The 144179-nt window shown below is 40.7% G+C and overlaps 1 protein-coding gene across 6 annotated transcripts; it reads left to right on the top strand.

The window, feature by feature from the left end:
* Positions 1-37720: 37720 nt before the first annotated feature.
* On the top strand, positions 37721-140802 carry APBB2 (amyloid beta precursor protein binding family B member 2). Of its 6 annotated transcripts, XM_086611600.1 has the most exons (15): positions 37721-37739; positions 41833-42633; positions 75538-75743; positions 80898-80960; positions 81386-81471; positions 81585-81645; positions 95676-95822; positions 100217-100344; positions 109297-109302; positions 134574-134688; positions 137253-137340; positions 138417-138500; positions 138930-139045; positions 139836-140015; positions 140635-140802. In XM_086611600.1, the coding sequence occupies exons 1-15, from the start codon at positions 37721-37723 to the stop codon at positions 140800-140802; spliced, it is 2268 nt and encodes a 755-aa protein (XP_086467726.1). The 6 variants fall into 6 exon arrangements, with proteins under 6 accessions (XP_086467726.1, XP_086467727.1, XP_009990489.1 ...); XM_086611601.1 differs by lacking the exon at positions 109297-109302; XM_009992187.2 differs by lacking the exon at positions 109297-109302 and having other exon boundaries at positions 75535-75743.
* The last annotated feature ends 3377 nt before the right edge of the window (positions 140803-144179 follow it).

The raw sequence follows: 144179 nt of genomic DNA, 5'->3' as shown, positions 1-144179 counted from the left end.
TGTGTCAGCTTCTGCATCCTCCTTCTGGACTTCAGAGAAGGAGGAGGACCTGTTTGTGCTGAAATTAGATAAGGCTCCCGTCTGAAATTTATATGAGCCCATGTGTGGATTTCTGTGAGCTTCAGATATGACCTCAGTGAGATTTCTTTTTTGGTTTTGGTCAACCTATTCTTAAACCACGATGAAAACACAGAGAGGGCAGGATAAGAGTAAAGCACACTGGTGAGGTTACGTGTGTCATCTGAGTCATAAGTGCTGGCAGTGCTCCTGGCCTGTTGCATGCGCCAGATGTGACATCTTTCAATGAAGTTTGAAGGTGTGGTGAAAGATTATGGGCATGGTTTCACATCACTTTGGAGTGCTCCAAAATTTATGTTTTAAAAGCTGTTACTGACAACAGCTGTTTAAGGGTGTCTGTCCATCATCTTCAAGATACTACAACATGCCTTTTCCTCCTTGCTGGCACCTTTGTGGCCCCCTGTCCAAGCTGATGAATTTGAGGACCCAACAGAAAACTGACCCCTCGAAGAAGATGCATCTTTGTGACAGTGTCACTGTGATGAGGCAGCTGAGCCAGTCTAAAGGCCAGCTGCTGCCGAAAGGGACAGTTGGCTTAAATCAGTGTAGATGTAAAACCGTGCCGTTACATGAAGCATTTCACTCTGCCAGCTGTGGAACAGCGACTTTGACTTTTACTTTCTGCAGCTGAACATAGGTGAAATGATTCCTTAAGCTGAGGTGAGCACTGCCTGTTCGTACTCAGAGTTTAACCTTTTGAGTCCTGGACTTTGTATTCCATTTAAGTTTTGCCCGCATTAAGTTAAAGACAGTTCCAGCTCTTGTTTATGCATATTTTGAGTTTTTACTGTGCTTGATAGCAATATGAAATTTCACCGTTGCTTTTGACTATGGGAATAAGTTGCTTTTAAATGAAGACTTTGAGTTGGCTGGCCTTACAGGCATCTAAAATGTATGCCTGTGTCCTTCCACATGCATACTTATACATATATACACACACACACACACATATATACACTTATATCTCTAACAGGAGGTCTTGGAGCCACTGATTCTCCTCCAGTAGCTCTGAGCACAGCCAGCTTCCTGGGTGGGTAAACTGAAAACAATGCGAATTCTTCCTTTTGGCTTCTGTGGACTTCAGCTGAGGCTGTAGGTGCTCACTTCTCATAGTGCTTTCTAGCAGCTTCCGGCACCGCTTAGGTTTTGAAGGGTCTCATGGAGAGATTTAGTGTCTTGACTTTCAGGTGATCTTACTCTGTCAGTCTGTGTTCAGCCTTGGTGTGACTGGTTGGTGATTTTGTTTCTAGAGCTGTAACTCTAACAGGTTCTGAGACCTCTTGGAGGTGGAATGTGTGAGGAAAATACTTGTAAGCTCCAAAAGAGTTTTGGATTTTATTTTTCAGTTGTGATGCAGACGTCAATCTAGATTCTGAAATTAGTGGCTAAATTCCCATTGACTTACTGGAGGCTTCCTCAAGACTTCTTCATCAGTACTTCAGCCCAATTTGTTCTATCTATTATGTGCTTCACTTCTTGTTGTAAGCACCTTCTTTTAATTTTTAAATTCATAGTATTTTGTGTCTTTTGTCACAGTTTAACTGGAGAGGATCAATACACAGACAGCTCCAGAACTTTCCCATTCAAGCCAGCGTTGCTTTCATGCTTCTAGTCGCTATCAGTACTCATTTCAGAAGCTATCAAGCCTCTGTAGTGAAGAGGTTCCCTTTTTATTGCTGTATGATTAACTTAACTGTTTTGAGTAAATTTGACTGCCCGTGGCTACTTGCTGACCTTAGATTCCTGCAGTACCTTCAAGCAAAATGCTAAACATAGCTGGCATTCTTGGTATAGCGTGAGTGGGTGTGTTGGGAATTCAGGGGTGCTAGGACAAAGGACTGCAGTGCGTATCCAGGGCAATCTTTATTTGGAGGAAAAAAGGAAGATTCTTATCCTGTATTAAATTCAGTTTGAGAGCATAGCATTGAGAGATGAGATCCCCCTTGCTGTGGTTGTGTATGATATCCCTTGGTTCCTTACTGCTATGGATGGTTCTGCGTGAGTCGGAATAAATTCAATGTACTGGGAGGAAGAAAATTCAATGTAATCCTCTGGAATTGAAGCCTTAGTTAAAACAATGGGATGACAGGAGGTTTTAATTCATAGCCAGAATCGAGAGGGATGTAAGTGAGCTAGGGTGAGAGAACGTTATTAGGGTGAATTTTGTTGCTTCCTTTTGGAGCATCTGGTAATAGCTGCTGTCAGGTCTGTTCTGAGATGGTATTTCCTGTGTTTCAATGCAAGTGGTTGTAGCAATGCACGGAGTATTTTACTGAAGACTTGGCAGTATTGCAGCAACACACTAATTTCTGTAGTTTGACTTTTTGATATAGACATGAAGTGTAAATATAATCATTTGGCATGTAATTAAGTATGTTTGACATCTTGTAGGAAAATTTCCTTCCAATTCAAGAGGAAATTCATTTAGAGACTTTTTGATTTAATATAGAAATAGCTGCATCTTGTGTGTATGTGTAGGACCTTATTTAAAAAAAAAAAAGTCACAACACTTGCTAATAAAAATCTAGGTCTTAAAGTCTTATGTATTGAGAACTTAGAACCTAAATGAGCATATTTTGGGCATAGTAATATAGTTATTAATTAATCTGCAGCCTTATTGTTGTTATTTTATTAAATAAAACACTTTTAAAGTGATTGTATTTTGAAAGAGCTTCCTAATCATGCAACTTCATTTATGTTTCTTACAATTTTTTTATTTTTTTTTTTATTTTATGATTAATTGCCACATTGGACTAGTGAGTGTGTATTGTATTTCTTGGCTGTGTAATCATACATGAGCAGAAGTCATTATGGGAAATGCCTTTTTTTTTTTAAACAAAGTAGAAATTCTGAGCATAGTTTCATAGTGTGTAGTTCTTTGGACCTGATGTTTTGTCTGCAGTTGTCATAGAGTAGTTTAAATTATTTAAGAATACGCTTGTGTGTTGCAGGATGGAATGTGGATAAATTTAGGGGAATACAAGGCAAAGATGTAGTCAATGCTGTTCTGAAGTCAGAGGTCATACCAAGAACAATGGGAAGTCCTTGGTCCAGGCAGGAAGCAAATGTATGATACAGGAGTAACATCTCTGCCATAACAAGATTTCTTGCCATCTGACAGCCATCCTTGGAGTTTGCTCTTGAGGTAATGGTTCCCATGACCTTTCCGTAGCTGATGATTTTGTCTTCTGTCTTCCTAATTTCTCTTCCGTGGAAAGCATATTTTTTTCCTGTTGTTGCTGGAATAATTAATAATCATTTTCTCAGGAGAAACTATAGGATCTCTTCTACCAGTGGCCTCAAGTTGTTTGTGTGTTTGATTTTTTTTTTTTTCTAAAAAAAAAAATGGATAGGGTACGAGGTTTTAGCTTCATAGCAGACTTTATGACACAGCAGGAAGATGTATGCTTATGTGTTTTTTAAGATGATCAGAAAATTAATCTCATTCTTTTCATCAGGTTATTCCACCATTAATAGATCTCCCTATCAGAGCTAGGAAATTGAGAAAATACTTCATAGCATTAGGACTGCAGTCTTAAGTAAAAAAAAAAAAATCTAAATACCTTTCTTTTGGTGAGAATTGAGACCACAGCTGCTTTGGTTTTTTTATCTGCTTTACTTCCTTTAGAGATCAACCCTAGATGGTGAGTCAGTTAGCCAGCAAAGATGATTAATAGAGGAATAAGCTAAATAAGCATTTTCTTCTATTAACCACCAGCTATTCCGAGCAAGGAATATTCCAAGTACTTGCTGACCCTGTTTTGTTAAAACAAACAACAAAAAACCCAACAGAGTTGTTATATTTGAGGGTGACAGAGATGGGATGGATCTGATAGTTACTTCTAACAGTGGTTCTGCCTTAATTCTGCTAAGCACATATGTAATAATCTATTCCAAACCTTTCCTAGACTTGCATAAGATCTTTTAGTGTGAGGGGAAAAAATGGGCTGTAATATTCTTTAACTTTATACTCCTCTCCCCCCACCCCCCAAACCAGAATGACAGAGGCTTTGTAAGGTAGAGGAGATGATCCCTTTTGGCAGCTAAGCAGCTGTTGTGCAAAAAATTCTAAATATGTTGTATGGTGTGCAGAATCAGTATGGTTTCTATTAGTACATGTTGCCTAAGATAAAGGTTCTTTATTGTCTTTTAGCTGGCTTTGAAGTCAAAATTATGAGGGCTTATAACAGCGTCATTAAAATTGATTATGACTAAAACTGGAGAGACTTGAGCCTTTTATTCTGCCTTTATTTTAGTCCACTCATTTTAAGAGTGCAGTCTAAGAGTCTGCCTGAATGTTCATGAATGCAATTTGTTCTCCTGCTGGACAAATTTTCTGGTATAGATTTTCTTGTATATATGAAAATAATGTAAGAGAAATAGTATGAAACAACACAGATGCAAGACAAAGACACCCTTCTAATGGCATAATAAATCTGCAGTGCGAGTGGATGCCCAGGCTAATGGGAAGGCTGTGTGAAGGCCAACAGTGCTGGCAGAGTGGTTGGCGAAGCAGGATGTTGAAAGGCAGAGGAGAGTGCCAGAGAAGCCAGGCTGGCGTTGCCGAGTGCCTTGTCCCATGATGCTGTAAGTTCTGTGCCTTGCCCTGGCGTGGTGGTATCAAGGTGCTCTAAGATGGAGCACGCTGTTGTGTGGAGCATAAGCTGGAGAGCACTGGAGAACATCAAGAGGGGCTGGGGAGAATTATACAGTGATAATAGTACTCAGAATAGGAATGAATAACTGAAGTCAGTTACTGGGAGAGTTTGTACTTGGAGCATAGATGATATTGCCTTTTTAAAAAGGAGCTGACTTGCAAATTCAGATTTCACTTCAGTTTTGCAGTGCACTTTTAATAACTTGCCTTTGTTCAGGCAGGGTTACAAGCTACGGCTGAGTGTGGGCTCCATTTTAATTTATCCTGATTTAGCTAACACTTTGTGAAATTATTGTCTTAATGGTGGGAAAGTACATCTCTTGCGAAATGTGAACAAAGGACTACCTTGTTGGGAAGACTGTCTCTGGTTTGTGGAGCTCTTGAGTTGTAGTATTTTAGTATCATCTTGTGAGAGGGTATATTGCGTTTCTGTTTGTGTCCCTTTTTCTTCTGCATCCTGTTTTGCTGGATTTGACCTGTTAACATATGTGCAGATCAGGAGGTGGAGAGAGAATAACTAGAGAGCAGGCTTGTGCCCTGGAGGGGGAAGGATGACTTAAACTGTAATGCTGCCTCTGTGTCCCATGGGTATGATATGTGGTAAAGCAACTGGATCTCCTGCATTATTCATTGCTACTGGCTTCTGCTGTGACTTGGGAGTTTATCACATGAATAGTTGTGCTGTGGGTTGCTGCAGAAAAGGTGTGTGTGACCTGAATACTCATCACCCACAGATCTTTCTCCAAGTGACAGATAAAACCTGGTCTCAAGTCTGGTGTGTCTCCTAAGAAGTTGAATTGTTTGGAGATGTTTTCCTCTCAGACAGCTTGTGGATGAGCATCTTTAGTTGCTTCTAACCCTCATGGTTGGTCTCTGTCACACGTATCAGCATGAATTCCCAGGCTTTCAATTCCTTCCTTAAAATTTGATGCCTGTGTGAAAGTAAGTTTTATTCTTAACAAGTATTTGGAAAATTGTTCAGCTAGCTAAGTTGCACCCCATTGTGCCAAGAATAAGATTTTTTTTGAGACACTTTCCAGGCTGCTTTGTTTTCAAATATTGATTCAAGTTTCTTTCCACTTTTAAATATTTTTTTAAAAAAAATTATTTTAAACTCAGTTGCTCGAGCGTTTTCAGAGCATGCTTGTTTTGCTGCTGAAGTCCTAACAGCAAATCATGCGTCGGGCTTTTGTGAGCTCTAAAGCTTGGGCCAGGAGGGATGAGCAAACAGAAAATATGGCTTGATTGCCATCCACTGGGGGAAAAACATTCCGCAGTGGTACTCGGACTGTGCTTGAAGAGTTGCTATTGAGCAGTGCATACCCCTATGTCGATCGTGCTGTGCTTTTGGCATAATAACCCAGAAACTGTCAGCCTCAGCCCTGGTGTTTGCTCAGACAGTTTTTGTAATAGCAGCTACTTGTCTGGTACTTGGTGTGAGTCATGACAGCAGTGATGCTGAAAGCTGGAGAGAAGGGGCACAAGGCTTAGTTGTGCTGCTGGGGGGGATGCTCAGCGCCCTGCAAACTGCCTGCTCCGGAGTGTGGGAGCTGTGTTCAGGATGTCTCTCTATGCTCTCTTCCTCTTCCATTGGCTTTTGCCCATTGGATGTATGTGTGCTGCGACCTTGCACCAGAACAGCATCTGTCTTTCTGGCACAGCTCCTTGCCCTGCCTGACTGGTTCACCCTTAGGAAGCTGAATTACTCACCAGTGGAAATACCAACTTCCTTAGGCTATAAGGGGTAGGGTATTTCCCTAAAAGTTTTTACTAATAGCATGTTGTGATTTATGGATAACTGTAGAAGCAGGAATTAAAGTGGGTTTTTTGCAGTATGTGATCTAACAGGACCAGGTGAGCTGGAGCCAGTGCTGTGCAGTGGGAAATGTCAGCGTCTCCAAGACTGAAGAGGAATTTTGCTTCAGTGTCAGCCCAGTGCTTTGTGGTGTTGTGCTTTTGTGTCTGTGCAGCACAGCTCAGCAAGCACTAAGACTTGAGAAAAGCAGTTAAGTCATGCAGCCAGAGGAGCAAAGTGACACCCTGGTGTTTGGGAGCCGTCACTGGCAATGTGCAGGTCCGTGTAAATGATTTGAGAGTGATGGTGGGGAGGATTTGCTAAAATGAAAATACAGATTTCATCCAGACTGGCATGAAAGGAAAGTTTCTTAGCTCTTCTACTCCTGCCCCGCTTCCCCCCGCCCCACCATTCTTTGCAAGACTTTATAAGGAAAACAAAAAACACCTTCCAATATCCACTTTGCACATCTTTATTAAAAAGAATCACTAAAATGAGGGTGTCAGACTTGGGTATCATTCGTAAATATCAAGACTTTCCCTCCTCACAGTCTCCTCGGCAGTGGCCTCATGGTCATCGCAACATTGTGGGGACGTAGAAGATGTTCCTTCTTGGCCCAGGAGGACCCGACTCATCTTCTGCCCTTTCCAGGAAGGTGTCCAGAATATGTTTTTTAACCTGGAAGGGGCAGAGTGGGATCTCTCTTGCAAATAATGAATAAACAATCTCTTCAGTTTTGTTGGACTTCTCAGAGTTCATAAATAAAACAGTGCCATGTGCATTTCAGTGTTTTAGCTGCTAATTGTGAAAGAAATGCTTCTTCCTGACCTTCAAAAAATTGTGCTTCAAAATTTGGAAGGGTAAAACACCATCTAAGTGATGCCATTTTCCTTTTGGCCCTCTAGGCAGTAAGTGAATTAATGTGTAAGATGCATCCTTCTGTGGATTTGGCAAAAACTGCTGTCAAAGTAAGATGCAGATAAAGAGGGGTAGATGCTAAAAATGCCAGGAAATTCTTGAGGTGACTCCAGCAGCCTTCTCCTACACCCCATCTTTAATGAGTCTTTTACCCATCATTATATTATGAGAGTCCTCCATGTCTGTCAGATTGAAATGCTGCTGTTAATGCATTTGGCAGGTTTCTTTTTCTTTTGTAAGAAAAAGTTTCTTTTTTCTTTTGCAGCTTCCAATACTTAAAGGGGGCCTACAGGAAAGCTAGAGAGGGACTTTTTACAAGGGCATGTAGTGATAGGACAAGGGGCAATGGATTTAAACTGAAAGAGGGCAGATTTAGATTGGATATAAGAAATAAATTTTTCACTCTGAGGATGGTGAGGCATTGAACAGGTTTGCCCCAGGAAGTTGTGGATGCCCCATCCCTGGAAGTGTTCAAGGCCAGGCTGGATGAGGCTTTGGGCAACCTGGTGTAGTGGAGGGTGTCCCTGCCCATGGCAGGGGGTTGGAACTAGATGATGTTTGAGGTCCTTTCCAACCCTAACCATTCTATGATTCTATGAAAAAAATGATTTGTTCATTTGTGGTGTGTGTTGTTGTTTTTTTTCTTTTAAACTATTTCCAAATTAAGGGCCTTAGAAACCTCAGAGCAAAACTCAGCTCTTCCTGTCTCCTCCTTTGGAAACAAAACCCAGCAGCCTATGTTCTCAGGGCAGTTGCATGAGGCTCACTGGGAGACTGATGGACTGGAGTTAGAAACTGATAATGTCCTTTCTAGAAGGAAAGAGAAAAATTTGTCCCTAAACAGATGACCATGCTGTACTTCTTATTATTAATGTTACGCTGGACTACTTCTTTCTTCTATATTTAAATTGGAGAAAGAGGTGGAAAATTTTAATGGAGGGATAGGTGAGATCCTGTGATTTCCTGTTTAAAAGACAATTTAAGGCAGAGTCCTCAGTCTGTTAATGTAAATTCAGCATGCCTGCATGTCTGTGTGTGCCCAGGGAGAGCTCCATTATGAAACTGTCACCAGTTTGCTACTGATATGGAGATGAGTGAGCTGATATGATGAGTACTGTACGTATGTAATATCCTCAACCTCATGCGTAAGTTCATAACTGGGCTTCCATTCTGAAAAGCACAGGAATTGAGAAATCTACAGTTATTTTTCCCGGATCAACTGGATCCCTGCTGACTTGCATGCTACTAATTTACACCCTTTCTCTATGCTCAACACAGGCAGGTTTGCAGGCTGTTAGCAATGTATAGCAGTTACTATAAAGGATACAGGAGGAGTGCTCCAGAGTGATGTAATCCTTAAATTTTTATTCCCTGATGCAAATAAGTGGGTTATTTTCCTACAAAACAAGCTTTCGAGGTGAAGAAGTGGAAGACTATCGGTGGTCTCCTTGGAGAGATGTGCCACCCCCAAGCCTAGGCTAGCTGCTCTCTGCTGGGGCCCTCCAAGAAGCAGCTGCCTAGCTGGGAAGGGTTAAGAGTTAGTAAATATTTGGTGTCAGTTTTTAGATTAAGTGGATTTGAATCAGAGTAGCTCTGTTTCAGTCAACAGAACATCTGAGAACCTCGCTGGTGCAGGTTTTTTTTTTCTGATTTAAAGGCAAGAACACACCATTTTTATAACGTGTGCCTATGGAAAAAGAGTTACTGAAGTATCAAACCTACATTGGTACTGAATTACTCCAGTTTAACTTTGATGATCAGAAACCTGCCGCTTTTATGCTTAACCTAAACTTTAAAGTTCATTGCTAAAAGCAAGGAGGTTGGAAAGGAGACCCATCAAACCCACTACCTTCTTAGCTCTTGGTGAGAAGCCCCCAGGCACAAGCGCAGACTGCAGTTGAGCAGAAGAAAGCAAGCTGCAGTGATTCCTAGCTCGGTAAATTCCTGCTAAACCTCAAGAAAGTAGCTTTGGTCCGAGTTTAGACATTACAAATCTGTGAGGAGTCTCTATCAGGTAGATGTCTCTCTGTTTTGAGAGATCTACAAAAGTAAGTTTCTTCCTTGCTGGCTGCTGTTTTCTATTGGGTTTTATTATTTCTAACTGAAATTCTGTGTTGTGCCCAAGATCATGTTGCATGCTGGTACCTGTGAGATCACTTGTTTTTGAGGCTAGCTAAGGGCTGGATCACAGGTCTGTGTCCCTGAAATCCAAGTACCCTGGAATATCCCTATTCCTTGCAGGGGGTTGGACTAGATGACCTCTGAAGTCCCTTCCAGCCCTAACCATTCTATGATTCTATGATTCTCTATCTAATCCATTGAAGTATTTGTAGCTGTCACCCCATCTTTGCAAAAGAAGGAAATAGGGACTATTTAATTTTTTAAACTTGCACCTAGTATTACCTCAACCAGCCGGTTGTTTGTTTCGTTAATTGTAACAGTATGTTCCTACTTTGTCATCTGTGGGCGTTAAACATTTGCTAATTCATTTTCTAAGAAGGGTATCAGTGCTTGCGTGCTATCTGCCTTCCAATTTACTGTTTTTAATAAGTCCTAAATGAATTTTTCTAGCTTGCATAGGTCTGGGAGACTGAGCTTGCTGCACTGTTGGCTGGCTGAGCTTTTCATTGAAATATTAAGATTTATAACAGGGGAAAAAAACACCCTCCTTTCTTCATCCTCGAGTTGTTTTCAAGTCTGCCAATTTTCAAGCAGGCAGTGTGGTAAAAACCCAAGTGGAGAGGTGGATGTGTTCATTGAGATGCTGAGAAGAGGAAGGACTCTCGGGGTGGGGGAGAGATTCTCAACTGGGAAATATAGAATGTTGGGCGTGTGGTAGCACAATTTCAGGAATTATGTCATTAGTATTAATATCCCTTTGGATCTGAGGTCAGATGTCTCTTATTGAAATTTTGTTTTGCAATTTCCTATGTGCTGTTTTGTTGGAGGGCTTGGTCATTCCTACCTTTGAGAGCTGTATTTTGCATTTCAGGCTTTCCTCTGATCTCAGAAGGGGCAGCTGACCTTGTCTTAGTTCAGATTGAAAAATTGTCTTGCTCCAGATGTAAAATGCTTTTTGAGCTGTTGCGTATTTCTTATTGAATTAACCACTCTTTCTCTTGCAGTTACGCTAGACTTGGCCTAGAGCAAATTGAGTTTCATATATAGGACAAATAGGGTTATTATAAAAATGACCATGCCAGCAGAGTTGGATGCATCTGTTTGTTTATCTCAGGAAGAAACCCCTTAAAATTGTTCGGAAAAAAGCTAGCATGTAGGCCCAGTCTGTGGAGAAGCTTGGGGTCTCAGCACTTAGAATCATAGAATGGTTAGGGTTGGAAGGGACCTCAAAGATCATCTAGTTTCAACCCCTCTGCCATGGGCAGGGAAACCCTTCACTGCCCATGGCAGAAGTTTGTTAAAGCAAAAGCCATGCTAAATCAAGCCAAATGATATTCTATTTTAAAGAGAGAAACCTGAGAATTTCAGGCAGAGGGAAATCACTAGGTTTTTGGCTTTACTGATATGAAAGTGTTAACACGTTTTTTCTTCTCTCCCTCTCTCTTTTTTCCCTTTCCATTTTCTTGAATACTGAAATCTTATCATCTGATACCAAAGTCCACAACTGTACTCGATAAATTGGGTTAGAGTATGAGTTTAATGAGCGTTGTTCGGTTTTCTTCCTGCCCCTTGAAGGTCTTTTAAAGTGCAATTTCATTATTAAAATAAAATTAGTACATTTTCTTGATTTCTTCAAAAAGCTTCAGATTTTCAAATTATTTTTCATCTAGTTTATAAAAAGGTCTATTTTCAAGTTTCCAAATGACAAATGTGTTGTTTTAAAGAGAATATTTTTAGCTCTCTTAAATGATCTGTTCTGTCTCAGTACTTTCTAGGATTTATAGTTCTTGGATGTCTTTTAGGAGGATGATAGAAAAAAACAATCTCTCTTAAAATAGAATATACTTTGCTTGATTTAGTGTGGCTTTTGCTTAACAAATAAAAATATTTTTTAAGCTTACATCAGATAAGATTTGTATCTTCAGTCTTGCATATTTATTTTCTCCAGGTGGGAGACCAAATATAAAGTGGAATAATACCTTGAATCCTCCTAGAACATAGTTTGACTGACAGATCTACTGCCACTAATGGAGTATCTTTTGATGGGAGATAACCTCATTCCTGCACTATGTGGCAATGATGCCAATATATTTATCAGTACCAAAAGCCATAGTGTTAATGTAATCATTTACTGGGGGCAGAATGGTGGAGACTGACTGTGATGGAGCATACAGACTTTGCAAAAATAAATTATATATACTTGATGTCTACTGAACACAAGCATAATTGAAAATACGATTTTTCACTTTATTTTCTAAATTAAGTTAGGAATGTGCTGTTTAATGAGGACTTTTTGCTGCTTTTTTCTAACTTGGGGCTCATCTTTATCATCTAAATTCATTTTTGTTCGGGATATCAGTGTTTGTGCATGGGGAAAAACTGCAGGTCTGTAATGTGGTGCCGAGAGAGAGGAATTTAAAGTTGTGCTTTGCAGCATGTCTCTGATGTGCCTGAGCTGTCATAGTCCAACAGCAGCTTGTGACCACCTGCCTGATGTTGGGAAGATCCCTGCACTGTAATATACAGATCACCTGTTGTTACTTCGCTTGCGAATGTGTTGTTGAATGCAGGTGTTTTTTTTAGGATTTAAACTGAAGGTGGCTGTTTGGGTTACGTGTCCTTGTACTGCTCGTCTGATTCCCAGGCTCCCACTGGCTCCTGCTACCACAGAGGGCGGTCATTGGGTTTCTTCTGGTAACCTGCACCTTTTGCGAGCTCAGTAGTTTTCATTAATCCCTCCTTGACTTTTCATAAACAAGAACTCTAATATGTGACTTGGTTTTTGTTTTGCAGCTTTCCTGATCTCTGCAGTGACCTGAGAGAGTACTGGTGTCAAGGACTCCAGGACTTGGTGCTTTGTACGGGCTTGCCACCAACGAGCTGGGGAGAGTAAGTAACCTGCTCCATGTCCAGGGTCCTCTGGGGTAGGGGGCTCTTTCACACTTCTTGTCCCATGTCTCAAACCCTGAAGTCTTCAGATTTCTCCCAGCAGACAGGACTGGAGGGTACCTGTATTTCTGTGCAGTATTTACATTGTTTAGCATGATGTTTGCTAACACAAGATGCTCCCAGCTTTCTCTAGTACTCCAGGCAAGTGCAGTTCCTGGTTTACCATTCTTGCAGATTAGCTGTATTTGAGCACCAAAAGATCACAACTTTCTCATACCCCCTCATGTGAGAAAAGGCTGTACGCAACAGAGGTGTTTCAAGCTAGTGCTCGTTCCTCTGTGTTGTCAGTACGCACCTGTTACGCAAATAACTGTGTTGGATTTCAATGTACTGTGCAGCAGAAGTGCAGTCTTCTGTGATGTGTTCAAATGGTTTTCATAGAATCGTAGAATTCTGTGCAGGTCTGGATTGGGAAGGAGGCCCATAGCAGCAGCTGCTTTGTGGCACCAGCTGAGGCATCCATGTGGAGAGATTATCTGGTGGCATACTCCCCACCAGCCTCTGGCATTGGCGGCTTTCCCTTCCTTCTCATGCGACCCTGACAGGCTGAGGACATACTTGCCAGTATCTGGCAAGCTACAGGGCTTCTCATCTTCAGAAATAAGAGATGTGAGAGGTCTGGCATTGTCTGCCTGCAAAGAAAGTGCCGTTAGCTGGAAGACTCGGGCTAAGCATGCCTGTAGGTTTGCCTGTGCCGTACAAGCAGTTGTACTGGCAGAGCGCCGTGGAGAAACGGCACCGTTTGCCAGAGGGAGGAAGTTTTTCTATCAGGATTGCAATCCATCTTCTTGAAATGCAACAACACTCTTCCGGCCTTTTGTGGATGTGATCCTTACAAGGGTGTTATTTTGTATAGTCCTAACTGCTGGAGGTGGGCTGGCAGAGCTTTCAGGTGTATGCCAGCCATGTAGCCACTGAGCAAATCTTATGCATGTCTCAGGTTCTTGCTTTCCTTGTGGGTGCACAGCTGCAAACTCTTATCCTCTAAGTTTCCTCTTTAGCTGGTTTGGTTTAAAATGTAGAGGAGATAAATGCTAGTACCTAGCTGAGACATTGATTTAGAAAGTCATACTTCATTGCTACTTGTTACTTTTCCCAAAGAATTCTTTATTTCTGAAGGACTTCTCATCCTGAAGAATTTCAGAAGTTTTATGGCGTTTCCCCCCACTCCTCTCCTTCCAGTGAGGTAAGATGTTTCTTATTAAAGCAGTCTTTGCACAAAGAGAATGATGGGACTGCAGCCAGGGCTGATATTATGTTGGTACACAGTTCTGTGAGACATGAATGTTTTTAGCCAGTGCAGTAAATGGCTCTTAAGGGCTTATGTAAGAGTTCAGGGTTAGTCTTGGTCTTCATGCTTTTTGTGTATGTTAATAAAGCAGGCTTAGTCGTCTGTAATACACAGGAGGCCAGGCTAATGAGGCAACTTTTCTTGCCAAGTTTTTTTTTTTAGTCTCTATACCTACTTGACAAAGCCTCAATTCTTACATGGGAACCAAGCAGTATTCTTCTAAAACATAGAGTTGCCAGGCATATTATTAATTTGTATCATATGCTAAGTCATTCTCATGTCTCTTTTTTCTTTCTTCTTTTTTTTCTTTTCTTTTCTCTTCTTCCCTCTGTCTTCTCCCTTTCACTAAAACAGTCTTAAAGTCTTCTTGCTGTCCTAAGTAATTTTATGTATCAAAAGGGAGTCTTATAATTTCCCATAAATAAGATTCCAGTCTTTACCTGGGGAAGAAGATACTGGGTGAGGACCTTCACCTTAAACAGGAGCAGTCACCCTAACTCATCTTGCTCCTCTTTGCAGCCATGTCCAGTTCCTCAAGGGGCTGTTCATCAGAGCATCTTTAGGTGAACTGCTTGCTGCATGATGCTGGCTGGCCTCTGTTTTATTGTCAGGAAGCACTTCTGCCAGGGCATGGTGCAGCCATTGGCCTGCATTAGCTAGATGTCTTGCAGGCAGCTTTGTAAGAACACCTGTGCTAATCTTTAATCAGCATTATGTGCTTCTTCTGGCAGACTGCTTTGATGCCAAACTGAGGGGAAGTAGTGCTTCGGTCATTGTTTAAGGCAGTTGAACTCTTTACCCTAGCTGCTTGGCGAGGGTACAGCTTTCCAAATCCTAGCTTTTCAATTGAAAAGAAAGGTTACTCTTTGTCATAACTGTGAGTTTTGGAGGTAACGGTGGTTGGTGTGGGTTCAACTACCTGAGCAGCTATTGGTGCTTTTCAGAGTCTTTTAGCAAGCCTTGCAGAAAAGGCATGGTTGTCATGCTCACAGTGGAGCTGATGCTCATCACATCAATCTCTGAGATCACAGATGCTGTAGTGTAGACGAATTCTTTTCTGGACTTCACTAGATTAACACTTAAATGTTTAACATGTCTACTGAATACATTTTGAAGGTGGAAGTCCATCCTAGGAACAAACTGCGTGGATGCAGCAATAGCTCAGGTTGTCCTTCAGGCCACATCAGCATCTTCATCCGTGCCCCAGGGAGATCTCTGCTGCTATAACAAGTTCAGTTTCACAGCTGTTGCAGTATTTCTGCTGAGACAGTAATTCTGTAGCTTGTGTGCCTCTCTGTTGAACCAGAATCAACAATTTATTCGTAGGCTAATAGAAAATCCAGGTTGCTTTCACCTCAGGATGTACTATATTGGTGACTCCTCTTTAGTTAGAGTTGTTATTAAGAGTCATTTAAAACTGTTGGCCACAAGGAACGAGGTTGGTTGAACCTGAACTCAGGTCCCAGTGTGGCCCAAAAGACAAAGCAATTCTGTGATACTTTCATTAGGGAGCCTGGAGGCGATGAGTCTACTGAGTCCCCTTCTAATTGATCCTCACTTCATCCTGTGAATCATATGAGATCATCTATAGAACTTGTTGCTTGGCAAATATGGTTGTGTTACCTCCACTGTCAGCCTCCCCAGCAGTTGTGCTGCAAACCCTCTTTTGTGGCTCAGCAGAGGCTGTCAGAAAGTTCCTGCTATGTTATTGTCACTTAGGACTGAAGAGAATAGCTGCTTATTTGTGGAAGATGTTATTCACAAAATCAGTTTAATTCTCTGGGGCCTGATTTGGTTAATAATAGTAATAGGTTGTGAAGGAAACCCCGGGGGAACTTCTCAAATTGCAGCAGGTGAAGGGAATAGCCTGTGCTTCTGCTCCCAGTGTTGTCATCATTCATCATCACCTTTTGCCACTGGTAACAGCAGCAGAAGATGTAGTACTGGGTAGTGTAAGACACGGTTCAGCCTTTTTTACTACCTTAGTATATCATACTTTCGAAAAGAAATAAATTTCTTGCTATATTGATAGCAATTGTCCTTGCAAACCGAGGACACAGCTCTTGCCTTGGGGGAGGGTGTTGTGGAGAGGAAAGACCTGAAAAGATATAATTGAATCTTAGATGGTTGTTTGTCTTGAGCTGGTAGTTTATTGTCCCCAGACTCATCTTATTTGTTAAAAAAATGGAAAAGGGTACCATGAGGTAGAAATGATCAGTATTTCAGAAAATGTTAAATAAAATCGCTTTTTTAATGGAGTACTGCAATATTTAAGATGACTATTCATGGCTCAGTTAGGATTAGGAAGCATCAACAACAACATGAAACTCTTCTGATTATTCTGACATGTTTAATTATTTAAAAAATTGTTTTTTTCCTAAAAATAAGTTTTTCCATCAAGAAAGGCAGACCTCTTGTGTGATATCTGCAGATAGTGAACCGTATCTTGACTTGTGACTCCGTTAATAAATATTTCTTTTTGAATGCTGAGAATCCTTTCCACTGCATTGTTGCAGAAAAGCATAGCATGTGGCATGTCAGCTTAGGGACAATTCACACTGTATTACAGCAGTTGTCAACACAATATGGGTTGTGAATGGAGAGGGAAGGAGGAATATGCTTACATTATTCTAAATGCGTGTAGTCATTAGCTTAGAGGAAAGAATCAGAGAGCCTGTCTCACAACTACTCTTCTGTTGTTTATGCAGTTGATTTTGATAACTGACACTGGTACAAAACTGGATTCAGATGCAGGGTGGACCATGTCCGTATGTCAGTCAACATACAGAAAGGCTGACCAAAGTTTAATCTTAGTATGCTAGACATGAGTTTCAAATACTCTCTTAGTTCAATAAAACTACAAATCCCATATTATGTGCTTCACCTGTCTTCTATAGCCCTTATTTTTGAGGGAATGTGAGGCTAAACAAGTATTTTGACAAAAACTCCAATATAATTTTCAGTGTAATTATGACTTTGTTAAACTTTTTCAGAAGTATTTCAGTACGACACTGATACATTAATCATGAAGTTTTGTTACAGAGCTACAGAGGTAATTTGTGTAGCTTCCTTCTAGAAAGACATTTAAAAAACCCTAACTTTTTACTTCTTTATTTCATTAACTGATCTTAAAGTAATATTTTTTCCCTATGATGCTGCCGAAATTCCTCTTTCCAACATTTCTTTACTAAAATGCTGAGGGGTTTTGCATGGCTGATGAAGAACTGGTCAGTCAATAGAGGGTGTTGTATGAGAGTTCTCTGTATCGAATGGCTCCGCCGTAAAACCTGCCAAAACTGGAAACAAAGGAGAGGTTTATTTTGTGTACTCTATTTGGATACTACAGCATTGTTGTCCACAGGAGTTCCTCATGACTTTCAGTTTATTTTTCCTTCATATCCCTGTGGGTTAAAAAACAAAACAAAACAAAAAACCCAGAGGGCTGATTTTTTTCTTGTAAAAAATGTAAATGAGTTGCTTCCTACAAATAAAACTGTACTCCTTCCTTCAGCAGCAAAAGAAATAGGCTGCTTATGTTGCTAGAGCTGTAGCTGTTGTCCAGTTTATGGCAAATTTAGACATTCAGACACGCACTTGGTAACTGCACTTAGAAAAAGGGGCCTTTTAAGGAAAGAAAAAAGTAGTAGAAATTGAAATCTTGAGTCATACCTCAGAAATAGTTCATCTGCTTTCAGTCATTCCTGGTTTTCACTGCTTCAAAGAAGTAAGAAGGCCAAGAAATTGTGCAGACGGCAGAGTGAAAAAAATCTGTTCACGAAGTTTCTTCCAAGTCCTATTAGATGAAAGCCATCTTGCCCTTTGAAACTTGATACCCCAAATCTTAGGATTTTTTTGGTGGTTGTTTTTTTTTTTGAGTGGGCTTTTTAAAATGATTTGATTTTTTAAACTTTGTACTCTGGATATTCTTGTTATTCACTAACTATGCAGTTTTATAACTCTGCTGGATATTTGTCCAGAGGTGATTTTTTTTAGATTCTCATTAACCTCTCAGTGAATTTCACAGAAAAATTGTTGATGCTCTTTTTTTAATTAAAAAAAAATCCAACACATCAGAGAAAAATATCTCCCATTCAGAGGCTTACCCCATCATATTACACAATTTATAACTCATAACTTTTAAGATGATTTTGTTAGATGATTTTATACCCTTTTGGAAGCTGGTTCTTGGACTTCCTTCCTCTGATGTTAGGTATGTTCTGATTCCCAGCCTGAATTTAGCCATGACCACTTACCATGCACTCTTTTCTTGTGCCAACATTACACTTTAAAGTTTTTTTTTGCTTCTCTCAGCCTTGGTTTTGCTGTAAGCCAAGCCCTTAGTATCCTTGTACAAGACAGAAATCTGGTACCTTGATTATCTTCCAGTTTCCTGTGTTCTCCATTAATCCATGGTGTGTGAGGGACCAGATGCTACTGGGAAGGCTCAAATGAGGTCTGGGCATTACCTTGCACAATGGTGTCCATGTTTTCCTAGTTCTGCGGGAAAGGCTGTAACCAGAGAACGTATTTGGCTTCCCCCATGCATGCATCATACTGGAAGCTCAGAGCAGGTCAGTACCCTGCTGATGTAGCTGGGTCTCTCTCTTCCATCACTTCCAAACATTTGCATCACAGCTCAACACTGACAGCAAAATTTCTTAGTGATTCTCTGAATGAATGACCTTGTGCTCTCTGTTACTTCACTTCATTACATTTCTATTATGCTCCTTCTCTGCATCCAATTTTCTTTTTGGTGATACCATCTTTCTCCTTGCAGCAGAGCATCCAAATTTTGTGTCACCAGCAGATTTCACTAACACTTTTTCTGACAAGATCATTAATAATAATATTAACTGCAATTTCCTTTTATCGTCTGATGTTTTCCACTCTTTCAATTAATTTGTATTTTCCCTTCTCCTCTTATTGTGTTCAAGGAAGTTCCCAGTTTACTTCCACTGAACCATGTATGTGGACCAAGTCCTCTGAGGTAAACGTTTTGTCCTTCCCTCAGTGCCTCATACCTCCTGTACAATAGCTTTGATAATTGTCCTTTCTCTAAGTCTTCCTGGTTTTATGGTCTCTGAAAAATATTTGAAGATGCTTGGGCTTGTCTAGGCTGCTGAAACTTGTATACTGCGTCTGAGATAAAAATCAAGCATGGAGGAAACCTGTGTTAGTGTCTTACAGCCTTCCATTGCCACAAGTAAAATAACATTTTGTTAAAGTAATAGTTTGCTTCAGTTTAGTTCCTCTGCTGTGAATTGTAAATTGTATTTTAGCTGGTTGTCCAGTGGTCAGGAAGCAGTTACATGCACACACAAATACATATACAGCTTGCTTTAGATATAGAACACAATATATGTATGTATATAATAAATGTGTGTGTGTTCGTATATATATATGAATGATAGGGTAAACTTTTTTAGAAGAGTCTCTACCTTAAAGTTTCAAAATACAACCTGCACTACATTTGCTACTGCATTTGCTACCACCAGGTCCCCAAGCAGCAGCAACAGCTCATGCTGTGACTGTTGCATTGCAGCCTGGGGATATAATGCACTTGAGCTAAATAAAAATAGGAAACTCTGATGACAGGAGGAATGAGTAATAAGATACAAACAGAATTGTTGTGATTTTGTTTTGGTATTTTACTTTCAAGACAGAAAGAGTCGAGGCTGCTTGGGACAGTGATAAGGAAGATCACAGAAGGTATCTACTGGTGGTGGAACAACTGTTCCAGAAGGAACTGTTCAAAGAAATAGTGCATTTTTTTTGTATTGCTTTACAGTTCTCTTCTTTTCTTGCACCCTGGCAACCAACTGAGCTCAGCTTCACTTATGCTCATCTTGTCTGTTGAGGGCTTTCTAGTAACTATGGGATTTAGAAAAAGCCTTGGCTTGAAATCCTGATCTTCTGGCAGTAGGTGGGTTGTGCTGTGCTCACTGCTGCCATGGAAGGGTAAAACATGGGAGTGCAGATGACACCATTTAGATGCAAATGGACAAGATGGGTAAACTGGGAATTTTTGTCTTGAGTAATAAAATGAAGCCATTCTCTTTATTATGTTAGTGTTTTATGGAGGATACCAGCAAGATGAAGAAGGTGAGGATTTTGGTTTTGTTTTTCTGTCTGAACAGTTGATGAGCGTTTTTTGGTTTAGCAGATGCATTAGTTTGGAGAGAGAAGCTGTAGCTCATCCCATTAGTTAATTGAGAGCTGGCAAACATAGAAATTATGACATTTTTCTGGCATTTCTGGTTCTATTTAGTCTCAGCTTCCAAGGTTTGCATCCACTCTTGGAAGGACAGCAGCAACATTGTGTTTGTTCCTACAAGACACAGGGTGGGGAAAAGTGGAGACTAGCGACGAAATGCTGTAACAGAAAACCTAGCTGTGCTTGAAAAGCTTCCCGCAAGAAAACAAAAGCACAGTGGCATCTCTAACTTCAGAAGAAATAAGCACCTTCTCATTCAGAATTACTGCTGTTGCCTGACAGTCAGCTTTGAAAAATGCTTTTCACTGATCTCAGTGTAAATGAGATTCAAAATGCGTCACTGCAACCCTAAATATCACCCTGTTGTTTTAGGCTTTACGGGAAGATCTGAGTTACCTGGCGATGATTGCTTTGATCGTGTAACACCTTTACACTCCAGCACAGCTCCGTGGCTTGCCAGGCTTCCTTCTGGCACGCAGCTCAACCTTGCTGGAACCCCAGAGGCTCAGAGCACAGCAGTAGTGGTCGTCTTGTCAGCCCTAGCTTTGAACTTTCTTTTTTTCTTTTTTTTTTTTTTTCTCACATGTGCAACTTTACTTCTAACTTAACAAATCGACCTCAAAGAGCAAGTAAAATTGAGATTGTTAGCTGATATAGAGAGATAGATAGATATATATAGCTGATATTGATAGCTGTCTCTGTCTTTAGCATATAAGAATATTGTGCTTCCTCATGATGCATGTTATCTGCTTTCCTGTCCTAGACTTCAGTTCTGGGGCAGTGCTCATTTTCAACCTATTCAGCAGAAAAATCATCTTACTGTAGACTCTTCTCAACCAAGTTTCCTGAAGGTCACCTTGAATAGCATTAAAAGAGCTCTCTCCTCTTCTTGTTGAGGTCTTTGCTGAAATAATCACGGTCCCAGTTGTCCCTGCTTTGAAAAAAACACCTTAGGGAAGATTCATTGAGACAACAGTGCTGTGAGCTTCTCCTTTTTATTGTCACTCTGATGAGCGGAGAACACTGGACTTCTAAAGAAAAGGTCATAATGTCTTTCATTAATAGCTATTGTAAATTAAACTAGACTAGTGAACTTGAAGAAATTCATACTTCCATTCTACTGTTTATATCAGTTCTGAAGGCTTTGGTAGAAACACAAGCAAAGAAGCTCAAACATAGCTTTGCTATAGCTGGAAGTTGCTCCTGAAATGTTGTTTAAGGTCCAAAGGTAAGGGTCAACAAGAGGCTATTGAGAATGACTGCCTTGCATTTGCTGCTTTAGGTTGCCCAGAGAAGTTGTGAATGCCCCATCCCTGGAGGTATTCAAGGCCAGGTTGGATGAGGCTTTGAGCAACCTGGTCTAGTGGAAGGTGTCTCTGCCCGTGGCAGGGGGGTTGGAACTAGATGATCTTTGAGGTCCCTTCCAACCCAAACCATTCTATGATTCTGTATCAGTTCAGATAGCTGCACTGGAGTGAATGAAGTTATCTTGATTTATGACCAACTGTCAATATTATAGACGGGGTTTTAAGTTGTGTTAAAATATCTATGGGACTGTATAGTTGCACATAAAATGTCCTGATGCTTTCTTTTACTGTTTAGTTGAATAAAATGTGCATTAAGATAATGTAATGTAGAATAAATAAATGTAAAAAGCAGGTGTGTTTTACTTGAGAAAGTATGTATCATCTGTGCAGGATATTAAGGTCAGGAGACCATGAATGACTTGAATTCACTTTGTTCTATATGATCTGGCTGCGGAAGTACTGAAACGTGAAATTTCAGAAAACCACATTTTTTATGAATTAGAGAATCTATGGCAAAGCCTCAAATATGAATTAGGGACACTGTAGGAATTTTGTCCAAGTGACTAACACAGATATTCCCCAGAAGAGAGTGGGAAATAATAACACCCGTCCCCACATAGTGTATGGGAACCTCAACTAGGTGGGCATGTGACACAGTACCTGGAAAAGACGACCAAGAATAAGAAAAACCCTCATGAAGGACTTTTCAAAAATGGAGAAGAGGGAAAGCATCCAAATAGCAACTTGTTAGGGGGCAAGTTAGAAGCACAAAGGCAGCCAAAAAGTATACAGTACAGAGAATTGCCAGCAAGAAATGATTGCAAGAAACAAGAATTTGAGTAGTGTGAATTTGTTGGAAGGAGAAATGATGGAGTCGCCAGGTGTTTTTGGGCAGGACAGGACTTTCCAGGTCTCTGAGCATGTCTGGATTATGTTGTACCCCAGACAGGTCTAAGTGTGGTAGACCCATGGCAAGAGTGACAGGGCTGGAGTGCAGGCAGGACTCACAACACATGACATGGCCATGGGGTTGTGAGTGTCCTTCCGGCTCCTGGAAGGCTTTCATCCTGCGCCAGCAAGCAGAGATGACGGGGAGCGAGTCGTTCAGTAAGCAGGGCGGCTCCTTGCCTCTCAGCAAAGGCAGGCGGTGGGAAAGCGCAATCTCCTGGATGTGAGTGCTCCCAGACAAAGCTGGGAAGGTGGATAGGTCTCTTGGGTAACAGACTTTTTAAAAAATAAATCCCTGACATGACCTTTGTGTTTTTTTTTTTTTTTTAAAAAAAGGTGGTAGTTATTAGATAAAGAATAATGACTGTGAATCATTGATGACCTCAAAAAAGGTCGTACTTGCAACGATAGAAGATATTTGGCTAGTAGACAACATTATGCTTTCTCCAATAGGGCGGTCTGGCATGAGAGATCTGCATCCGATAGCTGTTCCCAGCACAGAAGACGAATGTGCTGTCTCTGTATGTGCCTCCAGAAATAGGCCACATAATTTCCTAATGGCCTGCCTGTGCACTTTGCTTGCTTGTTTAAATTGTGTTTTGCTAATGTTGTCCTACAGGTGATGCTCCAAGTGGCAGCTTTGAATGCAGGGAAAGTGAGAAGCAGTTGTCTATGGGAAGCATATTTGCCTTATATTACAAATATGTACATACATACATAAAATATATATTTTTTTAATCCCAAAATGATCCATCCACTAGCCTTACAGGCTGATTTTAAAATTTTTTAATTTTGTTTTTAAAATCAGCCGCTTTCAGTATCTGAACCCTTTGCGGGCCTATTTGTATAGGACCTGTGGCCTCTGGTGTGTTTTTAAAACAATGCAAGGCATTCCTCTTGCCCATTTCTTAGCAGGGCTATTTCCTGGTATTCAAAGTGAAACTTTAAAGGTGGGATTGTGTTGTTTGTCAGAATATCACCCAGAAAGTACTGCAATGTACTTCCTTGAGTAGGTGTCCCTTGAGAAACTCCATGCAATAACCTTTTTTCTTTCCCCACTGTGTGTAGCTGTTCCCTGTGAGGGTTGAACGATAATGTCAGTCACGCTTGGATAACTTCTGTAGGCAATTTGCAATTGTCTCTTTTTTTCATATCCTTTTTCTTGGACGTGTGAGGGTAGGTCTGCTGGCAATCTATAGTATGAGATTATAGCAGCCAGTATGTATATACTTATATTTGTGTTTCAATGCACACGTATTTATAGCAAACGTTGCTTGGAGAGAAGGTCAAGAAGTCAGCAGGCCATTTAATAGCCTCTTAAGCAGCAGCATGCGTGAACAAATAAATTTGTGTGAAACCCAAAAAAAGTTTAATGTCCATTAAAAGTATGGAGATTGGCGTATAAGTTGTTTATCCTCAAACAAAAGATAATGAAATTAGTTCAAGCAAACATGATCCTACGTGCCTGCTGTATAGACATAACTCTTGGTTTGACTCTCACATTAAAAAAAAAAAAAGGCAAAAAGCATCAGAAATTCAGTGTGTGGTTTTTTTTCTCCAGTAGTGACAAAAGATTAATGCAAGTAAAATGAAACTCTTATGTAGCAGTTATTAAAACTAAGAAATGTAAAAGAGCCGCAACAAAAAAAGCTCTGTAAAGAAAATGGCTTAGGAAGATGACAGCCTCAGCTGATAGTCACGGCAGACCTCTGCAAGATGATTTATGCCCTCATTATGTGTGATGATGAGTAGCTGGTAGCTCTGTCACCACAGCTCCTAGAAAAGACTTGGCATGAAGTGAAGTGGATAGTGCTTTCTGGTGCTCTCCTGGATGACAGGTATGCAGTGACAGTGCTCAGGTTTAGTTTCCATAGTTGTCTATAATTGCTTGCAGTGTGGAGCTGGTCACCTGAAACGAATCAGGGAAGATCATCAAGAAAGGATAAAAAAAATGAATTGTCAAGCAGAGCCAATTCGAAACATTTCTTGAGGAGAAACTATAAGGCTGCTATATGTGCATTTGTGTACACATTGGTTTTTAATTTAACTAAAAAGATGTAAAAATCACTATAAAACATTTTAAAAGCAATTTTTTTTTGCAGTAGAATAATAATAAAAAACCCCAGAAAGCTGATAAAAAGCACACTGGTTACAAAATTATTATGAGTGAGCAGGTTAAAAACTAACTCTACGACGACCTGATCTGATTAGGTACATTCAGGTTTAACTCAGGTTTACGTGCTGTTGTGAATACTGAAGTTGTGTACATTTGAAAACAAAACAAAATCGAAACCTGAGACCTCCTTCCATTATGTTTACTAGTCTCTTGATGTATATGGAAAACAAATGCTAGTTTTCAGATGCTTTAGCTATGCATTTGGATCTGTGGGAGTTCCCTGAGCTTGCTGAAGCTCAGAAGCCCCTCTGAGATTCACCTGGGTGAGTGGATGTGTTTAAAAGGCAGGTTGCTTTGGCTGTTCTGATCATGAGTCAAAGATGGTTCTTGAACAAAAAGGAAAAAAAAAAAAATCAAAACCAAAACCAACCCAAATAAAACCCAAGCAGCATCCTCATTTGTTTTGATCTGGTACCTACGATCCACTATCACTGTTGTTTTGCAGGGCAGTTTAACTTCACTTACTGTGTGGCACTTGCTTCTAAATTGACTTTTGGTATTTGGCTTTAATCCAGGCTGTAAATCTTTGCAGTTCCTATTTTATCCAGTAACTGATGAAACCTTTGCTATAATGAGTATACCTTTATGTTGTCTTTTCCACTGAGATTTCTGGGGTTTTAAAATGTGATACTTAAAATGGTCGTACCTTTGGGTCCCCACCTGGCCTCTCCTCTAGAGGACACACTGCTTTCGGAAAATGTGCTCTAATTTAATTCAGCTGTTTGAGAGCATAATTGTGGGATTTGGGATTTTTGATTTCTGATTTCTGTCTGTTAGGGGGTTTTTTATTGTGGTATGATGCAGATGCTTTAATGCTGTGCTGCTAGGTAGGGAAGGAATAGCGTATCTCAAGTGTAGACACTTGATATAATTTAGAGAGTGTTACTGCTTAAGAAAAGTGTATACCTTCTAGAAAATCAAGAATGCATTTATGAAAAATGAGTAACCTCGCAGCTCTATACATATTGATCAAATTCTTTCACAAGCTAGGGACAAGTATTGTAAATACTGTCATCTGGTTATAATTTTTGTTTCCCCTTAGTAATTTCTTTTTTTTTGTTGTTTTAATTCTTGCACAGCTAAGGACTGTTCTGTTGTGTTCTGCTATGAATTATGAACTTGATGCGTAGGTATTTGAGGGGAGTAAAAATGTTAATGAATTTGGGATGAGGGGAGACATTTTTTTTTCAGCTAATGAATATGTCAAATTTTTTCCTTGTATGTCATGATGTGTTGAATTAATAGGCTACCACAGAAGTTTAAAAAGGTCTGTTTGGCCCATGGCAAGGAGTTGTCCCATATTGCCCTGCAAAAGAAATGCAGGTTTTTTTTGATTGAATGTTAATTTTACTGTTTACTGCTCACTTTTCATCTTAACAGCCAGAATTCTCCTTTTTGTTGCAAGGGAGTACCGTCTCATTGGTTCACTGAACTTTCTTCATTGAGGAGAGTTGAGCAGGACACCCTTTGTCGGCACTAATTTGGGAAATAATGGAGATCTCTACCTGGTTTCTGCACTGTCAGACATGCAGCCTTTTAGGTGTCTGTATTTCAGAACTAATCCACAGAGGCTGTAGCAATGTTGTATGATTGTATTTTAAATCACTTTAAGCACAGGCTGCCATGGTCCCATACTTTCCACTTGCCTTCACTAACTACCAATACCAGTGCAACCACTGTAAGCCAGTTCAGGAGCCTAATCCAGCTGAAAATACATCTTCATGTAGAGTTTTCAGCTGTGTTTGCTCTCAGACCGGCTCACTGGAGAATTGCATGAATGCCAATACATATAAAAGGCTTATCTAATTCAGGAGTAAGCTGGTGTTCTGTTCTGCTCTGTCAGGGAACTGACGTATCTGAAGATTTGTGGAAATCTTCCCGTTTAGGTGCAGTTCTTTCATCTGTGTCCTGATATTACTCTCTAGTTCCTGGATAGAACAAGCTTGTGCTTGTAGCTGCAGCCTGAGACAGTAAAAGTCCTTAATGAATTAGGAAAAACACCCCCTAGAATTTGTTGGGTTTTTGGTCCTTCCAGCAAGGGAGAGAATGAAATAAAAGGAAATGTATCTTTATAAATTATGTTATTGACATGCAATGCGTGTTGGAAGACATCTGGGAACATGATGGCTACTAGGCAAACTAAGAAAAAGGTAAAGCTGAAAATGTCTGAAAGCTGTATTTTAGTACAAAATACTACACCGAAGAAAGAAACAATGGGAATTCTTTTTAGATAAAGAGATTTTACACTAGTTATTTGACAGGTTCAGTAGCATTTCAAGTAAGATTTTGGATTTGTGATTTGTTATTCCAAACTGGCTGTAAGATATGCGATGCGTTTTTAGTTTGCTTGGGTTTTTGATGCTTCACAAAAAACGATACACTAGTAAATAGCCTACATTCTGTAAAAACACTTTGGTTTTTACGAGCAGATTCAAAGCCATCAATGTTACGTAGCACAGATAAGTTTTGCTTCTATAGCAAACTGTTCATAAACTTGTTGCTTAGTGATTGTTTCACAAAATTTAAGACGCCATTGTTATAAAATCTCACCTATTGGCTAACTGTATTGAAAGCTAAATGCGACTCTTTCTTGCAGTGTTTGTTGTTCTGTCTGGATCATGGGTCAAAAGAAGCTACTGTATAACCTGAGGCTTCTTTGTGCCTTAAAATTTATGTGAGCTTATTAATGGAGGCCAACCACTAATAATAAATTTGTGCTGCATGTATAGCACAACAGTTCATCTCCTCTGACAACATGACTATGAATAATTTATAGATGTAGTTATCCTGAAATTTGTAGGGGTCATTAGCATTTTAATGAAAAAGATACAGCTGTTGTACTAAATCTTCACTTTTTTTTTTTTTCTTCTCCCTCAGTTAAGTGTTTCGATCTGTGCCTTGAAAGCAGTTGACAGCGTGCGGTAATGTGCTGACTGGCACTATGGGCAGACGGTACCCGGGGGCTCACTATCGGCCAAGCAGCTCATGTATGTATGCAATTGGTCTAATTTATTTGTCGCTTTATTACTTTTGAAGGCTGCTAAGTTTATAAATTTTGAAATAGTAATTTATAAAGAATGTTGACATATTCTAATCGATGCCAGTTCTCCTGTGTGTACCCAAATGCTAAGTATAACGATTTATGTTTAAACTGCAAAGGTGTTTTCTACAACTTCAAACAGCAGCTTGCAGTGTGACTTGACCAAGTCTGCTGCAGCATGCTCTGTTTTGTGCTGTGGTTTGTGTTCAAATCTCCAACTTCATTTGTTATAGGGTTCAAAAGTTTAGCTGCTATTCCTCTTTGCTCCCAAGTTTTCAGTACCAGATACCTTCAAATTAACAAACTACTCGAGCTTATCCTAAAACGTCACTGTGCACTGTAGCTTTAATTGCTTAAAATGCGACTAACATCTCCACATTATTTATATGCTTGTGTTTGATATTATTCATGTTGTTTTTTCCTCTGAATTGTATTATCTCTTACTGAAGGTTGTCTTCTTTAAAAGTTCAAAGGCAACTCCTAAAATTTATCACCTGCACCTTCCATTGAGTAAGCAGACGTCTCTCATGCTAGTGCAGATGGCAGCCACCACACTGCAGTGGTTCCACAGTGCAGGCAGTGCGAATGAGCTGATGTGACCTTCCCTGGAGCTGTGTGGGGTAGCACCCTGGCTCCAGGAGGCTGCTGCTGGTCCTCCTGCACTTTCTGTTTATCTTTCGGGCTGCCGAGGTGAAGCTGTGGTAGGTTAACTTTTGTATTCACTGCTGTAGCAGAACAATATGATCCCATGTGGCTTTTCTTGGCATCAAAGCCAGCTTAAGGAGCTCTCACTTCTGTACCGTTCTTTCTGTTCCTTTAAAGACTTCTTTAAAGCCTTGATCACTTCAGGCATCCAGCTCCACATACTTGCTATTGCAAGTAGTGAACTGTAGTGAATGCTTACAGCTGTGGCAGGACAGGGACTTCTTATGGTGGCTTTGCCTTTAGACATGAGGAACTTCATGGTGAGGTCTTATATTCAGAACTTGACTTTATGGAGTTTTCCCTAACCCCAAAGCTAAGTTCTAGGAAGCAGTAAAGCATGCTGCAGACTAGTCACAGATGTCATGAAGATGTGTGTTAGAATAATGCATTAGAGCCAACTTAGATACTACTTCTCCAAAGAGTTTGTCTTCGGTATTAATGTCAGGGTATTGTCTCTACTTAAATGGAGGAAATAGATGGCTGTTACAGTTTTGACAGGTCTCTGGTGGTCAAGTGCTGGAGTATAGGATTGGACTGATCTATTTGAATCACATGGCATTAAGTAGTCTAGACACTATCCTTCAAACACGTCCTCTTGACATACTGCAGGGCATGATATCCACGTCTCATGCCTAGGCTTGAAGCTCAGAGCTTTAAAATGAGATAGTGTAGAGGTAGATAATCAAGTCTTTCCCGTTCCTACTTAGAGAGGAAGTAGTAATGGGCATTAAATTCTTACTAGAAGAGCTTAGGATGTTTTTCCTGTTGTCTAGTTGAGCAATTGCAGACAGTAAAGAAGTGGAATTGTTTGCTTGAGGAAGTGCTGGGGTTCCCATCATCTGCCAGGGCTGAAACTTGTGTCAGAATCAACTGGTGATGGAGGTCCCTCTGTTTGAGGGCAGAGATATCAAATTGCCTACTTCATGATTGCTTTATGCTTTTGTTAAGCCAAGTTTTCCCTTTCATTAACCTGTCAGGGTTTCAAAGCCAGGAAACTTGCCTTTTTTGTTTTGTTTTGTTTTGTTACAGTGTATTTTGTGCAACTTCCTGGTGCCTAACTTAATAAGTGCTTTGGACATCCAACAGTAATGGCATTGAAATTGCCCAGTCTTTGGGAAATGCACGTTGTAATGAAATCTCTGATGGCAGATTAGATCTCAATGAAAGTGCTGGTAAACTCCATCATTTTGTTTTCTTTGCCTAAATAGTGAGTAATTGCATCATCTTGGCTATTGTAATTCACATTGACAGTTGTGGCAATCTTAATGTGGTACCATTAAGGACTTGGTACAGCCTTAGTCCCTGACTTTGATCTTTGTCTGCAAATACATATATACCTAAATAAAGTCTGTGAAGGGAAGAATTAGGTCTGTGGCAGTTGTGTTGTTTCTTCAGTAGTGAGGTAATATTTTATCTGTTTATGACATTGACTGTTTTGTTGAATGATTTCATAAATTTAATGAATATAATAGTGTGTGGGTTTAGGAGAATAGCAAAAGGTTTAATATTGAAGGAAACACATGACAATTTAAATAGAACGCAGCTTATTGAAGCCCACTGCTAGAAACCGTATTTGAGATACAGGTGCTGAAGATACAAGAAGCAGCAAGGTGTTTAAAATGTAAAATTGAAAGCTGTGAATTTAACAGGTGTGTGCTAGTTTAGACTTTTTTTAAAAGTGTCATTAAAGAGCAATGATCTCCCTTGAATACTGACTGTCGCAGCTGGAAGGCTTCAGGTGGCTCCAAGTAGACCAATGCTCTAATGCGAAGGCTTCAGGCTTACTCTAAGGAAGGCCCACACTCCTCCAAGACTCAGGAGGAAATGCCTCACCCTTAAGAGTAAACGCCCCGCCTTAAATAGTCAGGAGTCACATGGTTTGCTAGATGGGTCAAGGCTATTGGTCACTTGACCATCCATCTCCCAGAGTGATTGGCTGAATGCTACAGCACCTGTTTCAAGGTAACTTTCCAGTGTAACGAGCTACAGGTGTTTCTTAGTTAGCCTGCATAGGGAAAGAACTTTCACAGGATGCTGCAGCAGCCAAAAGGTTTCTCCACAACTGACCATAAGCCACACAGTCTCGGGTGTGTCCCTGGCTCTGTCTAGCGCTGCTTGTTCTGACTTGCTGCTCCCTCGAGTGCTGTTTTGTTGGTTTTTATTTTTTTCTTTTCTGTGCTTTTCTTGTGAAAAATAAAGACTGGGAATGTACAGTCTCCAGCTACTGAGAAGCTAGGTTTTCTAAACAGACTTCTTTCATTAATTTCTCCTGGGCTTTGTTTATATTTATGTTTTTTCTAATATTTGCTCATAAAACCTGCTTTTCTACATTGACTGCAGAAGCTTTCCTGAAAACATGGTACTGTTTGTGTGAAGTAACTTCAAATTTTCTTTCATACGAAAAAGTTCTTTTCTGTGCGCGAAGTGGTTTGTGTGTCTGGAAAAAACTTTTTAATGGCTTGTCCATGCATATCCTGTCCGCAGCATAATAATTTGTTTATTTTCGTTAGCTATAGTGTTTTGTGTGATATTGAAATCTGAGCAAAGTGTTTCAGAGAAAATGGAATTGGTTCCAGTGCCATTCTGTGAGCGTTAAATGCTCAGGAAGGGTTCAAACTATAATAAAATACACAGTTTTGTGAGAGTGCTTTTTTAAAAAAAAAAAAAACCAACAAACAACAGGAAGCCTTCTTTTTCAGAAGACATTGTAAGTGAGGAAATGCAGGAATTTGTGGGTGGTAGTTTTCAGCACTTGTTGACCTTTGTAGTGTGCCAGGGCAGAGGTGCAGTCCTGTGGTGGTACGTCAGCATTCACCGGGAGGAAGTGACCCGCTTGTGCCTGGAGCTCCGCAACCAGCCCTCGCTGCCCGCGGAAGAGGGCACCACATCTCCTACCTTTTAAGTCATCCTCTTGATTTGTGGCAGCAGAGGTGGACTTTTATTTCTTTTTTAACTGTTAGGCATCTTTTATTTAAAAACGGCTCAGACTAGTGTCCATATGGAATGATTTATTGATATAATTCTGCCAATATGATTATTAGAGATGACTGGAGTATTACTTTAGAAACTTCTGATGGAGGGTGATTTATGTTTTTCCAAGCAAACCTTTTTGGGGAAATACCATTTTGATGAAATGTTCATAAATCAAGGATGAGGATGAAAGGAAATATCCCTTGCGGGAAGGCATTCCCCTGTACTGCGGAGGGGAGAATTTTGAGTCTTGATTCTTCCTGATTATCTTCCATGCTAGAGCTGCTCTTATAAATAATTGAATATACTTGAGGGCAGAGAGAGCAGGGTTGATTCTATAAACTTAGGGTTTGATTTCGCTCCAGGAACACTCGAATTCCTGCTCTGCCTGTGTCTTTTCAGCTTCCCAAGGAGGGCCCAGCTGCAACCTTCTTTGCACTGGGACCATCTCCCACTGCTGGTCTTGCAAGGGGGCTGTTGCTTAGTGAAACTGCTGGAAAGTCTTAGCTTCAATGCAGTTAAATAAGGAAACAAATGCAAGAATGGTGACATTTATAAATAACAGCAAATGCTTGAAGAAAGTTCAAATTCCAATCCTGCAGCTAATGCCAGTCATTATGTTGCTATCATTATCTCAAGATGAGTCGGTGTGAAAATGTAACATGGAGTGGCTTTGAGAGCTTGGCTTTGAGGTGCTTCCAGTGTGGCAGAAAACTTAGCCAGAGGCACCCTGACCCACAAGGAGGAGTGTATCCACTGTGCAACTCTTCGTTGAAGGATCCCAGTAAAATTCTCCATCTGCAAAATCCTGCCCTGTATCTCCTGACTTTTTCTTTCCAGAGAGAGGTATCTTGGTGTAAACAAGACTTGAGCTTTAGCACTGTTCAGGTCATGCTCAGGGAGCACAGTTTTCTGTAAAGTTGCTGAAAAGCTCCATGTAATCATTGCTTAGCTGAGGAAAAGACAGGAATACAGATGATTCATGGAATGAACAAAAGCACCCAATGACATATATGTTACTCTCCCCATTAAAACCTTTCTTGTTTAGGTTTCTACCTTTCCTAGGAAGCTACGTGAAGAATTGCACGACTTCACCAAGGCCTCTTGGGTGATCCTGGTGAAGCCCCAAAACATGTGCCAGTTTCCATAAACAGGAGCTGACTCAGAGCCTGCAGATAAAAAGCTTTCTTTAAGAACTGTGTATTACTCTGAATGTGTGTTGTCGCTTCTGGTTTTGTTTCTTAGCACAGTTAAATAGTAGCCCCATCCCAGGATCCCGACAGATCCATTTCTTCTTTGTGGTGAAACCAGAGGTAGAGTGCTCTGAAGCTGGAGGTTTCCTGGTAACTCCACTTGGGGTTGTGCATGCTCGTGGAGAATCACCACTTTTCTGGATTTGCATTGTGCGTTTGTCCCATTTCACAGGAACCCAAATTCCTTTGGTGTTAAAGTGTCTTGTGAAGATCTATGAGTTTGTAGATAGGAAAAAGGACTGGAGGATTTTGGCTAGCATGTCAAGAACTCAAGATTCCTTGTTGAAATTCAGGCCAATAATACTAGTAGCTTGTTCTTTTCTGCTTGTTCAATGTCTTCTACAGCCAAGTTTACTTCTTGTTGAAACTGAGCCCACTTTTAGCCACATTTCAGTGTAATATAAATGCCAGTAAGTGCAGTTGCTTTTTTGTTATGTTCTCCTTCCACTTTATTATGGATTGATCTGCTTAGTTTATGGGGACCATAAAGCAAATATGATACTTTGATTTTATTTATGAGCATGTGGTTTTGTTTTATGTACAAGCACTATGGGTAGAAGTTTCTCAGCATAGTACAATAGCATTCTCAAGGAGCTCTACTTGCTACTGCAGGCCAAGATGAAAGTTATTCCTGTATTCTAGTACCAGAATTACATTGGGAAAGTTACTGTAGGGAATGGCTATTTTAGTCATCTCTCAGTGTTCTCTCAGCCTAAGCAGTGCTGCAACAGTTGGTTTATAAACTGTTTTATGTTTTGAATTATTTCTGGTTCATCCCATTAAAATTTGGTTGAAGATAATATATAACTTTGCAGGCAACTTTCAGCCTTTCTGAGATGTAGCTCTTTGTGTAATGAGCCTTATTTTAGTTCAGCTTTTAATGGAAAACCAGACTAGAAATGTGGAGACCTTTTCTGGTTTGATGCATCTTGTGCTCTGAAATACATCCTATTCTGTTACTGGGAGCAAGGGATTTGTGGATCGGACATGTGAATTCAACTATGAGACCGTTTTAGCAGATGTAGTTAAAAGTGCACACACAATAGCCTTGCCTAGGTGAAATACAGCATGTTTTTAATGTATGTGGAACAAAAGCAATCTTGTCAATGTGCAAAATCTTAATTTCCTCTCCTTGAGAGCTGTGATAGTCTCATTTTGCAAAACCTGGCCGTCAGTCTAATGCTGTGTTCTGTTACTAAGACTTGGGCGTCTTTATTTTTGCTCAGAGATCTCAATTTACTGTTGGCAACTTGAAATTATTTGCAAACACTTATGAATTAATAAAACTAGAAGTTTTCATTCTATGTAGAGACTTTTAATATATAGATATTTTTATTTTTTATTTCTTTTTATATAGAGTTGTAGGCAGTCTACTGAAAGATTGTTTCTCATTTATTTAATTTTCAGATTTTCATCTCTAGAGCTCAGTTTGACACTAAGTACAACCTTATAGTAACAAGAAGACAATTTTGTTATACCGTGCTCTTTCAAATGCATTTTAAGATCTCAGCTATGGGGCAGTGATAATAAGTGGCTCAAAACTGTTGCTACCAGTCTGGGTAATTTGAACATAAAAACCTTTCTGGATAACCTTGGTAAGAGCTTAATATGTAACTAGCCATAAATTTTTAATATGTAATTCAGAGGGCAGATGAAGCTGTAGGAGGTGAAATCAAGATGCCAGGCCATTAGACGTTTAATTGTTAAAATATATTAGTTGAAAAAGAGAAGCTGAAACGTCTGTGTTAATGTGTATGCAGTTAATAGTTCTTGGGGAAGCAGGTTTTGCTCAGGAGTATGCAGTGTTGTTTCTCAGCTTTGTGGGAACAGTCGAGTGTTTGCAAGCTGCAAATAGCAGGGCTGCAGACAAGATGTGTGGGAGGTGGTTAATGATAATCATCTATTTAATTTATTATTATTTTTTCTTGTCCAGTACAGATGCAGTGCTGGAACTTAACTCATCCATTGCATCTGACAGGGGCTCAGTTAACATTTTTGCTCCTTCTGTTGATATGCTGTGACCTGTGCTAAATAATCTCTTTCCTACTTTCACTGCCTGTGTCTCCTGATCAGAGTTTGCTGTTGGGCTAATGCCATTACGAACAGCTCGAACACCGGTGCTGGACCCTGCAGGTTTCTTTAACCCTGTTCAGGAATCGATCATCTTTTGAATGGTTCTGCTTCCTGATTTAGGAGCTGTCGAATGATCTAAGTTAAATTTATGTGGGGCTGACAAATCCCGGGACCGAACTCAGTCTAATCAGTCTAAGTCATTTTATGTGCTGAATCTGTGGCCATTGATTCTTTTCTATTACTCCGTTAAGCACATGGGTAGGCTGCCTGTCCTACAAAGTGTTTTGATTGCTTTTTTTTCCCTGAGACAGCTTGTCTTAGCTTTCTTTTCCGTATGGCATCTTGCTTTGGTTTTGGTAATTCTGATCAGGTTTGATTATGCATTCTTTACCTTCAGACTTGCTATGAGTTATTTTTGGATGGCACTTGAAATTGAAGTTGCAGGATATGGAAGACCAAGTCCTCCTTGCTTTATTTTGCTTGCATCTCAGTTGCAGAAATTTAAGTTACAATTTCTGAATTTATGTCTCTGTGTAACAAGAGCATTAGCATGTGCATTTAAAGTAGGGTTGTTTGTAATTAACAAATAAGTCTGAGGTGTGATCTTTATTGTAGAGAGTAATTTATATATAGATTTTTTTAAAAAAGAACGTTAAGATTCAGAAGTTTAATTTACACAACAGGATTAGAAAAAATGTCTGAGGTTTACTTAGCAAATGTCACTGTGAATGTATAGATCCGATGACAGAAGGTCTTATTATCTGTGCTCGCAAGTAGCCAATAGATAAAACACGCTCCATCTTCTTTCCTTGACAACGCTGTTTTGGCGTGCCAGACTGTTCCATTCTGCACAGGGGGGAAATCTAATTAAAGGGAGAAAATTGAATTTGGAAAAGACTTAATATGCCATCTTGTTTTTCCCTTGCTAAATGCAGGATTAGTCGTGATTGCATGTCACGGTTATGCCTTATGTAAATGGAAGAATTGCTCTTTATTTCTCCAAGTGATCGCTTGATTTAAGAATACTCTGGCAGAAAGAGATGACCCAGGTCATCTGCAGCATAGAGTTTCAATCAGATAATCAAGCATCCACTGATGATCTAGATGTATCTATCTTAATAAAATTATAAGTAAAGGAGCAATGGATTTAGCCTGTTTATTTTTCATTATTGTTTGTATTTTTTTCCTTTGTGACTGCTAAAATCTGATTGTGAGAGGCATCTTGTTCCCAAATTTTTGCTGAATGAGGAATTTGGCTGTGTGGGAAGGGGGAGGGAACAAATGGGAAATGAGAAGGTGTACTTCACTTGAGTGCCAGAACTCATTGCAAGATCTGAAGTTGTTTTTTCCTTAATAACATACTTTAAAGACGGATCAGCATTGTGGATTTCCATTAATAAGAACATCACTAGAACAGAGACAGCACTACTGCTAGACTGTTGCAGTCAGTTGGCAGTGTGTTTAGCTCTAAAAGGCAAAATAATTATTGTGACAGCAGAGGCTGGCAGGGTGCCTCTTGGACAAGGAGGAGCCAGGACAGAAAACCGTTCACTGGGTGGTGATTTCAGTAGGACTACGTGAAGCAGAAGTAGCTGGAAATGGGAGAGGCTGCATTTAACAAGCAGGTTGTAGAGGTGATCTTGTTGCAATGCGAGGACAGAGCCAGGGTGGCGTGGAGAAGGCAGCAGTGATTCCCTGCTTGGGCAGGGGAGTTGGACTAGAAGATCTTGAGAGGTCCTTCCCATCCTCATGATCTCTGAGGTTTGTGTGGAGGAGTCTACAGACAGGTTTCAGAGTGCACATGCAAGCTGCTTGCAACCCTGCTCCTTTTCTGCTCTTGGGTTTCCAATACTGCTCTGCGCATCATCAGAATTTATTTCCTGGCTTTGAGCTTTCTCTTTCCAGCTTCCAAGCTCAGTCCAGCAGAGATGATGTTGCTGGAGGGAGCAGTGAGAAGAAAACCACTGGCTGTAGGAACATCATCGGTTGCTCTGATCTACCACAGCACTTCATTCAACTGTTTGACCCCCTTCCTTTCCCTCTCTAAAAGTATTTAACATCCCCTGGCATACGTGTAGAAATGTAGGCAAAAAGGAGCCCTATGACACTTGACATGACAAAACCTTCTAGTCCTGACTCTCGGTTCAGCTACATTACTGTAAATCTAGACTTCATTAGGATGCTTTTGGCTGACATCTGTTTTAACTATTTAACATAGCTGGTCCTAGTTGGTGAATGCAGATGTGAGAAGACAGTATGTTAAGATACTTAATTAAGAATTAATGTTTTGACATTGGGATTCACCCTTTGAAGTGGAGGGAGTTAGCTGGTGTTGAGCTGCAGTCATTGTACAATGGAGGCGTTCTCTCCACCTGCTTAGGCTTTAACTAGAGCCAAAGTGTACGGGACTTGAGGCTGTAGCCCCACAGCATGAGTTTGTCAGGAAACATTTTGTACTCAACAGATATCCTTGCAGAAAGGAAATCTGCTGTGTGAAAAGATTTGTATTCTTTCTTTCCTGTGTTTCCTAGACACAGTGGCAGAAATAGTTATAGGTGCATAGAAATACCTTGGCTCTGAGTGTATGTGTCGTTCATGTCCAAATCAGAGACTGAGGCAAAATGGTTTACTTACAAGAAAATGGCCAGGAAAGGGTCCCGTAGAAGAGGTAACTGCCTAGCTTGCTTTTTATGATTCCCTCCTATGAGATCAACCCTGCAGACTATGCTTCTTAGTTTCATATGCTGAATCTCATTCTGCAAATTCTCATGTGAACGTGCCTTACTGCTGTGTTTATTTTTACCAATGCTGGTGTAGTTTCCTGAGTAAGCTGTACTTGGGTAATTGGGGAAAAACCTAGATTTTCTAATGTCCTGAAATTTTTGGTACAGTATGTTGGTTAAAACTGGAGAATATTGTTGAATTTATGCTTCTAGTAAAGCACACATTAAGAAAAACGTCTTAATTATTTTTAAATACTTGTTCTTATTGCTGCAGAGTAGTCTCTTCCATACTTTAATGACTGTTGAATATCATTGAAAGCTCAAAAGATCCTCACTGTTACATTACCGGGGTTTGTTTAGAATGCTTAACATCTCTCAGGAGCTTCTGAAATGTGGTATTTTTATTTTGTGTTTTCCTTTGTTTTTAATTCTTAAATGATCCCTCTTTTCAGATTTCAAATTATAATCTATTTCCTGATGCATTGCTGACGCCCCGTGAGCCATGTCAGAAGTACTTCCAGGTCAGATGCCCTTTAAAAGATTCTGCTATGCAAATATGTGAAACTTTCTTCCTCTTTCCTCCTTTTTCTTCCCAGGCCCATATTTTGCTTTCATTTTGCACTTACACATGAAAAAGACCAAAGACTTTAATTTCTTTTTAGCAGTGCGTTTTTGAATAAACTCTATTCAGCTTTAAAAAAAACTATTCCTATCGACAGTACAATGCAAAAAGTCTTATTAGAGGTAAAGACAAATCAGTCACGCACTGTTTTGTTTGCAGTGGCATTTTCTCTGTCCTTGTTTTAGCTCTGTAAGGTTTTTGACAAGATTGAAAAACATCACTAAAAACCATTCAAGTAATAGTGTTATTTGTGTTATGATGCTTAGAAAATTGGCACTACTTGGTGTTCAGCACATTATAGTGGTGAAAGTGTAATCTGTATCTGTAGGTATGTTTCTAAACGTTAGAAGTATTCAGTTGAGATTGCCATTTGTGTTAAAAAGTAAGGAAGCTAAAATCATCAACGAATTGCTGTGACAGATCTTCTACCTAGTTAAGTGCTGTCATTAAGCACCAACGTTTTAATAATATGTTATTATTCCCAGTAATGATAGCCTCCTGATTATTCGTAGTTTTTCACCAGAGTCCAATATTTTTTATTATAATACCCTATTTTTACTTGCTTACAACTTACCTCTGTTCACCTGCTTTAGCTGAGATATATGTATCAACTCAGTGATTCCTGGTCTGCTTGTCCATTTGTGTTTGCTTTTCAGTAGAAGGCAGAGGAGTTGAAAAAAGGATTCCCTGTGCCAGTAGCATTGTCCTTGCTGGTGACCAGGCAGCGTGAGGAGCTGCCCAAGCAGGGATGTCAGGGTCTGCCTGCAGCAGGATACCTGGGTGCAGGACTCCTGGCATGGGGTGTTGGTGAGCTGGTGAGGGGCGCAGCACCAGTGTGCATTAGGTCCCCCTGCAGCAAGGGAGGCAGGGTCAGTGGGAGAGACAAAAAAAAAAAAAAAAGATATAGGAAGTCAGCGATTAGAATTTTGGTCTTGAAATTATAGGCACAGGAAGAAGTTGCATTTCCTTGAAGTTTTTAATTAGAAAGTTGGGATGTGATTCCTCTGGGGTAAGTGACGTGTTCGAGCATCACCGTGTCCAGTATACAGGAGGAGGGACAGGCTATCACTCTTTTTCCTTATGCCATTCTACTACGCAATCTAGGGAGTTTTCAGTGCTTTTAAGCATTTTCTTGGGCTCAGATGTTTTCCAGCGCTTTAGTTAGTCCTTGTCTGATAGCCTTTGAGATGCAAGACTTGCCTCTTCCCATCTGTATTTCTTGTTCTCTTTTTGCCTCTTTCATTGCTTCCCTTTTTCTCGTCTTTCTATCTGTTTCCAAGAGCAGAGGGATGCCGACTGCGTGTATCCCAGGGTCGGACTGGGAGCGCAGGGTGACGGCCAGCGAGCAGACACCTGGCCTTTTGAGAGGACAGCCTGCTCCTCTCTGTGTGTGCCTCGTGGTACTGTTTGCACGTTCAATGATCGTTTGATGATGCTGATTTGATCAACTGGATCATTTGAAAGGGGGGCAGGACGGGAGGTGGTGTCATTTGACATTTTTCTGCTTCATGATCATACACCAACCCACCTTAGCACTCAACTTACTTACAAACACTGCTTGGGTCGCAAAGGCTTCTGGAGGCTTTGTCTCAGTCATTGATCAATTTGCCAATGTCCATCATAAATCCATGGGGGAGCTTTATCAAGCAAATTAGTAAAACATAATACATTTTGTTTCAATGTTTTTATGTGCTTATTCTTACAGTATTTTTGATAAGTGAAATGCTAATGCAGGAGACTGACTAAAGATAATCCGGCAGGCAGATACTTAAGCTTTATCTAGGAAGATTATTTTTTAAGAAATTTGTTCAGTGGTAAAAATAGTGGCAAACATTGTATGAAGCAGCTCACTTGTAACAAAGAACAAGAATAAATTTCAGTCTTGTTCCACATTGTGGCAGTTGTATTTATTGATGAAAAAAATAAATGTTTGTTTTAATTTGCCGAAGCATAAAGTAAAATGTAAGCTAGTGAAATCCATAGGTACTGTGCAATTCTGGAAGTTCTAAAGATCAGGTGGTGGGTCGAAATTATCCTGCCCTGTAAATTTATTTCTTGTGTGACTTCTAGATTGTCAGACTTTTAACTGATTGAAAAAAAAAATAAAATTAAGTAGCCAGTCCATAAACACAGGCCACTTCATGTTTTTGAATTAAAACATGTGCTTTGATAACATTATGTTGGATCAGATGTGACCTTGCTTGCATTAGACTTGTTTTTTTTTAGGCAAGATGCAAAAAGTAACATCTATAGATGTATTTGAGAAGTACAAGTTTGTGGCTAAAGCTGAAATTGTCTATTGTTAGCTGTTTCCTAAGCTGATGACTTTGCACAGTGCATGTGAAGTGGTCTGTCTTCTGAAGAATTTGCAGTTGGTCTATGCTCACTCACTGGTGCCTGAGGAAATGGCAGACATGAAAATTTGTAAAATTTAGTTTGAATTTTGTTTTGAACAAGTTTTAGAAGTTGTTCTAGGTGAGTGATTCAGGGAACAAAGAGTATACTTGGTATGCTTGATTTCAAATAAACCAGAGTGATGACTGGAAGCGTGCAGCTTTGACAGCACATCAAAGAGAGGGAAACGGTAGCAACTGTGTGTGCATTTAGGTAGTGCTGTGAAGTACTCCTTTTCACTCTGTGTTTATGTATGTGTTCTTTTAAAACCCATATATTTAATCTCTTGTAAATCTGTACAGCAGTCGGTTCTGTCATATATCAAATATACAAGGATGCAGCAGAACTCAGCTGGAATGATCTGTCATCGGCTAGCTCAAATTATAGCTTTTCATTCCTGGATAAGCCCCAGATATGTTTTTATGTGCAATATAAGCAGTCAGTGATATCTGAGAATTAGGAACAGCAGAAAGACTCTTTCATGCTGTGGCAGGTGGGAGTGATTTATTAATTGGCCTCTAATTTGGTTCCCAGGTGTCAAACAACAGCGACTACTACAGTATGTAAATTGAGATGTTCATGAAGTATTTATGCAGATTAGTGGGAGCCATAAATAGGCATTACAGAAACAAATGACAAAGTTTTTAAAAAATATACCTTTGATCATTTTTTTCATAGTCTAAAAATCTGTTCCCTTGACAAACTTAATATTTTTCAAAATGTGAACTGTGCAATGATTTTATTTAACTGTGAAATGTGTACTCTACCCTGAGATGTATATTTTATCCTGAAGTTTGAATTTTGTGAGCTGTAGAAACAGTGAGCTATCTTCGTCTCTGGAGCAGCTCTTTTTTTAAAGTTGATTGACAAAATATCCTGCTCTAATGCAATGGATTTATTCCACCCCACTACCCAAAATCAAATATAGTGTTGTGAAATACTCTTTGTATTCGCTGCCTTCTGACCCTCTACTTCTCCATCAAAAAAAAACAAAAAAAAAAGGTGTGAGAGAAGACAGGGAAAGAGCAGAGAAAATGCAGGTGTTAAGAGGCAACAACTGACTGACCAGACAGGCTTGAAATTTACAGTACTTGAGTTCTACCCTAGGTGAAAAAGTAGGAGCATCTGCCTGCAATCTGCTTAGAAATTTCTCAAATTTTCTGCTTCGTAGTGAATGAACGCTTGAGGAGCTCTTCCCTTCCTCCTTGTTGGAGGTAGAGGTGAAATACTAAAATGAAGTGATGGTAAGGATGACTTCTGGACTCCCAGGCATTTGCAAAGGGCACGTCTCCTGTTCCCAAGCCTACCTGCAACAGAATCAGACATGAAAAAAAAAATGCCTTAAAACTGCCTTGTGTAGGGTGAAGCTTTCTGCTTTTTCTCAGCTTCATGGTCCTGATGATCTGTCTGTGTTTTTCTGCTTCTGTTTTTCCTTATTTAATAAGCTAAGCTTTTGTCTATCCTCTTACCCACTTAGGTTGTGGTAATTTTCCTACTATAAAACAATTACATAAAGTGCTGCATCCCTTTACCAGAAGCCTTAGCAAAGTAGTGTATATAATGAATGTGTTTCACAACTGTTTCTTTTGTTTTTCTAGTCGATTCCGGCGTGGACGCGTTGTCAGTGTTTATGGCAAGCAGCAGCACGACGGATGTTGTGAACCGCAACAACCCCGCCACCCCACCAAACACCCTTAACCTGCGCTCCTCTCATAATGAACTTCTGAATGCGGAAATTAGGCACACGGAGACCAAGAACAGCACTCCCCCGAAATGCAGGAAAAAATATGCGCTGACTAATATTCAGACAGCCATGGGTCTTTCCGATCCAGCAGCGCAGCCCCTTCTGGGGAACAGTTCTGCCAATATAAAGCTGGTGAAGAATGGAGAAAACCAGCTCAGGAAAGCCGCCGAGCAGGGACAGCAGGATCCCAACAAAAACCTCAGTACCACTGCGGGCATAAATGTAACTTCTGAGAAGTTTGAGGGCAAAGAGCCGATCCCGCAGGACTCCTCTGGCTGTGAAATATTACCCTCGCAGCCAAGGAGGACCAAGAGCTTCCTGAATTACTATGCGGATCTAGAGACATCTGCTAGAGAGCTAGAGCAGAGTTTTGTTGCGATGGAAGATAAATCTGCACAAAGCAACAGCCAGGCTTCTACCGTTATTGTCAACGGAGAAGTCCTGCCCCGCAAACAAACCAAGCTGTCGAGCCCAGAGGATGGCCAAGTTGCCACTGTGTCGTCAAGCCCTGAGACTAAGAAAGACCACCCAAAAACTGGGGCCAAAACAGATTGTGCCCTCCATAGGATTCAAAACCTGGCCCCAAGCGATGAGGACTCCAGCTGGACTACGCTGTCCCAGGACAGCGCCTCGCCAAGCTCGCCCGACGAAACAGGTACGCAAGTAAAGCCGCTGTTTTAGAAGTGCCTTGCGTAACTCCTCTCTCTGGCAGCTGGAAGGAGAGAGGCGATTTAGCGGTGCTTTTCGTGGGGAAGTGGATTGCATCAAAACACAAGCGCTGGGATTGCACTTAGGTCCTTGTCTGCTTGGGAACGCTTGGCAGCTTTCCCTTCAGTCCTAGCAGCTTTACTGCTGCTTTAGGAAAGGCACAAGCGAATGCTATAGACAGGGTCCTAAAAATATGCTAATTGCACCTTTTGCTAGTAAGAAATACTTGCTCTTCACTAATCAGTGGGTACATGTCGGGAGAAGTACCTGTTTGTCTGGAGATGCTAAACTCATGATAGCTGCCTACGCACAACAAACAGACTTTTCAGAGCAATCATTTTTAGGTTCAGCAAAAATTTTTACTTTTCTATCCATCCCCAGTCATTTGATGATACTCTTAAAAAAAAGTCCTCCCAAACCTTGGGCCATTTTTGTTTTCTTTGGGCAGCAGTTCCATACAGTAACTGAGAAGCTGAAACCGTGGCATTTCATATTTTGGAAGCTTGGGCTCATTAATTATTTGAACAGTAATGATGACTTCTGCACTGGCTCTGTTGTGATTTGCAGTAGATCTCTATTATTTTTAAAACTCTGGAGATATCATTTACTCCAGTCAATGGAGTTTGTAATTTTTTTTTTTAATATCCAAGCCAGTATAGAAAGGTACAACTTTGTCAGGATGAGGGGAGGTGATCTGATTCTTAAGGATGACATGGGGCTAAAAAAGTTTGTCATATATTGTTTGTATTTTAAGTGATTTCATTGTTACAGTGCAGAGATTATACTGTTTTGGAGGTCACCACGGTCCAAATCCACAGCTGCACTGTGTCAGTTGTGCTTGATTATGACAATAGTGAGTTTTATTTCTATGTGTAGAGATTTTTAAAGTCAAACCAGAAATCCCCATTATGTGACATATAATGAATCTTCTGGTCTTCTTTTTGATGTGTAACAGACTTTTGCTGTTAAGAGAGAAAATTTTCATGAAGTCGCCTCTTCACGTGCGAAACGAAAAAGTTTTCCATTGACTAAAATTGCTGTTTGAGTTAATATTATTTCTCAGGATACTTGATATAATATGTGTGTGATATCACTGGTAAGATTTTATGGAGAAGCTGTCAATAGGAGGTATTTAGATAACTTAATGCTGAGCTTGTTGGCTCCTTCTGGCTTTGTACTTTCCCCAGGTTTGGCAGTAAGAAACTGTGAGTAGAAAATGTAGATTCACTGAAAACTAAATTAGAGTAATTTTGAGTAGTCTAAGTAAGGGTGGCCTAAGATGCTAAGAGCTAGCATAAGTCTTGTTTCCTTTTAAATAATGTATTTAAAATTTCCTTACCACGTGCATATTGCCTCTATACGGTGTACAAGCTCTTTCAGCACTCAGGAAGAGGGATTTTTCTAAGCCATTTTGAGGTGTTGGCAAGCTTGCTTATTTAAGTAACCAAGTGTTACCTAAGCTGTGGTTTGTTTGCACTATGGAAATAAAGGGGAACTTTGCTGAGTATGGGGAATTTCCTCATTTGAAAAATAATTTAAAAATATCAATTAATAAAGCCCTCAGAGCTCATTGCTCTTCTAAAGCAGAATAAAGTCTTTTTTAAATTCTCCACTACTTTCACCATACTAGCAACCCATATATTATAAACCGATAGTAATAGAAAAGATGTCCAGATATCTGACTGCAGTTTCTATAAGAAAAGAGTTAAACAGAAAGCCCTAGAAAACCTCAAAATTACCTTTCAAGTTCAAAGTGGTAGAAGTGTTTCTTTCTCATCCCTGTGGTTATTGTCAGGGAGCAACAAGTAGGACATAGGACCTGTCATTCTGGATTGGATCGCTGGTGTTAAGATGCCTACATATATAAGTATTCATGGACACTAAAAACATCCAACTGTTGCGACTTGCGATTTACAGACCTCCGTCTTTTAGAATTATTGACTATCTTGAATTTACCTCCACTCTGATAAAATTATTTCATTGTTACAAGTTTTTTTCCACAATGGGCTATCAACTGATACGTTGATAAGAGAGCTAAGAAATAAAATGTTGAGTTGCTGTGAGTGCCAGGATGGCTTTTGGATGTGATAAAACAGGCCAGTTTTCAGGCTCCCCTGCAGCTCCTTCTGGGAGGTTGAGAAGGGAGGTGCAAAAAGTGATGATGCTGGTGTAGAAAAAGCAGAACTGACAACTGGGCAAATCCGGGAGTAAATTTTCTAGTTGTACTTGGGGGCTCCAGCCTTTTAGATTTGAGTAATGTGCTGTCCCTAGGCAAGTTCCTATATCTCCAAGGATGTGTGAGGGGTAATAGAATAAGACGTGAAATAAAAGTTGAGTAAATGAACTGAACTTTCTTTTTTCAGGCAGGGTCATTGTAAACACCTGTGCCTTTTCCATTTGCTTCCCAAGAGTTGCTTGAGTTACTGTGGTGCTGATGGACAAGCATTCGTCTTTCACTGTGCCAGGTCAAGCTACGGGAGTTACCTTACTTGCTAAATAGCTTGGGTGCTACAGCAGTGGGTGCAGTTGCAGTACTGCAGGAAGTCAAGTAACACTTGCTGCTTCCCAAAACCCCTTGCACCCTTCTGCCATGCTGGGGACTGAGAAGTGGTTTCCCACAAGTAGAAAATGCATCCTGTGCATTTATGTCAGTAGTGGTTAACTGAAAGCCTGAGAGATTCCCAGAGGGTCTTATCTAGCCCCTCTGAAGCCACGGAGTAGATGAGAGCACCTACATCTAGGAGCAGATAAGAAGAAACCTCAGAAAGCAGGGACTGATGGTCTCTCGGCTCTGTTGTGATTGTCTGATCTGGCTTAAACGTCCCTTCAGTGGAGGTGTTGCCCCAACCTGTTCGGGCCATCTGCTCCAGAGGCACATGGTGCTTGAACCTGCAGTAGATGTTTCCAGTCTTTTCAGTGTAATCTTTCATTCCTTGTTATCCCTATGTACCAGCATGGGTGAAGAGAAGCCCTCCTGACTGGGGAGTCAGGCAGTGCGCCCTGGTGGTGCCCATCATGGAGGCCCAAGACTTTGGGCATGGCCAGAGCTCCTCACTGCCAGTGTGTCTGGGTGCAAGGAAAGCATCAGGTTCTCAGTGCTCTCCAACCCTTGCATTTGTGCTCCAGTAGTCAGTGTTAGGGACCAAGGAGAGAAGGACATCTGGGAGAAAAATCTGCAAAAGTAGACAGTTTTAGTCATATGGCTTCTGGGAAGGAGCAAAAAGATACGATTTTGAGAACAGTTAATCCATTAAAGCTTGTCATCTAGCAGATACCTGGAGAATTATTAATATTCAGTCCAGAGATTATATTTAGCACTTTAGTATACATAGCAACATGATAGAAATACTGTTTTACTGAGAGGACACTGTTGAAAATGACAATATACTACTTCGAAGGCTTCTGAATTGTTTTGTCATCTTCTCCCATCTGTTACCACGATTTGTTATTCAAATCCTGGAAAACTTAATGTTGTTTTATGTTGGGGTTTCTGGTTTTGTTTTCATGTGTTTTGTTTTGGAGGTGTGTAGTTCAAAGGCCCTGAAAAATTTACCCTTAAGCCTAATTGTTTGCACTGAGGCTGCATCACTGTTCAGACAAAATCATGCTGAACTCTCCTTAGGATAGTACACTTTTATCTGTGATCTACTGAAAAGGTGTTTTCAAGAGGCTTAACTGTTTTTCTGAACGAGGAGGCAAAAATAAGCCCAATCTAAAGATGCAAAACAACTGGCTGGACATTAAACCGATGTTAATGTTGTTGATTACTAATGTTTTTAAACAAATGTAGTCGTCCGTTAATAACAGGGGCACTGGACACCACAAGCACAGTACAGTATAAAAATTGTGTTTTGAGGAAACTCTTCTTTCCTTCCTCCAAAGAAATAATCTATATCATCTTCTTGATAAGAACTACATTGACTTCCAGAGATTTTTTTTTTTTATATATAAGGACTTTTAGCTTTCCTCCACTGGCTTTAAGACCAACTGCACCCATCCAGCTGACTGCTGACATTGAGAAAGCGTGTTGTGGGTTACCAAAGACCAGCTCCAGATGTCTTTAAAACTGCAGATGGCACAGAGCTGGTTTTAAATCACAGCAAATGCTTCCTCTCCCTCTCTCCAGAAAATTTCCTTAGTCTAGTTTTCAAAGGAAACATATCTTGTGCTATTACACCCCCTACTAGGATGAGGGTGATGCTAGTGCTGTTTTCTGTTTGTGGCTGCTTTTTTTTTTTTTAAAGAAACAGCAGCTCACTAGAACATCTTTAGAAGGCAGGCACATTTCTTAAACTTCTTGTCATCTGAAAAACAGTTTCAGTGGAATGTTGTCTGTTCTTAGTAAAATGCAACTCTCTGTGTAATAATCTCTGAATTAGGAATGAGAATTCTGGTTGATGAGAAGCTCAACATGAGCTGGCAATGTGCACTTGCAGCCCGGAAAGCCAACCGTATCCTGGGCTGTATCAAAAGAAGTGTGGCCAGCAGGTCGAGGGAGGTGATTCTGCCCCTCTGCTCTGCTCTCGTGAGACCCCACCTGGAATACTGTGTTCAGCTCTGGGGCCCCCAAAGTAAGAAGGACATGGAACTGCTGGAGTGAGTCCAGAGGAGGGCCGTGAAAATGATCCGAGGGCTGGAGCACCTCTCCTATGAAGACAGGCTGAGAGAGTTGGGGTTTTTCAGCCTGGAAAAAAGAAGGCTCCGGGGAGACCTTCCAGCAGCCTTCTAGTACTTCAAGGAAGCCTACAGGAAAGCTGGAGAGGGACTTTTTGCAAGGGTGTGTAGTGGTAGGACAAGGGGCAATGGCTTTAAACTGAAAGAGGGGAGATTTTGATCAGATATAAGGAAAAAATTCTTCACTGTGAGGATGGTGAGGTACTAGAACAGGTTGCCCTGGGGAGTTCTGGCTGCCCCATCCCTGGAAGTGCTCAAGGCCAGGTTGGATGAGGCTTTGAGCAACCTGAAGTGGAAGGTGTCCCTGCCCATGGCATTGGGGTTGGAACTTGGTGATCTTTAAGGTCCCTTCCAACCCAAACCATTCTATGATTCTGTGATTCTCTGGGGAAAAAAAGGAAATTTTTTGCCTCAAAGCCCAGAAAAATACTGGAATTTGCTTTTGCTTCCTGTTTTATCTTACTTTGGACAACCTCCTCTCCTTCCAGATCAGGGAAATAACACCATAATTCGGAAAGTCCCTGAGATGTGGGATGCTCAGTGCTAGAGAGCCTCAGGTTTTCTTGCTCTGGAACAGTTGCTCTCCTTGCTGTCTTCAGAGCTGTGGGAGACTGCGCAGGGGCAGCAGCCTCCTGTGGCTCCCCAGCTTCTCAGCCTTTGGCTCGCACAATGCCTTGTTTCTCCCTGGTGGAAAATGTCATTCAAAGGGGTATGAAAAGTGCAACCATCCTTTTTTTTGGAGTGCAGCTGCTGTATGCCCCTGCCACATAGCAAATGCCTGTCTGCTGCGGGTCTCTGAGCAAATCAGGGAGGGCAGTTTAATGGCTGGTTACGAATAAATGAGTTCAACCCAGTGCAGAAACGACAGTGATGAGACTGGCCTTTGGGATCAGGAGTGTCACTCTTGTAAATAGAGCTTGGTGTTCTGAAATAACGGTATGTCTGGATAAATAGACCTCTAATACAATAAAAATTACACCAAATCATGAACTAGTCAGAAAGATTTATACCAATGGTGAAGTTCTGCCTCAGATTTTTAGCCAGCATCTTTGACAAAATTAAAATGGATGCTCTCTGAAAATCACCATTTTTCCTTTGCAGTACCCATCTGATACAGACAACAAGTATGTTACTACAGAACATGTTTTCTGTGTTCCTGAGTGTGGAAGAAAGATTTATGGTATTAGAAATACATTCAATTACACTGTGGATAAATGCAAGTCCTGTAATACTAGAAAAAGAATATATTATCATCTGTACAATGGTAGGGTTCTAGGTAAACATCCAATTTTCAGCAATAAGAGGCTCCAGTCTCCAGTTCACACCCGCTATGTGTCCTAACAGCCTGGCAACTTTGAATATTGAGCTTTTTTTTTTTAATCCTGGCTGTTACCAATAATGACATATCAAGAATAGTGCATGTTTTATAGTCTCAGATTTGACTTCACCGTTTGCTGACTGCTTGTGAAGTACAGAAGGTGACTATTGCTGTGTATCCCCACTGTTTGTGTAGGTAACATTCTGTGTGTGGAGCGAGTAACTGCATGTTCATCTTCCTTTTAGCTACCCCTATAAGAGAATTTTAGGGAAGAAAAAGTAAGCCATTTCAAAAGAAATAAAACTGAAAGGCTACACTGTTACGCACTGTTCACAGTAATGATCAGCATTCAGGGTCTACTGATAGAAGGCCATAAAATAAACTAAACTTGATAGTAAATGGAACTTGAAAGATGACTGTCTGAAGTACATGCTGCTGCTTTCAGTTGTACAGGGAGCCACTTGCCGCATTTGGGCAGTCAGATTGGTTTTACCGTCTGATTCTCAGTGGAGCTACCAAATCCATGTTTTGAGTGCTTGGATAAGTGTTCTGACTTGAAATCTAGAGTTTTCATTGTAAAGAGAGGTGGTCAGTGCCCTTTTGAATTGGGATAGTTAATAAAAATAAGTTTAATTGATGTCCTTAAATTCAGGAATGCAAGTATAGATGTTTTACACAATAGCAATTAGCATGCCTTCCCAAACTCTGTTTGCAATTGCCAGAGTTCAGGAATATAGAAGAGGCTTTCCAGGATGTGTTCGGTTGCAGTTTCGTACTTAACTGTTTACCTAAAAGATAAAGAATGATTCTTTGTTTCATCAGAGCCATTCATTTTCCTCCTTAGGGGGTACTTGATTCAGCCACCTGCCTGGTGTCCCTTGAGGTGCCTCGTGGTGTCCAAGACAGGCAGCAGACAGGAGGCAAGAACTAGGACTTGTGTTCTGGATGAGCAACCACAGGCTAAGTGGGATGCACATCAAGTAACACTCACAAATTAATTAACCAGCTGGATAGAGCCTCCAACATCTACCGTGCAGTGCAGGAACAAAATTTTTTCCTTTTCTGGGTCCGACTTTGTTTTGAAAATTGCTCTGTATTGGGTTTGTGTAGCAAGGTTTTGGTAGCAAAACCTACAGGGTGACTTTTGTGAGAAGCTGCCAGAAGCTTCTCCTCTGTCCTATATAGTCAATGCCAGCCAGCTCCAAGATGGACCTGCTGCTGGCCAAGGCCGAGCCCATCAGACACCAAGGTCAGTGAAGAAGAAAGGGAAGGAGATGCTCCAGGGGCTGGAGCAGAGATTCCTCTGCAGCCCCTGTTGAAGACCATGGTGAGGCAGGCTGTCCTCCTGCAGCCCGTGGAGGTTAGCGGTGGAGCCGATATCCACCTGCAGCCCATGGAGGACCCCATGCTGGAACAGGTGGATGCCCAAAGGAGACTGTGACCCTGTGGTCAGCCTACCTTGGAGCAGGCTCCTGGCAGGACCTGTGGACCCATGGAGAGAGGAGCCCACACTGGAGCAGGTTTGCTGGCAGGACTTGTGACCCCGTGAGGGACCCACGCTGGAGCAGTCTGTTCCTGAAGGACTGCACTCTGTGGAAGGGACCCACACTGGAGCAGTTAGTGAAGAACTGCAGCCCGTGGGAAGGACTCACATTAGAGAAGTTCATGGACAACTGTCTCATGGGAGGGACCCCACACTGGAGCAGGGGAAGAATGTGAGGAGTCCTCCTAAGGAGGAAGGGGTGGAAGAGACAAGGTGTGATGAACTGACCACAACCCCTATTCCCTGTCCCTCTGTGCTGCTGAGAGGGAGGAGGATAGAGCAAATCAGGAGTAAAGATAATCCCGGGAAGAAGAGAGGGATGGGGGGAAGGTGTTTTGAAGGTTTGGGTTTTATTTCTCATTTTTCTACTCTGACTTGATTGGTAATAAATTAAACTGATTTTCCCAACTTGAGTCTGTTTTGCCTGTGACGGTAATTGGTGAATGATCTCTCCCTGCCCTTGTCTCGACCCACGAGCCTTTTGTTGTATCTTCTCTCCCCTGTCCAGCTGAGGAGAGGAGTGATACAGTGGCTTTGGTGGGCACCTGGCATCCAGCCAGGATCAACCCACCACATGCTCCTTCGTTAATCTCTGCTATATTGTACCTAACGGGTCTAGGATCGTTTGTCATGTTATTTCCGAACACTGCTCTCTCTCACCATGACACCTCTCCCGGGGTGCCCCAGGGCCAGGGGAGATTGTGTTCGAAGACCTTTGCCTTCTCGTGGCTGTGCTTTGGCTACCAAAGCATTGCCGTGCCTGGCTCAGTGCTTTGGCTAAAATAGTGTCAAAGGTGGCCCTATCCTTACTGACATAGCTTCATTAATTTTGATGTTATTTCAGCTGAACTTCTGGCCACTTAATGGGATTTTAATGAGCTGTCTTATTTTGCCTTGATATTTCATTTCTTGTTTAGTGCTTGTCTTTTCAGGGACACCTTCTTTGCTAGCACAGTGAAGCACATAATTCCTAATCTGGACAGAATCAGAGAGCTGCTTTGTATAAGTACAGTGCTATGATTTTGAGTGTTTTAAAATTAATATTTTCTACTCAATAAAATGCATAGTTCTGGGGTAAACACATGCCTGCAGGCCTAGCTGCTGGAACACGTGGAATCTGATGAGGCGACAAGGAGAAATAGGGCTTGTGGCGAGACAGTGAAAGTGTCTCGAAAGTGAACGCCAGCATTGTACTACCACCTCCGTGGAAGCTATAGAGTAGTTCACAAGATCTTCAGAGCACTGCAAGTTTTCCCTGAACTCTGTAGTGCAGTTTACATTGTTGTGTAATGTTAAAGGATGTTAGGACATGCATTTTATACAAGGCTTGTTGTGCATCGTAACAAAGTGGAAGACTCTTCTGAGCATCTGTAGGGAAAACTCAAGTTTCGGCAGTGGTGAGTTAGCCTAATGATATCTGGTACTTAACTTGACAAACTATTTTTGGAAGCTTTTCAAACTTCTGTTGTCTCACGAATGGACAGGTGTAATTCCAGATCCTGCGTGTTGTCCCTAAGCTTGAATGTGTCTTGCTGAAAAAAGCTCTTCTGTGCCCAGTATTGTATGTCTTCACAGGTCTCTCCTGAGACCATGAAAAGAGTTCAGGTCTAGTCAGATACATGACCAAGCAAAGAGAAACCACCACAGAGGAGAAACCAGAGAAGGTAATGGGGAGAAGTCAGGATCCTGATAGCTGTTTCAGAGGGACGATAAGGCAGGAAGTTGCATGGAAGAGCCACCATCAACTAATATGAGACTAACTGCCCCTCCTTAAAAAGAAGTTCCCATTTCATAAAGCTGTGCAAGTAATAACAAATTACAACCAAAATCGATACAGTAAACCTCTGCCTCAGCATTTCTGAATGCTGCATAGAACTCAGGCCAAACTTCAGTCCACCTGATTGATGGTTTGAAATGGGTATGGAAATCTTTGGGGAAGGGAAGGAAAAAACAATGTTACCTTTGGGAGGACTCTTAACCTGCAGGCCCCTGTTCTTTAAAGCAAACTGAGAACGTGGGTATATTCTGCTTGGTGGATTCTGGGTGCTCTGAAGCTCTTTGCAGCCCAGTCGGGTGCTTATTTGTCATCTTCTGTGCTTCTATGCCTCAGCTGCAGGAGGTGCAGTAGAGGAATGGTATTGCCACTCAGTGGAATGAGTCTCTGCTCTTTACAGTGGCCCCTGAGCTTCTAGAGGACCGCATGGTTACTAGGTCAGCAGCAAATCACCTAGGTGTACAACACCGGGGATGGCTGGTACAGTTTTGGGAGTTTCCTGCTCGAAAGTGATTCCTGCCTCTTTGCAGCTAAATCCCCTGCAGAGTTGAAACCCTAAGCCTGGACTGCTGCAGTTGTTTCTCCAAGCATCTGCAGTGACACCAGCATTAGGTGCCTGTAGCAGTGGTGAGCTTGTCTCACTTTTGTTCCAAGCAGGAGAAACCTGATGGGGGAACAAGATGATTTGTGAGGCAGGGAGGAAGGTAGGAAGGGTTGAAAGATGGGAGTGTGACCTGGAGGCTTGTTGAGCCAAGGGACCCACTGGAGGGGATGCAGAAGGCAGCTTTGGAGATGAATGAGAACTTGGCACAAACTGGGGGGAAGGTGGAATAAGCAGGAGCTGGAAGCAGGTTGAGGTGTTTGTAGTCAGGAGGTTAGGCAAGCAGGACTAGCACAAAGACAGCAACAAGAAACAGGACGGACTAAGAGTTGAGAGTACAGGAGCAGAAGTGAGTATTAGGGAATTCCCATGTGTTTGAAGCTGTGAAAACTTACAACAGATAAAACCAAGGAAGCTCTGAGTTATTTAATCCTGAAGTACCACTAAGAGAAAATCAAATCCTAGCTCAGAACTGAATTCAGGCCTTGGTGGAAAGAGAAGTCTGTACAGTGAGGAGGACATACCTAAATTCTCCTTGAGTTCCTGCCCTGGCGTATTTGCACCTGTAGGTATTTCTTTCAGTCTTCCCAAGTTAGTGGCTCCTTTAGACCCCAGTTTCTCTGCACTGGTTGGTCGTGTGCTTAACTCTCACACAAGTCTGCTTTAGCTGACTGAAATTGAATACAGCTTTAATTAACAACATGGGATTGGCTGGATCGGGGTTGTGAGTCCCTTGAGTCACAACTGTGCTGTTGCAAGCTGTGGTATTAAACACACAGAAACCTGTGGCATGTACCACTGAGTTGTGGACTAGATGGTGCTGCAGGTGACCTTGAGTTCGTTGCTGCTGCATCAAGAGAAGGTGGGCAGATTCAGAGCAGTACCGAGCTATCTCCGTGGGCTGGGAGAGGTCTTGTATGACGGGACTTGGCATGCTGCAGAGACCTTACTCTGAACTCAGTCCTCGCTTGAGAGTGGATGTATGGTCCGTGCCTTAAGGGACATGAAGACTTTTTTAAGCAATCCCGTGAAAGCACATACATTTGCCATTAAGGCTCAATTGCTTCATTTTGAGATGTATGGAGCCCCTGGGTATTCAGCATTAGGCCGTAAATGTCCAATATCAGGATGTCACAGCGCCCAAGATAATGACATTAAGCGGGTTTCCTGTAGCGTCTGAGATCTGGATTTCTAAAGCCCAGCAATGTGTGTCCTTTAGTTTGTACAGTAGATTTACCCATGATACTTCAGTGATGAGAAATCCTCAGGGGGAGTGGGGGAGGACAACCTCAGATATGAAGCATATATTTTTGCTCCCTGCTCATCGTGTCTCCAGAGCATTTTTATCCATTTTTATATTGCGTTGTGTTACAAGGATTGTTTTTAACCACCATTTATTATGTTGATCGTTTATGTGTACATCATTTGATACACTGGACTAATTTATTACCTAATATGATTCTCAAGCGAAAGCCTTGACATAGTCAGTCTCAGAACTATTAATGACACTGTTTCTTAATTAAACTACTTTTTTCCTAAACAGTGATGTAATTTAATATTAACTAAACTCATTTTTTCCTATTATTTTGTTTGCAATTGCTTTTCAGTTGAGATTCTGCAGGGCTAAATTTAAATATGAAACACTTCTTTGGTTATTAACTCAGAGATAGTTGCAGTGCAGTGAGAGATAGGTATAGTAGCATTGTCATAATACTCAAGAGTTGTAACTCTATAGAGTGTGTTTCTTGTTTCTGTGTAACTGATAAAATACTCTAAATCTAAGGTCATGGCTTCTTTTACTTTTTAGAAGTGGATTTTTGGCTCTTTTCTGAGCCTGAAAATTTTTCAGTAAGAAACAAAGGAGCCCTTCCCTCCTCCCCTTCTCAAAATGAAAGCCAAACCACGCAACTCAAATGGGCCAAATTAATTTTTAAATTAGAATACATTCTATTCAGACTTTAATTTAATTTTACTTCTACTCTGCAAGAAAGAGACAGTGAGTTAGTTACCCTGGTCATTTTGGCTGACACGATTCTTGGCTTTGCTTAAATTATTGATTATAGCAAGGGGAGGGACTTCACAATGAGAACAGCGCTCTCACTAATAGAAGCCTTTCACTAAATCAATTTCTACCATTGCTGCAGTGCACCTTCGGGGAGTCGGAGGTTAGCAGCCTTAAGAAGAATTTTGTCTTCAAAGAGTGGATCTTTGCCATACATTTTTCTGAACCTTTTAGTCTCGTGTTTTTACAGGCAGATACGGAGAAAGAAAACAACGTAAATGTATTTCCAGGGGTTGATTTGCAGGGTGAGGGGCTGTTCTGGTCCAAAGTTGAGCTGATTAAATCTTGATGTGATTGATACCTAAAGGCTTGTGGGCTGAAAGTACTGTTTCAAAAGCTTGTCTCCTGAGCAGAGTCAGTCAGAAAATACATCAATGTCTCGCCAGCTGGAATCAATTCAGTAGAGAATGCACTGTATGCACACGCTGCTGTAATTCCTGCATAGCCATCTCTCTCATTTTTTCCTGGCTTGTTAGAAAACGCAGTCATTTATATGGTCAACGTGTGGTGTTTCCTCTGTTACATCTACCGGCAGTTGAATAGGGATGCCTTTGCTTTTCTCCCATCCGAAGCACCATTCCTCATTAGGCTAATTAAGTAAGTGTCTGTTTAAACATAGCAGTGTATTTTCCCATGTTTGAGTTGGAGTTGCTACACAGAAGGAGAATATGAAGCTGTCGGGACATGTATATAGCAAACTTAAAGGATGCTGGTAGCAGATCAGTACACGTTGAACTATACGGGAGCATCTAGTAACTGTAAGTAACACTTCCTTTCTATTTTACTTTTTCGTAGCTCTGCTCGACAACGTCACTTAGCTCCGGATATTGAATACAATTATTTTATCTGTTAATAAAAATTCCGCTCAGTGGAAGATCAGCTGGCATCTGACAGCTTTAAGTTGCAGAGGGCATGGTGTGCAGTTAATGCTGTAAGTGTGTCTTTCTGAATGCTCATGGTTTCAGTAGTGAATTGGCAAGTGATGTTTTAGACTTGTGGTCCATAAAGTTCGAAGGTTTCTACATAGATTTAAAATCCATTATGATCCAGACTTCTTGTTTCTCCTTCACACGTCACAAATTCCTGCCCTGGGACTTGCTTTATTTTCTTTGCGGTCAAAGGGAATAAAGAAGTCTGCCTAAATAACATAGGAACAGTACACCTAGTCATTCCCTAAAATTCAAGGTAAAGCAATTTTTGGTACACTGAGTGAGGTTTTGGGGGTTAGAAACGTGAGGTGGTTTATAGCTGGTATTTGACTGGGATCTGTCAAAGAATGTTGACTAATGTCTTAGATATTCCAACCCTAGATCAGCCAATTTGGCTAGATCAGAATAACGATCTTTTGTCGGAAAGCTAGTTCACACAAAACCTCTACGCAACTTTTTGTCTTCATTTGTGGAATTGTAATTAAATAGCATAACTATATTTGCTCCTTAGAAAAACAAACAAGTAGTAAGAAATAGTGATCCGGTTTGGCTTTTGTAAAAGGATTTAAAATTTAGTTCCTTTTTTTTTTCTTTTCTCAAGAAGCCAACATCATTTGTCACACTCTGTAGCTTTACCAGACTTTCAAGGTAACATTTGGTGTTAAACTAAAATTACCTTGTTTTCTTTCGTTCTTAACTAAACCAGAATAATGAATCTCACTTTTTTGCTACTGGAGCCTGTCAGCAGATCGACTAAGGAACTTTAGTCTCCTTACTACATTAATTTCCCTTGATTAATCGTGCTGAAACATAACCAATGCTTTTTTAACATTTTTTAAGATCTAGAAAGCAGGAAGAAGACATCAGAAAAATAAGAGTTTTCAGGCCTAGCTTCCACTGGCATGGAATAGGAAGTTTATTTGATTTTTCATATAGGATTGTTTTTTTCTTTACTAAAATGGGTGTTTTGGGCTTTGTAAAATTACATTTAGGATATGTAAGGAAACAAGGCCTTTAGGCAGCTATCAAAATGAATATGTGATCGTTAACAGACCATCTTTTTCTGTATTCTTTTGATTTCTTGTCATAGTTGAATTCTTGCTTTTATAACTATACTCCAGATTTCTGTACTTAAATATACTAAGCATACTTCTTTATAGGAAGTTCCTTTTTCCTAAGATTATCTAATCCTATGATTTTCTTCAGGGAAAATGCATTTTCTTAAAAAGCTTTTTGGGAGTAGAGGGACATGGAAGTTGTCCCATTCTCTGTTCTGCCCAGTGGCTTCTATCCACACATGTGGGCTTTGTTTATACTGGTCCAGGAAACAGTGTTTCACAGTCCAGAGGGCCTAACACTTCCCAGAGGAAACCTATGTTTTTTGGGTGGTCAGGTGTCTCTAACTTGAGAGAGACTGTTGTTAATCTGTGACAAGCTTCAGCTGTCCCAACACAAAATCGATTGAGCAGTGACTCAGGAGGAGTCATGGTTTCCCAGGAGTGATGCACAGGGGTGGATTGTTTCTGAAGTCTCTCTGCCAGAAGTAAGTAGACATGCTGTCTATGAGCTCGACCAACGTTTCAGGTTCACTACTTCCAGATACTATGAACTTCAGTGTAATAATTATTTGACAGTATTTAAAAAAAAAAAAACAAAATAGACAAAATCTACTGATTTAAAAGTTGTTCTCCCTGCAGACCACACTCGAAATACTCTAGTAATTGTAATTACTGATTGTTAACGTTTCTTTTTATATGTTCAGATATACAACAGAAGCTTTGCTGTAGGCGGAGGATTATATGTAGTATTTGCAAAGTAGGTCTCTCGTTTTCCTCTGCTGAACCACCCTGTCTGCAGGCAGGGCAAGGGGACAGACTGAGCACTGGAAGCAAAAAGGCTCTTAAGAGGGGAGGGAGTTTTCAAATGTTGCTTTCTACTATTAACACATTTATTTTACGTCCTCTCTATAATTATGAAAGAATGCTTATAAATACCATGTATTTATAATGCCTGTAGTACTGATGGATAAGTTGGTACTGGTGAATAAGAATAAATGCTTCAAGTTACACCAAGAAAACAATTGAAAACTAAACGGAAGAGAAGCTATACATTTTTCTTGAAATAAATGCACCCTGTCCATGAACGAGAGTCTAAAAAGGGTGTGTCTTCAAAAGCAAGAATCAATTTTAGGTCATTGTTTACCTTTCAAGGTTTTCTTTCTAATTCTATTTTTTCAGCTTTTTTGATGGGGGAGAAGACATGGGAGATTCTGTGGGTTAGATAGTGAGAAGTTTTTTGTTGGTTTTTTTGGTTGGTTGGTTTTTATGAACAAGCTGCAATTTTCTCATGATAGCAGGAGCTGGGGATTTAAGAACTACCAGATATCACAAGACACAGTACAAAACTGTAAAAATTTCTGTCAAAAATGCTGAAAATAAGTGTAAGTTCACAATAATAATATTTAATTTCTCTAATGTTTTAAAAGTAAACTTTTTGAAAGGATTGGGCCTTGCAGCTCGAATTCTTCAATGGTGAACAAATCTACTGCCTTGGTTGATATATGCTAAAGGTCTCTTGGTGGGATGCGCTGTTATTTTATGACTTGCTGATAAACAAGGTGATGGTCAAAGTTAAGGAGAGAGAGAAAACTCCTTTCGTTTTCTCCTTCTGGCAAAGTTGTTGCAAAAGGGTCAGTGTAAAGGCCATCAGATCCTGTTATTTTGACTTAGTTATTTTTCTTTTGGTTTATCGCTTTACAGGTGCTACGTCAGGATTGTCTGTTGTGCTGCCCACAGTCTTTCATCTGGGCTAATTCTGTTTTCCGAAGGTGGCAGGATTCACTGAGAATTTCTTATCAGTGCAGAAACAGTGAATTTCTAACTAGCATCTCACATCCAGTTGCCGTCATCTCTCCTTTCTATTTCTGAATTTTTCTGGAGTGCAAATAATTCAAGGGAAGCAAGACTGTAAACATTTGCTACATAAGAGCTCCTTTGAACTGTAGTAATTGACATATGTAAAAGCCTGTAGTTTAAGCAGTGTTAATTACCTCTCAACAACATTGAGCTCTGCAGTAATCGCTAGATGAGATCGGCTTTTAGTTACTGCTCTTCGTGGTATTTCTAATATGTTCTCCTTTCCTTATTCATAAAGATATTTAAGCCTGATAGATGTATTTGCCTATAGAGAAAGGCATTATCTATTAGATGACTCTGTACAATTTAGTATAACAGTAGTGGCATCTTCCTTTTTAGATACACGTTAATATAAAATTGAAGGTGACAAATGTGTAGGGATAAGGATATTCAGTCCCATAACTCCTGTTGTCATATAAGGTTATTGCAAATCTCAAAGTAGGAAATGATGTACCTTTATACTTACAAGAAGTAGTTTGTTGTGGATTTTCTTTCTGGGAATCTCACTTCCTTTCGCCCCAGCTCCCCCCGCCCCAGAGGAAGCTTGGATATATTGATTTGGGAGTTCTCATATCACATATGGCTTTTTAATCCGACTCAGTATAATTGTTATGGTTACTTTTATCAAAGTCTTTCAATAATGTTAATTCCACTATTTCTAATGCCAACTAATATACTGAACTGGAAGCTAGACCTCACTTTTACAGGAGTTAGAGAGGTTACAATTCCGTTTTGTGCATTACCAGATAGTACATCAGCTTGTAAGAATAGCCGTATCCAACACACCTTAGGCTCATGTAGCTCTTTATGGGTTGCCTCTGACAGCAGTCAGTAGCAGAAACTTATGGGAGCAATAAAAACAAAAACCAGGGCTAATATCATTTATATCTTTTTCACTTTCAACAATTGGTGGGTTTAGGGCTTTCAGACTTAGTATGTCATTCATATTATCTTCTTTAATTGCTCTTGATAGACTTTTCCAACATGAATTTATTTAATCATTCTTGGTCTCATTTGTCTTTCTGGCATCCACAACATCCTGTGACCATAAGCTCCATAATTTAATTGTGTGTTGTATGAAAAAGTACTTCCCTCTGTTATAAAATTGCTCTCCAATAATTTCATTAGATGCCCATTGCTTTTCTATTATAGGAAGCAGTAAATAACAGTGAGTGATTGTTTCCTTTCCATCCTTGCCTTCTTCCCACCATTCATGACTTTACAGATTTCTGTGACATCCTTTCCTCCTCCCTGTCATTCTTCTCCAAGCTCGAGAGTCCTACTGCACTCAATGTCACTGCCTGCAGAAGCAGTTTTATCTGTCCTTATGTCTTTTCTAGTTCTGCTACATCTGTTTTTCTAATAGGGCACATGGAAGTTGACACACTAGTCCTGTGATAGTTCAACTCTGCTTTAAAGCAGTAGGCATAAGGATTTTAAACTTTTTTAACTGCCAGTGAGTACCAAGGTGCTGTTTTCAGAGAACCTGGTGACCTTTATCCTTCCAGAGTGCCAAAAGGTAATTAATTGCTTGCCATTGTACATGAGCGTTTTAAGTAGCAGAAGAGTAACAGTAAAGGAACTTTGAGAAATAAAAAACAAGATATGGACATCTGTGTGGTGAAGGAAGCTGGGAAGTGAAGACCGGGCATTAGAAAAACAGCTCTTGAAACCATGTGTGTCCTAATCTTGTCAGACCTATGTGCAGTCTTTTGTTTTTGCACAGCAACAAAGGTAAGTATCAAGCCAGAAGGGGAAATCTTCTCATACTACGTAACTGTGGTTTTCCTGCTTCCCAGAACTACCTACAGCCCTTTGTCATGTCCACAAATTTTAACATTTTCGCCAAGCTTTAGATACTGTTTTCAGCTGAGGGAAGGACCACACTATTATTTGTGTATCTCTTGATGTTTTACTGTTTGTGACAATTTGTGATGATGATCAGCTGTGTCTTTTCCATAGTGGTAATAGTTTGGTTTGTGGTGTTGTATACTGGAGTTCTTTGGTGTATTGTTTTTACTGTGCTTTGGCATGTTTACGTTCTTACCAAGCGTTTGTTTTGAGGGAGATTACAGCTCAGGTTTCACAATAAAGGAAACTTTTGAAGTTGTTATATTCCTGGCATATGCAACTTTAAGGAGAGTTTGTCCTCAACTGTCAAAAGTGAGTAGCTATTTGCTAATATACTTTGAATTCAAGGAGGTGCTAATTGCAAGTAAAATTCTGTTGTGGTTCTGCAGAATTACAAGATTCATCCCTCTCTTTTTCTCTAAATGCTTGTGTGGTATAAGACTCCAGGTGGTGTGTGTTAGGTTTTTTCTGGTTACTGTTTGCTAAGTTAGACTTGCTTTCGCCAAGTCGGACTTGCTAGGATGATAGCAGACAGTTAATTTTCTGAAGTTTCTTTTAATTTTTGTTAGTGGTTATGTCAGAGATACCAGTTCTGTCTCCATAAACCTGGATTTCTAAATCTGACTTCAATTATGTGTGTGAATCTATCCCTGTGAAAAATAAATACAAAATTCTAGTGATGGAGTACCGCAAAGTAGATATAAGCATGAAAATAATGATTTTTCTAGTGCTAGATGGAGGCTTTCAGAGGTGATTAATATCTCTGAGTTTGCTTAATACCAGAAGATATCTGGATGGTATGAATAAAGATTTGATAGAAAGTTTATACCAATGTAGCAACATGAAATACTTAAGCTTCCAGGCTAAGAGCCCCATGTGCGCTCTCCTGTGCCCATGGGGACTGAAATACAACCAGCTCCCCTGATGCTTGCATCTGCTGTCACAATACTTTTCAAGAAGCCTTCCCATAGATTCTGTATGTTGTGTTTCATATATGGCTCTGCACATTGTGCAGAAGACAGTTCAACTGCAGCAAGATTACTTTTGAAAAGGTTAAAATTTTTTTTGTTTGTGGTTTTTTTTTGTGGTTTCGTTTGTTTGTTTGTTTGTTTGTTTAAAAAAAAGAGTCTCAAAGCTTCAAGGCTGGGAAGTGGAGCTGAGTTCACATCTTACAAGGCATCAACACAGCCTTTAGCTGCCTGATGTGCCCAAGCTTCCCCCTCAACATCTTTCTTTGCAGGCAAACTGTAGGCCCTGAGGGCCAATGCGTTGCTTCCTAAACTTGTGCAGTATCTCATGCTTATGTGCCTCTAATGGTAAAAGAGAGGATTTTTGCCATAATAACTTCTTCTTTCCCATCAATACTGTAGTAACTTGAAATGAATTTGGAGGTGGGGAAACATTAGGTCTTTGACTTCTGTGCTGGAAAAAAAAGGACCCTTCAGTTTATTCTCTAATGCATGTTTGACGACAGCTTTAAAGTGGCAAACTAATCCATTATATAGATTGTTAAAAGTAATACTCTGGCTTTTACTGGTAATACTAAACTGACTAAATTGGGTAGGATGGAGTAGGAATTACATTTTTTGCCACATCAGGAAGAGCAACCCTTTGTGTAGGACAGAAGAGGACTCTGGCACGTGGACATGGAGGATGGTGGCTGGTCTCTGTCTGTACACCTTGATCTTGTGGTTTGTGTTTGGGTGCAGGGAGCCTGCACAGATCTTGGGGAGTACACAGAGAGTATGGGCGTGACGCTGGGCAAGTTATTTAATACATCTCAGACCTCTCCTTCTACCTCTGTCTGACTTTGTTTAAAACAAGCCTCGCAGTCTCCTGCCTCACAGGGTTGGTGTGAAGATAAAGTTATTGCTTTCATGGCATCCTAGAGCATTTGCCGTGGTGTGTGGAGCTGTGTGTTGGCATGGACTGAGGGATGAGCAGAACTCACATCTGGGATGGGAAATGGGTTTTCCTGCAGGTTTTGCTTTTTCTTGAAGCACAACATTTAATTTCAGAGAGTAACTCTGTTGTAATTCAATTTTATGTTCTGTTTTCATTGAATCATTAAATTCAGAAAAAGATTTTTCTAATGCATTTTCACAGTGCTGTAAATGAAGCTGTCAAAGAAAAGCAGTTTCAGTCAAACCACCGTTTAGATTGTATGTCTGTGCCACTGGCCAATCTCACTGGTTTTAATTAGCCAATCATATGCTAATTGATTGAGCATTTCTATAAAATTTCAGACTATATTGATTTATTTATGCAGTATGTTCTCCAGAGAAGTACAGTCCTTTCTTTCTCTACGTTGTCTCCTCCTGAAGGCAGTAGACTTTATCATATTTTAGATGAAGAAAATTATAATTTGCCCAGTACCTGACTTCTATGCAAATTTTTTTTTGCAGTTCCTACTCTGAAGGAAGAAGAAAATACTGCTTGCTAGTCAGATTCCTTCTTCAACACTCTATCTTACTACTTCTGTCATTCAGATTAAAGAGACATTGACTAACATCACCAAATTTAAACTATTGAGTGTCTTTCTATTTCTCAGTTGAAACAAATCCAATAGTGTGGAGTCCAAACCTGTTGCTGTTCTTTAGTACCAGGACTTGATGGCAAGTGTATTCTAGTGAAATAGGGGAGTAAGATCTGTCCAGCTGTCTTTCGTGGTGTGTGTCAAGTTAAGCACCAGCTACTAGGAGATGGGACCTACTTGTGTCTACAGCCAGTCCCAGCAAAATGGAGAGTTACAGGTCAGGAGATGCTGAACTCTGTAATGTTTGATGCTTGTTAAGCAGAGTCTTACTTGGAGGTAAAGCATTATGGTGCAGCAGTTCCTGTGTGGAGAGCTGAGACAGTTGAGGTGACCGTACTGCTGAATGCCATACATTGGTGCAGCATCTCCTCCTGTGCCGCACGCATCTCGCGTCTCGAAGTCGGAAGGACATCTGTGTTTAACTGCTTGTTGTGTCTGTATTTGTAGATTGAATCTTTCTGGTTTGTGTGGTTATTCCAGATCATATTTGTTCATTAACCGAAATGAAATTGTTAATGATCTCCTTTGTGGGTAGTTTGACACTAACATACTGATGCACTTTGAGGGAACAGGAGAATCAGGCGCTCTATTATAGGAGAGAAATACGTAAATTTAGAGCTGCCACCAAAGTGATTTTCCCTGTTTTTCTGCCAGATGGTTGGCTGCTGTTTCTGAGACAGACAACTTTTGTGGGGGCAAGGAAGGCTGGACTCTGTGCATGTACAGGTTGCTTTTGCTGAGCATGCTGTGCAGTGTGTCTGCTGGTGTGCAGGCTTTTGCTGCTTTTTTGTATGAGTCCAGTAGTCCCTTGGCTGAGGTGGCCATTTAATTTTTCTTCTTTAGACCAGACAAAGCACTCCTTCTAAAACAATCTGAAGTAGTTAAATAGGGTATGAACCCAGAACACAAGATCATATGCTGCAATCCTGCTCTCTGTGGGAAAGGTGCATGGGAAGAAAAGATTCCATGCAAAAAAAAAAAAATATTTGGAAAAGCAGATGCAGATTGCTGCTAAACTGTTTCAGTCCTGAAAGCTAACTCACAAGACTGTTCTTAGTGATTTGCTAATGAGGAAGAAGATGCTGCTCTGGGTGAATTATTTGTTGCTTAGAGTCCTCCATGGTGAGAAGGTCCCATGGGGTGCAATCCCACAATGCGTGATTGCAATGGATTTAGACCAAGTTAGAGGTACGCTCTGCTGTGTGTTGAACTATTATTATTTTTAAGTAAAAGCTTTTGCCATCTAGTGGAAAGAATAGAGAACTGGCATTTCAAATAAGCAAGTAACTAACTTGCTAATATGGGTCACATACAAAAATGTATGTATAAACAGGAATAGCTCACTTGCTAGAACAGTAGCAAATTATTCTGACTTGTGTGGAGATTAGTTGATAGAAATCTTCCACGGTAATGGTGCATTTTGTTTACATAGTATTTGAGACTGTATCTCATTTAAGCACAAAGCTGGTCAACAGGGCATTCCTTTGTACGTTTCTCGTGCTCATTCGGGACTCCTTTTTGTTCACTCCAGAGGGTACTTGCCTGCTCCTGCCTGGATCCTGGCCTTCGCCAGTATGCTTGGAATGTCTCTATGGTGACTCACTCCCCCTGCCAATGGGATGGGGAAGAGATTCAGAAGGGCAAAAAGTGAGGAAAAAATCTTGTGAGTCTAGATAAAGACAGCCTAGTAAGTGAAGGAAAAAAAAATATAAAAAATGAGTGATGCAAACACAATCACTGACCACTTCCCACCAGCAGTCCAATGCCCAGACAGTCTCTGACTGGGAGCAGAGTGAGAAACAGAGAAGGTCTTGGCCATAAGCAAGCACTGCTCAACAATAGCTAAACCACTGGTGTATTTTCAACAATTGTTTTAGTCACAAATGTAAAGCACAGCACCTTAAAGGCTGCTATGAAGAAAATTTAGGTTCATCCCAACCACACACAGTGCAGCCTCTTAGTTGCCCAACTCTCCTAATGTTCGCCAGCCTTCTAATCAAGAGATGGAGATCTCGTCACACAGCAAAGTTTGTGCAAAAGCTGTTGCATGTGCCTCCACTACAGCACTTTCAGATAGTGATTCATCAGCCTTTGCTCCAGCCGAGGTGGTGCTTTCTGTATGCCTGTCACTTCATGTTGCCACCACTGCTCCACTTGGCTAAGCAGCCACCTTCCTCCAGGTGGGATGGGTCTTCCCAGAGCCTGGCTTCTTCCTGGTCCACAGGTTCTGCCATGACAGTGCCCCTGAGACAGCAGTTCAGGTCACCTCCAAGTCATCCTTCCTTCCTTTGCCGGACTCTGCGTGTTTCATGACTGGATGGTTTTGGTTGGTGAACAGGCTAGTCCTCTTGTTCTTACCTAGTTTTGGCCCGTTTTCCAGGAAGGAAAATATGGATCATTCCTCATAGTCTTCCTGTTGGTACTTTTCCCAGCTGCCGCTGCTGTTAAACTGCTGTAAACATAAGCAGCGGTGCTGGTTTCTCATAGCTTTATCTCTGGACCTCAGACTGTATTGCCACTGAGCAGATGCCTCACAGAGCTCTGAAATTCTCCCACTTAAACAGAATGGATAGTATCATCCTGTGTACCTGTCCAGGGCTGTCATCAACACTTCTTCTGAACATCTCTCCTGAAGTTGCTTGCCCTTGGTTTTCTTTGGTCATTGTGCTAGTACTTCAGTCCTTATGTAAACAGCTTGGGATTTGGTGGTTGAAAGGGAGAAGAAGGCGGGACATCAAAATGAGTGGGTTTAGTGGCGTGTTTTTTTTCCTGAATGTTGACAAATCTGTTTTCCTCTCTTCCTTAAGATTAGTCATCTCTGCTTGAATGCCTTGTATGCCTGTAGCAACTCATGATTTATATAGCAGGATGAAGATCACATCACATTAAAAAAATAGCACAGGCAATTCATCCCAAGCTTCCTTAGGATTTTTAAGAAGTCAATCTCTTCTGATTATGGTTTGTGTTACCCTTGATCAAAACAGCAATTCATTTTGGCACAGATTGTGTCTGGTTATGTGTATGCCTGTAAATCCTACATTTCAGCACATTTTCCTGGAACCTGTTTGAGAACCTTCCTCTCCCCAAACACATGCGGCTGGTTCAGCGATTCCTCGAGGAGGACGACAGGGTTGTCATGACAACCAGTTGCATGCTGTGAGAAAAGATGATGCCAAATGACCAGCTTCTGGCTGTTTATCACTCCTCGTTGAGTAATGTTCCCTAAATTAGACAGGCTTGTCTGATTTATAATTACTTGTCCTAGTGGCTTGCAATTTTGCTGCATTTGTTTCTGAGATAGTGTTCATGCTTCTTCCAGTGATGCTTAGGCGAGACTACCTGCTGATCATCAGTACTGTGAATTATGAGAGTAGATGGTAGTGTCGATTATGCTGTAGTGTGCAAAGTGAGGACAAAATTTGTCTTTGGGAGTTTTTTTTGTTAAACCCAAGCAACTTAAATTTGCACATTGAGCCCACTTCAGGAAAGAAATGGGATGAAAACATTCAAGGCTCATGTTCTTTCTGTTTTACTGCTTAATGGAGAGTGCTCCTTTAATTTTGTTTGCCTTCACTCATTAATACAACATGTTTTCCCCTCCCTGCCAATGCGTACCTTGATCTTCAGTGTGCATATGGGATGGGTTACAAATACACTCCCTTTGGTATCAAATCCTGGATCTGCTGAAGTCAGTGGAATCTTCTCAAGAAGATTAAGTTTCTGTAGTTTTCTTTTCCTTTGATCTTGTTTTTCTTCAGGCCCAGAAGACAGAACAAAAAAAAAAAATTCAAGACTTTTGGAAGTTCAGAAGAGGAAAAGACACTTTGCTCTATCCCTTTCATTTTTAATAAAACTTTTTTATCCTTCTGTCTTCCCAGCTCCTTTCTTGTGCTTCCCCTGTGTTACGGCATCTGTAAGACACACATGCCATTGGGTGCCAGCTCCTTCCTTATGCTTCATTCCAACAATGGAGAAAGCTGTCAGATTTGAAGCTAGTGTTTTCCTGTTGCTGCCCTAACACTAAGACAAATGTTGTTGGATCCTGTTGCCATCCCCTTCTTTGCAATTTTTGGCATAGGAAACCTTGCTGCAGATCTCTTATTTACAAACAACGCACTTTTCAGTTTGAAATCCTTCATTTACATTGTGCACCCACTGCTGGAATGTGAGCAATGGAAGGGCCAGAGACTGACAAGTGGATTTGCAGATTTATTATCGGCCAGATTACTTTTCTAGATTTGGAAAACTCTGCATGTGCCCCTCTTTGGACCGTCATGTTTCCAGCCTGGACACTAAATGCTCCTTTTCAGTGAACTTTTCACTGTGGAAATATACTTCTGAGACAGTGGTAGATAATCAAAGTCTAGATCAAATCCTATGTTTGACTGGTATCCGTTTTCTTCGGAGGATCTTTACAGATGAGAAATTGTTACAAAACAGTCCTAAGAATTGAGATAACTAAGCTAGGAGTTAAAAAAAAAGTGAGTTCTATCATCTTTATACAGTATGGATATTTTATTTCCTAACCCATTTGGATAATGTAGATCAAGCGCTCACAAGTAGTGTTGAGCCTTGCAGCCAAGTGGTCTCGCTTGGTCATTCTACCACCATGCAGTGGAAGGAGTCCTCCTTAGCTGGAAAGACCAGCTGAAAAACAGGCTCCAGTCCAGTGGAGCTGTGTTTGCATCAGCCAGAGACTCTGCGTTTACGTCTGCTGCTGCTTCCAAGTAGGGGAAATGAAGCCCATATGTGGAAATAAATCTCTTAAAAAGCAAAGCACATATGTCCCTTTAATGATGCAATGATAGCTCTCAGAATTCCCTGAATATGTTTTCTTTCTTAGTATGAGTCTACTTTGCTGCTCTTTCCCATTTTTTTTTTTTAAAAAACAACTTTTAAAATTGTCTTATGATATAGGTGATATTACTATACACTTCTTTCCAGCATGCTGATGGCTCTACATGGCACAGTCTCTGTTTTGAAGTCAGGTATGCTGCCAACCTCGAGCCTTTTGGAACTGCAGTTCCTCTATTCAAGAGTACTCTTCTTGGCCACAGTTTGATGCCATAGCAGTGCTCGTGGTGGGATTTGTTTTTCCCTAAAGAAGAGTTGTGCATCCAAAATACATGTTGTTTTCCAAGTGCATCTCCCACTTCAATACAAAATTTATTGTGGTAGACCCGTCACCTTGCTAAAGAGTATTTTGTTCAGGAAGTAGGTCTGCTTGGCCTTCGGTGAACTAGATTCGAGGCTCTAGTTCCCTCATGCACAAGGATGTAAGCAGAGAGACACTGACAGTTCGGTCTCTGTCCTCAGCACCTTGCTTATCACCACCAGGTTGTCTTTGAAGTGGAGATAACACCTAGTTGCTGCTTTTATCCATTTTTGTTTAGTTTATCTGAAGGAAAGAAGACAGTTTTTTTTATTACAGTCTATTTTAAATTATATTTTTGTTCCCATATGACTTCCTTTCTGGTGCATGTTTCCTTGAGGTATCTATTATCAAGTTCTTTTTCTATCACATAATGTGATCTTTTTCTTCCAGTCCTAAGTAACATGTACATATGCTAGTCATCTTCCACTACCTTACCTCCAGAAGAGGAAGGAGCAAGATTATGTTCCTTTCAGACAGAAGTGTTGAGATTTATTACTGAAATATTACAGTCTCTATCAAGAAAAGATCTTGATATATTTAACTTAGCACAATGTCATATAGTCACATTGTAGTACTGGACTGGTGATAAACCAACTTATGACAATGATGAGTGGAGTGTTTGGTTTGGTTTTTGCTGATAAACACACGCTTTGCTACAAACAATGGAGAAACTGATTTTCTAGAGAACAGAATTTGGCCCATAGGAAATCAAGCATCTTGCCAATATTTGTCTATTCCACCTTTGTTATGACACTAAATCAGACTTGGTTGAACATTTTACTTCAATTTAGTTCTTTCTAAAAAAAAAAAAAAAGATTAATAATTATTGTCTCAAGACTTTAACACAACTTGCTGTTAAATTAAAATACATTGTGTTGTACCTTTGTATTCCTGCTCTTCTAGAAAGTGCCTCTGGAGCTCCTGCCATTCTCTTTCCATCTGTATTCGTTTCCGAATGACTGCCTTTGATGTTCAGTGAAAGGGATTTCTAGCTGTACCTGCAGAAGAAAGTCTGAACTAGTTAAAGGCTACTTAAGCTTCATGGTAATTAGTCTCCCTAATTATGAAATATCCACAAATGTCATTAGCAGAGAACGGTGCCAACATAGTTGGGAACAGCAGCTGGAAAGCTGCATTGCACTTAGGTACAGAGTGTACTGTTTGCATCTGCTGTGATGCCACCAATACAACCTGCACTTGGTGAGTGTTGACCTTACCTTACATGGGGTGTCTGTTACAAGGGAACAGTTTGTGGCATTGCAAAATGATGGAAAAATAAATGGTCTCCATTTACTGCACAAGTTTGCTTGGAAAGATCCTACCAAATGCTGTAGTTTTAATTTCTGTTTATTTGAACAAGGGCTGAAAAGTGATTCATAATGGCAGCAGTTTGATTACTATCCTTTCCCCTGAAACAGCAATAAAATAAGTGATAAAAATACTAGTTTTGCTGAAGAGCTTAGTCACCGATTACATGTGCTCTTCAGTGAATTATTTATATTGTTTATTACCATTTCTTTCCAGTATCGTAACACTGTTTTCTTAGATCAGCCTCAGATAGTAAAATAATTTTAGCTTGAAATAAAAATGTAATTACTAAAATTTCTGAACTATAGCTATAGCATAGAATTTATCACTGCTCTGTATCAGGTAATTGGCAGAGGCTGACATTTGGAGAAGGGAGTTACAAGCAGCAATATATTGCATTATATGATCTTTATCCTATCTTCTTTGGAATACAAAATGTGTTCACAAAGCTCTCCTAGCCAGAATTACCAGTTAAATATGGCTGCGTTTATGGTTTTGTGGTGGTACTTCTCTATTGCTAGTTGTTTCAAAAGAATGAATGAATAGTTTTTATTTTGTGTAACAGACTTCATTTTTTCCAGTATTTTTGGAGTTTTAACTGCTCTCCTCAGTTATAGTGATACTAGGATGAAGCCTGTATTCATTTTTTTTTCTATTACAGGCTCCGTGTTTCAGCCATTCAGACACAGCATTTATTTCTGAATGAATTTGACCAGACAATTCAGCAAGTGGGAATCTCTTCAGACTCTTTTACTTCTTTGTACACTTATTAAAAGTATTTAAATTTTTAACAACTATTTAAACTTTTTTTTTTTTTAAGTAAAGTCTTTCTTTGGTACTTTTCTAAAGCCTTAGTGGCTTTTTGTGAGTTAGTTCTTTCTGTTTATTTTGAGTTTTAGAGAGAAATGACTAACATAAATTCCCCATTTGGTTTTAAAAGGGGATGGTAAGGCATTGCAGGCACTGCCCTCCCCTCAGGCTCTCACTTCTGATTATTTCATCCTTTTTGTTATTTTCCCATTCTTTTAAACATGTTCCTTTCATCGCTGCGTTGCTGAGTCTCTGGAGAGATGAAGTGGAGGCTGCATGGTGGGGTGCAGCAAGCAGATTCCCCTCTTCTGAGTTCTGCAGAGAACAGTGCCAAAGGTTTTGGGGAAGCAGCCCTGTGCCCCATCATGTTGGACCCCGTAAGAAGGGACTATGGTGTCAACTCTAAGCAAGCTTTACATAGAGGGGAAAGATCTGGTTTCCTGAGGGACGTGTCAGATCCTAGTGCAGGAAGGTGGTGGAGGCAGGAAAGCCCGGTGAAGTCCACTCTGTGTTTTTCAGTTTTCCTCAAACGAAGCTAGCTTCTTGTCTTAAATCACATCTTTCATGTTTTTATGTAATCTTCCATTTTAGTCCTCACATATTCTTAATGTCTCTCCTTTACTGTCACGTTTTTTTTCCAGAATTGTCTCATGCTTCTTCCATAATAATGTCCCCATAGCCAGTTTGGGGATCTTCCCCCATATGGACAAGGCTTTAGTGAGACAAAACTCCAACTGAAAAATATCAGTCCTCTGTCTGCAACCTGTCCTTTCATGTGAATCTGTCTGCAGAAGACCAGCTGTGAACTTCTAACTGTTGACCTTTAAGCTGGCTGTGCTGCATTTCAGAAATTGGGTGGTGACAGCTCACGCTTATCTTAGGCAGATTTCCAGGTAGTGGCTCGCTGACAAGGACTGGCTGGTGTGTCTGAGCCAGCGTGGGCAGCTCTGGGATCAGAGCCGGCCAGCCTCGCTAGTGACGGCTGTCGTGCACCCCGTGTTCGGACAGGGATAGAAAGCATGGGGAAGGATCAGCTACAAGCTGGCTTCCCAGTCTCCTGCCACGAGGGCTGACTTTGGACTTCATCTCCAGAGTGTACGTAGACAGTGGAGCCACCTCGTTCAGTAAGGTCTTTCTCCGGAAAAAGAGATGGCTTTCAAAGGTCTGCAGTGCTATGCAAATCTGCATGATGCCTGTGTAAAGATACACCTCATTGTTTTGCAGAGTTTTGAATTGGTTACATCTTAATACAGTCTTTCTGCTGATAAGAATTTGACTCTCTCTTGCTGTAGAAAGACAAGTTATACAGATAACGTGAATCCAAGTTTCTTAAAGAAACCCAGTGTCTGCTGTCTCATACAGCTTAGCTACACTGGCTCTCTCTTGTTCTAGTTCAGCATTGTTTTTCTCATCTCTGTTGCTTTATGCATTTTATATAAGATATGTCTTAGAGTATAGCCTTTCAGGAGATCATGATTTACTGTATACGCACAGTAGGAAACCAGCCCCAATACAAAAGGATACATTCTTTTTGTGAATCATGCTCTAAATTTCTGTAGTAAGTCATGCTTTCCGTGTTATCAGAGCAATAACACTTTCAAACTCAGAAGCTTTATGAGCAGCCACGCGGTTCTGGTTCACTGACCTTTTCGTCAACAAATCAGTGAAGAGAAGCTCGGAAAAGGCAGGAGATGCCAGGTAGAACTTCAGCTCCTGGGGATAACTGGGAGAGAATCAGAGAAAAGTTCCTGATCACCATAAATCATCTGCCACTGAGAAAGCATGAAGGGCTTAGTCATCCACAGACCAGAAGGAACCATTTCTATATAATGTTTTTACCTCAAAAACCTTGCAGACATAAGAGGAGTTCTCAGTTTCCAAGGAAGAGGTCCAATGTGTTCATTTTTTTTTCCTCTTGGGTTTGTTTCATGCAAGTTGTTTAATGCCATACCAACAGAATTGGATTGATGTATAGATACCTCCTTCTTTTCTCCCCTCTCTTGTGGCTGTCACTTTCTCTTCTACAAGAAGATTGGGATTGGAAAAGTCCTGAATGTAACAGGAGATACATATATCCGCATGATGCCTTCTTTTTGTTCTGGGCACCAAACACTGCCCTGATAAGGGACCATTCTTACACTGACCCATGCAACAAAAATTAGATGGTTGGACTCAATGTTGTGCCATTAAATGGGGTCTTTCAAATTCAGAGGGAAATTATTTTACTACTTTTAATTTTGTATTCAAATAAAGAAAAGCCATTGGTCTCCTGTAGTGGGTCTCTGATGCCGCAAGCACGTTCATCTGTCCTGTCAGGTTTTGTATGCTGACTCTTACTTTATTACCTTTCTTGGTATTTCTTGTGATGGTTTGTTACCTTTGACTTGCATGCCGAGTGCTTTCATCTCTTAGAACTGTCAGCGAACTAGGGAGGTTTTCCAGTTCGTGCCAGCAGGAAATCAGTCTGTGCAAAAGATTATTCCTGCCAGTCTGTCTGAGCCTGAGGTGTGTTTGCAAATGGGCTGGGGGACACATACATTTCATGTTTTTCAAATAGGTTTGCATAGCTAACACGAGGAATGGTGTTTCAGTATGAACACCTGCAGTCTGGCCCTGTCCTGTTCAGCCGTGCTTATCAGATGGTCTGAGGTCAGCACCTCTGCGCAAGGAGTACCCGGACCCCAGCAACATGCATCTCGTGTGTAGACGTAAATCGTAGCAGTTTTGTGTGGAAAATGCAGCTCTTTAAAAGTCCTGAGCTGTATTAATGGAGAAAAAAAATCTGAAATGTAATTCCTATTGTATCTCTGAGCACATATGAACATATTTTGGTGTATTTAGTTTTGCTGACGGATAAGTTTTCAAAGTAGATTAATGTTACTCAACTGGATGATACTTTCTTATCCCAGAGTGCTCTCAGCTGTTTTATGTGATTTCCTTCCAGGTATTCATTCACATACAAGATAATTTCTTCTCCTCTAGCTAAATGTTGTATGAATGTTGTTTTAAGTCTCTGGGTTAACAATTTTCTTTCTGCTGTGAGCATTGTCTGCTTTTACTTCAAAGTCATTTCTGTTTAGGTCTTTCTGGTACTGCGTGTCATTACAACAATAAATAACAGTATGTTGGTTCCTCTGCATCTCTGGTTCCTCTTTGTATTTCATCGATTGGTTTGAAAGGAATAATTTGATGCAGCTGTAGTATAACACTTGGCTAACTGTATGTGTAGCAAGGACAGAAACAGTGCCTATCTTAAAGTCCTGGCAGTGTTGAAGTGTGGTTGTTTAATACTGTAACCTGTATGAACCTGAACTGATGTGAAGTTTTGCCTCTCTACATAATAAAGGCTTAATATTTTTCTTTTCCAGCATACATTGAAAGACCTGGTATGTAAGTTTTATGAACACTGACATTATTGTGATATTCTGAAGTTTTATGAACCAGGTATTTAAACTTACCCATGTGTATCTGAACTTGCAGATGTTGCCACACATACTTCAACATGATGTTTAGATATTTGATCTTTGCACATCACTTTCTGCATCATGTGGTCGAATTACTGAAAGTGTTTTGCTTTTATTTTCCTTTTATATGGTTGAGAAGAGTTCAGCTGAGTTGTTCAGTTGGAAAATAAAAATAAGCAAGGTTGAAGATGAATGGGCTTTAAAACATGTAAGACCTTGGAGTCAGGAACTACGTACGCTTGAATGCAGTACAGGCTACAGCGGAGGACATTTACAAGCGAGTGTTTAGAATATTTGGGAATTTCTGGAACTGATTATATGAATGTTGCAGATTTCAGATATTGGGCCGTGAGTGAGGCTCCTTATTGAATTTAAGTGTAATGATACTGTCTGGTTGTTTTTCTGCAGAATTTGCTCAGATTAGTCTTCAAGTCGTAAATCAGTAACTTAAGAACTTTAAGTGGCTCTAGAGAAGAAATAGTCTGGTTTGTGCCATGGAGTGTAAGAGTTATTTAAATTATCATACCATTTGTGTGTGTGCATGCGTGCATAAATGTGGGTAGTAGAAATGAGAGAGATTCAGAAATAAGCAACTGTGATAAAACACCTAGTAAGAGGCTTGAGGATAGACTTAACAAGAAACCTTTAATTCAGAAAAAGACATTAAGATCAGTATAACAACACATTTTTCTATTAATCTGTCATCCGCTGAAGGTATTTTGAGGACTGTCTTTGAAGGTTGGAAACAAGTTGCTGGACTAGGTGAGCCACAGCTCATTGGTATGGTGCTTCCTTTGTTCTCGGGTTTTGTTCTCCTTATCTCAGTTCACTGTGCTGGTGTCAGCCTTCATCGTGTCTGCTCAAGTGCTGGTGGAAACGTCAGTCCGGAAGGTTACTTGTTTCTCCCTGCAGCTTGACGGTCCTTGGAGTAGATCGTAGCAGCTGCTTAATAGCATGTACCATAATGACACCACCAAAGCAGTTTAGCTGGGAAGTTTAGAAGAGCACCAACTCTCTTCCCAGTCTCTGGAAAGCATATATCCAGCAGAAGATAACTGCTCCAGCTAGAGTAGAGCTGATTTGCACATAGGTGGTGCCCCTGACTTTCTAAAAAGCACATGTTCTCCACCGGTGACATCTCTTATCTGCATCTATAATCCCAGGTAAATCTGGGAATGTCTCTAATTACAATATGAATTGCTGGCACATGCTTAAGTTAGTGGGAGGTTTGTTAGTAGAGCCAGTATTTCATCTGTGTGTTAGCAGTTTTTTTGGTAATTCGTTTTTTTCCTACCCCATTGTAAACCCAATTGAAAACAGTATGTTTGTTTGTGACAATCAAGGTGTGTGTAGAATGATAGGTTTTTTTCTCATCGTTTTGAACAAGCAGTCTTTCAGATGTTGTAAGTAAACCCAATGCAAGTTTGATTGGTGTATGGGGTTTTTCTATTTTGATAAACTGGTTTTGATTAGGAGAAATATATGCTCTGTTACCATGCATTGAGAAGGGAAGGTGCTGTGATGAAGAAGATAGAGTATGCCACAACTCTAAATATTTCTTTTTGTGCTGTGATTTAATGTACTTGAAGCTAAACCTTATTAGAAGAGCTAGTTTATCTGATTGTATTAGATAACTGCCATATTAGAGCAGCTCTTTGGTAAGTAGTATATTTTTTTTTTCTCTCTTTATAGGACAAGTCAAACCAGGCTTTGTCACCTTACTATGACTCTCAATAATTCAGTATGTTTTTCTGGTATTCATTTACACAGGAACTGTACAAGAGCAGTACCAGCTGTGCATCACTTGCATCAGGGGCACATCCATGGAAGAACTGTTCATGTTTTAGTAATACTGGTTCATTTTCTTTTCTTTTCTTTCCTCCACCCCCCCCCCCTCCCTGTTTCTAGCAGATATATGGAGTGATCATTCATTTCAGACAGACCCAGACTTACCACCTGGCTGGAAAAAAATCAATGACGTTGCTGGGATCTACTACTGGCACATACCAACAGGAACAACTCAATGGCAACGTCCCGTGTCCATCCCAACAGATCTCCAGGGCTCACGAAAAGGATCACTTGGTTCCATTACTCCATCTCCTACTCCAGAAACTGAGGTAAAATACTGTGTCTTTTTGTGGCCTACATACTGTAAAGAAAATGGAATTAACTTTTTGAACTTGCAGGTTTAACTGTTAGCTAAACTGAGCTTTAGAATATGGGCCCTGATAATATCTCAAAGTGTAGCTATTTGTTGATAATACATCATAAGTATATATTTTCTATGTGCATTTTCTAATGGCTGTGCCTCATGGAGCATCCTGAAATTTGGATGTGTAGGATGAAATCAGACATATCTCAGATAAATTGGACAGCCAGGGCCTGGTGAATGTGAAACTGCTGCAGTTCTGTAGCATGTGCTGAGGCGTTGCTGCATTACATGGGTACAGGGTACGTAAAGTTTTTGCACATTATAGCAGTCTTTTGGCTAGACTCTTTGTTTGCATCTTCTTTCTTTTTGGTTCACTTGGTAGGAGTATCACACAAAGACGTATGAGTCTTCATCTGAGACACTAGTTCCTTTACAGCGTAGTTTCTATTGAATAAGCATCAAGTATTCTCAAGTGTAAATCTCTTGATATCTGCAGGAGTGGATCACTGTGTTGCAGTCAGTCTTTAAGTAGAAACAGGAAGAAATGCACTTTCTCTTCCACATGTGCTGAAAGAGCAATATTTGATACTGGCTTTTAAAATAATCCTTTCAGGCACAATCCAGAGGGTTGACTGATGTCATATAAGTAGAAAAATGAAATAAATTATCATAAAGAAGAGTATGCTTCAAAAAATGCAATCGCTTTGTTCTAGTATGCTGAGAAGACTTAATGAAATACAAGTGTAAAATCAAATTGTTTTGCAATTAGTTCTTTTTCATACTAACTTTTCAGAAGGTGGTCCACAGTTTTATGAAATCAAAGGATTTCTGTGTACTAACTTTGAGTTTTAGATCAGGCAATCATTAGGTTTTATTTATTTATTTAAAATTTATTTAAGTACAACATTTCTTCTGTTCTTGATTTTGTTGATATAGGCACCACAAAAACTTAAAGTTAAGAGGAGTTAAGGACATTCAAGTATGCATTACCATCTTGACCCTGAAACTTTTATCCTTTATAGGCATAAACATGTACGTTCTTGTTCATTGTTTTAGAAAAATTGCTCCCACATGTTCATGAACGCTATTCATAAGGTTTGCAAACTTGACCACAACATTTCAGTTATGGTTTACATCAGTCAAGCTCCTGTGGCATGTACTGTGCACTGAGCATGCTGGAAATTATTTCTGAGAGGGTTCATAGAGAAACAACAATTGCTGTCATTCAAAAAAGAAGAGAAAAAAAAATAATCCAGAAATGCTGAATGTAAAGTGCTGCACATGCTTCCAGTATAAATTCCTGTAATGTACTCATGAGTGATACAACTTCAGCATCAAGTAGTTTTCCTACTCTGAAATATGAACAACAGGGCTTTAATTAGTAAGATATAGATGTCTTTCACAAAATCCCAGAAATCGGTATGGCTGGTAAATTGCATAGGGAAAATGTGTATGTTCCTTTCAAATATTTTTCTACCTCTGTTTAAAATGTCTTTACAATGAAGATTTCAGACCTGCTGGTAATGTGGCAGATGTACCTTTAACCTTTCACAATTTTGTTTGCTTTAAATGAAGAATACAAATTCTTCATTTTGTAATGAAGACTTTTGTATTACAAAATTCTTGTATTTTGTAATACAAATACAAGTTTGTGATTGTAGATAATGATCATTAATTCTCAGCAGCATTATGGAGAATATGAAATGTATGAGTTATAACAACATAGATTTTTATGCAGTGTAGATGTATTAAACAAGACATTTGAGGAGTCATTCTAAAATTTTATATATGTGAGTACAGAGGAAGCTCATATGGCAGTTCTAATTCAGCAAGGAGTTTGATCTAGCAAAGGTTTATGCATATACAGTTCTGTGGTAGCATCAAGGCCATATACTGTAGTGTAAAAGATGACACAGAAAATAAGTGAGTTTCTAAAATTTGTGTTAGAATGATATTGTTGTTTTAATTGTAGGTACAGACAAAGGCATTTGTCTCTTGAAGGTTTCTGCATTCACTGATAATCGTCTTACATACCATTATTTAAACAATACTGATTTTTTGACTCTGTTGCTTTTAAGATAGCATTGCAATACAGTACCAGCAGACTTACAATAATGGAGTTCAAAATTAGAGTGTGAATTGGGCTCAGGACTTTGTGCACTGCCAAATTCTGAAACTGCTGCAAAGAAGGGGCACAGCTGGAGTTGTAATGAGAACTGACAGGAAAAGTCTTGCATTTCTTGAAACCACAGATGTTGAGCTTTATTAAGAGACAACTGAAAGAATCCTTTGACATTCAGCTGGTTCTGAGCAGAACACTGCTGCAGAGCAGTAAGAGGGAAATAAACCGTGGTGTGGGGTTATGAGATAGGGGTAGATAGTGAAATGGTTTGTAATCTAGATTTAATAGTGTCAGCTATTGTGAATCTTTGGGTTTTCATCTCTCTCCACAATCAATACTTGCCAGCACCTAATCATCTCCAGGTCACTTGCAGGTGATACTGGTTTCAGTCCCTGTTCACTGCATTGCAGCCTACCCCAAGTGCTCCCCCTCTCCCTCCTCCTGGAGGACTAACCTGAATGTCTGGGATACGGTCAATCTGACACTTCACAAAATATGTGGAATTTGATCTAGAATAGGGGCTTCCAAATGCCATTATCCTGGTGCTAAAATGCCATTATCCTGGCGCTACCGTTGGCAGCGGCAGTTGTGGTTTACAGTTTCCAGCTCCAAGTTGGACTGCATGTGAGCCATGTACTGCTGAGTCCTTCATTGCTGTTTGGAAGTCTGTGCTGTGAGATAGTAAGGGTTGGGAGGGCTGGTTTAGCTCATTCACATGTGCTGGAATTTGGATTGTTTTCTGCTGAAAACGTTGGGGGATATATAGGTTTTAGGTGGATGAAAGAGTGTAATCTAAGATTGAAGACTGGCATGGGCAGCATTTCATATCTGTCCCAATAGGCTTCCGTGAGTCCATAAAAAATACTTATACCTTTTTCACATTTGTCCGTGAAGCATCATGTTCTGGTCTTGAGAAGAGTTTATTAGGGCTATTTCAGCTTTTGGATTTGTCAAATAAACATTTAGAAACATCTCCCCCCCACACTCCGAGTAATGCCTTTTTACCCTTTGTCTTGTTTCCTCCTTTTTTTTCCCTTCTTTTCTTTTTTTCTTAGTTCTTTTTATTTTGTGTCCCTGTCTCTTAAATGACATACAGAAGCTTTGCTTCGTTTAGTAGAATGTCGCTCACAGCTGAGGGCAGTCAACAAAGAACAGATCAAGTCAGCCATTTTTGTGTAGTAGCTTACTCTGAGTATTTAGCATAAAGAAAAGCAGTTACTCACTATTGTTGAACAGAGAATCAGAAAAAAAATGGGTAGAGAGAAACGATGCTGTAATGCATGCAAATGGCAAAAAGTTTTTAAAAGGGAAAAAATGTGGAAAATGTCTTACTTTTGCACAAACTGCAAGGCAATTTTTCTTTCACAAGATAATCAGTAGATTTCAATCCAAAGCAGTTTGGTTTAAGCATTATGCGAAAATCCTGCAGATTTAACAAAAATGCTAATAAATGCTAAATACGAATAGCCTGGAACATTCCTTCCCTCCTCCCTCTCAAAAGCATGAAAATCTATTTTGATTTTGCACAGCTGATTAAATTTGACTTAGTTTTAGGTGGGTCTTTTCTCCTGTGTGTTGCCTAATGACTTCCTTTGTGAATCCTCGTCTTTCGTAACGTTCTCTTCCAAATTTTAGAGATTTTGCTGCCTCTTTCCCATTGCCTGTGCAGAGAAAAAAGCTTAGGGTTTAATTTTCGGTAAGAGCTTCTTTGAGATCACAGCAGAATTTGGTGATGGTAGTTGTGTCTTCTTAAAGCCTGACTCATCCCAGGTCTGGATCATTTCTAGAAGTTCTTCCATAGGTAACATAACCACTAGCAGCTAATAATTAAAGATGAGAAACTTAGTAGGAAAAGCTAACAACTCTTAATTCAAAGGCATGTTTGGGAAGAGTTTCTCCTGGGAGTTGTTTCTCAGAAATAATTCTTCCAGTGAGGATGTCCTGGGAACACTTCTGAGGTGAGATGTCCACCCTGCAATTTAGTGCATTGGGCTGCATTAATAGGTACCACTTCGTCTTAGAGCTGAGCTGGACAACCTGGGAGAGTTCATCTTAAAAGGAGCCACTAATTACGGGAATACTTGATTTGGTGAAGCTACAAAGAGGTGGCTCTGAGCCTCTCAGCGACCAAATCTCCTGTCCCATGTGGTTCTTGTTCAGAACTGTGGGATTTCTGTCCTCATGGGGAAGAGGAGAGAGGCAACTCCAAGGTCAGCTGCTCCTTCTAGACTTTACAGAGAATGATGGACCGCAGGTTGCTGTAGTGCTAAATGCACTGCTACCTGCTTGATTGTACCAGTGAATGCCTCTGAAAATTTTGAGAAACTTGAATGAAAAATGAGAGAGTGAGTGGTTTGTTGGGGTTTTTGTTTTGGTCTGTTCATTTTTAAAAAAAAAAATGCTGCTAGACTTCACAAAACTACTTTCTCAGCAAGAAATCTCTCTGCACTCCTTACTAATCCTCCTTTCCTTCACTGTCCTTTTTTTGTGCTTTCTCTTTAGAAATATTTGATTTTTACCTTGTATGTATGTATCTTATCCTTGTATATATTACTGTGTTTCAGTGTTTCTAGTTCCAATGGTGTTAGGGGCTTTTAACAAAAGTGCCAATCAAATGCAAATCTTAATGTTTCCCATTAATTGCTGTTTATCAAAGGCTGTAGCAGCTGTGGCCAACATTCATATTCAGATTCATTTTGCTTGCTTTTAAGATCATAGTTAAAGAGTAATTTCATTGTCCGTTCCTAATTTATATTAACTTTCCTTGTTTCAATCATTTGTTTTGGTAAGTAACTGTTAGAGGCATGTCTTCTCTCCCCTTTCCTCCAAATGCCATGGTATAGTGGAGTAATTAGTTGAAGTTTGAGGTGATCTGTTCCCTAACCCATCCTGTAAATATCAATGCTAACAACAGTGTCTTGTGTTTTTTTTCTTTTTCTTTTCTTTTTTTTTTTTTTATCAATGTGCTTCTTCCTGTGTGAATAATTATGTGTCTAGAAACAGCCATGGAGTGATTTTGCTGTACTGAATGGGGGAAAGATTAATAGTGACATTTGGAAGGCAAGTATATTGTCAGATTTTAGAACCTTTGATACTGTTACCCTTGTTTTTTGCATGGCAGTGGCTGTTTTTTCCCCTTTTATTTTTCCATGGATATCATTCATAAGCTAGGCCAGAGTGAATGGGGGTACTGCTAGGGATGTCTAGCTCACAAACATGCTGCCTTTTCTGATCTTTCCACTTGGAATGGATTCAGTCTAAACTCGCAGGGCAACTGCCATGACGTAACGAGTAAGATGCCTGCACTGAATGAAATGTAGCTTGAGAATATATGCATGCCTCTTTTCAACTTCAGCCAGAAATACTATCGCTTCTTTGCAGGGAGGATTTAATTTCCCTTTGAAATAAGAAATAACACGGTGGTGTACTTAATACTATATTAATAGCACTTAATACTATACTAATAGCACTGCCTTTATCTCTAGGATCTGCATGCAGCCACTGTGAACCCAGACCCAAGTCTGAAAGAGTTTGAAGGAGCAACGTTGCGCTACGCCTCTTTGAAGCTCAGGTACAATGACTTTAGAAGTCTCCATGGAATGATCAGCTCCATTTTGTGCTGTGCTGTAAATTTCATATGATCTTAAGATTGATTTTTGTCTTCTTTGTTTTTTTCTGGAACAGAAATGGTCCACAATCTGATGATGACGATTCTTGTAGCATCAACAGTGATCCAGAAGCCAAGGTCTGTAAGATGATCCAGAATGGGATAACAATTAAAAATCTGCAATTGTAAACATAACTTGCAAGGTGCAGAATGTTGCCTGGGTTTTGGAATTAGCTGTAGTCCCTCTCTTGACACAATGTAGACTGACCATGCACGACTAATTCCATCAAAGGAATTTGCAGATTTAAAGCTTCATTCAATTTGGTCAGGAAAGCGAGACTTATTTTAAAATCACGTAAGCCAAGAAATTGAGTGTTACAGCTCAAGATTCTACTGTCCCACTGCAATAACTGACCCCTTGCACAGCTGAGTGAGTTTTCTGTCCTGAGTGAGAGAGGGCTCTGCTGTTTGTCATGGCTGGGTAGCTTCATGGGACATTCGGTGGCCGAATTTGCTCTTTATTCTTGATTTTGTCCCTTTTTAAAGTACTCTTCCTTGTTCATGTGACTGCTTGAACTAGCAGCTAGTAACAAGAAAGTTACTTTTTAGAACAAGGAACTTTGTCTTTTAGACCAGAGAATGCAACCTAGTTTGAGAATAAAATTTATAGAGAAAAATGAGGCCATTATGTGAACAAGCACCATAATTAAATCAGAGCCTTTACTGTTGTAATCTAAGGTTTTTGAGGAGAAAGAAGCAGGAGAAGAGTTTGAATGCTTGTATACGTGTCTCCAGATTTGTCTTGTTTATGGTTTTGCCTTGTGCTTGCATCATTTTTGAGGATGTATGTGAATCTCTATAATTGGAAATCCAAGTAATTTAAATAAGTGTTTTGGCTGTGCCATACACCTGCAGTGACTGACAGGATCAGAAGCTACTTACATGCAGGAAGACAGTAACAGAGTTAATAATTATAATAGCATTAATGATATATTTTAGGAGAGAAAACAGACTGATCAGGGTACTTAAACTTCTTTGTCATCTTGATTAGTTGGCTTGTGATGTTTAAATCAGATGTGAATAAATGTGTTTTGCTTGGCAGGCTGGCAGTTAAAAAGCAAGAGTTTCAGCTGCGCTCGTTACAATGACAAGCACTAAATTCCGAGCACAGTAAATGGAGTTGGAGGAGTGATGAGTATTAGGTACCAGTCCTCAAAAACAGAAATCTGTTCTTTTCAAGATAAGCCTTATGGTATGCAAAGCATTCTAGGGAGGCAGTGTTTTGGTATGTCTGACTCTTTACTAGGTGATTTGCACTGGGTAGAGTTAGGAGCCCTTCCTGCACGGAGAACCGTGGCGGTATTTCTGTGGGTGAATAACTCGTTGTGTCATCATGTCCCTTCCCTCTCTGGCTTGCTATTTAAACTTCAAAATTTATGGAACCGATACCCATCCAGTGTCTGTGAAATGGGTCAATGCCAAAAGTTTGTCCTCTTTTGTCTATCACAGCTAGTTTTGTTTCTCCTGTTTAGGCAAAACCATGCCATGGTAATCAAAACTGAAACATTCACAGAAGTGACTAAGAGGAGCAGGACAAGAAACTGCAGAGAAGCTATACGTGTTTGATGGGTTTTTTAAATCCCTTGAGTCAAAGCCCTGTACCTGCCATCTGTCACTGCCCGCTGAGGATGTTGTGCGGGGGCAGCAGTGACCGTGTGCATGGTCTTGCATGCGAAGCTCAGCAGCACTGATGTTGCTTTGCAGCAGGGCAGAGCTGTTCAGTGTGTCTACCTCTGCGCTGAGAAGAGGACGAGCTGCTGCTGCATGACCGTACCTCACAGGGATGGAAAGTGGTCTGGAAGCGGCATGGAGAATCTTCACCTCCTGGAAAATACTCTGGGGTCTTAATTCTCACATGGCTGGGAAGGGGGTGTGGTAGGTGGCTTGCTTGCTGGCCCATTTTACCCGAAGTGTTGCAAGACTGAAAGAAGTCTGATAGGATTTGAAACTGATGACCTGAGACTTGGAAGATCAGGTTTTTTAGCCCCTTAGGCTCACCTCTGCCGTGTGACGTGCCTTAGCTGTATTTGATTGAAACTTGCTTTCGTGTGGCAGCATACTTTTTCTTCATTTCACCATGAGAGAAGGAAGCTTTCTTAAACTCATTAAACTCTCTATTGGAAGAATCTGTGAAAATGAACCATTGTAGAGATATTTCAGAGATCTTAAGCCTACTTAAACGTATTCATGACATTGGCCAGTACATTTGGAAAAGCAAAAAGAAAAAATTAAATTTCCTCAATGGCACTGAGTAATGCTGTCTTTGAGCAAAGGGAACCATGCCATCTTGTGGAAAGCTGAAGTGGTTGTCTTCCCCCAGAGTATGTCAACTTCTGCAAAGATTGTAGCACTGCAGAAATGTCAGTTTAGGGAAAAGTGTCTCATATTAATTCATGTAATTCTTGTAAGAAAAGCTATTTATGCAGCAACACAGTTAAGCATTCAAAATTGTCAACGGACAACAAATGTTTCTCTGTACGTCATGTGCTTAAGATGCAGTTCGGAGCTTCATATCCTTGGCATCTTGGTGCAGGTTATCTGCACAAGGTCATAAAAGGGGAAGGGGGAGAAGGGTTACATCCGGCTTCTTGATTTCAGTAATTTATTTTGGTAGGAATTTCTTGAAGAGATGCCTCATAGCGCTTGACGAAGCTCCTAATTCTGCATGTGAAACATGCACAACTGGAAATGAGTTTTGAATTGGTACTTCCCAGGAGACAGATCGTAACCTTCCTGGTTAATTTATAGAGCAACCTGCACCTTCCTAATTGAGTTTCAAGGGAGCTAAAAAGATGCTTTTACCAGTCCTGGACTGTAAATTCCTCTGGGCTGTCTCATTTTACATTGTTGTAAAATATGATGGCCATGTGTAGAAGTATAGAAAGATGCTAATTTTTTTCCCTGTGGTTGTGCAAAGAAACTGAACCTCCTGGGAAACCCGTCTTAGTCCCTAGGAATGGGATGAATGACCCAATTTCTGCAAAATAATTTCAGAATTAGCCTGTTTGGCCTGACATTTAGGATCACCTTTATTATCTCCTTTTAAATGTGATTTTCTGCTAAGTCTTAATTTAGTCTTTCTGTGTTGAGCATGGATTTTCAAATTCCTCATCCACATTAGCCTGCTCAGCAGAGCTTCACTTTCTGGCCTTGCCATTTTAGAGTACATTCAGCTATATGTCGATGTCTAAGAATAGGAAGAATGTATTTATACCTGCGGAAGTACTGGGCAATTGCTCCAAAAGTCTGGTTTCTACATTAGAAACCAGTAAATGCTCAGGTTCTCAAAAGAAAGGAAGAGGAGACTATTTCCAAGAGGGGCAGAGGTAGGAGATGCTGATACCAGGTGTTTAATGACTTTACTGTAGGTGAATGAAAACAGTTGGAGACATGGGAAGCGAATTCGTGATGAACTCCTGCGGGTTACCTGGGCATTAGAGATTAACCAGTTGGGCTTTTTAGAGTGAAGTGAGAGATGTTTCTGAGAAGCTGACTTGTCAGGCCGCTTGTGGCAGTCATGAAAGTGGCCTGTGAATAGCACTATCAAAATAATTTTGCAAAATACTACCCCCCAAGAGTTAATGTCTGTCTCTGCTGCTTTTCTTGCTACAGAGGTGTGTATGTGTGTTTTGGAGACATCCTACATTTGCTTGTTTCTGGTCTTCTCCAGAAGCAAATATCCTGACTAGACACAGGACCATTAATAAGTAATCAGTGTATCTCCTTGGTGATGGACATGAGTCTGATTTCAGATGCAAGCGAAGACGTAACCAGAGAGGGGGAGTTTTTGCCGTGTCTAGTAGTTCCAAGAAAGGATCATCTTTTCACACTGAGGTCCATAATTCTCACTCGCAGTCAGAGTAGCTTCTAAAATTACTGGTGCAAACAGTATTTAACGTTTTCCAGCAGTTTCACAGTCCACCTCATGCAGCATGTAATCTTCTCATGAGCACATAAAACACTACAAAAAGCCTTAGTTCAATTCCTTTCAATTAATGGACTCAATGCACTCAATTCAGTTGATTAAATCTGAGTTTATTCTGTCTGAAGTCTCCTTACAAAAAAAAAAAAAAAAGATGAAATCCAAAAGAAAAATTAGGCATCTTCAACAGTTTTTCTTCCAAAATAGTGCTTCTGCTTCGTTTTTTGAACAGGAATTTGTTTCTTTCAAAAAAAGTCCTTGGTTATCATTGCCCAGGAAACAGGACCTATTACAAGGTAGAAGACTAGAAGAAATCTTGAACCTGGTCCTTTACTGTTATAGGGAACCACAATATATAATCCGATGTATTAACTTCAAGTTTCTTAAATGTTTTTGGGGGTGTGTTTTTTGCCTTGGCTAGTCTTACTGACAAAATGATTCAAGCATTATCTTCCTTTGGTCAAAAACCTTTTAACCTAAACTTTTTGAGGCGATTTGTTATCCTCTTATTCTATGTTTAGCCGTCTTCTAGTGCGTTTATAGCAGGCAATTATGTCTTCTTCAGTTTTGTTTTAGTAAAGTAAACAAGCCAAGTGCTTTTAGTGATTTATGAGGCAGGAGGGTTGCCATCTTCTTATGAGTCTCTGTTTCTCTGACTATTGTAGCAACTCTGTGTTTTCTCTTGAATTTTTAACCATGGGCAATCAGATTTGTTACTTTGGGTGAAGTTTTTCCAGGTTCTTATAGGGTAGCTTTAAAATGTTGATATTCTAGCCCCCCACACCTCCCAATCAAATCAAAATACTTTCCTTGACCTGTAAAGTTCCAGTACTGACTGACTTCGCTGCAGGATTTTCAGTCTTTTGAATTGTTGCTGGGCTAATATGAACAGAAATAGCAGTTACATTACAGGAAGATAAATGATGCAGACGGGAGCTGTGTGGGTCATGCCTTTCCCTTGAAGCAATTGCCACCTTGTGAGAGCTGTGGGTGGCCACGTTGCATGGGCGGTTTAGGTGCATGCCAGTGACATGGGGAGGAAATTTCTCTCGCTGCCAGCTGAGTAAGGTAGTGCTGGAGCCAGCATGCTCTGCCTCCGAAATTGCAGCCGTGGGGCACGGACTGTGCTGCTGTGGCCCCCAAGTAATGAGAAACCATTTCCAAAGTGAAACAGTGCTGTTAAAACTTGTAGCTGCTCTACCAAGCAGTGCCAGCCATGTCTGAGAAAACATGAATATATATGATTATTTAAAAACAAACAAACAACTTTTTTTTTTTTTACATGATGCTGTTTTTTCCACCTGTTTAAGAAGAGTTTTCTGTTGTTTCACCAGGTCAAAGTGCCAGTGTCATCTTCAATACCATTTCTCATGAAGATGCACGGTGCATTTTTTGTTGGCTGGGGTCTGTATACAGCATCTTGCTGTACAACAGCCACTTAAGAAACCTGGCTGTTGTGCAGAACACAAGAACCACCTAGCTGCTGCTCTTAGAGATTTAATTTTTTTTTTATTGGAAGAATCTGCACTTCCTAATATTTTAATGTTTCTTATTTTTAATTGGTTTTAATCACAGTTTATTCATTGGTCTGCGGTGCAGCACAGTAAACTTTCTGGGCCAGCAGTACTTTGTGTGTGATTGATGGAAGGAGCCCTCAGGAGTGGACAGAAACCAGGGGAAGAAGCAGTCTTCATCACACTCATGCCCCACAGGCAAAAAGCTCCTGTAGCCATTCTACAGACCAATGGATTTGGTGCACAGGGAGCTCCCAGTTTAGCTCAGCCAATGCTCATATTGTTGGCAGACCTCTCCATCAGCTCGCCGGCATCCTTGCTAATACACTGCAGAGGTAACCACAGCTTGTAGCGATTCATACTCTCCACTGGAGACCGACCGTTTCACCTCTAAAACAATACATAGCATCTGTCAGCTCCAGCCTTAGAATGATTGTGAACTGCCTCTTGAATGTCTGTTCGTCATCTTGTTGCTACAAAATGAACTGATCAGATGATATTTTTGTATTTCTCCAATTATTTACATTAGCTTGCCAGTTTAGGGTGGCTCAGGGAAATCGCCTGCTGTAGTCTGCAGTGTCACAAAGTTTACCATTCCATTGCATAGGTTTTTAATGAAGAAGTGCAGTGCGTCTATTTATGTGTGTGTGTATATTAAAAATATATCTATATTTCTATATGTTATATATATACACAGTTTGAAAGCAGCAGGGTACAACCTTGGTGGATTATTTGTACATTGTGGACCCGCTGAAAGGTACATTTATGGAGGAAGTTAATTTAAAAATCATTTAAAATGGAACATTGTGTTGAATGACAAAGCAGTGTTTAGATAGCTCTAGCCAGCGTGTATATTTATTTTGGTATTAGTTCTAGCTCTAAGTTTTGCTTTAAAAAAACAGAGATCTTCCTTGCCAAAATTTCCTGCATTTCGTCGAAGAGAAAAGGGGAGTGGAAGGTAATATTTATTTCTTAAGAGGTTTAAAAACATGAGATACGCAGTACACTAACACCACGTTGCTCCTATGTGGGCGTATGTTATTCCATATGCTCGCAGGTGATCGCTCCACAGTGCTGCAGGGAGGCAGCATGACAGTAAGTGGGTCTTCAAATGTGGAAGGCCCACCAGGGCTCAATATTTCTGGACTTGGGATTCATGTTCATTTGAGTCTTTTTCGAAGCGTGAGAATCACTCAAAATCGATTTGACTTCATTGACTCTAACAAATTACTCTTAGCAATGTTGCTTCTAAAGAGACATGAAATCCTGACTCTAGTAAAGATGAAAGATTTTTCTCCATTGAGTCAGTAAGGTCGAGAGTGCACTTAAATGTTCTTTTTTTCTCTCTCTTTTTTTTTTTTTATTTAAGTTGGATGTTACCTTTGAAATTATGCACCACAGTACTGAATAAAGTGCTGCTGGCTGCATTAGAACCACTTGCATCTATCAGCCTGCAGAACCACCCTCATCAGAAAAACACTACATATTAGGTGAAAGATAACAAGTACAGAGCATTAGTTTTTAAGAAATGAATTGCAGACGTTCTTTCATGCCCTGTAAACTCCTGCAGGACTTGTCTTTCTGACAAAGCATATGTGTGTTTATTTGGGTTATTTTTGTGTGTTGCAGAATAGTGAAACCTGCTTGAGTTATCCCAACAGTTCAGTTGTTCTGTAAGATAGACCCTAATTGAGCATCACTGCAACAATCATCCTGTATTAGTTTCTGGTGAAAAATATGACTGCCTTTTCTTCACTGAGGAAGCATGTGCTTTATTTTGCTGTATTAAAATGAAACCCAAAACACCCTTAATAGCTCAAAGCAAAGTCCATAAATCCCTCCCTTTAAGATGTGAAGTCAAGGTATCTGCAAAGCATTTAAAATCAAAGCATATTCTTTACTGAGAAGACCAGAGAAAAGAATAAGGTGATTTTAATTTCTTTTTTAGAGTTACATATAGCAAAAGGGTATTAGTAGAGAATAATAGTATCCCTTCCGCTTTTAGTCAACTGACTTAGATTTTTTTACTTGATTCAGAAATACAGTAATGAATAAGAAGCTAGGATTCAGAAAATCTTGAACCAGCATAATGTTCCTGCAACATTTTCTTTCTTTGATAGAGCAGATTTGACCTCTGGCAGTGAGCCAGCAGGAACCACTGAGACAGAAGTATTAAACTCAAAACAAGAGAGGGACTTTTGTCATCCTACACGTTGGAGTCTATGAGTCTGGAAAAAATGAGATTGTAGTGTCTTGGAGAATGAGTGAAGGACTGTGAAAGCAGAAAGTTCAATACTGACCTGCTCTAGAGAAATAATTTATTATAAAGGTTATTTACCATGTTTGTAAGCCCTCATATTTTATTCTACAGAAGTTTAGTTTATAATCATCTGCTTGAAATAGCATTATTAGTGGATTTCTGAATTCTGTTGTGACCTGAGTATCTGCGTGCTGTATTGTATTATTTGAACTGCTGAAAACATGCATGCAGTATAAACTGCAACAGAAATCTGGAAGTGTTGAAAATCTTATTAGTATGTTTTTGATTCTGCATTTTGAATTTTTTGTAATTAAGAATTTTGATGTGACAACTGTCAGTATTTCTCTGAGAATATGGATGCATTTCAGTCTATTCACATCAATTAAATGAAAGTGTTTCCTTGTTCAGTAATTGTATAAGATCTCTTTATTCTTTTGTTACTCAGTTTAGCTTTGATCATCTCCAATATTTTCATCTGGAATCAATGCAAGCTTTCTTCATGTATAGCAGACAAATATACTGGAACATTTTTCTTTCTCGCAATAGGATGGCTATATTTTAAGATACTTCATCTTCCAAAGCATAAGATACTATGATCGTTTGTTTTATTTTTAAACTACTAAATAAAATGTAAGTAGAATTTCCAAGGTTTTGTTGGCTGTGTAAGAAACGGTTAATTATGTGACCTACATGCTGAGTCTCAAACACAAGCCTGCTCAGTGGTCTATGATAAAAGGCCTTATTAAATACTGTAATGATTTACTTATATTTGCAGTTAGATATAACCTTTAAAAAGGACAAACATGAAGAGAAACAAAGAGAAATCCGAGTCCTTTAGGCTCAGAAGTAGGGAAGAAATTAGTAGCACAGATGTAAATCATCAAGGCAAACATAATCTAATGCAGATGTTCATAGTGGCTACCAACAGCTGTGTGATCTGAAAAACAATCAGTCCGTGTATTTGTAATGTTCATTAGTTTGTTGTTCTCAAACTGATGTTCTAATCCAATTTTCCCCTGTAATGGGATCTTTCTACCCATGCCCTTGTGATCCATCCATTTTCCAATACTACTCTGCCATCAGTCTTGTGTAATTGGTCTCTTGTCCTCTGTCTGGTAGGGGTTTGTATCTGCTTTGATTTTCTTGATTTTTAAATTTTTTTTTAAAGGTGTATGCTTAGCACTACATGAGGCAACAGCTAGAGTGTGGCATTTGCTTACATGCAGAGATTTGTCACGGCTCTGCATTCCTGTCAAAGCTCCTTCCAGATTTCCTCTTGGAAGAGCTGCTGCAGAGCAGAACCCTACCCTATGGTGAAGGTTTTGCAGTGCCAAAGAGCAGAAGTGTGAACCATGGTTCAGTCAGTCCTTCAAACGTAAAGCTCCCCCAGTTTTAGGTGATGTTTTAGATCCGAACTGCACAGCCAAGGGAGGTTTACAGCCTTTTACGGAGTTTGGATTACAGCATTTGAGTTTGGTTTTTTGGCTACAGATCGTTAACCCTGAAACATTAATTGGATTTGTGGCTATGCAAACATGTTCCCCAGAGCTATAAAAGTGACCAATGATACCTGTGTTTTCATTTCTGTCTATCTGTCTTTTCATGGGGCAGCATGTGATAAGGTAGCCTTTTTTCCCTGTGACCTTTTTTCTCTGTGTTATTTTCTTTGCACGGTGTCCGGTGTAGCCTAGCAGGAAATATGAAGTTTTCAGTCGAGATGAAAATACAGGATTGTTCACATACTGTGGTTTAAATGACATTTTTTCATTCACCTGTCTCAGACACACAGTGTTCATGGTAGTAGCTTTGATCCTTCCCCATACTAAACAGCAGTTATCCAAATACAGTATACAGTTCCTAAATCTGTCTTTTGTCCTGCTGTGTTTATCAGCTTTCTTCGGTTTTCTTCAAACCTGTTTTTTTGTGCCAGCTCTTGAAAAGAGTCTGGGCACGGTAGGTTCAAGCAGGTAGGAAAATCATGTTTCACTTATCTTTGTTCAGATGTGGTTTTCTAAATGATCCTTTTTAGAGTTTTGATTTTAAGATAAAGCAGAAGGCCTGATCAGGCACAAAAAAACTAAAGATTTTATTTTGTAAGTTAATGCTAGTAATGTGTAACGTGATATTTGTTATTTGTTTGATCTCCAAGGGAGAAGAGAAATGAGGTAGACTACTGTAAACCAAAAGTTGGTATCTAAATTATGAAATTATGATTTGCCAGTAATTATGATTCATTGGTAATTATCTGTGAGCCTTGAGCAGAGGTACTTTAACCAACTGGCATCACCACTAATGTCTGTTTTACTGAGCTCATAGACTCTGAGTCAAGGAGAGCTGCACTCTAGTTTTCAGCTTGACTTGTTTCAACTCTAAATATTAGTTCCAGGAGAACAGAGGGTGCATTAGCAAGGCTCTTTCAGGTCAAAGGAAGCACTTTGTCTCTTGGCTAGTAAGTACTGTTGGTGGGAGCTGGGGAACCATGATGGTGGATTAGTGAGCTAGAGAGCTGAGCACTCTGCTGTCATGAGTGGGTCGGCCCTGGTTTGAGAATTAGGTCATACCTGATTTGAGACACTAGGTGGTTTGTTTCTGCTGGGTTTTGTATTCTTTGTTTTAAAGAGTACCTCTGAGACAAATAATTAAGGGGAGAGGAAAAACCCACCAACAATAAAAGATGAAGTGGGTCTTTTATAAGAGAGGTCTGCAATGGCTGGCAATGTGCAGAGCGCACTGCGGGCATGCGTGTGCACACTTCCACCGCCGCCATAGATGCATGTATATATGTTTTTATTATACTGATGATAAAGGAACCATAGTATGCTTCACATACTACTCTGAGTCTTCATACTTTCTACTGCCGAAATCTGCATGAAGGTCTGCCATCACTTCTAAGTCATGCTGACACGTGTATTCGGTTAGAGTCAAGAAATAGAAGAGTGTATTTAAACATGTTTTGAACCAAAGAATGTTTCTTGTATGTGTATACTCAGAGACGTAAGTATTGCATTGCTTTGTGGGTGGAATGTTGAGTCTTTCTGGGTTTCATTGAGAAGTTTTTTTATTTGCAGTGAGTCTTTGGGAAATTGTTTTGTTCTGAAGCATTTTATTTGCATTATGATAAGGGCTTCTTGTAAAACACACAGACAAAAATTGCCAGCTGCCAGAAGCCAACTGGGTTTCTCACGTCTGCCTGACTTGGAAGCACCAAGAGACAATGGAAGTGGAGAAGGAAGCCAAGCCCTTCACAGGGAGGGAGTGGACAACAAGAATGTCCTGTTCAGCTCATTCTGACAGTAGTCATGACAGCAGGCTAAGAAGGCAAAGAAATACAGTGGATACCACCACTGGAGAAATTAAAACAGAATAAAATGACCAGGAAAAAAAACCCACAAAACAGTCCATCATCGTTACTATTAAGAGATGTGCCTACTGTCAGCTTGAACTAGTTATCTTTCATGAGTTTTTTGCCTTCTTAAGATATACTCTCTTCCGTGCAAGGGCTGTATTTATCTCTGGTTTTGGAAAGCAGCTAATGAATTGCAGATGTTGTTGAGATATGAAGAATAATGTTTATATATATTTAGTTTTCCACCTCTCCTAAGCTAATTTAGAATAATGTTTTCTCTGCTAGTACTGTTGTTCCATGTAATAATGAAATACTTGTAAAAAAACCTTTCCTCTGGCAGAGTAACAATCTGTATTTTAAAAGCTTGCAAAGATAAATATTTAATACCCCAGTGGGCATCGCAGCACTTTTAGCAAGATTCTTGAGCATCTGATATGCCAAAACCAATTCTGCAATCTTGAGATTAGATGACCTTAATAATTGCCAAAAAAATGGATGTTTTAGTATCTCGTGTAGCCTGAAGTGAAGAGCACCCCTGAGTGGTGACCTCTCCTTTGTTTTCTCTTTCACCTTCTCCTTAATCTCCCTTTAAAATCTGAAAGCCAGCGCTTTTGTGGGTTTCCAGCAGAGCTGGGTCAGGAAGCAGCAGCGTAAGAGAATTTGCATATTGGTTTCCTTGTTTGCAAAGAAAAAAAAAAAAAATCCACAAAAAATCTGGAGGCCTGAGAGGCTTTAATATTTTACTCACAATCACAAAAGGTTTAGCACAATTGGCAGATTGTATTTGCTGCCTGATGCCTTAGATATCTGAGATACATGATTAGTGGCTGGTTGGAGTAGGTATCAGAGGTACGAAGGTAGGCTCTTGGGCCAGGTTTTCTGCGTGGCGAAGTAGGCTGGGTGAATGCGTTGTGCAAGCTGAAAGAAGGCTGGTGGAGAAGTTTTAAAGGGAGAAAAGGAGGGAGAAACTCATTAATCTTTTTACCCACTGTTGAATTTTAGTCTTCCCTTAGTTTGCTGAAGTTGACTTATTGTGTGTATTTAAAGTACTTTGGTGTTTGGGGGTCTTTTTTTTGAGGACAGTGGTTCCCGAATGGCACACCAGCGATGGTGCGTAAGCTTGATCTACTCACTGGCTTCTTGGCCATTTTCAGAAGGTGGCAAACGAGTATTCAGTATCTGCTTTTGAGCTCTGAAGCCAATTTGTTTACTACATCTCAAGAAGAGGGATTGATTGGTAATTCCAGCGTGGACTTGCTGCAGCTGCTCCTGGCTTGTGTGCCTGTGTGGGCAGGGTCCTTCTGGAGGCAGTGGGGCTCCCAGCACTCTCAGGTGCCAGCTTCCTTCGAGCAGCTCCCAGGATCATTGCCTGCCTTCCTGGGACCCACAGGATGCTGCTGACAGCAAAGAAAGTTCTGTGGCACAAGGCGGCAGCGCTGGACCATGAGTGTTGGTCTTTCCAAGGTCAAAATCACACTGAGTGCCTAACAGGGAACTGGATTGACTGAAACAATTGCAAGTCAGTTTGCCAGAACAACATAGCCTTTCAGGACAGTGTAATGTTTCAGAAGAAACATATGAATGACACTGAAGCAAGCAGGATACCAAGGACTGAGTACTAACTGACATCAATACTTGATCCGTCTTGGCAAGGGAAAGGCTCAGGGTGAAAGAACAGAGATGTTACATGATGGCAGGTTTTCAGTTATTAGTTGTAAATCATTTCACTTCTACTTTTGAAACTTGTGCCTGCTGAATCCTGCACCTCTGTAGACAGCATTGTGGTTAGCAGAGAGGATTTGGATGTAAGGAGTGAGTGCAGCTTCATTTCAGTGCTGGTGCACTATCTGATCGTTGGCTTGAGCAAAGAGCCACAGGGAAACCAGAGCTCAGAGACAGGGCAGGATTTGTTAGTGGCAGTGTCTGTTGCCATATTAAACACCTAGAAGACAGCAAGAATTTGGAATGAGGTCATTCAGGAACTATTATTGCTGAACCTTTAGGGACCATCTTAAATGTTTGGTGTGCCTGTTAAGGAGGTAAAACAGAAGTCTGTTGTGCATCCTTCGCTTTTGGTGTGTTGTCATTTGAGAGTGAGATACCCACAGTGTTCTCTGGAGGAAATCTTGGTCTCGTAGACAAACTGCTATTGACTTAGTGTGAGGTCTGTATTTCACCCACCGTAAAACCTGAGAGCAAATGTGCAGAGTATTTTTCAGAATGAAAGATTTTTATTCTCTACTCTACTTAGTAAATGTAGGGTAAAGGTGGTACCATTCAATTTCTCCCATTTTGCTTTGTTTGCAAAAAGTACCATATGTGCAAGTGATGTTGCCTTGGCTTGTTCTGCCAACTGAGTGCTCTGGTTGGCTAAACATCCTTCTGCTAAAAAACTGTATAATTAGATTGTTTCATTTTAAAGGTCATTTTTAATTTCTTCTAGAAAAAGCCTGCTTTCCTGTTATGATAGCTTATCTTTTTGTTAGTGCTTTGAATTTGTTATTGTTTGCTACCTTAGTTAAACTTACTGTAGAAATGATTGCTGTAATCTGAAAAAAAAAAAAAAAAAAAAAAAAATTCTGGTTAAAAGCCAGACAGTGTGAATCTCACAACAGACAGTCCAATAGCAGTTTCTCTTTTTTCAATTAGACCTCTAAATACTAGCTAAAATTTAAATTCTGCTATAACTATAGTTGTGTTTTTTCCTTTATTTCTCTGTTTGTGTGTGTCCTGCTGTTTACTGCTCCCTTGTTTCCTCCTTTATATTAACAAAAGTATTTTATTGTAAAGGATTACTGTTACGTCCATAGATAACTTTCCTGGCAAGTCATGTATTCCTCTTCGTTCCTTCGAATGTTTTCACCTTGCCATTCTCATATTATGTTTTAATTTACTTATCTTTGAACATAAGCTCATTTACAAGGTCTTGATTTTGTCCCCCTCCTAGCTGAGGATCTCTAACCTTGACTGACTAGTTTCTCTTGCATGACAAGATTTCCGTAGCTGGATATGGCAGCATGTTGTGTGCTCTGATACATGCTCAGATATTTTCTGGTTTCTTTTTAGTGCTTTGCTGTGCGATCTCTGGGCTGGGTAGAAATGGCAGAAGAGGATCTGGCTCCTGGAAAAAGCAGTGTTGCTGTGAACAATTGCATCAGACAACTCTCTTACTGTAAAAATGACATCAGAGACACGGTTGGCATTTGGGGAGAGGTAAGAACTTCTCCTCCTCTTGGTACATCCCTCTTGTGTCATAAAATATCTTGAAAGAAAACTCTGTAAGCAAATATGTCCATGCTTTGTGTTTAGGACTTCCCTATCCCAGCTGGCACTGTCAAAAAATATAAAAGGGTTCAAGGAAAGTGTTGACGTTTTTGTTCCAAACTGCTCAGGACAGGAGATGCCACAAAGATCTCACCCTCATGTTTACATCTGTGCTAGTACGCACCCATGTTGGGAACACACAAGCCAAACTGTTGAAATCAGTGGAAGTCTTCCTCCTAACCAGAGGTTTGAGAGTGGTGCTTTGGAACAACACTTTCACAAGATTCCCAGTGACAAAAGGGCTTTTAGGAAACCCAGACTGGTGCGACCCATGCTTCTGAAATGTACAAGAAGATTGAGACTGATGGACAGATGGCTTGTTTTAAGATTATTATTTTATCAGTGTTTCAGAAAGAATTAATTTTATGTCATCAGTCTGTCTGTTGATTCCTCTCCAATAACTCTTGAATCTGTTCACCAATGTCATCCAGTTTTGAAGGATGCCAAATTCCCACACACTGAGGGGGAAAAACAGAGAGCCCAGCTCTCTTTTTCCGTGGTTTGCTGATGGGTCAGTACACCTTCATCAGCTGAATCATGCAAGCTCTGTGCTTCTTTCTGAATTGGCAGCAAAGACAGGATAACACTGTGGGAGCTCAGGGGAGAAACACGAAGGAAGCTAGAGGTATTGTGGTTTGGAAAAGATGTGCTGGGGGGACAGATGGAGGAGTGGAAGGTGTGGAGGGATCGTGAGTGAAACAAGAAGAAAGGAAAAGGTGGGGTTAATAGTGGTGGGATGTACAGGGGACAAAGGAAACAAACCTATAGAAAAACATCTTCATTATTTGATTGCTTGTGGAACAACTTAAACTTCAGCCAAATCTTACTTTTTACCTCTCTCCTGACATGTTATCAGGAGAGTTACTCTAATGTGGATTTACAAACTTCACTTGTGTGATCTAAGAGAAACAGCACTGCCAAACAGAAGAGGAATTAAAAGAAAGACTTGTCTATTTCACTAAAAATTTCAGGAAAAATATCCATCAGTCTCCAAAGTTATCGTTACAGTTTAAGGCTTGAGTCTGGTGTCCTGGCTATGACCACAAATACGCAGACACTTCAGAGGAGCAGCTGAGAGAAAGTGCCTGTTTAAAAATGGAAGTGACGCCATTTATTTCAAGGGGTGCTATCTAAACTAATTTCAGAAGAGTTTTTCTATGTAAGAAATATATATTGTACACATAAATGAACAAGATAACATTGGTCTCCCTTTTTTTTACTTCTGGAAACAGTTTTATTTAGTTAATTATAGCTAGACAAGCAATTAGAGATGTGTCAGTCATGGACTTTGGTCTTACTGCTGACCCCAGAAGGGAAAAAAAACCACACACTGTCTTTACATGTGTGTAATCCCATCTATTTTTCAGATGACAGAACTTTGACGAACTTGAAATATATCATTTACTTCAAAATCTTGCACTTTATTCTGGTTTAAGAGTTAGTGTTCACATTTTTCCATGTTTCTTTCTGTCAGTGCCATTGTTGGAAACCCTTGCACGTTTTCAAGCCAAACTGGTGAAAAGTTTCAGTTCTCTTGAATGGAAGTTTTAACTAAGAATGCTGTTCATAAAAAAATTTTAAAAAATCAACCTGACAAAACGAGAGAGACGATGCTTGAATAGGTGGCCCCTGAAGTAAATTGTCTTCTTGATTTTAAAAGAAATCATTACAACCACATTTTTCTGCTGGCAATGTAATGCTTCAAGAGTGATTGGAAGAGGCACGTTTTAGAGGGGAATCTGAAAAAAGTGCGCTCGTCACTGACATATCAGATGGAGCACATACAGCAGAAATTTGTTATGAAGCTAGAACCGATGGCTGCAGGTAGAGGTTTTAAGATTGCCTAAAGATTTATTTTAGCTAGAATGTAATGAAAGTGAAATTGGGACTAGGACCATCCCCAAGTTTTCATGATTTAAAAACACAACACAAAACAAAACACGCCACCACCTCACATCCTGGGTAAGATCCTGAGCCTACAGCAGCGTTGTCACTGGCTTTAACGTGGGATTTCATGCCCTCTGCTCCCCTCCGAAAGAATTTCCCTGTAAATTTCTGACTTCCACACTTCTGTAAAATCTAAGAAGAAAAATGCAACTCATCTGTTTGTGTTGCTACTTTGTGTGAGTTATATTCCTATACATTAAAAAATCGCTTACATGAAAGAAAAAGATACATTGTTGCCGTTGCCATTGCCCTATGTACCACAGCATGAAACATTTCCCTGAAAGACTGCAGGGATTGAGTCTGTCTTTCCTTGGTTCACTTTCCCTGCATCACTCTTCCTGTGAAAGCTTTCCCCATCTTGGACCATCAGGTCTCTGCAGCTCTTCAGCAGTCGGAGACATTGAGGCCTATGTTCAAGCTCCCACTCTGTCTAAATTATTTCTTCTTGCCCTCTGCAGTGTTTTCATCTCTAAAACAGCTTTTGTATAATAAGGCAACAAAACATAGCGAAATATATTGCTTCTGGCTGCGGCCAAGATATCCCTTGAGCCTTGCAAGGGTAATTTTCTGTGACTTATGTGGCTTATCTGCCCATTCTCCAGTCTTTTCCAGCTAATTTGGATTCAGTTTTATTACTCTAATTCCAGTGTATCTTGCATGATGAACAGATTTTACCTTCTTGTAATAATTTCCTTCTGGAACAAATGTATAAGTAGAAAATGGGTCTAAAAAGCAATCTTTGTGACACTTGGCAACATCCTTCACACAATCTGTTTACTGCTTCTGACCTCCAAGCAAATTTCTCACGTTTTTCTTTGTGGTGACTCTGTTTTCTGTTTGGTTTACTTCATCATCCTGGTCTGCCTGGTGCCATCCTGTTTTACTTCCTGTGTTTCTTTTTCTGCATGCCACAAGCAGTTCAGTGCTGCTGATTCGCCCCGTTTACATACATGTTTATCGCAGCTACATCTTTCTGCTTCTCTAGGAGCAGCCTATATATCCAGCCTTGCATCTTGGCCACAGCTGTATTTTTCCATCAGGCAAAATGTTTTTGTGTTGGCATTGCAAATACCAGCCTGTGTCCCCTTCCACTCCTGCACCCCTCTCGGCACTTGCCAGCTGTGTGTCACAGCTCCCCTTTCATCTCTGTTAGGAGAGCTGGGGGTGGGAGAGGTGGTCAGCAGTGCCTACCCCTTGCTGCCTAGCCTGGAAACCCTGGCAGCAGGCCCTCCCAGGGGTAACATGGATGAATGTCTTACAGAGACACAAAATTAAACATCATTAAGACTTGAGCTACTGTAACTAAGCAGGAAGAGGGTTTCTGTGTCACTGAGGTGAAGAAAAAGGTCATTTTTGAAACATTTGTCGGTAGGAAGCCAGACCTTTTCCATTCTTTCTATTCATTTATAGATCTGGCACAATAGAGAGGAAACAAATTACTCTATATTTAGCTGATAGCTCCCCCCTTCTTCTTTTTGTTCTTATCAGCAGGAGCTTGTCTTACCTCTCGGCAATAGGTCCAGGATCATTTCTGTGGGATCTTGCAGTCTGCAGAGCAGGTGTACAGCCTCTAAGAGAGCTATTTGAGGTGATAGAAGAGGCAGCAGACCTTTTGCAAATGCTAGCTGTAAGAGGAAGATTAGCATTTGTGAATTAGCATCAAAAGGAAAATTGCCTCTAAATTTGCTTCCTCTAAGGGGAAAAAGCATTCTCCTTGTTCTTACATGCCAGAAGAATTAGGGAGAAATCCTGGCTCCAGGATTCTGCAGTCACCAGCAGAATTCACATTCATGTCCTAATGCTAGGTTTTCCCCGTTAATTAATCTTTCCTCAAAAAGTATCCCATAAATCCTTTGATGTGTACAAATTGCTGTCTGTTCCCATGACCCATTGGTTAAAGTTTATGAAAACAAAGCACATTGTCTGAAGGCAGAAACTCTGCCTTAGGAGTACACGTTTTGATGTAAGCTTTTACTATTAAGACAGATCTTGATTTCTCATATATTTGGAAGAATTTACTGGAGAATGGATAAACACATAATTTGTTGAATAACTCAGTAGCTTGGGGTTGAATGAGTCAACAGTTGCATTTGAAAGACATCAAAGCTTTTTGTGATTGGGATTGTTTAAAAATATAGTAGTAGCTAGCAAGATACTGTCTTAGATCTTTTTCACACCGAAAGTAAATGAACTTGTTTTCAACTGCTCTTGGTACAAACTGAAACTTTGAGTAAATTAAGAGGATTCAAGTTTAAACAGCATAGGCCTAACACTTTGATTCCAGTCAGTCCGAAAGGAGGACATACGGTGTAACTGTACTTTGTCTGGAGTTGCAGGGCAAAGACATGTACCTTATACTGGAAAATGACATGCTGAACCTGATTGACCCCATGGACCGCACAGTTCTTCATTCGCAGCCCATCGTGAGCATCAGAGTCTGGGGAGTGGGTCGTGACAACGGCCGGTGAGTCTTCGCTCTCCTTATCCCTCTTGACTTGGCGCTATTTCTGTCTGCTGATAGAGAGTACATATACACCCGGAGCAAGTTAGGAATTGAGTAATTGTGTTGCAGGGGCTATGAGAGGATGGGTAAATTCTTCTTTTTCTTGCTGGCATTACTTTTAAAAATCTCTACGGTTCATAGTTTATCGCTTATATGCTGTTTTGCTAAAGCTATATTGAGCAAACTTTTCGGATTAATTCAGCCAGGTGCGTAAAACTGCACGTGCATCATTATTTTGTTTCAGATATATGTAATACTTGTTCATATAAAACCGTGTTTTCAAGTATCTCCCATAGTATGTTTCTCCTGGCTATGTGAACACACGTCTTCCTGCTAGTCCAAGTTAAATGCACTAATTATACTCTGACTGTATGCATGCGTTTCCGCTTTCTTGAGATATTTGATTTGATGGAGAGAAAAAAGCTGGATTGAGGGAAAAGTAATGGTTTTAAAGCCATTACTATTACTTAAAGATGGTGATGCAAGAAAATTCCCAAGGTTGTTGCAGAAAACTAAGGTTTGTCTCTGAAACTTGACTGCCTGGAGCTGAAGTTCTTCCTTGCTGTAGGGAGCAACCACAAGTGCATGCTAAAGACCTTCCTGCCCTGGAGGCAGTCTTTCCTTAGCTCTCCTTCTCGACTGGTCTTTTGATAGCATCCATCTTTGTCATGTAACGTTGCTGTGGGAACAGGATTGTGAAGATGACTTATTTATTGCTGAACAGTGACCTGTCTTCCTGTCCCATTGAGCCTTTTGATCTGTCAAAAACATTTTCATTCACATTAAGTAATTCCAGGATCTTGGGGCAGTACCCATCCTTACCTGTGGGTAGTAAGGATTGAATCGTGCTAGCAGACTGCTGCTTCTTGTGTCCCTGTTTGATTAAGATATTTGCAATAGTAGGGGTGGGGTTTTTTTTGTCTCTGACTTTTGATGAGAAATGTCATTTTGGACCTGAAAAATCTTTCTGGTAAAAGATTTTGCGAAACTTCTTCAATTCCTCCTAAAGTTTCTGATTATCTCGGACTAAATTTCCAAAGGAAAGGTGACACATGTTTATGTGACCCAATTCCATCTTTCTAAATTTTTTATTTCTATAAATGACTGATGGTTGTGTGTGGTTGCATTTTTTAACTTCTGCACTTCCATCGGTGCAGATTTTTGAGAGATCTGAAAGGGACAAATCCAGTTTGAAATGGTGGGAAGTAAAGAGGTTTTAACATCTTATGAATAAACCATTACAGTGCTTTGTTTGCCTCAGAAAAGGAGTGCACTGCACATTTCCCTTCAAGTCAGATTTTGTAGTAGCTTGCTTTGGTCTGGAAATAAATAGAGCATCTTAAGGGGCACCTAAAGGTGATGCAGCTTTACAGAGTAAAGGAAGGCAGCTTTGCTTTTCATTAATTTTTTTTGGAAGCATTTACAGTTTTTTTTTTTCAAATATTTACATTTCTTCGAAAAATAAAATCATTCCTTTATGTTGTTTGTAAAATAAGATAATAAGTCACATCTCTTCAGACTGGATATATACTTCTCCTAAAGACAGAGTGCCCTAGGAGAAGTTCACAGAAATGTGGACTTTGAAAGGGGACATTTGAGAGAAACGTACCTTTTGCGGTCATGTGGCATCAAGAACGTCATGAGCTTTTGGTGAAACCTACCCAGGGATACGGGGCAATAGCAAACTCTCCTAAATGAATACAAGCCCCATCAGTAGGACAGAAGTTGGTGGGAAAGGTTGTGTGTGCTCAGGTTATTCTGTCTGTTCTGACCTGCCATGGTCAGCACAACGTTTACCAAAAGCTATGTACAAGGCACCAGAAATAGCATTTCTGTTCCCATTCCTGCCCAGTTTGGTGCCGTATCTGGTGACCAAGGATGAATTCCTGTTCTGTTGAGACTTCTGTTGAAACTCAAATCTCTATTAAGAAAAATATTGTGGTTATCGGGTATGTGAGTGAAGTATACATCAAAGTTTAAAAACAGACGAAACCCAGCGGTCTCCCCCTTGGTCATAAAACGTAGAAGCTTCCTCCACGCTTTGCCTGAAAAGAGATTTTATTTGTGACATTGGCATTATGGAGAACCTAGTAGAGCAAATAAACTAATCTTCTTCTGATGTTTCTACTATGAGAAGAAGGAATTGGTCTTTCTGTGTTGAAACTGAACATTTCTTGTTTCTAGAGAACATGACTTTTATTGATTGGTTGCTCTAAACAACAGCAAGAAATAATTTATTGAGGGTTTTATGTATAAACACAATCAAAACCAGCCTTAATCTTTCATTTGCTGGCACAGTAATGTTCTTAGCCACTTTTATTGAAATGTAGATTTTTTCATCATACAAAGTCTGATTTCAGAGCTTTCCTATTCTTAGCCCGTTGTAAGAATTTTGATAGATGCTTCTGCAGAAATCTTGTGTCCAGTATGGCTTTCAAGACTGGAGCCTGTTCTTTTTGAAATTGGATTTGTTTATTGACTCATTTTAAAAAATAAGATTGTAGGTAAACCAGTGTTGCCAGTGTTTGTAAGTAAAGTCAGACTGCGTATGATGTTAAATAGCAGGCAGAAAGAACACACTTATGACTGAGGAGTCAGATGTGCAATGTGTTTTGAGCGTAGAGAGGTTAAGTATAGGAAAAATGCTTTGAAGGATAGCATAAATGATGTAGAATTTGCTGAAGAAGGACCAAAACACGAGGAAAAAACAGTTAGTGACAAGAGAACCTGAGCTGAGAAAACCGTATTGTTGAGCTGGAAATTGCAGTGTATCTCTTTCATGTGTATGTTAGCATGCAGTCCTTGGGTTTATCCTGGTAAAATTACCTATCACTCCTGAGGTGAGAAACACCAGAGCCGTTCACTGAGTGCAAAAGCAACTTGCCCCAATTATGAGTTTGCCATCATCAAATAAAAGTGAGGAGAACGCATTGCTGCTTTGGTGGATTAATTGTCCGGGAAGTTGATGAAATCCCAGTTTCTGGGATGAAGCTCTTGCAGAAGTTGTTGCACATTAATGTTGTTAATTGGCTACATCTTCTGGTCCAAGAGCCTGTATAATAAAATATATTGGATTTGTTGTGAAAGGCAGTGTTTAAATTTTAAAATATTGTAGAAATGTGTGTTTTCCTCTATTTTGAGCTATTTGAACCTTGTAATGATCTGCAGGCCCTCCTTTTTAACTGTATTTTGCGTGTAGCAATTTATTTGGGTAGATTTTGCTTTGGAAGATGAAAAGGTTTTCTAGTGACCCCTGACCAGATGATTTTCTAAGCTATACTGTAATGAAAGATTGATGAAATACAGAGATGTGATGATGAAAGTTTAATCTGATGATATGTCTGCTAACTCACCTCAGGCAGAAATGTCTTGCGAGAGGCTGTAATCACTCTATCCGTACGTTACACTATTATCTGGACCTCTAGAGTTACTTTATTTAAAACAGTTCTGTGATAAGCAGAGGCTTCATCATATTATTGACTTAGGCTGTGTGGCAATTTCATTTTTTGAAAGGTAGCATCCCTTGTTTTCAATGAATCAGTCAGTAAAATATGTCTGACCTTAAGAAAAGCCGGAGTGCCTTGGTAAAATCATGAGCAAAAGCAGATTCCCACAAGAGAAATTGGTGGTTATGTATGTATATATGTGTAGGCTCTGAGTGCCTATGTTTGACATATATATATGGGCATTAAAGGAAAACAAATATATCGTATCTGTCCATCCTTTTGGCAGACTCTTAGATGATGTCGTGTGGGTGTTTTTAACAGTAAAAGTCACTGTACTCTGTACAGTCTTCCTGTCCTGCTGTACTGAAACCAGAGCCATGATGATTCATTTAATATTATTTGTTAATAAGAAAAATCCTCGCACTTGCTTAGTTTGATTTCAAGATCAGTAAGGTCATTGTCACATGGAGGATTTGCGTTATCACAGGTATACAGTGTGTAATTGTCAGTGCTATGTTTGCTTCTCAACAAGCAGCCCGTGGCATGTTTTTTCTGGGTTTTAAAAGCGTGTTGGAGAAAATACCAGCGTACTGAAGCTATAAAAGGGTTATTCTTTTACTTGTGAGCTGCAGGACTGTACATTAATCATTCCTCAGGTTGGGTTTTGTCTCCTCTTGTCAACTGCTGGTGCATGCCCTTTGCTCTCTGGGCAGCTCGCTAACAAGGAAGAGAGAAAAGGTAATGGTCCATCGGTTTTGTGGAAGAGTTTCCGTTAGCACATTTCCCTGAATCCTCCTTTATCTTCATTGCTCTTCCACCAACGCAAAGCCCACCTCAGCCTCTATGGGACTTTAATTGCCTAAAAGATCACAGTTCCTTCTGTCGTAGTGTCTCCATACAACAGCAGTATAATCCAGCTGAAAAATTCAGCCATTAGCTGGCCAGGAGGGCTGTGATGGGTTCAGGAGACGACTTTGATGGAACTGAATTTGCAGTGGTTGCTGGACGGCGTTGGGCGCCTGGCATGTTGGACAAAACACGTGTCTTTGTTCATCCACTAGCTTTGTCATCGCATAGCCCAGGTTTGTTTTCTCTGTATAGTTTGTGTGTTTCCGTGGCAGGCTGAGGAGGGAGGGTGGTTGCTCTTGCTTCTTCAGTGGTGAAGAGGCAGATTCTCCCCTATTGGGGTTTTCTGATTGTAGGCTTCGTGTCTAGACAGTGTGAAAGTATCGTGCTCCCTCCTCTGCCCTAATAATGCCCATTTCAGCAGGTGGTGGTGGGAATCTCCTTGTCTCCGTGGATGTCCATTGCTCTGCAGAATTCTTTGAACCGCTACTGTTTTTCTGCTGCTTAACTATCAGGGAATAAAATGAGGCTGGGAATCAAAAAGGGGAGAAGGGTGGAGAGGAAGAGAGTAGGATGATGCGCGCACCAAAGATGTGGCTCAAGCTGCCTCAAAAAGAGAGGGCAGACAGCTCAATTGATAGATGCCTCAAGTTGGATGGATGTAATCCTGTAAGGTTGGAAGAGAAGAAAGTCGTAACAGCAAACCAGAAATTACCCGAGCTCCGTTATCTCAGGAGCTGTTAGGATGAGAGCTGAGAAAACTGTAGGGGTGATATGTGAGAAAATGGGACGGATTTGGAGGAAATGGCATAAAGTGATGGCTCAGATTCCTCAAAATACGGGGAATTAAAAATAGTATCCTATCTTGCTGTTTCAACAGCTAAATAAGAATGGCCTGGTTTCAGAGGTGTTCAACACCTGCACTGTCCACTGACTTCAGTAGGATCTCTGTATATTCAGTGTCTTGAAAATCAGATGTCTATTAAATACAGATTTAGGAACCTTTCTCTAGACATGCAGAATTGGAAGTTCTCACCCAAGCAATAGTGCTGCAGCAGGTTAAATGTTTTATTTTTAGTTTTGAGTGTGTCTCAAGCTAAGAGGGGTAGGGGCGTGTCAGAGCAAGATCTGGTTTGTTTGAGGACAGAGAAGAGGTGAGCAGGGAATGTGGATGCCGTGTTGCAGGTCGAGTGACTGTCTCCTGGGATTATGATCTGTATTTCCTAGCTGAGACTGCGTATTTACAGATACTGCTTGGCTGGAGCTCCGGTGCATTTCTATCATATGGACATGAGAATTTTAGGAGGAATACCTAGCCTTAATTAGACAATTAAAAACTAAGAGAAGAACAGACAATAAATAGTTTAGTGTGGTTGGGGTATCCTATTGTATGTATAACTTCTTGTTTCCCCCTTTCAGAAAATATTTTATGTACAAGCAGCACAACATCAGGCTTCAGTGATGCAGTGTGGCTTATAACTGCGTTGTTCAGGGAGGTGTTTATGATCTTCTGGGTTTACCTTCCCTTTGAGGTGATGATCGAATGTGCTGTGAGATTGAGTCTCTCCAATTCCATGAGAGAAGCTTATCAAGCTGTTTGAGACAATGAGTAATAAACTTTTTCTGCATTAGAGAGATGAGGTCAAGAAAAGCAGAAAATAAAATAAATTAAAGCTGAGATGGTGTTTGCACCTGCTCTTCTGCAAAGATAACACCCTTCAAAGAATGTGTAATTCCAGCTGAACTTCTCACACTCAGAGCCACTGTTAATCAATATTGCTTATTCCCCTTGGTCCCCGTAACCTTGGAATAAGGGCAAGACATACTATGAGGAATCACGTAAATAGGGCATAGGTGAGGGATTACACTGGAGGAAAAGGATTTTGCTGGCTTTTCTGACCCGTATTCTTAGCCAGTTTTTTAGAGTAATCTTTTGCTTTATCCTTTTCTCTAAGCCAACTGCATCTGAATATCCTTTTCTGTATGTTTTGATAGCATTTTCCCCTCTCATTAAGAAACAATTTAGGTGATTTTTGTATACGAAACTTCCCATTTATATCCGTGAGGCCTGACATTACTGTTTGCAAGTACTGCATGTTCTAGGAAGGGGTAATGAAACAACACAGCTGTTAAAGGGAAAATCCAGTCAAGCTTACAGAATTAATGTATTTTCAAACAAGTATAGTTAAGTGGGTGCAAAAAGCTGTATGTATGCCTTCTTACTTTGATTAATGAAACTGGTTTATTTTAGTTTTGGAATTTAACATGAAAGACATGGTGGACTGAGGATGCATGGAAATAGGACCATATTAACTGGAAATAAGCACCCAGAGTTTTGCACCAATGGATGGGTTTGTATCAGAAGTGGCTTCAGCTGTGTTAGGGCAACATCACTATCCTTTCTGCCTAATGCCACTAACGAGATGAAAAATGATTACATGTGAAAGTGAGGGATTTTTCAGTTTTACAGATGAGTCTTGTGAGCAGCTCAGGTGCTTACGAACAATGGATTCACCCTTTGATAGCAGCTGAGAAGAAAGATATGCTTAGGGAGAATGTTGGCCATGGAGCTATAGGTACTTGGTAACCTTTGAAAAGCTTAAATGCAGAAGCAGCAGCTGAGAAGCATAGTAGCAGTGGAATAGGCTGGTAGATGAGCGTGAGTGTGGAGAAATCTCATGCAACAAAGGAATTAGGACAAATAGAAAAGAGGAATTATAAGGATTTTGGGGGAGTAGGGGGAGAGGAACAGAGAAGCCCCTGCAGGAGAGCTCAGGGTGGTGCTGTGGCATTTGCTTGTAAAGAAGTGGGGGAAATGGCAGGAAGGAGGCTACCCCACTAGGAAAAACAACCAGAGAACCATATAAAATGTGTCACTTGCTGTGCTAGCAGCTTGAACATGGCGACAAATGCTTAGTTACCTTAAACAGAACCCTGTTTAAGTATTTTATTGTGGAATGTCTTTAGTATTTAATTTTCAGGAAATAATGGAAAATATTGCATATCATTTGGAAATTGTGGCTAGTGTTTCTTCTGAGAGGCAGGCTTTTCAGATGGCACTTGGAATTCATCAGTTGTAAAGCTTTCAGTTAAAACAAATGGTATGTCTAAACCTGGAGTACAGATAACCACTGCGATGTAGCCAGGTTGTCTCAATAAAAAAGACTGCATATTGACTGGGCCCCTGGCTTGAAATGTTTCTACAGATTTGTGCTAGAATATCTCCACACATTCCCTATGATTCCAGCTATTAAACTCAAATGCTTTAGAATGTAGCTAGGGCAATCTATGAACTTCAGTGGCTATCGCACAGGTCCCTTGAGAATAGCCTGAGCTGCTTGTGAAAGTGTCTGTGGCTCAGGAGAGCTACTGACTGCCAGTTTAGGGTGGCAATCTAATGCTTTCTTCTATTACTCTTTTCACTGTATGTTAATCAAGCAGATGCTACATCCAGGCTGAATTCCTGTGTTTAACTGCTGCTTTAACTCCATGGCAAAACAGCGATGCCAGTGATGCAAAAAGCAGCTGCTTTCTAGCTCTGTAGCCGTGAACAGAAAACATCCCGCTCCCAGGCTCTCCGCAGCCCACCTTGTTTCAACACCCAGTTAGAAACTTTGGTCGTAAGTGATGAGAGAAGGTGGTTGAAACTTACCTTATTTACTTTGCCTGGTCATGCACTTGGGTGCATACACAGTTTGTTCCTTCCCCATAGCAGAGGCTATGCTAACAAAAAATAGCATCTTCCTTCCCAAACCAGTTGGAGTTGATTGAAGGCACCTGCCTTTCACTCCCTTCATCTTCAGTGGCACTGAAGTTAGTCTTAGTTACACATCTCTCAGGTGATATGTCAACAGCAGGGACTGTGTATAGAGGGAGCCACCTATGGAATAAATTTTCACAAGAAAATTGGACTTTGACGGTCTTTTGAAGGCTGTCAAATAGTATCAATTTGATGATAACACTTTTCTTCAAAATAACCCCAAAAAATCTTTACTATATTATTTCGTTCTCGTCTCAAGACCTTGTCTAGTCTAAGGTCTCTGTAGCAGATAAGAGAAAAACAAATTAGTCCACTAGCGATTTCACTTTGCTAGTCTAATTATATTGAAGCTGTTCAGTTACTAATAAGGCAGGGATATAAAAACCTTCTGAGGGAAAAAGCCAGAGAGCATAGACCACTGAAGAAAGGAAGAGTGTTTTAAGAAAAACTGTGCTAAGAATACCTACAAGCATCATGCTGGCTGAGATGTTCGCTACAGCTCGTTGTCACCTTGATTATACGAGCAGTAACAGACTTTTCTGTCATGTGGTGGCTTACTTGAAAAGCTCAGCCTTTTCTAAGATCAGTATGTACTATGCTTACTATTTTCTATTGTAGGCAAAAATTGGACTTCCTAAAAATTGTTACTATACCTGGCAAATAATTTCTGAAAAAGTAATTCAGAGGAGAAAATTTACTGTGCAGTGGAAAGGATTTCATTGTTACACTACTTAATGAAATGTGGGACATTCACAGCTTTCTAATATAGCAAATTAAAAAGCAAAAGTGCAGCCAGAAGTGACCTGTCTCTCGTTTTCCTTCCTGTGCAGTTTATGCCCGTAATGTACCAGCAAGTTAGAGAGAGAGGTAGGATGTCTCTGTATACGTCTTTACTGTGTAAAAATTTATATCCACCTACATAAACACACATTTAATGTTTGCATCAGTGTTATACTCCTGATATCAAGGAAATTTGTGACATGCCTACGTATTTATAGACCACCAAAGGTCTTCTGGCATTTGATATATGCTACAGTAAAATAAGATCCAAACTTTGTCCTGTCTCTCTCTAAGCACAGTCACAAACTTGACTGAACTGCACTGGTCTAATAATTTGGAATGTGCCTCTAAAATATAAGAGGATGCTCTTGCTATCAACTTACCACTTAAATTATTTAAATTCCGCATCTGCCTCGGGATGCTTTTCCACATTTGCTACTAGCTGATTGCCATTCAAATATTTATATGCGGTACATCTTTACGTAAATCATAGCCTATACTGTCTTATCCATTACATGTGTTTAGAAAGCATTTTCACTTCGGGGTTTTAATTTTGAGGACAGAATGTTGGCTTCTTTCCTAATGTTGGCTGCACCAGGGAGAAGGGCCTTTGTTTGTCAGTGGGATTCAGCACAATTTGCCCTCTGGCAGTAGAGGTAGATGGCCTACTAAAGTCTCTTTGATACATGCGGATTGATTAGCAGAAACATAAACACTAATTCGAGTAAGCCAAAAAATTTTTTTCAACAGATAATTCAAGTGTCTCAAACCATTAAGGTTTCTTTTGCTGAGTTGGTTTTGTATTTAGAAACTGTTACATGAACATCCATATTTTTGTGAGAAGGATATTGTGCTTAATGACACTGAAAAATCTATGTGCATTGTATCTCTCATAATGATGGTCTGCTTCACATAAATGCCATTCATCTTAATGTCATAAAAATAATTTCAATTTATAATTTGAATGGTGCATTCAACATAGAACTCAAATGTCTCTAGAATTTCAATATTTTACTGTATCAAGTTCCTCTCTCCCTACCTTGATTAATTTCAAAGTTGGCTGGACGTATGCTTGTGTCCTCCCTGAGTCTGATCAAATTCCTTATAATTGCTGGGAAGTTTTTTATTAACTTTAACATGAGTTGAGTTAGTCGATAAATTACAGATACAGACCTGGAAAAGCTGGATACTGCTTAGCAAAATCAATGTTATACCTCTGGGAGCAGCAGGATGGTTTAAATGTTCTTAGCAGGGTTAGGGTTCTTGTTGTAGAAGAAAAAAATAGCAGGTGGAAAAGTAAGGAGCCTACTATGAATCTTACAAGAGTTTTGAAGAGTTTGAAGTCTGCAAGGTGGCTGTCTTCAGTGTGAGACCTGCTATGCTGCTGATCTTACATTTAACATTGATGAAGTAAACTAATTTTCCACTTCAGAAAAGCACCTGTGGAAGTGAGCTTGCCTGTGTCCTGGGATACCTGTTACTGACACGTGGCAGCGTTTGAGATGAAGCTGTATGTGTCATGTGTCAAGAAGATGCAAAAAGAAGAACTGTAGATTACTTAAAGAATGATTTTTCAGTAGCTCAGACTGGAAAGGTCCACCTGTGTCCTTATGGCCTGTTCTCTGCAACTGCAGACACAATCTCGTAGTAGTTAAGGTGGTTCTTTTGACAAGCTGATAGCGAGTCTGGTTCATTTTGCTAAGGATGTATTGAATTGCTTTTGTTTTGTAATTGTTTATGGTCAATCTTTCTTCATTGCTTAAGAAGTTTATTTTCTGCCTGTTCCTTTGTGTTGTCTGAAGAATCTAGATGAAGTTTACCTGTATATCTCCAACAATGTACATAGACATTTAAGATCAAAAGTACCAAAACTCACATGAAAACGGATGCACTAAGGAAGATTATTTTTTTCAGTCTTTGGGGTGGGGCATTGGTGTGTATTTTATTAGCAAAATTGCTTTTCATCTCTGCTTTTGCTCACCTACCATCAGGAATGTAATGAGATGAATTAGACAAAGCAAACTGAGCAATTGCTTGTGCCGTCTATTCATTTATGAAGTACATAGGTGGCTTCAAGAGCCCTGGCTTAAAAAACAAACAAAGCCCTTCTGGGATATTGCCGACCCAGGCATTCATAAATGGTATTCAGTCTGTCGCTTTCGAGCTTTTAGGATGCAAGGTATTATTTCAAACTTCCCTCGTCCATCCATGGGTGCTGGAAACCTGTTTGTGGTGTGTATGGCGATTCTCATATCCTTGTCTGAGTCCAGAAAATTATGAAATATTTCCTCATTCGTCCCTCACCTTGTCCCCCCTCTTTTTGACATATGAAATTTAAGACATATTAGAAGATTTGGCACTGCTGTTGCTGCTCGTAATTTTGTGATGAAAGTAGGTGATCACAGTGATAGAGTGGGAGGTTTTAAGCTTCTAGGTTGTTAGCGACAAAACCACATTGTTGTTGTACTCCGAGTTTTCCTAAAAGGACTAGCTTTTTGTTTCCTGCAAACTTCAAAATGTTTTGCTTGCAGATAGGATGGATGCCTCAGGATAGCAAAAGGCAGGGCAAGCTTGGGAAAGGTTTGTTTCTCTTACTGTAGGGCAGAAGTGGAGCTTTGAACACTACAAGTGCAAGAGCTGGGGTGCAAGCCTGCTTCTGCTTTTATCTCAAGTGTAGGAATACAAGTCTACTGGTCTACAAGTGTGAGTGCAGCTGCTAGGATGACCTCCCTCTCCACCTGCAAAATGCACTCTTGACCTCACAACATGAATTTGTTGCTATGCTATCACTTTCCTTATGTTCAAACTGGAACAAACTGCAACCTGAATCCGGTTCCTACTCAGAAAATCATTTTCTTTTTTCTTCCAAATTTTCTGTATGTGAAACCCTTGGATCTAGTCCTTGCACATGCACAGGGTGGGTATGAGCATCTCAGCTGCTGATAGTGTGTTTGTTTCTTTAGTCCAGCTATGGCTCTGCTGGCATTAGCAGGGCTGTGTCTGATGGGATACTCAGTATTTTGCTCCGAGGTAAATAGCTTCTGGCCATGCAGTAGGAATATTTGATCAATTTGAAGAGAACGTGGTCCCACTCCCATGTCTAGAGTACAACCTAATTTCAACTACTCAGATGCCCTGCTGTTCACTGGCAGTTTAACCAGAGAGTTGGGCACATCGTCACTGCCAAGTGCATGGAGATCTGCCCAGATTCTTTACAGTGCTAAATATCCACTCCCTGATTATGAGCTTGGCTAAACCCTATCTCCAGTGAGGAACACAGCAGCTTGGGGGCATAGAACCCAGCTGGGGACCCATGAGAAGGCAGCACGTGACAGCTGGGAGAGGCTGGAAGAACCTGTCTTGTATTTATACACCAGGCATGCCCCAAAATGCCTCTGCTGCCTTGAATTTGGCACTTTCAGCAGTGCAGGAGTTGAATTTGTTGAATCTTCATCAGCTGAGAGCTCTCCTAGCCAGTTTTCACCTTGCTAGGACTGGCTGCTTGTAATCTTTTTGTCAGTGTAAATTTGACCCGTTACCTGCTGCAGGCTCATTTCTGTTGCAGCCTGTAGGTAAAGCGCAGTGAAAAGATCCCTCCTGCCTCGTAATTTGGCTGCGAGCTCACAGTGCTGGCTGGCAGTGGGAAATCGGACTTGGTCCAGTGTTTGCACTGGAAATTTTTTCACGTGGTTTATGATAGCAGTTGTTGCTGGGGAGAGCCTGTCACCCAAAACTCTTCAGCTGATGCTGAGCATTGCAACTTCCATGACTCTTTTTGAAACTTGAGTTATTGTTGATTATTCTTTAAAACCCAGTTCATGAAAGAAGACTTCTGTGTGAGTTTCACTTTGCATTTTCAGAATACATCTGTTTGGCCAAATAAACTCTAAGGAGTCAGAAATCAGACACCACCACCGCCCACCTCCCGCTCCCCAAAACCTGTACTTAAAATATTAATTTCAAGTTTGAATTCTCATTTTTGGGCAGAATTGAGGATTGGTAAAGCTAAGTTTTGACAGAACAACAAACATAAAGCGCAGTTGTATTTACTAAGCAAATTGCGTGTGCACAAATGGGAAGACATTGGGCCCAGATTGTTTTTCATTTTCAGAAACTGCCTGCTGGCCAAGCCCCAGGAGGTTTTCCTATTGCTGGTGGTGGCAGAGGTAAATCTGTTGCCCTTTCCAGAGACAGCAACTAGAAGCAACAAACTTAGAGGAGCAGAGAGTGTGGGGCAAGGGAAAGGGAAGCTGAAATGCTGATACCAGGGCAAGTTATTTCTCAACAACAGAGCCAGCATGTTCGAATCTAGCCATATTGTTCCTGAAAGGTGCACAGACAGTAAGCATCGCATCTGTCACATACCAAAACATCAGAACCAACAAAGGATTAGAATTCAGTCGCAGTTCATTTACAGATAGCCAGCTAAACACTCAAAGACTCGGACGTAGTTTTAATTATACTTATTTTCACAGGTTTCCAAAGTTCTGCTGAATCTCTTGTACTAAAGAGAGGTTCAGGGAAGAGTGGTTTCTCTCCCACAAACTGTTCCAGCATATTAAAATGGCAAAGTCTGGCTCCTCTCCTTAGAAGCCTTTTAAGTTGAAGTCTGACATTGTTCTCACGAGTGCTGTCGTTTGGCCAGCTGGAAGGCTACCACGTCCTGTTGTATGCAACTTGCTGAGAGTAGAAGAGGAGAACAGCAATGGGGAGGGTAGTTGTCGTAGTTATCAGATTAATTCTGTCCTCATTTGCAAGTTTAAACAAGTTACGTGGAATGCATATTGGAACCTGGATTAAAAATGTAGTGCCTGTGTATTTTACTGCATTTAACCAGTTTCAGGTGCCATTTTGCTTGTCCATAAAAATGCCCCTTTCTTTCCCCACACAAGTTCCACATTTGTGTCAAGACTTTTGAGAACGTACTTGTTTGCTTCAGTGTGAAAATTATTACATGGCCTTGAATTGTTGTTAGCATTCAGCATCCAGCACATCCAAGAAAGAAAGAATTGGATCTGTTTCTTCTTAGGCAGCAACAACAGATTTGTTTATTAAATTCCAACCTGTTACTCCCGTGGAAATCAGCAGAAAGCTTTCGAGACGATCCGATCCAGGTTCTCGCTTGAGCGTAACTGGTCCTGCCAAACCTTGTTGACGGTACGCAGGAAGGAAGGAAGGACACTCACTAGAGTCTTAGGGTATCTTTAGGCAGTGAACAAACATCCTGCTCCCAATGTGTCTGTGCGGCTGGAAGTGACTGTCAGAAAACTGTCCTGAACTCCTTTTCATCCTCTCAGATCTGCTGGTGGAAGTATCCATGGTCACGCTCCCTACCCTGCTTTCACTCATGTTGAGCTTAGCTAGTTTAAAGAGACTAGTTGGTGGACATTTTCCATGTTGGCTCATTTTCGTTGAGGAGGGCAAGGTGTCATCCCACGAGCAGCTCTGCTGGCATGTTTGAAGGAGTGAGTACCTTGGATGGAAGAGAGTGACATGCAGGGTGGTGACCCCATGTCCTCGTGCCATTGCAGATGTTTGTTGGTCACAGTTTGCCTCCTCCCAGGCTTCCCCTGCATCCAGGAGGAGTGGTGTTCAATGCCATGGGCAGCTGCAAAAGCTGAACGTCCCAGGATGGGGTTTGGGCCCTGCCATGTGTTGAGCGCAGTCCCGGGGAAGCAGCTCTTTATTGCTGGTTGAGCAGGTTTGACGGAGTGTTTTGCCAAATAAAAAACAGAGCTCCAGGACCGGTGTGTTTACTGTCACCTTTAGTTCAAAAAACACATCTAAATTAGATTTACTGTTATTGCATGTGCTGGTTCGGGAAAATCAAATTATTTGGTGTGTTTGTTTTTACAGCTCAAGGATAAATCTCACTTCTAGCATAAGCAGGTGTAATTTCATTGAAGTAAATGCAGTTGTACTTCTGTCTGAATTTTTGGATTTAGCCGTAAGCCTTTGCTGCCTTTTAAAGAGACTTTCTTTCTCTGTTGCATTCAGTTCAGAGTCACGCTGTGAAAGCTCTGCACTGGTTTAGGAAAACTGGGAGGGGAAGACTCCCTGTGCACTTCAGCTTCCCGCAAAAAGATTGCTTCTGTCACAGCAGATTAATCTTGGAAGTTTACAGGCTAGAAACGCACCACGTAGCAGTGAAGGTTTGTTAAAGCAGGGGAGGAGAGGGACCTTTTCTGCGGGTGGGAGCACATGGTAAAAGCAATGGGAAGGGAGGAGAAGACACACCCCTGATGGAGCGGTGCCTTCCAGGGAGAAGCACCCACTGGCTCACAGCTGGAGCTGGCGAGCACAAGCGTGCACAGTCCGTGAGGAGAGTGGGAGCTGACATGATGTGCTTCAACTCGATGCAAAATGAATGAGCTGCTGTTCTCGGGGGTATTCGGCCCCCGTCATTGAAGTACAAGTACACGGCTGCACGGAGCGCGCTTTGCGTCGTCTGATGCCTAGATACGCGCTGACGGAGACGGGGACCAGGCAGAGCGTTGAGTTGGGTGTTTGTGTATGACGTGCTTGGCATTCAATTCCTGTTTGCTGCAACAAAAAGGTAAGAAACTTAAAAAGTGACAAGGAAAAATCCTCAGCCTCCTCCCTCAGACGACAGTTTCACATTAGGAGTAGTCTTTGTCTCGAGCTGTATTTTCATAGCTATGGCACATTAGTCTAAAGCTTCTGTGTGGATGCCTGCGAGGCAAATTACAGCTCCTAGTGTGACAAAGGCAAGTCAGATTTCTTTTCTCCAAGAGCTGACACTTAGCAACCTTCAGGAGAGCACTGTAGCAGAAACACTGGACTGTGTGCTGAGCGGTAAGTATTTGATGCTGTTCTCCCTCTCCTTTATCCCGACAGATGTTGCTCATTTGAGCAGTAAGCTAACTAATGAGTCCTGATGATTAATAGGTCTGGGGGTCGGTGTTCAGCTCGGGATTACATGTTCCTAAACTGGCTGCGGTTACTGGCTGCATATTCACCAGCCTGATTCTGTAGAGGATGATCATAATTTGTTTTTACTGGTAATGCTGTGTTAATGAATAAAAAGATGCTATAGTTAAGAACAGCGGAAACCGCCTTTACTGAAGAGAAGAAACCTCCCTGTGTTTTCCCCCAAACATACAGTGCCTGTATGATTATTTATGTGTAATTCTCAGCTAACTCGTAGCTAGCCACTCTGGGCTTTTTTCTTTCAGCCCATAATTGACAATGGAGATGGTGCAATGTGAAATCTTTGTAGAGCTCCAAAAGAAGTAGACATGTTCAAAGACAAAAGTGTGGGGATACATGCATGTAAAAATATCTTTAGTTGAAACAGTTAATGACTCTTTTGACAGAAGAGGAAACTTCATGATTTAAATGTAGTGCATTGCCTTGAGGTTTCTGTGTTTGCCTAATCCTATCTGTATTCATAAAGAATTTGCAACAGGAGAAATTTCATTGATTTGTTAATTGATATATAGCTTTGAATCCTCATTACGCTGGGCACGGAGGGGAGGAAAGAGAGACAAGCACATTCATCTTTTTCTTTAAACTCAGCTTCACTCTTAAATTAGGATTCTCACATGTTCTGGAGCCTCATTGTTCTCCCTATTCTGTGCAGTAATTTTTGCTTTCTTAAAGGATAGCAAACATTGCTGAGTATTGATCTCTATCAGGGAAATATATGAAGTGTTTCATCTCTTAAAACTATGGCTTTAATGATGTTTTTTTAGCTATTGCCTTTTAGTTAATGTAATTATAACAACTTGTGAGCGAGGAAAGGATATTATTTAGCCCTAGAGCATTACTCAGTAAAAATTGGCTTATTTATTTTCATAAGGAGTTAAAAGAGAGAAAGAGAAAGATAGCGGGGTTTTATTATGTAATGCCAGTTAGATTTTTTTTTTTTAAAAAGTACAATTAGTTTTCCGTTCTACAACAGTGGATGTATATCAATAAATAACCCTATCTATGAAGAGATTTTAAACGCAGATCAGTTGGAATGCAGATGAGGATCAAACAAACTGTGTGAATTAGTATTTTAGATAACTAAGGTGGTGGTCTGTAGTGTTTCTTGTACTGTTACAGTCTGTTGGATATCCTATTGGGCCAGGCTTTCTGGTTTGCTGTTTGGAGTTTCCTGTGTCTCGTGATGTAAAGTAAAACTCTGTTACTGGGGACACAATTCTGATCTAATTACTACGAGAGTGCTAGTATTGATTCGGCTGCTCTGTGCAGCTTTAATTTGTGTTAGAGTGCAGACTTCGCTCCACTGTAGTTTGAGATAGTCTGAGATAACCTTATTCTCTGGGTGAAGTTAATCCAGGTCAAAACCTGAAATTTAACAATTCTAAATCAGAGAATATCAAGTCAATAAGAAGCATTGTTTCATTTCCTCCGATTAAAAAATAACTGGCATGTCCCTCAATTTGGTTTAGTATCTGCCAAAACCAACATCCTCTCATTTTTGTTGTTCTATTTTGATGTGATATGAAAGCGTTCTTTATATGTTTTAGGATATTTCCAAATTGGAAATATCTTTATGGCTGAATGTAATAATTCTTAAATTAAAACAGAAAATCTCACATCTAACTGATCCATTTAAAATGGTGGTCTAGTGGTTTGGGGGAAAAGGTTGTCTGCCATTCAAAGTTCTTTTCATGCCTCTAAAAATTTAATTTGTTTTCCCTAACAAGCCAAAGGTAACATTTCCTAAGGAGAGGTGAATGGTCTGCAGTGGGTTGTGAAAGATGCACCTGGCTTACATCAGAAGAGATGCCTGGAGTGGCCATGTGCTTCACGGAGCTTTAAGTGCACCCACTCTTTCGTCTCAGGTCTTCAGTCACTGTCAGTTAGTGTGTGCAGATCAGGGAAACTCTGAAGAAATGGTAAAGTGACCTGAGGTTGCTTATTTATTGAGAGTACTTGAAGAATAACAAGGAACCAGTTTGCCTGTCAGATGCCAATGTGATGTCAAGCACCTAAACTATCAGTGGGGCTTACTGATTCAGAGCCGCTGGTCTTAAGAGTACAATTTAGTCTTTACAAACTGTGGACTCATATAATGTGTCAGGCTGCCTCATATATTCTTTTTATTTTAAAAATAGAATCTGACTAGGTTATAGTACTCATCATAATATATGATTAGCAACAGAAGGCTAGATCAAGCCATCAATTTTTAAGCAGAAATCTTCTTTACTACCAGTGGAGAATTGCTTAAAAAATTGATGGCACAATCTGGCCCACAGTGAACAGGGGATTTCTGCAGAAAGTGTTAGTTGTACTTCTACTCAGTCTGCATCCTGGTGGTGGCAGGGACCCAGAAACTCAAGGCCAGCCTGTGGAAATAGTCTCATACTTGTCAGAAGACAAAAGGCTTAAAGACTATTTTAAAAAGAAAAATAATAATAATTAAAAAAAAGTTAAAAAGCTACCAAACTGTTAGACAAATTATAAATCACAGCTATTTTCCTTTCAGTGAAAGCAACTATATTTTTCTAATGGCATACATAAGTGAAGGACATAATCATTCTCTAAGCAACAGAGAGACTTCCAAATGCACAGAAATGAATGTTGTTTCCTTTATTTGTTTATGTTGTTGAGGTGTAAACACATTTTCACATTTTACATAAACATTTTGCTGTGTTAAGTGCTACTAGACTTCGTAGTTACAAATTACAAAACCAGAGTAGGGCCTCTTCTGTGCCTCAGAGGATAGGCTTGGGCAAGTACTTGTAACTGTAAGTAAAGACGAAAGGCTCAAGCCATGCATCATTATTTTTAATCAAGTAAAATCTGTTTTACTCCAGTAAAACTCTACAGTAATTGAAAGCAAAGAGGTTTCAGCTGGTCGCTATCTCTGAGGAAGAGAGGTGGTCAGGGCTGCTGCTGCTGAGTGTAGTCCCACGTGAAAATGTTTAAGGAATGTGGAGGTTGGAGGGCAGACATTTGTACTTGCCCAGGGTGCAGGTGACATATGGCAACTTTCTTTTTTCTAATGTGCACAAAAAAGACAACTGCGGAAGCTACAGGAATGAAGAGGTGTGAAGCGTTAACCTCTTCACCCTGTGAGCTGAGTAGTGCGTCGGTCACAAAAACGGTTGGGATGTAGACTTAAATCATCTCTGGCAGGTACAGAGGAGTAGACTCTAACGCTCTCCCAGGCTCATGTGCAGTGCAATGCCCCACTAAAACATTAGCTGAGCATGGGAGCATCACCTTGATCCTTAAATACCTTATCGGAGATGCCAACAAGAGCAAAACCGCTTGGGTTTGTTGATGTGGTTTGCCCTTGTTGAAGTAGAGGATGGAACAGTAGCAACCATGGAGTATCTGAAGTCCAGGACATCTGTCCCAGTCACAGGGATGGAGGGACCTGCCCTGCCAGGGCTCTCGGGCATGTCATTTTGCCCCTGCCACACTCTCTGCCCACCGCTGAGACAGGCACGTACGCTGGTTGTCTGCATAAGCACAGCATTGCCATGTCCATCTGCATGGTGTGTCCCCGTCCTGTGGGTTGAGGTGTTTCTGTTATATAGTCACAGGAAAAAAGTTAACCTGGAAAGGATCACAGCAGGTCACCCTTAGACCAGCCTCCTGCCCAAAGCTGAACAGGATTCAGGATTACCTCAGGACCAGGTCTAGTTGGTGTTTTTAAAAACCTCCCAGAAGAGATTGCGCAGCCTCTCAGTGTATCTCTCTGGGCTTACCCGCTCTCTTGGCAAGGAAACTTGGGTTTACTCTATTTTTTAAACCTTCCCATGAGTGAGTGGGAGACACTAATTAGATCCTCCTCCATTACCTCATCCCCAAGCTAAACAAGCCTGCCTGGTTTCCAGGCTAAGCAGACCTACCTCCAGGCTAAATGAGTGTGGTTCCTGCAGCTTTGGTGGCTCTCGGCTGGACTCACGCCAGTTTGTCCCTCCCTCCTGTGTACTGGTGTGCCCAAACCTAGATGCAGAAATCCAGATGCAGCCTCGCAAGTGCCACGTGGAGGGTGCTTTTTGGGGGACAGGAGTGTTACCACTGCACCTCTCAGTTTGTTCACCTCCCAGTGAAACCTCTGTTATCCTTCAGCTTATGGAGTGGATGTTGTATATCAACAATCAGCCTCCAGGATGCAACTTGCATCAGACACAGATAAACAAAACCTGGGGCTGGAAGGATAAATTGTCTTCTACTCAAGCACTGTCATATATTGTGCAGTTCTCTCCCACAGGATGTTGCCCCATCAATAATACCACTCTCTGCAACTGCCTTGCCTCCACTGCATCCCTGGGCTAGGTATGACCCTCTGCAAGAGGACGGCAGGTGAAAGAGGATGATCAGGGAGGCAGGCACCCTTGGTGGTACCATAATGCACAGCCTCCAAAGATGCTAATTGGAAAACAAGCTGGAATAAATGGGCCTGGCAGAAGTGGTGGGGAGGAGAAGACACTTACCCCCTTCTCGAGGAGGCAGCATCCCCTCGGGGCTCACTTTGGAAGGAAGGGGTGCCTTTCTCATGCCTCTGCAGGCTGGAAGGTCATGGGCTGTTTTCCTTGGAGGTCTTGGCCTTTTCCCCTCAGAAATGAATCTCAAATCCTGCGTAACAGTCCTGACACAATTTCTAGGTATCACTTTCCCACGTTATTGGCAAGCTCTGGCTTGACCCCTTTTAGCTCAGTAGCTTGGAAGACGATATATAGAGCACCATACCGAAGCACTTGCACAGCTGCTCTTGCAGCATTGCTGGCACTTAGAGCCATCAACAAAATCTGCCATTTGAACTGAAACTTTCCACGTCTGCTTTTTAGCCTTGGGGTTATTTATTTATTGAAGTTTGACAGTGAATCGTTCAACCATATTTGAGCTACCAGAATGTGAAGGGAATACAGGCAAATAGTCTTGTGTGAAATTAAGTCATAAATTACAAGACACTCTATGGGGAGATATTGGGTTAATTGGAAAGGTGTAATTAACTGCTTAGAAGCAGGATGCAGCCCTCCTTGATTCACATGCATCCCATGGTGTGGGAGTCCATCAGCAGTAGCCACGCTTGTTCCTCGCTGCCTGGGGAAGTCCAGCAGCCCAGCTGCTTCTATTTTTCTCTCACCTTGCTGAATTTCCTCCTGTGCTCTTTTCTTTGTCTGTGATGGAAGCAGCAATGGTGATTGTTCTGTACAGGTGTATCTTGCATAATGATAGGGGGATTAACAGATCTCCCTTTAAGAGGAGGTCATGTTTTGTGTTTAATTGTGCTGTGTTCAAAATCTGCTAGATCCAAGACATTTCTTTTCCTGTTCCCCCCACCCCCAGTACATTGTGTCTGAATTGCTGGAAGATTTTTCCAATATAAAACTTTTTCTGAGAGATAATCTATTTGTCCACTTCATATAAAGCCAGTGATTAATGCATGGAGAAAATTACATATATTTTGCTTCTCATACTATTTAGAAATATTGACTGTATTTTCTTTATATCGCTTTATAGAAGCGATACTACTTTTTCAGTTCTGATTTTCAAATTGGCACTGAAATATAGAATCAAGGGCTGTTAAGGCTTGAAAGACTTCCAGTATTTGCAATACTGAGATCTAATTTTAACCTTTTAATTTATAAAATGTTAGCAGTGGGTGTGGTGAAGTCCTTGCTGATTCTGCGAAGCCCAGTAGAAAGCCCATGTAGCTTTCCCACGAAGGAATGAGTGGGATTTGGTTGGGGAGATGCGTGCAGGTCACCACCAGGTATCGAAAAGAGGAAACTCCCAGTTCACTGCATGGAAGGAAGTGGAGCAGAATGCCCTGTGTTTCTTCTTTACAATGATGATAAGTCTCACACTTTCATTGTAAAATTTCTGGGAATGTCCATTATATTTGTAAATACAGATCTTTTTCCAACTTGACTGCTTTCATAGAGTCGTAGAACAGCCCAGGTTGGAAGAAACATCAACAGACAATCTGATCCAGCCTTTCGTGGGAAAGGGAGCCTAAATGAGATTGTCTAGCACCCTGTCCAGTCATGTCTTGAAAACCTCCTGTGATGGGGACTCTACCATGTTTGTGGAGAAGTTGTTCAGATGAAGTATTGTTCTTCACAAGGAGCAACATGGAGATTACAAGGGGCAATGGGTACAAGTTGTACCAGGAGAGGTTTCATCTCAACATAAGTAATTAAATCTCTAGCTATGTACATACGCATCCATGTGTGGCTTGCACTCCCATGTTGGACCAGATGCATTAGCTAACCATATGCACATTTAGTTAAAATCTGGCTTAGAAAGCCTATGTTTATTCCAAATCTACTCGGGAAGCTATTTCTAAGCAACAGATCAATCCTGCAAGCTTTGCAAGCTTGCTCAAGTGCGATGTCTAATGGGAATTGGATCCCTTCCCTTCAATATGTTCTGTCTTTATTCCTTCCCTTATTACTTGAGATGGGATCATTTTTCCACTCCACTATTTTTTTCTCAGAGTCACCTACAAAGTAGGATGATGATGTAGGGTCCCACATTTTTGTGCACAGTGCAGGAACCTTGCTCGATGCTCACTGGAGATGAGCCCTTCTTAAAAAAGGGAGTTGTGAATGGAGGCAGGGACAGGAGCACAGGACTAAGCAGCTCTCATCTGGAGAATGGTTATTATCCCTATAGAGACACTACATATTGAATAAAGTGATGTCCTGTTTTTAAGGAGGTGAGCAGAAGCAGGCAGCAGCCCACCTCATTCACCAGTGCAGCTAACCCTTTGGGAGGATGTCACGGCAAACTGTGTGCTTTCTTCACACGGCAGCTCCAGAAGCGCACACGCACCCGTGAACGCACACTGCTGGTGTTTCGTGGTGGCCGGTGCGACCAAGAAAGCAGCCGGCACGGTGGGTGCTGGGGGCCCGCAGCGAGCCCTGCCCGGGGCGCAGGAAGGGAGCAGGGCACGCAGAGCGGCTTTGGGGAAAGGGGAGAAGGGCAGCCCCCAGCCAGGGAAGCTTGTGGCTCCTCCTGCCTGCCTTCACCTTCGGGAAAGGGGTGATGGTGAAGTCGTACCAAGATTTACTGGTTGCTGAAGTGCTTCAGAAATAAAGGTGTGTAGTGATTTCATGCGTCCTGGCTTCAGCTCAGTGCTCGTGTGTGGTTGTTCCTCAGGCTGTCACTTCTTCAGGGTGCGAATTTCAGAGGAACCCAAGTGACCTTGGGGTGTGAGCTTTTGGAAAAGGCATTAAAAAAACTCATTGCAATCTTTCTACTCTTTCAGTTTAAACAACATAAGGTTTTCACAGCCTGAAGAATTATTCTTGTTTGTTTTGTTGGTGTCTGCTTTAAATAGTGTTACTTTGGAAGAAGGAAGGTTCATGCACTTTGTGTGTCTATTTATGCTTTCTGCATACTACTTCCCGGACTTGTGTGTGGTATTTTAAGATTGGTTACCTCCCAGTGTTGATATGTCTGCACAGCCTCTCTAAATTCAGCTGATGCCTCTTGGCTTCATCGCGTGTTTCCAAAAATACAAACTTCAGAGCAACAGGATTCAACCAAAATAAGTGTCAAAAGGAAATAGTGGCAGTGCGCTTAGATACGCTGTGCTACAAACAAACAGCAAATGTTAAATGTACAGCACTTCTTTCCGCCACCCTGTCGCATCATATGCTGGAGCTCTGTCTGAGTGCTTTCTAACTTGCTCTTTCTGTTTCTTCATGCTTCCCTGGATTCAGAGAGAGGTAAATGATTTTCGTTTTTCTGTTATCCTCTGTGTTTATCCTTCCAGCATGCACTAAATAATGCTTGTATCAGTTTACTTGTTATCAGTGAACAGAAGCTAAAGTTCAGTGAGTAAATTCATCTCTCTGTCACCTTTTCACCTTGCTATTAACAGTATTTGTCAAGTTGATATTGCCTGTTGGTTTGTTTGGGTTTTTTTCCCCAGGTCCCACACCCTCAAGTACTAGAACAGTTTAAAATCATGCGATGCAGTGATTTGATATTTGTTCTGATGTTTTGAGTTTAAAATTAAGATGTTGTTCTCTGTAATCTGTAATGCAGGAAAGTAGTATTAAAATCCTATCTTTTATTTAAAAAAAAAAAAATAAACCCCACAAAGCATAGAGCAGGGAATTTAAGAGCCAAGTTTAGCAAGAGTTGGAAACAATATTTGTTTCCTGGTTTTGGTATTTGTTTTGGGTCCAGCTGGGTTGGTTGCTTGTCTTTCAAGTTCGATGAAAAGTTGTCCCCAGTATGTTTGATTTGTTTCAACATACAAAGAGATCATTTGGGATTCTCTACAATGCTTCCTGTTTCATGGGAGCACAGACAGTAAGGCATTGTAGTCAGGTGCTTTGCAGCACAAGGGCTGCAGCCACTCCACAGGCTCTTACTGATAGAATTGCATCCCTCAAATGAGATTTAGGGTTTGTTTGCTCTTCTAAATTGTAAGGACTTGATACTGGGACTGGATGGAAGGAATGTGGTTTGGAGATGCGGACCGTTCCTCATGTTTGCTTTGTGGTATATAATGAGAACGGTTTCCAGGCTTGGCTGGTTTTTAATCAATTCTTTAGACAGCGTTGGCCTAGGGAAATGTTTGAACTTTCTTGAGTATGGCTTTGCAATCTAATGTAGATATCATGCGTGTGGGAAGCGATGATCCTCCTAGACTAACACCGGCAAAAGTGTGCTGCAAGCAGATTCGTGGATAGTGTCTGTGCGGGATTGCTGTGTTCTCTGTGGGAATAATAAGGAACAAAGGAGAACTAGTAAGCATTGCTTATAAAACAAATCACACTGAAGAGATGAACTATTGTAATCTGCCATCTTCTTCAGTTCAGTCTGTTGAAGTGCTTTAAGCATCTCAACTTGATGTATTTCTTTATTAAATCTTTAAATATTCCTTATAAACAAAGGCCCACATCTTCCAGTAGGACCTGGAAGATAGAAGCATTGTCAAAAATATCTAAATACTAATCTGTCAAAATCAAATTTATAGGATCTGCTGTAAAGAGGCTGTTCAGTGTTTCACAGGCATAATAACACATTCATTTACTTAAAGGAAATTCAGCATTCATCACAAATGCTAGACTGGTGTCGTGATTTGGCCGCCCTGAGGAGTTAAACCACCACTTTGCGATGCTACAAAGGAGAAGCAGCAACGACAACGACAACTTACCTCATTTGTGTGCCTTTTCCTTGAAAACTGCTGCACAGGCTAGGAAGGCAGGCCCCTTCATGAGCATTTCATAAATGTTGTGAAGCAATTAAGCAAAAAAATCCAAACTAACACCTCACTGTGAAAAATTTGTGGCAATAAAGTCAGTGGTCGGTGATTTTCATAGGATCTGTCCCTAAAGTTCTCTCTTCCTTTAAGTCCATTTATAAAACAAGCTGAGGTCTAAGCTGCTGCTTGACTTTTCAACTTGTCATGTCTGCCTAGCCATTGGTGAGCAGCAGTAAGCCCCGTCTGACCCCCCAGCACCAGCTGGACGTGCCGTGCTGTCAGCTGGGCCCCCCTCCTGCTGCTGGTGCCACACGAGCTCAGAGTCTGCAGGGCAGTCTTGGTGGTGATCACAGCACGTGTGACAGACCGTCCTCCTTGCCTGGACAGTAATACTTCAGCCATATGATTATGAGGTGAAGTTGGGAATGAGGACCAGCATGGAACGCAAATCTTAGCTGTGCAGTCTGTATTGTTGTCACTATGTTAACACAGCTCATGGATCTGGAGAGCTTAGATACTGAGTCACGCTCTGGCGTGATGCCTTCTGTATAAATCTGTGGCCTTTTGCGGGGGTAGAATGGTAGAAAGGGAAATGGTTTGTAATATCTCAGAGCCATCTTTCTGGCTAGTGAGGCAGCGGTGGCAAGGCTGATGGGAGTCCTGTCCCTTCCCCTGCAAGAAAAGGTGGTGGGCAGTGTTGAGATGTGGGAAGCCCAGCTTCTGCGGCTTCATGAGGATCAGTCCACAAGAAGGAAATTGGAGTGAAAGTCGTGCAAATGCTGTCAGGCTTGGAAGCTCTGGACTCGGAAGGACTGAGCTGGGTATCAGGCGTATCAGCTCTTGTGAGGGTTTTAACAAATTTTGGAAGCATGCAGAACTGTGGCAATGATAAGACATCAAAGGAAAACTGGCAGGCTGTGTGTTACAGATTAAAGCCTCCGAGTATCGCGCAAAGTAGCCATAGCTCCTCCTTGAGAGTTAGCAAGTGACGTTATCAAGGAATGAAGCAAACAGCTTTTCAGCAGGGGATAATTTGCCCTACAAACTTTATGCATGAATTAGAAAAACAAGCTATGCTATGTCAATGCCAGACCATTTGAGGAGAAGATAATAAATGCAGAACTGGTGTTTTGCTGCAAGGAAACCCATTTTCAAGTTATGTGAGAACTGAAATAAGAAAAGTCTCCCAAAAGCCTCCGCTTGAGAGGGCATCTTAACTATTTGGATCAAAAATTAATGACCAGGGTAATGTAGTGGTGGCCAAGTCTGTCATTCTGGGTTGTAGCTGGTGAGCAGCCGAAGAGGCGCAGGAGCTCTGTGGGGTGGAGCACTTCGAGTAAAGAGAAATTGCAAGGCTTTCATATGTTTTAGGATTGCCAGGAACTGTTGGAAACATAGGGGAAAATTCATTCCCTCCCACGTGTCTTCCAACTCTAATCACTGAGGAGAGACGAGTACATGTGGTTAAATGCACCGTGACTATCTGGGAGAAATGAGAAGACTCGTGGGAGTAGTTATTTTTCTTCCTCCTCCTGAAGAATTTGATTCCAAGGTGGTTGGTGTAGTCGCCTGGAGAAGGGGCTGTGGGTTTCCTTTGGAGGGTGTGGAAGGGAAGCGGTGGTTTTTCATTCAGTGTCTGTCTGGTATCTGGTAGGTGAAATGGAAGTTGAAATGTCCTCAGTAAATCTCCTACAAACAGATTTTGCAGCTTGTGTGAAAGCTGCTTGTTTCATCTAGTTCTGGTTTCTTATCTTCAGGTTTTTCTCTCGAACTTCACAAACTCCTTGACATGACCCTAATAAAAAGACAAGTGAACTGAAGAGAGTCCCAGGCTTCATTTCAGCTATAAATTATTCCCCTGTCTCCTGTGTGAAAGAGCAGTCTCGATAAAAAATTTAAAATGTTAATCCAGAAGATCTGTAATTTCTGTCATACACATTACTGCGGGGTTTCTTGCACCTCATCTCTGCCGTTTGTGATAGTAGAATATTTGTATGATGGAAAAACCCCATCAGAGCGTGGTCTTTTTAGCATTATATTTATCCCCTTTTCTTCTCATGTGTCTCCTCTCACTTTCCTTGCTTTTCTCCTTCTCTGTTTATTTACTCTGCTCCCATGGACGTTCATGTCTGGGCGGTGAATGGCAGCCTCCTGCCAGGTGCCTTCTGACCCCGCTCTGCCATGGCGGTGGCTGCTCTCCTCTTTTTTTCTTCCTGCTTTCACAAATCTCTGGTCAGCCGTTTGCAGGAAAGCAAAGTGAAGCCTGAAGGTTATAGACTCAGGAGACGGTTTCCTCGCAGCCTGGCCGTGTGTGCGCTGTGACCTGGCAGTCGCAGGAGTCTGTGCGGTCACACCGCTACATAAAAATCAACAGTCATCTTCCGTAGGCTATTCTGGATGAATTTCAATCCATTTTAAGCCAAGCCCAGAGGATATCATTTTCTGGTTCAAGGATTCCTGTTACAATTTGTAATACATAAATCTATAAAGCAATTTACATTTTCCTGCATGTGTACCATTTTAATATAGTTGTTTTAAATAGCAGCAATTTAATTTTGATTGATAAGAGTAAAAAATTTTATTTCAGACTTTAAGGCTAGGGTGTTGGGGTTTTTTAACCAAAGAAAAAAAGGGTTAATGCAGTTCTACACTCCTTTGAAGAGGTAAGTTAATAGTGAGAATGTAATGGAGGATGTGCTGCTCTTTCAGGCTGTACTTAATTGGGATGTCTCCTAGGACTTTAGCCTAATAGTGGCAAATGACTGTGACTGCTACTCAAACAGGACAGCATTAGCATAAATTGCATTTAATGTGATTATATTCATCCAGGATTGAGCAGCTAAGTGATGCTTAGCCAGGTGTTAAATAGGTATGGCTATCTAAGTTTTAGTCAATTACTGTACACATTTGCCAATTAAAGAGGGTAAAAGAGCAAATAAAAATGAAATGCCTTTCTACTTAGCACCTCATATTGTCTTTGCAATTCTCTAAATTGCTTTTTAAAATGTTTCTCTGCAGTCTTCTACTCTTTCAAAATTAAGAAATTTCTATTGAATTTTTAACTGTTCAGTGCACTTGTGCAGCAAAATAATATTCTTATCGATTTTTCTGATTTTCTAGCTTTTTCCAGAGTACTGATTTACATTCAGTTCCTATAACCAGAAAGACACTAGTAGATCATGTAGTACATGCACAATTTTTTTTTTTTTTTTTTTTTTTTCAAAAAAAAAAATTTACTGTGCAGTACCCCTTCTCTATAATCCGGTATCAACAGAAGTGGTGCACTTGCGTTGTAAAGTTTAAAGAATATACAGCTTTTTTCTGCAATGAAATACATTACTCTCCTTCTAAACATGTTGCTGCTCTCCCCACTGACGTGTAAGAGAATTTTACCAGGTGTGGTTCAAATCCCATAAATTTCTTGTGCACACACATGCTATTGAGACAGAGAAGACTCCAGCTGGATGAGATGGGATCTATTAACCCTGTGCTAGCTCTGTGTCCCAGACATTGGCTTCGTAAAGGCTTTTGACTTTCTTTTTTCCCTTGTTTTCCCAGCAAGGTGTAAAGACAGGAGAATGGTAAGAGGAGGCATTTGCCCTTTTCCATAAATTTCTATTGCAAACATGTTACTCGGCACTTCTCCATTATCAAAGGGGCTGGCTGCACATAAATCTCACTTAAATGTTAATCAGCTTCAAGTGAGCTGCAGTCGAATGAAGGTTTACAGATGAAGTGACCCAGAAGGGATCCAAAGAGAAAGAAGTATCAGGTTGCAGTCTTCGGGCTTATTTGGTATTCAGGGCTTTGGACAAACAAGACGATGTTGCCTTCTCGTCCTGTGTAGGGAAACACAAAACTTTTCCCAAGTTTTATTCTGTTATTGAAGCTGCTGGGAGCAGATCTCCAAAGCCATACCCTTGTTCTCAAAGAGGGAACATGGAGCTTGGTTTTGTTTTCCTAATGCCAAGAAATGCCTGAAGCAAGGCTGCAAGGCTCCCGCTGGCACTGGAGGAACCAGCTGCTGCCAGCCTGTGCCACCATCATCAAGTCCCAGCTACTGGGCTGCTATGTAGGACCACTCATGCGAGAGCATGGACGTCTAGGTGACTTCATGAATTAATGAAATCGGTAGTATTGTTCGCACTCTGTCAGAAGGGAGAAGGATGGTTCACTTGCTAATTTTGATTGATGATTTGAAAACAGATGGTGCTGGCAGAGTTGCACATGATGGAGTACCACAGGTTTTGAAGAACTCAGATTTCTTCCTCTGTCTCAGCAGGTTTACAGATGCGGGCCCTCATGATCTAAAGGTTGATACATATTTACAATCCGTGCATGTAATTAGCTGATTTACTTTGTTCAAGCTGCTCAGGCACTTAAAGTGAAGCGCTGATGTGTTGTCTGAAACACCACCATGAGGGTTTTATTAGCTCTCAGTACTCAAAACTGATGTACTAGCTGGTGCTTCATTTTCTTGTGCAATTGTGCTACACCACCTTGTTTATGAATGCTTACCGTTATGCACAGAAGTACCTACAGAAGCTGCAGGACCAAGTGCTGGAGAGGCTCAGTGGAAGCATTACATGCGCTGCCACAGTATTGAGGCAGTGTTTGCTGAGCTGAGGAGAGGGCTAGGTGACTTCCCAGCACCCACCAACGCACTGGTGGGCGGGAAGTGGAGTTTCTGGCACTTCAGGTTGACTCAACAGGAGTGGAATTTCACAGGACAAAAACCAGACGTTTCCCACAGCCTCAGGGGCTTTCCAGGCCACACACCAGAGACTTGCTGCAAACAGCAGAGGTGTCAATATTTGTTCAAGAAGTTGTCCTGCGGCTGTCTATGGAGACGAGCGTTAGGTGGCCCATACGTAGGGATTGCCACCAGCTCTGTCAGAAAAGCAACACATTGCATTTTGACTAAAACTGAGATCTTCATGGGCAGTACGTGCCCTTCGGCAAGTGCAGAGCAGGTCTGTCTCATCAGGACTGTTGTCATCCTCCTCTCACAGGGTCAACAGGGTTGCAGGCACTTGTATGGCAGGACTAAAGTAGCAGGTGAGCCTCCTTGTCACCTGGAGTGCCCCACTACGGATACCACATCCATAACTCTCATTGAATTCCTTCTCCCTGCCCTCACCACAGGACTTATCATTCAGGGAGCTTACTGCACCGGGCTGTGCATGGTGGCTTGTTCATTTGGCTGTAATTAGCCTTCCAGGAACAGAGAAATATTCTCACTGAAAAGTGCATGAGTTCATTAAATGTCAGCGCTGCCCTCCACTGTGGTCTCCTTTGATCAGAAAAGTAAATCTACGCTTGTGAGAGAAATGAAGCTCAGCAGGCTGCCCCCAGTCCGCCTCTCTGCCTTTGAGATGCTGCTGAAAATACACTTATCTTTGTCCCGTTCCCACTTATGAGACATAATTAGGGTTGTTTCTTTATACCGAAATCTTTGATCCTGACTGATTTTGGTCTTTAGTTTAACACAGTTTTAATTGTTTGGCTCATTTGTATCTCTGCAGTCCTTTGAGTCCTACCTCCACTGGGAGATAATGTGCTGACCAAACACATTTAATATTATCTTACAGATTCCCTTGAGGCTGAAAACCCTTGCAGTTGAGTTTGGGTCTCAGATAAACTCTGCAAGGTGAGATTTAATGTGGCCTCAGGGATTGTTCTGTAACATGCATCAGGGACTTGGCAGCACAGTGAAGATGCCTTGCCTGCCGTGGTCTCCTACAGCAAAGCATGATAATTTACTGGAGCAGTCGTGATGTGCCAGGGCATTGCCAGAGCTGCTAATCAAAGGTCAGGCCACAGCTTCTTGGTCTGTTAAAAACTTGGGTTTTGCTGGCAACGTGTGATGTCCTCCAGGCCCAGATGGCTTGCTTTGGTGGCTTTGTCCCATCTTGGATTTTTATTAACGATAAAAGAAGGTTCAAATGGAGAGCTGTATGGCTAACCGAAGGGGCAAGTTATCTTCTGTGTTTGTGTAACTCCGAAGGTGATGGCCTTATCTAATCCCCGTATTGTACAGTGCACCTGGGGCTGTGCAGGTTTCTTTTTGTTCAGATGGGCTTCTGTGCAGCTCAAGCAACTCAGTAAAGCAACACAGGGTGCTCTTCCTAGGATCATCTTGTAAAGGAGTACATACATCACTTGTTTATAAGTCCTCGGAGTAGTATCGATTCGAGGTGAACGCTTGTAAATGGTAATAAATAGCCACGTGATGGTCACAGATGGCTTTTCGGTGTTACTTTCAGTTAATGCGAACACAGGTTTCAGCTGTTACGTCTGCACTCCAAAGGAATAGACCCTGATCCAATAGCGAGGTGTGCGCAGCAGTCTGCTTGTGTCTTTGCTACCCTGCAGTGATGGTCACTGCCAGCCAGTTTTTCTTGCACGTTAAGGGAAGGAAAATCTTTTTGAATGTATGGTAGCAAATCTGTGTCTGTTAAGCGAACAGTGTTTTCATGTTGCAGTTACAGGATTTGTAAGGGAAAGTATTTGCATTCACAAAACATGAAGTCTGAAACTCAGGCCGTTTAAAAGATGGCAGCTAAAGCCAAACATCTAGAAAACTAAAATCCCAAATGCTTAGGACATCTGGAAATTCCTCATAGCTGTCGAACCAGGCAAGGTCTCTTCAGAGCTCAGGATATTGTATGTGGGACTTTTGTGAGCCTGAGCATTTCCAAATAACTGCTCTGCAGATCTGTCAGGAACATCAGTAATGTTGAAAGCTTACTTCAAAAAGCAAAAATCTCAAAGGTTTTTTATGTGGCACTTGATTTCATTTTTTTCCCCATAGCTGCTAATTTTTTGTAGGCCATAGGTGAGCATACTCCCTTCATTTTGTCTTATTAACAAAGTCCAGTTAGGAGTCTTCAATTTGCTTTTGAAACATTAAGCTAGGAGGAAACTATTCTAAAGCAAGGCTTGGCACATGTACAGATGAGCCAAAAAGCATCAGCTTTTTTCCAGTAGCATGATTCCAGCTGGAACTCAGCACCTCTGTGAACTTGCAGTACTGAAAAAGGGAACAACATGCCAAAAGGCTCTTGTAGGGTGTGGCCGAGGTGCTCAGAGGTCAGGCTGGAGCTAAAAAACCTCAGGGCATCTTCTGTAATAGACAGCACCTTCCTTGATCAATGCTTTGTGTTGATTTTCTTTGGATTTTTTTGTTGTTTGGTTTTTTTTTTTTCCTCCTGCAAGTCACAAGCAATTGGGTGAAACTGTCCCTCCCCAGGGTGCATGTGTCGCACATGTTGGCTGGGCACTGCTGCAGCCCACAACAGCCGATGCAGCCCGTGGCTTCATTCCCTGCTCAGGAAGGGTTCAGGTGGCAACAGGCTCCATGTGCTGCCCTGCTGCCTCCTGTCTGCTGTGCCCCAATACTTGCCATTGCGTGCTGGGATGCAGTGAGATGGAGAAGTCACTCCAGTTTCACTGTGTTTCTGCACTGTTCAGTCACGTGGACTCGTTTCCAAATCTCAACTCCTGGTAGTTTTATGGGGTTTTTAGAGTATTATTCCTCAGGCTTCAGGTTGCAAACTGGTTAAAGAGAGGAACAACCCGTGCCGGTCACTGAGCAGCCCAGGCTGTGGGCAACTCCCCTTTCATTGCAAAGGCTCATTAATGACGAAATCTAGTGCCGCTAAATTAAATACAGGTAAGGTACTTAACTGCACTGCAACACTCATATCTCGTACAGAGATATAAGTCCAGCTATCCATCTGCCACAGTCTCTGGTTCTCCCTGGATAACTTCAGTTCAAAATTCTGCAATTCACTGGGTATGTACAATGAACAAAGAAATGGCAATCCACGCTACATTAAACCCTGCTCGGGGTATTTACAGACTTCAGTATAAACTGAAGTATTCCTGTATATAAAATCCGTGATTTAGGAGGGGAGAGACAACTTTTCTTTTGTCTACCTGGAATATCCCTCCTATCTCTTCACCAATTAGGATCTTGCTGGTAATTATTTACGTGTAAAGAGGAAAGGCACTGAAAAGAGACTTTGGGCATAAGAGACTGTTGGGAGCTCCACTTTCCCCTGTCTGGTCTAATTCTAGTTAGCTACTCAGCATAGCTCTGCTAGGGACACAAAATCCCAAAGAAATCTGGAGATAGTGGGAGGGTCACAGAGTAGGAGTGGGCTGTAGTTGCTCAGAGGATATGAGGCAAAGGTGCAAGACCAAGGAGCACAGTCTGGTATAGCAAGAAGATAACTGAGTCAGGAAGACAACTGACTTTGCCTGTTTGCCATCTCTGCACACCTACAGAACCAGCTTCAGTTTCCAAGCATGAGTGGGTTAATGGATGTCTTTATCCCAAGAGAGTCATGAAGGCAAATTAACTCTACTCAACCATGGTGATGGGCTTTTGGAGCAGAGACAGTCCTTAACTTGATATCCCCAAAACTGGGATGTATCCAAACCCTGATGCTTTCTTTACACCATGTTCCCACTTAGACTTTTTCGGAAGAGCTCTAAGTCTTAAGCAGCCTGGGAACAAATAAACATAATCCTGGCACTTCCACCATCCATGCTAGAAGGCTGTACTATGCCGTGGTGACTAGCCTGTATGGTGCAAAAAATCTTTTGTAGGGCAGCTTTATTTAACTTGAAAAAATAAGGCCAGGAATTTAGGCCAATTAGTGTGAGCAGAGCTCAGCATGTTCACATCTCCCTTATGTAACCAGATCTCTAATTACTATCTGCACATTTTAAACACTTTATATAGTCCTTTGAAATATGATTTTCCTCTAAATAGAATATTGTGTGCTGTTTCTCAGACTTTTTTAGCATTTAAGAGCTGTTTGTGTTTTCTGTCTTAATCTGTAATTCTCTCACCACCTTGTCTTCAATATTTGAGTAAATTTTTCTCTGTGTTTACAATTGCAGTTGGAATTACAGGTTGTAAGTTCAATAAGCTGCCAGTGTTAGGAAACTGTTATGAGCTCTTTAATTATATAGATGAAGCACCAAACCTTACATACGTATTTCATGGGTATGCAGTTTATTGCATTTGTAGATCTGCTTTGTCTAAGGCATGAGTTTTATTCTCTGACAGCTCAGACAGACACTTCCTCAGTTGAAGTAGGACTTGTTGTTTTGGAGATGCTACTGTTTCTAATGCCTTAATTCATTTTGCTTGTTTCTAATGTGTCCATTCGTTTTGTTTGCACAGGGACTTTGCTTATGTGGCAAGAGACAAAGACACAAGAATTCTGAAATGTCATGTGTTTCGATGTGACACACCTGCAAAAGCCATCGCCACAAGTTTGCACGAAATCTGCTCAAAGGCAAGTGGATTTAAAGTCAGCTGTGTTTGTCTGTGGAGAAGTCCCTGAGCCTAATACATGCAATCAGCGACTGTACGCAGCATCAGTTCAATTTATATTGCTGGCAATGAGAAACAGTGTAGAGAATTTGCAAAGGAAAGGACACAAATGGATGGGAGTAATGGGAGGGTGAGCATTTAGATTTGAGAAGGATGATGTGCTTTTGATTTGACAAGTGTGTACAGAGACTGAAGGTTTTCTTTAATAAAGAAGCTGCGGGTTCAAAATGGAAAAAGAACGTGCGGTTTCAATTAATGATAAATGGTGATGTTAAACTTTGTAAATAAATCCGACCTTGTTTGAATGGTATTCTTCAAGCAGGACAGACAGGAAAATACACATTACACTGCCCATTTAAAAATCAGGGAGAAGGAGGCAGTTGAGCTACTCTAATTAGAAATTACAAAGGATCTTCATTCCTGCTTATGCTAGTATTGTCTGTAATACTGGAGAGGACTGTCCTTTTCAGTTGTCGTACCTTATGCATTTGCCATCATTCCCTGGTTATTAATTTTGGGTTTCTTGCATGATCAGTTCATGAGTGTCCCCTGTACAGTCATTTCATGCAGCAGAGCAGTAGAAGGCAGCAGCACATCCTTTACAGCAGGCAAATCTGATGGAAATGCTTTCTAGAAAGGCAGTTAAACCAATATACTTGAACTATTATTTTATTCTTTTACTGAGCTGTGATGGACTTGCGGCTGCATCCCCCTTTTTAAAAATACTATGCTGCTTATTTTGGTTTTCCTTAAAACATGTCAGTCTGCACCACAGGAAAAGTGGGCTGTGGGGATGAATGACCTTATCGGTTATCATGGAATATAGAACGGTATCCCTCTGTAACTTGTCCCTCCTCTTGAGTCACAGCTCTTCTAGAAAAGCTAGTTAGGAAACCTTCAGGTTTTAAAATTCTGCTGATTTACTTGTATACCTGTCATTCGCTTGCTACATTTTGTCTTCACGTTAGTGAATGAAAGTCAGTGATGTCCAGTTCCCCTCTGTAGCCGGTTGTGTAGCCTACAAATTTTTCATTTTTGCAATGCTGCAGACGTGGCTACTGAACTTGTGATGTTTCATGCAAACAACCTGAGAGCATTTACACAGCATGCATTACTGCAGCCCTCTGGGCAGCAGAGTTTTGCCTGCGGCAGTGGCAGAAGGTAGCCCAGCAACTGTGCAAAGCCTGGCAGCTCTGCCTGGGCTTGGGAGCCGGAGGAAGTGCAGGTGGCAGGGCTCAGGGAGCTGCTCAGGTTGGCCGGGGAGCTGCAGGCTGTGCTTGGTGAAGTTTGACACCGGGAACTGCAGCAGTGGCTGCCTGGAGAAGCCTAGACCTGGTGTGTTCCTCAGCTTTCTTCTCCAGCTCTCAGTTCTCACAGATATTTCCAGCAAGTCTAGCAGGGAAAAATACACTACTCAGGCCCTACCACAGCTGCTTTTATCCAGTAAGGTCAACATCAAGTAAATGCCATGGTAGCTATACACAGGGCTATCAGAAAGGCAGTAGAGCTGTCACATATGACATGAAACACCTGGCATGAATTTTGGATAAGAGTGTGACTAAGCATTTAACCATAGCTAATAGTAACACAATGAAACAGAATAGCGTTGTTAAGTAGAGCATGTTCCTTCATAATTCAGCAACAGATGTAATCCTGATTCAGAGAAGCACTTGGCATGTGCCAACTGACACACTGGACCTCTTTACTGAGTCAGGGCTTCTTCCTAAGCTAGTGCGTATCGTTTTTCATCTGCAGGAGGGAATATTATCCTGTGTCCCTGTAACAGAAAATTCTTTCAAAATATATAACCTAAAAAAAGGGATAAATTTTCTATAAGCATTGTCAGACCAAGCGTGTCATCTTCTGGAACACCAGTTATCTTTATAGCTTAATTATGGTTAACAGTCATAGCATAAAAAAACAGACAGCAATGCTTCATATATGAGCTTTGGAAAACCTGTTAGGTTCCCTGGGTACCTTCTCAATCATATATTTGTAGGAAATAATCATCCAAAGTGGTTATTCTGAAGTGTTGGTTTTTTTTTTTCTCTTTTGCTAATATTATACATTTTTAGGGAAGAACAGGTTGTATTTTGCATGAGCTTTTTAATTCCAGAGGAAATATAAAAATGGAGGAAAAAATTACACACAGCAGGAGATAGATCAGAGAGGAACATGAATAATGAACACTCTTCTCTGTGTGTTAAATATTTATATTTCTTGCTATATTACTCCTCACTGCAATTTTGCTGTTGATAAAAATGGCTATAGTTTGGGGTTTTTTTTTGTCCTCCGTCTGTCTTTTTTCCTAGGCTTGGACACCACTCGAGTTCTTTATGTAGTTAAGGAATGGTGAATAAACTGGAGGAAAATTAAGTTGTTACTTAAAAAGAATAACCTGTTTAGTCATGTAGCTTCTGACTTATTTCAGAAACTAGGGTTGTAATAGAAGTAAATTTATACTTGTAGTTGCTGCTGTACTATGTTATTTTTAAAAAAATGCTGCATTATCACTGTCTTCTTCAGATTATGGCCGAACGGAAGAATGCTAAAGCTATGGCTTGCAGCTCATTGCAAGAGAGGACAAATGTCACCCTTGATGTTCCTCTGCAAGGTACTGCGTGTTAGAGCTGGTGTCCTCGGGATGGTCCTATTAGATATCTTTCATTTCTGATGCTGCTTTTGACCAAAATGGAGCATGTTGGGGAGAGAGGTCAGGAGTATAATCCCATCGTTTAAGCACTGTATCTGACTGTAACTTGCTACTGTATTACACTGAACATTTTTATTGGTTGTGTTGACAGTCACTCAGTTATGTCAACTTGTGCATTTCCTCTTTTATTTTGAAATACAGATTTTGCAAATGTAGTCTTACTTATTGGTGGCTACTCGCACTCATTGTCTTGTTCGCATCAAAATACCTCATGACTTGAGACTGCACACATTGGCCAAATCTTCCTTAAAACCAGAATATACTCCAGTTAATACCTTGGATTCAGGGGAGCTGTAGGAGGAGGACTCCTAGGTTTCAGCATCAATATTAGCAACTTCCAAGTCAAGAGGTGCAAGTGGATTGTCATCCAGCTTAAGGGTCTTTTGCACACTCTACTGCATGGTAAAAAGAAAGTTGCCTTTGCATGTCTTTATTAGTCATAGCTCAATAGTTGCTATTTTGAAAGTATTCCAGGAGAAAAAACATACTCTGTGTTAGCTTTACAGGAAATTACATGCTTCTAGACCCACCAGTTTATACTGAATATCTTAGTCCTAATCCATACATCAACTTGGGTAATTGTCTGCTTGGACAGTAGTATTGATTACTCGTAGACTGTTTAACATATTAACAGGGATGATATTAAAAACAGATTCAAGATTTTACATAGTTATGCAGTGAAACTTAGGTCTGCATGTCTCAGACACGTTCATATAGATTTTCTGGATTTTAATATAACAGCGATATAACATGACCTTATTCTTAGTTTAGATCAAGAATTAGGTGATGCAGTTATTCCCAATTCCTTTAGAAATTATCAAGCATTGTTCTTAGAAGAAGTGAAACTTTGTTTTAATCAATACAATACCTTCGGAGTACAATTACTGGGTAAACTGTTTTATGTTATTGATGAAATAAAAGTGGTTTTCCCTGCTGTAAATGCCGATAAACAGAAATTGATTTTTGTTCCCATGCAGTAGATTTCCCAACACCAAAGACAGAACTGGTACAGAAGTTCCACGTCCAGTACCTGGGCATGCTGCCTGTGGCTAAACCTGTGGGTATGTAACACTTACTCTTAAGTGACTTCCAAAGTACCTTGCGTAAACTCTGAGGGCTGGACTCTGCTAGCCAGGTGTAGATGCACCGTTTGCAAAGGGTCAGGCATGAAGATGTCTGGTATTCCGGGCCTCCTTTGAACATGTGTTTCGCAACCAGAGTATTTTGGGAGCTGCCCAGAAGGCAGAGTTTCTTTCTACTGATTTCTCTGAATGTGAGCTCTGCTACTAAATGAGAAGGGCCCTAGACAACTGAGATGATGCAGCAGCTAAACAAGATGCGATCCTGGTTTTTTTTCCTAAGCCAGGGGCACCTGTTTTGTTTCTACAGTTGAGGAAAACCAACTTCACAACCTATTATCTGAAAATAAATATTTCGTTATTGTTTACTTATATATTTAGTTTTCATTATTACATTTTCTTTTGTTTTAGGAATGGATACTCTGAATAGTGCCATTGAGAGTCTAATGGCTTCCTCTAGCAAAGAAGACTGGATGCCAGTTACCATGAATGTTGCTGATGCTACTGTCACAGTCATCAATGAAAGAGTAAGGCAGACTGTCGTGTTTAGAACATGTTTAACATAACAGGAGTGTTGAAAACCCGGAACACACAAACACTAGTAGAAAGGGTTCATTTGTACTAGAATTCATTTGCTTATCTAGCATTCTGTTTCTTTCCAGGGCTGTCAATCTGCAGAGGCTCTTACTGCTTGTATCAGCTTCAGCTTTATTTACCATTTCAAGCATGTTCTTAAATAATTTTAAGTATTCATTAGATACTGAAAACAAATTCAGTGTTATCCTTTCTAGGAATTTGGAGCCTAAAATGTTGTAGGCTAAGCCCTAAGTAGCAATCCTAAATTCCAAACTGCATTTACTTTATTCTTGGTATGGAATCCAAGAGTAATACTAAAAATCTGTGTTTCACATCATTGTCCTTTTGTAGAGCATTTTCCATAGAGATTAAAACTATGAAACTTTCAAAGAACATCTTTTATATAAGTCTGTCGATGTGGTCTTAAACCCACATCTCCAACATACCAGTGATAGGGCAGTATCATTTGGAGTCATAATAGCCATACATTTCCTCACAAAACAAGCAGTACTTGACATGTACGGTGCGTGCTCCGTGATAACACTCAAGGCCTTGGTCTTCTGTTGACAGCCTAGAAGGGGAGATCCAACCCAGGCCTGAGCACACTGGGTACAAGCAGATGGATAAAAAGGAATTCCACAATACTGCATCAGTCTGTCCCCCTTTTAATCAACTCTAACTTGAAAGTAAAGTTCCACAGAATATCCAATAGTAATGACCAATCATTTGATTCATAATCAGAATGAAGAGGAAGTCATGGTGGAGTGTCGTGTGCGGTTCCTGTCCTTCATGGGAGTAGGCAAGGACGTTCACACATTCGCCTTCATTATGGATACAGGAAACCAGCGTTTTGAGTGCCACGTTTTCTGGTGTGAGCCAAACGCAGGCAACGTATCAGAAGCTGTCCAGGCTGCTTGTATGGTAAGTGACCTTCTTCAAAGGCACCTAAGAGCACTCAGATTTTTTCACTGCCTCCATAAATAATTGTCTTTCCAAATTTGCAATGATATTAATTTCAAGACAGAAAAAGAAAGAACAAATAAAAATAGGAATTGGGATTCTGAAACATTTAATCAAATAAACCCCAAACATTTGTAAGTTTGAAATGTCAATTTAGTGAGCAACACCCCTTCTATCATCTTCCCTCCTAACCTCTGCAACATCTGTGTAAGTTAGAAATCTTTTCTTTCGCTACACAAGTTATCTACTGCTGGAAAAACATTTTGCTCGGAGTTATGTTACACAACCCAATGCCAATGTCGTGAAGATAATCCTTGTTCAAGAATAGCTGAACCCAGAAAACTTATTTTTCGGTTTTCAAAGGGCTGTTCATACGATTTAACATCCGTTGTGTGCTAACAAACAGTTTCTGCCCACGGATTGACAGCCCAATGTCCCATTAACTTCAGTTGGGCTGTTTGTCATGGCCAAAATGGAGGTTTGACTATATTTCATGAGAAAGTATTAGAAGTGTATTTAAAGTGCTCTGTGAAAGTATTGGATACAGTGAGGATTGCAGAATGCTTTTGCTTTGTTGCAGCTACGGTATCAGAAGTGCTTAGTAGCCAGACCTCCGTCGCAGAAGGTTCGACCGCCCCCGCCTCCGGCAGACTCGGTGACTAGGAGAGTTACAACTAACGTTAAAAGAGGAGTGTTGTCCCTCATTGACACTTTGAAACAGAAACGCCCGGTCACTGAGATGCCATAGCTGCGTAAAGAGGGAAGATTCTCCTAACACTTAGCTGAAGATAACAGTAGCTACACTAAGGAAAAAGAACTGATGATGTCTGGCCTTCCACTTCCAGTTGCTGACGCTTCGTCTTCAGAGAATTTACCCTCATCAAAACAATGTTAGACAAGCATGTTCTCTCGTTCTTGCCACCATCGTGTGATATGAAAAGAAGCATGAATAATTTTTTTGCTGTCAGTGAGTTACATCATGAGCGATGGAAGGTCTGTTTGATTGTAAATACATGAACATTACCTAAACTCACACAAAAAGAGAATATGGCCACGTCCCTCCCAGAGAACTCATGCTCAAGTCCTTGGAGTGAATGATGCCCGAGTTGATAGTTTCACTGTCTCGAGCTGGATTTGTCACAATCCAATCTTAAACCCTACAGCACTTTGCTCTGTTTTCAACGCTGGAGTAGGTACCAAGTATTAGCTACCATTGAATTACTGTAGATTAAATACCAAGTTTTATTTTTACACAACTACACCTGTTAGTTTTAAATTGTTTGTCAGCATTGGTCTAGCAACCACTTTAACATCTCCCTGACGTGCTTTTGAATCACAGTGTCATTATTTCATCTCCTGGTTATACATTATGGTCTTAGAGCAAGAATTGTGTTTAAGACCAAACCAGTGCTGAAAAATCCAGAAGCATTTTCAGTAATTGAGTCACAGGGTGATCCACTGAAGCTCTTCAGCTTTAAACATACAAATGCAACTGTTGGCTGTTAAATTTATTCTCCTAAATCTGTCATTAATTCATCAAAAATACCTTTGTTTCATGCAGGGCTCAAACCAATCAGGAGTAAGAAAGAACTAGTCAGTACTTTTATTGTCTTACAACTCTTACAGAGACTAAAATATTCTATACCTTTTCCATACAAGTGTTTGACGAAATGTTCAATTCGGTGTCTGGCTGCACAGTTCCCCATTCCCCTCAGAGTTTGTTGCTGAATACTTAACATGCCACAAAAAGAACAATCATGTTTCTTGTTATTTACAAAATTCCATGAAATTTCTGTAATGCTCTTGTAACAAAATAAGGAGAGAGTTGTTTCCTAATGGGATAGTGCTTCAGGTGATACAACTTGATTTCAGTGCTTTTGCTCCAAAGGCTTCATCTAAATGCTTTGATTTACACACTTCTGCAGACCCTGACAAAGTCAGCTCAGTATTGCCCCTTAAAATTGTACCTCAGGCTAATTTTCAAATGCAGTTACGCATCTTGAGTCTCTCCCTTTGCCATCTTCTGTCTAGAGCTGCAGATTGGTACAAATTTTGGAAATGGAACATTAAAGATGCTTTTAACTAGCGTTAAAAAATGTTTTGCCTCTATTTATAGATATGTTCCAAACTGTAACTATCTCCCAAGCCTGTAAATTTGGTCATACTGTAATTTTAAAAGCACATTGGCAAGGTTGTTATTACAATAACTCTTTTTATTTTACTATGCAAGAGACTTATAAACAAACAATTTTCATTTTATTTCCTTTGTTTAAAGAAATTAATGGCAACACAGGGGCAGAGCAACTTAGGAACATAAGGGGAAAAGAATCATGATTCAAGAACTTTCTGCATTGAAAAATGCAGAAAAATCATTAAAATAAACTCAGCGTGATGTGTGAGCGAGTGTCAGGTGAAGGCTACTATGCAACTATTGTAATTAAATTTAGCTCCCCAGAAAACCCTCTGGAGAGCTGATCCTCCACTGATCTCAAATCTCGTGATGAGTGTGATTCTGCACCCCAGGCCCTGAAGCAATTGTTTCCCTTCCCAAGGCTTACATTGCTGCTCCCCCCTTTTTACCAGCTCCATTGCTCCCACAGCTGGAGAAGTCGCTTGTGCGGAGGAGGCAGGTAGAAGCGGTGGGGAGGGGATGCGAACAAGCCCACCCCTTTTAGCAGTACCAATGGTTTAAACTGACCACGAGGCCAGATCTCAAAGCCTGGAGAGGGCAGGTGACACACATGCTCGTTCAGTTTCCAGCCTTGATCCCAGTGACGTCTGCTAGGAGCAGTGTAAAACTCACTTCCTGTCATGACTGCTATCAAAATGCGGTGGCTAATGAGCCTTTACGATCCTTTAGGTAGGATTGTGAAGTTAAGGCATAAAAGTTTCCTTATTCGTCATCATGCTCATGATTCAAACTTTGACTTGATTTTATTTTAAATTACAGAAAATACTTTGACAGTGTCTCTTTAAAAGTTCCAGCTGGCAATGCCAGGATTTGGGATTTGCAACTGTTCTACAACAGTGAATTTTAAACAGGATGATTAAATTTTGTAGTTGCATCCGCACAGCAATGATTCTCCCTAAGAGAGATCCCAACTGTCTTTAAACTAAACCAGCACTTGGCAAGCAGCAGCGTAAAGGTTCTCCTCCCACAGGTGTTGTCGCGGCTGTGAACGTCTCGTTGGCCTTCACGAGCAAAGTGCGCAATTGCAGGAAGGGCTGAGGAGGAGACAGGCAGGTATTTGAGAAGCTGTAGGTCACTTGCTGATGTATGTTTTAAGAGTTTTGTGTCTGTTAACAAAATGTTGTTATTTTGCAAATGTTTAAGTAGTGTGCTTAATGGTCTGACTATGCGTGGCCTTTTTGCTTCAGCAGAGCTCCTTATTCTCCAAAGATGGAATACACACCCAGGTGTTGGCAGAATCAGAGCCTAATACTGCACAGCCAGTTCTCTCTTGTTAAACAATATATGAAGACGCTCTTTTTACCATGGCCAAAAAAGTATGTGTGGGGTATGTGTGTTTGAGCAACTGCCATTGTTTTAGTTGATGTTCTAGCAACCCTTCAGTTATCTATGCATTTTTTTTATAACACCTAGTGATTCTGTAGGCAGGCAGCCATGCTCACTATGCCTTGTATGTCTGATGCCATGTTTTAAATTAACCTGTTAAATACAGCTTAAAATATTTTTATTTTATTTATTCTATTTTTACTGAAATATCCTGCATTATTATGTTGATGTATTGTCTTTACTGGACGTGCTCTTGTAACGTTCTCCACTCTGTACACTAGAGGTTGCCTAAAAAAAGGCCGGCCTTGTAATTATTTGTACTCACACTTTTATTGAAGTCTGTAGAAAAATCACGTAAAGCAAAGCTAATTTCTTAATTTTTTTTCAATGCAAGTAGTAAGTTAGAGGTAAGTAAGTATCCCACGTCGGTCACGTCAGTAGCGTGCTCCCTTGCAGAAGCAAGGAGATTTATACTCGCAGTCCACAACTAACGGATAAAAGCCTTTCTTTTGAAATCTGCAGTGCTGGCTGTAGGTTTTTTTTAAGCCACTTGCTGTTTCGTTTGAAGGGGAGCAAGGGGCTGTGGGAGATACAAGGCTACAGCGGCC

The sequence above is a fragment of the Tauraco erythrolophus genome, chromosome 5, assembly GCF_009769465.1.
Source record: "Tauraco erythrolophus isolate bTauEry1 chromosome 5, bTauEry1.pri, whole genome shotgun sequence".
Taxonomy (NCBI): domain Eukaryota; kingdom Metazoa; phylum Chordata; class Aves; order Musophagiformes; family Musophagidae; genus Tauraco; species Tauraco erythrolophus.
The sequence above is the reverse complement of the archived record's forward strand: the minus strand, read 5'-3'. Positions and strand labels throughout refer to the sequence as shown.

What these genes read in the sequence shown, in the direction of transcription:
- APBB2 (XM_086611600.1), top strand. An exon ending in CTCCTACTCCAGAAACTGAG is followed by an intron (nt 75,744 to 80,897) that starts GTAAAATACTGT and finishes TTATGTGTCTAG; the next exon opens with AAACAGCCATGGAGTGATTT. An exon ending in CGGTTGGCATTTGGGGAGAG is followed by an intron (nt 95,823 to 100,216) that starts GTAAGAACTTCT and finishes CTGGAGTTGCAG; the next exon opens with GGCAAAGACATGTACCTTAT.